General features: G+C 44.0%; 2 protein-coding genes and 1 non-coding gene across 7 annotated transcripts; 1 reads left to right on the top strand and 2 right to left on the bottom strand.

Moving 5' to 3' along the window:
• The first annotated feature begins 9,656 nt into the window (after positions 1–9,656).
• Positions 9,657–89,277, top strand: LOC147021356 (protein LSM14 homolog B-like). 5 transcript variants are annotated; one of them, XR_015060769.1, is made up of 11 exons: positions 9,657–10,094; positions 37,291–37,454; positions 37,676–37,802; positions 54,681–54,809; positions 71,646–71,780; positions 73,358–73,474; positions 76,481–76,648; positions 76,817–76,973; positions 77,481–77,751; positions 80,252–80,376; positions 87,980–89,277. XR_015060769.1 is itself a non-coding variant. In XM_085891229.1 (10 exons), exons 1-10 carry the CDS (start codon positions 9,974–9,976, stop codon positions 87,998–88,000), a joined length of 1,410 nt encoding a protein of 469 aa, XP_085747355.1. In that variant the 5' UTR covers positions 9,657–9,973; the 3' UTR covers positions 88,001–89,277. The 5 variants fall into 5 exon arrangements, 4 of the variants coding, with proteins under 4 accessions (XP_085747355.1, XP_085747353.1, XP_085747352.1 ...); XM_085891229.1 differs by lacking the exon at positions 80,252–80,376; XM_085891227.1 differs by lacking the exons at positions 80,252–80,376; positions 87,980–89,277 and adding an exon at positions 81,924–87,973.
• On the bottom strand, positions 52,914–53,076 carry LOC147021357 (U1 spliceosomal RNA). The gene has a single exon (XR_015061381.1). It is a non-coding gene; the product is annotated as a U1 spliceosomal RNA (small nuclear RNA).
• Positions 88,689–121,529, bottom strand: LOC147021355 (granule associated Rac and RHOG effector protein 1-like). Its single transcript, XM_085890436.1, is given in 16 exon segments — positions 88,689–90,613; positions 90,845–90,923; positions 91,088–91,204; positions 91,307–91,496; positions 91,660–92,432; positions 92,547–92,672; positions 92,835–92,941; positions 98,025–98,303; positions 104,925–105,089; positions 105,174–105,269; positions 105,467–105,607; positions 110,783–110,974; positions 111,093–111,412; positions 111,731–111,768; positions 111,770–111,817; positions 121,480–121,529. Coding segments are annotated over 16 exon segments (3,033 nt in total). The 3' UTR covers positions 88,689–90,301.
• Positions 121,530–125,451: the final 3,922 nt, after the last annotated feature.

Below are 125,451 nucleotides of genomic sequence, written 5' to 3'. Positions count from 1 at the left end.
TCTTGGCAATGCTAAGAACACATTCATGATAGTTGCAAAAAATTAACATGCAAAACCAACGGGAATCCCAATCCGTTACGTTGCCCCCCCACGCCCCCCCCCCACTATCATGTTTATTATTAATTGTGTAACACACCAGTTTCCAAACACCACACAAAACAAAGCCTGACGAGGGTCTGCAATCTCTGATTGCTTTATTTCTTGTTTATTTTTTTAATTTATAGATTTTAAGTTTAATTTTAAATTTAATTTTTTTTCCAATTCCCAATTATTTCCATTTCATTGTTGTTTTTTTAATACTTCAATTATTTATTTTTTCAATTTTGTGATTATTTTTTTTCTATTTCAATTTTTGTTTAATATTAAATGATTTCATCTCCCCCCCCCCCCATTTTTCAATTACGAAAAACAATTCGAGAGTTTTCGAGACTCTCTTTGAAACCTCCCAGAGTGTGGTCGTGCCTCTGTGTCCAGGATCGCAGACACCCCGATAGCCTATGGAATGAAACCCGAGTGAAGGGAAGAGATTTCATTCCATGACGCCGCTTATCCCCAAGTCTCAGTCCCAGCCTGGTTAGGAAGCCGGTTAACCGGAGATAACCGCTCAGACGGACATCACTTCCTTTGGACACAGGCCGAGTCAGACATCGAGAGGGTCCACTTGGCTCATCGAACGCCAGCTTGCCCACCTGGATACTCCCTTATAAATGAACAGTCATGGCGAGCTGGCCTACGTACCCATGCACACTCCAGGGTCTATTATTTGTCCAAAGTACAGATAAATAAATAAATTTAAAATGTATCAATTCCTAGATTGCAACAATAATTATGGAGGAGTAGAGGAGATTGGGAGTGCAGAGCATTGGTGCTAGCTTAAGCAGTCTCCTTGGCCAGCATGCTGGCACTCATTTTGCCAACCTCAGAAGAATGACAGGCTGAGTTAACCCCAACTGGTATTAATTCAACAGATGAGCAAGATTTGAACTCGGGAAGCTGGGATCCAAAGCCCACCACTCTAACCATTAAGCCAGCACCAGCCATATAATAATCATGGGTATGCGATTAAAAAGAACTTCACCAGCATGGTATCAGTTTAAATCTACAAAATGACCGCTTCATGAAGCGATTGCCTCTTCACCACAACTTACAAACCCGTATCACTCAAAGCAATTAGTGGTCTCACTTGTGACGTCATTAACAATGGCCTATATGCTACACCAAGCGACTGCGTACGCACCGCTGATCAAGTAAGTGCAAGGTGAAAACGTGTGGAAATTTTCTTCGACGTGATACGATTATGACATCACGGGTTTTAACAGATGAGGAAATTCTATTCCGGTGTTGATCAATAAATCAGTAACCTGCCATCAGAGAAGAATAAGATGCAATTGATTGTTCAGGAGATGTAGCTTGTGGTAAATGGGGTACAGATAGATAAATAAATAAGGGCTTTGTTCATGTCACATGTTCACTCAAATTACCAATGAGTTACAACAACGAACTACATTGACACTCGGTAGAGCGCATACCTCCACCAGGCTGAACAGTTCACGCTTTGTATCCCACTGGCCGGCCGGATCTGGATCCGGACCTGAACCAAAATCGAATCGGGCTGCTTTTGTCACCGACCCAACTCATCCACCTGGTTTTGTCACAACTTGTCCACAACTTTTTGAGATATCGTGCTGTATATCATTTTGGCCCAATCTCTCAAAAGTGGAGAATCACTTCAAAAAAAAAATTCTTCTCATATCTGGATGTGGATCTGGATCTTTATCAAAATCGAATCAACTTGTCCTTGTCACACACCCAACCTGTCCACCAAGTTTCATCCGAATCAGTCCACAACTTTTTGAGATATCCTGTTCATGGACAGACAGACAGACAGACAGACAGACAGACAGACAGACACAGGTGAAAACAAACTCCATCAACCTTTGGCGGCAGAGGTAACAATAATAGTGCAAGGCACGAGGGGAAGCACTCGGGTCCCTCTCAAACAACCGGTCCTAAGGCCGCCAGGCACAGATAACTCCGCACACCAGCAGGCAACCACGAACGCCGATTGGCACGGCCAATCCGGGCAGGGTTACACTACTTCGCGTAATACCTTACCTGTGGACGGCCGGTCAATTAGTGTTACATGCCCTCGATGCGTACTTGCGTTGGACTTTCCATATCAGGTGCAGCAAAGCGGAACTACCTAGTATGCACCGGCTAATAAACAAATTGTTTGGGTAGAATGTTCCAGCTGAACGAATGTGTGGACTATGCTGGACAAATGGAGGAAAAGACGAAATGAGCTGGGTACATTTACAACAAGCGATTTATTACAGCGAGGGTGAGGAACATGATGTGGCACAGTAATGGATTTATTCATAAAATGTACAGCAAGGGAAAGCAAGGAATTTGTGGGTGCGACAAAAGAAAATACAGTTATTTACAAAAGAGACATCGCAGAGTTAACCCGATAAACTTAGACTATCTTAATTATGTTACACATGCTACGGACACCATTGCCCACACACACACACACACACACCTGAGGAAATTAGAGTTAGCCCAGAGAGAAGAGGAGCAGTTGAGGTGTAGGCAACCTCGTACCTGGCACGGTAAACAGACCTACGCAACCCAATTGCTTCGGAAGGTGGATGAGGGTAGAAAACTGGGGTGTCTGCAGTGTATGAGTGGGAAGTGCAAAAATGTAGAGCAGCGTGATGCAAGAGGAATGTGTGAAAGGTGCAAATTGGTAATGCTCTTTTCATGGACAAGATACAGATTAAGAAAAGATGCATGAGAGAAAGCTTAACGGGGACGTGTGAGAAAGTCTGTAAGTGGTAATGAATATTGTCTGTGGAACACAGAGCTGAAGCCGAGCACCGATGACCCAGCAATGACTTCAGCATGTCTTGGTAACTGCTTGCTCCACACCGCTTGCCTCGCTCAGTTGCGCTGCCCTCTCAGCTCAATTGTGCTTGGCTCGGCAAAGGCTTTGAAGAGATTTGGCTTGGAGGCTGAACGAAGGAGAGAGATTAATCCTGATTTGCTCTCTTTTCGAGAGTCTGGAGAGTAGGAGGGGCTAAAAAGTTATTCAAAAGTTCCTGCAGGCGTTTCCAAGCCCCCTCATTGGTGCATAGCCGTCACCCCATGCTGAAGCCATGTCCCGCAAGGCTGCCGAGCCAAAAATGGCCTCAGTTACCTCCGAGCCTGGCCACGCGACACAGCTCCACAATTAACATTGGCCGAGGGTTTTCGTGAGCGCTCTCCAGCTCTGAACATGTGCTGAACTCCGTTTGAGCATTGTTATTTGGCGGAACACCGGAGCTACCCGGATGTCATTGAACGAACTCCAATGCACGTTTGCGCTTCATGTTACGTGCCGAAACACCCCAGCTCACAATGTCCTTCATTCCCCTGGCATCCTTAGAGACTGTGGTGAGCGTCTAGGGAGCTAACTGTGATTGGGGCGGTTTGTAGTGGTTGTTGTGAGGTCGGGGAAGTGCTGTGGTGTTTGTGGTGAAGGTGTTAAAACGTTGGGAGTGGTTGAAGCGAGTGTAGTGAGGAGACTGAAATGGTTTGTAATGGTTGTGGCGTTTGTGGTGAAGAGGTCATGCGCAGGTTGTTGTGGGGATTTTTTGTGGTGAGCATGGTGAAGGTCTGAGGTGAGGTGTCCTTTGGTTTATGGTATGCCGTTTAAACAGGGAATGGCATGCGGTTTGAACGGGGACGCTGTAGCATATCCTGATGACGTCAATGTCTGGCCCGTGGTGTGCTTGCATGCAGGGCGGGGCTTGTGTGTGAAATATGGGAAGTGGAATTTAGTGAAAGAAATTAAAGAATAAAAGGTTGAACACCTATCTGGAAGCCCGACGCAATGCATCTTGTCCCATGTACCCACGAGACGTATGAAATTGGATGACTAAATGAATACTAATGAGATAACTGTCTTTGGATCGCAATATGTTGGATGCCGTTACCTCTGAGGAGTGCCGGTTTTGCAGAGCCACAACAATATGGATCACATCCGTGCATTCTGAAACACCTATGAAGTAAGTTAGGGGAGGGCCCATCGGGTAAATGAAGAGAGGAATGCACTTAAATACAAATCCCTATTCAGATTTTCAGACCCCCTTCCCCCATCCTAACCTAACTTGCTAGTTTGTCCAACGACAGGTGTATTGTGTCCAAACCACACCAGATGGCTCAGGGTGTCTTGTGGAACTTCTCAAATGGGTTCTCGCATAAAGCAGAGACTGAATTGAGCAGCCAAAGTAACTAATTGGTAACAGCCAAAGTAACTTGGCAATGCTGATGAAGTAATCTTTGCCACCTGCGAGGTGTAGGATCAGAACATCATCTGGTGAATTGGCTCCGGCATTCAGCCTTGATGCCTTGTCCTTGCTCACAAACGCCTCTAGCTCGTCCACCTGTACGTTCTCTCCGCGGTGCAAGATGCTTCCATTTGGGGACACCTTCAGCCATGGTTTGCAGTACAGGGTCTCATCCAACTTGCATTTGAACTTGCACTGACAGATGGAAGTTGTCCAACATTTCTAAGGTGTTTAATTATGATTACATATATTAAACAAGAAAAAGAGCAATCAAGATTGTAAACCCTCGCCAGGACTTCTTTTGAGTGCTGTATTTTTTTATAGGTTTTCAGGCAAATTCAATATGGCAGCCAAACCATGTGACCTATGATGTCATATGTGTTCCTCTTTTTTTCCTCGTGGATAGGTGGTCATATGTGTAAAGTTTCGCCTCGATCTTTTCAGCCATTTCAGAGACGATTTTTGAAGGTTTAAAAAAAAAAAAAAAAACAATATGGCTGCCGAATCATGTGACCGATGAAGCCATCAACATTTGTTTGTGGACCATTTTATCCCAAGTTGACCCTCAAAATTTTTTATACTGATCAGATGTAGCGTTCGACATATGCAATTATGATGTTATAATGAGGGCACATATGACGTCATTAAAAATCATACATTCCTCATGAAGAGTACTTGCTATTTGCCAAATTTCAAATTTTTCCTTTGTGCGGTTTTTGAGATACAGAGATCCAAAGTTTTCCCGTTTTTCCAATATGGCTGCCACACCATGTGACTTATGACATCATAATTATAATCAAAACATTCCACACGTGTAGTGGCACCAATAGTGAAAATTTTGTTTCAATCTGACAAGCGGTTGCGGAGAAAAACACAGAAGTTAACACAAAATCGGACAAACAGACAGACAGCCAAACAAACAAACAGACAGCCAAACAAACAGACAGACAGACATCAAGTTGCATACTCTTCATCAAACGATGGTATTGTGGAATAGCTGCAAAGAATCGGTTCACTGGGTTGGAAAGCCAATAATCGATTTGTTTGATTGGAAAACGAATAATCGATATTCTTGGTTGAAAAGGTAAAATTGATGTATTTGGTGTGAAAACTAATAATTGGATTTACTTGATTGGAAAACTAATAATCGATATTTTTGGTTGGAAGGGTAAAATTTATTTATTTGGTGAGAAAACTCAGAATTGGATTTACTTGGTTGGAAAACTAACAATTGATATTCTTGGTTAGAAAGGTAAAATTGATATATTTGGTGAGAAAACTAATAATTGGATTTACTTGGTTGGAAAACTAATAATCTATATTCTTGGTTGGAAAGGTAAAATTGATTTATTTGGTAAGAAAACTAATAATTGGATTTACTTGGTTGGAAAACTAATAATCGATATTCTTGGTTGGAAAGGTAAAATTGATGTATTTGGTGAGAAAACTAATAATTGGATTTACTTGATTGGAAAACTAATAATCGATATTCTTGGTTGGAAAGGTAAAATTGATTTAGTTGGTGAGAAAACTAATAATTGGATTTACTTGGTTGGAAAACTAATAATCGATATTCTTGGTTGGAAGGGTAAAATTGATTTATTTGGTTAGAAAACTAATAATTGGATTTACTTGGTTGGAAAACTAATAATCTATATTCTTGGTTGGAAAGGTAAAATTGATTTATTTGGTAAGAAAACTAATAATTGGATTTACTTGGTTGGAAAACTAATAATCGATATTCTTGGTTGGAAAGGTAAAATTGATGTATTTGGTGAGAAAACTAATAATTGGATTTACTTGATTGGAAAACTAATAATCGATATTCTTGGTTGGAAAGGTAAAATTGATTTAGTTGGTGAGAAAACTAATAATTGGATTTACTTCGTTGGAAAAGTAATAATCAATATTCTTGGTTGGAAGGGTAAAATTGATTTATTTGGTTATAAAACTAATAATTGGATTTACGTGGTTGCAAAACTAATAATCTATATTCTTGGTTGGAAAGGTAAAATTGATTTATTTGGTAAGAAAACGAATAATTGGATTTACTTGGTTGGAAAACTAATAATCGATATTCTTGGTTGGAAAGGTAAAATTGATGTATTTGATGAGAAAACTAATAATTGGATTTACTTGGTTGGAAAGCTAATAATCGATATTCTTGATTGGAAAGGTAAAATTGATTTATTTGGTGAGAAAACTAATAATTGGATTTACTTGTTCGAAAACTAATAATCAATATCCTTGGTTGGAAGGGTAAAATTGATGTATTTGGTGAGAAAACTAATTGGATTTACTTGGTTGGAAAACTAATAATCGATATTCTTGGTTGGAAGGGTAAAATTGATTTAGTTGGTGAGAAAACTAATAATTGGATTTACTTGGTTGGAAAACTAATAATCGATATTCTTGGTTGGAAGGGTAAAATTGATTTAGTTGGTGAGAAAACTAATAATTGGATTTACTTGGTTGGAAAACTAATAATCGATATTCTTGGCTGGAAAGGTAAAATTGATGTATTTGGTGAGAAAACTAATAATTGGATTTACTTGATTGGAAAACTAATAATCGATATTCTTGGTTGGAAGGGTAAAATTTATTTATTTGGTGAGAAAACTCATAATTGGATTTACTTGGTTGGAAAACTAACAATTGATATTCTTGGTTGGAAGGGTAAAATTGATGTATTTGGTGAGAAAACTAATAATTGGATTTACTTGGTTGGAAAGCTAATAATCGATATTCTTGATTGGAAAGGTAAAATTGATTTATTTGGTGAGAAAACTAATAATCAATATTCTTGGTTGGAAGGGTAAAATTGATGTATTTGGTGAGAAAACTAATTGGATTTACTTGGTTGGAAAACTAATAATCGATATTCTTGGTTGGAAAAGTAAAATTGATTTAGTTGGTGAGAAAAATAATAATTGGATTTACTTGGTTGGAAAACTAATAATCGATATTCTTGGTTGGAAAGGTAAAATTGATGTATTTGGTGAGAAAACTAATAATTGGATTTACTTGATTGGAAAACTAATAATCGATATTCTTGGTTGGAAGGGTAAAATTTATTTATTTGGTGAGAAAACTCATAATTGGATTTACTTGGTTGGAAAACTAACAATTGATATTCTTGGTTGGAAGGGTAAAATTGATGTATTTGGTGAGAAAACTAATAATTGGATTTACTTGGTTGGAAAACTAACAATCAATATTCTTGGTTGGAAAGGTAAAATTGATGTATTTGGTGAGAAAACTAATAATTGGATTTACTTGGTTGGAAAACTAATAATCGATATTCTTGGTTGGAAAAGTAAAATTGATTTAGTTGGTGAGAAAAATAATAATTGGATTTACTTGGTTCGAAAGCTCATAATCGATTTACATCGTATTAGCTGTTCAAGCTTCGATGGCAAGAGCGATTTGATATCAGAGTTAGGAAGGCAAAATGACATGATTACAATGAGTGTTATGTAAAACAATGAATCGTCACATCACGGCAGGATAGCCGAGAGGTACGCACGCTCACTCGAAGCTGTCTGGCCTCGGTTGGAATCCCGAACCAGTTATGAACTGTCATACCGGTGTTTCACAAGCATGGCGATTCATCATTGTTTGTGCCGTCTCTCAAATGGATGTTAAACCGGGCATCACATCCACCGGAATCCCCTCACTTCCCTCCCCTCCCTCTGTCCCTCCCTGCTTTTAGATTATGAGGGAATGTTAATGTCATAATGGAGGATGAGGGAATGTTAATGTTATATTGGAGGATGAAGGAATGTTCATGTTATATTGGAGGATGAGGGAATGTTAATGTTATAATGGAGGATGAGGGAATGTTAATGTTATCATGAAGGATGAGGGAAGGTTAATGTTATATTAGAGGATGAGGGAATGTTAATGTTATTTTAGAGGATGAGGGAATGTTAATGTTATTTTAGAGGATGAGGGAATGTTAATGTTATATTGGAGGAGAGGAGGAGGAGATTGGTACCATACTCTGTGCAGAGCATTGGTGCTGCTTAAGCAGTCTCCTTGACTATTGGGAACAATCCTGGACGGGTCGCCACTCCGACACAGTATACCAGCATGCTGGCACTCATTTTGCCGACCTCGTGAGGATGACAGGTCGAGTTAACCCCACCTGGTATTAATTCAACAGAGGAGTGGGATTTGAACTCAGGACCCTCGGATCCAAATCCCACCACTCTCACCATTAAGCCAACACCAGGCATGTTATATTAGAGGATGAGGGAATGTTAATGTTATATTAGAGGATGAGGGAATGTTAATGTTATTTTAGAGGATGAGGGAATGTTAATGTTATATTGGAGGATGAGGGAATGTTAATGTTATATTGGAGGACGAGGGAATGTTAATTTTATATTGGAGAATGAGGGAATGTTAATGTTGTATTAGAGGATGAGGGAATGTTAATGTTTGCTTTCTTCTCAGAAACTGCACACTCAATTTTGATGAAACTTGACCACAACCTTCATCACCCGTGATGTACCAAAGATTGTTCATGACATGAAAAATATCTGGGTCTGAGGGGTGTTCGGTGGGGGGGGGGGGTTGCCCTCCAAAATATGTACTGTATTTACTTTCTTCTCCGAAACTAGACACACTTCCGATGAAACCACCACCACCTTCATCACCCATGATGTCCTGAAGTTTGTTTACGACATTAATAATAAAAAATTGGGGTCGCAGGGGATTTAGTTATGCGGATTGCCCCCCCCCCCCCATTAGGTATTTGCTATAACAATCGGGGTTCATTATCGGTACATTTCGCCGATTCCGTCCCACGTTGACTTCCTCCTCAGTATCATTATTCTACCAGGTGAGCGCCCAGAGGTATTACCCCAATACATATATATTTATTTATTTACAATTTATACGTTTCGTCGGTGTTTTACCACAACGAGTCCTCGGATGGAGGACCCCGCGTTCCAGTCAGCTCGTTCCTGATTATCAATTCCAGGATAGTGATTTCGCTCGTCCCTCAGACGGACGTTCGACCGACGTCCCCTCTGCCGGCATTAACACGGAATCCCACGACCTCACCGTGTCCTTCCTACTCGCCAACAGTAGGACACGGAGTGTCGGCACGTGTGGGCCAAATTGCATCAGCGATCCAACAGTTCCTCTCAGAAAGGATTAACCAACAACCCGGATTGGTAAATAAACACCAGTCGAACCACAGTGAGTGCTCCCACGACCGTACTGACCGTACGTGATGTGAATACAATTGATTATTAATATTATTATTTTTTTCACCTCAGAATTAAAATTTGCACTTTCGCGCCCCACAATTAATGCCCACAATGCAGTGCGTGGGCGGCCATCTTGCCGCGGCCTAGCAGGCATCGTCTGCAGGCCAGGCGTTTCTTTCCTTTACGGACTTCGGTTTTATACGTCGTTCGTTTGCGTATGGTTTTTCTTTTACTTCGTCGTTTGAATATTTTTGGAATTAACAAAACTTTCCTCCTCTGTTATCTCGCCTCCATTTCTTCTCTCCTCACTCGCTGTCCATGTTCCTTTCTCGGTTTCACTTGCATTCTGTCTGAGACAAGTTGTCACATCTTTTTTGGACTTCGTTTTCTGTCTCTCGGTTGTGTTCCCGTCGAACGGACACAATGAGTGGTAGTACGCCGTACATCGGGAGTAAGATTAGCTTGGTGTCCAAGGCAGGGATTCGGTACGAGGGAGTCCTGTACACCATTGACCCCGAGAACTCGACTGTGGCTCTTGCGAAAGGTGCGAATCCCACACCGTGAAACGGTATTTCGTGGTTGTTTGAGTTGATAATTTTGTGGTTATCGACGTCTTGATCACAGAGATGTCACCGAGTTTTTGGAACGGAAACGATTAATTGAAATTGAGTTGTTGAACGCTTGAAGCCGTACATCCAAGGAAGACGTGTGATTTATAATGGACGACGTGGTGATCTTCCAGGGTCTTTTGTGGAGAATGTAGGGAAACGTGATTATTGAGGTGGTAGTGATGGGTGATGTGTTGTGTGGGAGGTGGTAGTGATGGGTGATGTGTTGTGTGGGAGGTGATTATTGAGGTGGTAGTGATGGGTGATGTGTTGTGTGGGAGGTGGTAGTGATGGGTGATGTGTTGTGTTGGAGGTGATTATTGAGGTGGTAGTGATGGGTGATGTGTTGTGTGGGAGGTGGTAGTGAAGGGTGATGTGTTGTGTGGGTGGTGATGATTGAGGTGGTAGTGAAGGGTGATGTGTTGTGTGGGTGGTGATGATTGAGGTGGTAGTGAAGGGTGATGTGTTGTGTGGAAGGTGATGATTGAGGTGGTAGTGAAGGGTGATGTGTTGTGTGGGTGGTGATGATTGAGGTGGTAGTGAAGGGTGATGTGTTCTGTGGGTGGTGATGATTGAGGTGGTAGTGAAGGGTGATGTGGTAGTGATGGGTGATGTATTGTGTGGGAGGTGATGATTGAATTGGTAGTGAAGGGTGATGTGTTGTGTGGGAGGTGATGATTGAGGTGGTAGTGATGGGTGATGTGTTGTGTGGGAGGTGATGATTGAGGTGGTAGTGATGGGTGATGTGTTGTGTGGGAGGTGGTAGTGATGGGTGATGTGTTGTGTGGGAGGTGGTAGTGATGGGTGATGTGTTGTGCGGGCGGTGATGATTGCGGTGGCAGTGAAGGGTGATGTGTTGTGTGGGTGCTGATGATTGAGGTGGTAGTGAATGGTGACGTGTTATGTGGGAGGTGATGATTGCGGTGGTAGTGAATGGTGATGTGTTGTGTGGGTGGTGATGATTGAGGTGGTAGTGAAGTGTGATGTGTTGTGTGGGAGGTGATGATTGAGGTGGTAGTGAAGTGTGATGTGTTGTGTGGGTGGTGATGATTGAGGTGGTAGTGAAGTGTGATGTGTTGTGTGGGTGGTGATGATTGAGGTGGTAGTGAAGTGTGATGTGTTGTGTGGGTGGTGATGATTGAGCAGGTAGTGAAGTGTGATGTGTTGTGTGGGTGGTGATGATTGAGGTGGTAGTGAAGTGTGATGTGTTGTGTGGGTGGTGATGATTGAGGTGGTAGTGAAGTGTGATGTGTTGTGTGGGAGGTGATGATTTAAGTGGTAGTGAATGGTGATGTGTGTGGGACATGATGTTTGAGTTGGTGATGAAGGTGTGGTATAATCTTTATATTATATTTGATCATATGATATATTACTGTATTTTAGTCGCTCGTTTACATGAGGCATTTGTTTCCGTCTGACAGGGTGCTGTGGATTTCATACACTTACCTTTGAATTGTTTATCCTGGGTTTGATTCCTAACCCGACTATAATCTTTTGCATTGGTACTTTGCAGGCCGCGTGGTGCATTACACCACAAAGTGCATCATCCCTCGGATGAGCTGAAGCCTGTTGTCTTGTCTAGCTAGTGTTATTAGTGGATGTTAACGATGACTACAGTGTATTTCATAAAGAGGTGAGTTATCGCTGGCACTCTGCAATAAATTAAATCGGTTGAACACCGGGTCCAGACAACCGGTTCGTGAAAGACTTGGCTCAAAAACTGTTCCACCGACCCCACAAGGTGGGAATAATTGGAGTCGTCGTAGTAGTCGTCAACACTGGCCATTCGTTGTGGCAGCAAGCTAGACTAGTTCATCATTTAAATGTATACCAGGAACTATTTTAACGGTGAATGTTGGTGTGAATGAATAAATTTGATATTCAAAAATATCCGCTGGTTATTTTCCGACGAATCGTTACCCTTCAACCAATAAAATGAGAATATCAGTGTCAACAATGCCTCCTTTGTCAATAAGAGGGAAAACGAGTGTTATTTGGTCCTGCTTAGATGGTCATAAGATTGTTTATAAAAGTATTAAGCATTCAAAACACATAAATGGGAACGAACATTTGGCACCAACAAGGTCCTCATTTCAAGGCACCCTTTTAGCTTCCGTGTTTGTTTCCCCCACCACCGAAGGTGGAAGGAGGTTTTTAGCCCCATTTGTTACTTAGGAAATCTAAATATTTCGTAAGTATATTGATGACTTCCGTCCTCTGTTTGTTACTTACGAAATCTAAAGATTTCTTAAGTATATTGATGCCTTCCGTTTCTGTTTGTTTGTTTGTTTGTAGGCACGATAACTCGAGAACGGAAGAAGCTAACAATGTTAAATTACACCACGTGATTCAGGAGGGTGATGGCAAGTGCTGATTAGATTTTGGTCGAAATCGGTCAAAGGTCAAGGTCACAGTGAGGTCAAATATCCGATTTTTGATGGTTTGGTACAGATAACTCGAGAACGGAAGAAGCTACCAATGTCAAATTACACCATGTGATTCAGGAGGGTGGTGGCTAGCGCTGATTAGATTTTGGTCAAAATCGGTCAAAGGTCAAGGTCACAGTGAGGTCAAACATCCAAAACATTCGATTTTTGATGGTTTGGTACAGAATCATCGTAGAAACTTCTGGTTTGTGTCGCTACCTTCTCGAGAGACAGCTTTTATTAGACAAGGTCAGAGGTCAAGTTGACGATTTCGTAAGTACCAGTCTATGACTGCTTGTTTGTGAAGTTGTCGAAGACAACTTTTGTCACTTTGTACAGTTAAGTAAGTGTGTGTGTGTGTGTGTGTGTGTGTGTGTGTGTGTGTGTGTGTGTGTGTGTGTGTGTGTGTGTGTGTGTGTGTGTGTGTGTGTGTGTGTGTGTGTGTGTGTGTGTGTGTGTGTGCGCATCGATTTTTCTCAGCGGTCCTTATATATGTCCACGATGTCCACGAAACATTTTGACATGAAAGATAATCACCCAAGGACTGAACCTATAAATTTGGGTGAACCTGGATCAAATGATGACGTCACGAAAAATTCACAGTTTCAAAAAATCCCAATCATTTACATGGGACGAAATTTCAAAAAATAATTTCTCCACCATTTCTTGTTCAATTGCTTAGATATTTTATGTGCTTATGTAGGGTCATAATATCTTTCACCCTGCCATGTTTCAACCAGATCGGATCCAGATTGTGACGTCACAAAATGTTTGAAATTTGCATTGAAAAGCCCATTTACATGACAAAAAAATTCTTAAAATTCGAAAGTTTTATATTTTTTCGCTCAAACTTTTAGTAGTCCGGGAGCCAACCTGTGTACGAGGCTGTTTTAGGGTTGGACCTTACAGCCTCTGCTATAAAATTTTACACCCCCAGGATGTTTAGATATATGTTTGCAGTTCATGAAAACCAATGTTGGCAATTCATAAGCTCTTGCGAAAAATTTTGGCGGCCGTTTTTGTTTGAGGAAGATTTGAAAAATTTGATAAAACAGCAATTGTCAATAAAATTTCTAAAAAAATTAAAAAATCACATTCATGAAAAATAAATGTGAACTAAATGTAAGAATTCAATCAGTGCATTGTAAAATGACAAAAAAAATTGCCTTTGTGAAAGTAAACCTCGTAAAAGTACATAATTTTGTGAAAAATGCCTTAAAAATAACGTTTTTTGAAGATGGCCTTTAGAACTTTTCTCATCATAGGCAGATGCTGCATTAGAATACTAATTTCTCTTAATGTGATATGAACATGGTATCCATGGCTAATTAAAACAGCAAATTTGATTGAGTTCTATCAATTTTTAAAGAGAAAATTAACATTTTTGTCAACCAAAGTTCCCCCTACCCACAAAATCCTCTTACTCTATTGAACACAGTTCGGTTAAGGTTTGCTGGATCCAGGTTGGGTACTTCACAGTTCACTCTTCCAAAGGAAAATTCAATGGTGTTTGGAGTGACATGGCCCTGGAGCAGACATACAACAATGAAGGGAAGACATCTCTGTTCAAAGGCATATCTCAGGCACCAGCTGCTCGAGATAAATATGTGAAAACAGCACCATTTCTCACAGCTGTATCAGAGAACATAAAGTCTATGGCTAATCTAGGCCAACAGGAATCTACTCATCATGGAGAAACACATAAGCAGGCAACAGAAGAACATATGCATGTTGAGGAGATCAATAAAGTGATATGCCAGCAGATGATAAACCCATTCCAGTGTAACAACCAAGTGGTTCTGCTCAATAGAGCAACTGGTGAGAAGGCTGCTTCAAAAGACTTGGTCCATGCTCAAGCTAAGGGCATGGAAGCCATTATGAAAGCAGAAGAGGTGGTCTCTATTAAGATTGAACCACTGAAGCTGGTAACTTTCTCCTCACAGAAGAAATCAAAACCATCAAGGAAACAGAGTTTAATCAGGATCTATCAAGATGAGACTGCAACTACACGTGTGCTGTGTTTCTATCGAGATGCCGACCCAGTCACAAGACAGATTGCATTTTCCCATGAGTGGACAGACTATCCATCATCCCTGTTTGAGGTTGATCCACGCTTAGCACAGGGGTTTGTAATGCGCAAAGGCAACAAGTCTGATTTCGTGGCAGTGCTAATTGCTGAAGCTGAGCAGGATGTTGTTTTACAGCTGCCATCATTACCACAGAGTGACCTATACACAGTTTATCTGGTAGACACAATGGCATTTGTAAATAAATACCAAAAAATGGGTGCGAAAACATTTGGTGAACTTCCCCAGCTGTATCTTCGCAAGCAGGTGTATCCTGCAGTTGAAACCTGAAATGTGCAACTGTGTCAACATCATTGGTGATCAGTATGATTTTGATGATAGCCATACTTTGAAGGGTGATGAGCAGCAGAGGAGAAACCAGACAGACCAGGCAAGACAATTCTCACCATCCAAGAGTCTAGAAATTCCGGACTGGAATTTACTCATGGAGAATCCAAGAAATAAAGGAAATCTTCAGAACTTCATTGGCACTTCCCTTTGTGAGAGTCCTGAAGCTATTCCGGATGGAGTGACCATCATTCTTGGTAGTATGATGGAAAACAAAGGTCACACTCTTTCCATCACATCAGCATCAAGTTCAGTTCTGGACTTACCTTGTGAAGAACATGAAGAGGCAGACACAAGGATTATTGCTCATCTTGCGTATTGTGTGGAATATCTTGATCACCATCGAGCTGTTGTGCATGCAACAGATACAGACATAATTATGCTGTGTATATATCACTTCTGCTGCTTGAACACATTGCAAGAACTCTGGATACAACGGCAGAATCAATACCTACCTATTCATGAGCTGGTAGAAGTGTTGAGCAAGAAGTACCAGAAAATCCTCTTGATGTCGCAGCTACACTTCTGTGCACATATGTGTTGTGTGGATGTGACACAGTGAGCTACCCATTCAGAAGGGGAAAAGAAGAGGTCAGGTCAGGTATGGGAGCATGTGCCAGAACAGCGCGTCGCTGCGTCCACTTTCCGCCGGTACTCCAGGGGCCTCCGTCTGGCCATCCCCCAGGCAGATGCCAGGCCCATCCCCATCTCCTTGAGATGATGGTCAACCTGCTGCAACCATGAGGCACGTGGTCGGCCCACTGGCCTCCTCCACTCATGAGACTCCTCGCTGAGAGAATCTGGTGAGCAGGATCAGCGTCAGGAAAACGAGCCACATGTCCATACAGCCGCAGCTGACGCTCACGGACTATGCAGGTAACAAATCTCATCCGAGTCTCTCTCAGCAACCGCTCGTTGGACACAAAATCCGACCAGCGATAGCCAAGGATTCTCCGAAGAGACCTGGTACCAAAGGAATTAAGTCTCCGTCTCAGATCCTTGGTCAAAGTCCAAGTCTCGCACCCATAGAGCAAGACTGGAAGTACCAAGGACCTGAAGACTCGGACTTTCGTCCTCCCGCACAGGTACCGGCAGCACCACACCCCATGATCCAGTGAATCCATGACTCCCCAGGCCCGACCCAGACGTCTATTGACCTCCGGCTCACAACCTGCGGAGACATGAATATCACTGCCAAGGTAAGTGAATCTATCCACGACCTCAACATCCTCACCACAAACAGACACAGACAGGACAGCAGCATCCAAGATGTCACCGAAAGCCTGGATCTTTGTTTTGACCCAAGAAATCCGTAATCCCAACGGCTCCGACTCCTCATTCAGCACCTCGAGGGCCCCCAAGAGGATGTCCCAAAGTCTCCGCAAAGATGACTGCATCATCTGCAAAATCAAGGTCTGAGATCTTGACATTGCCAAACGATGCACCGCAACTTGATCTCTCCGACATCCTCCCAAAAATCCAGTCCATACAAGTGCTGAAAAGTGTGGGGGCAAGTACACATCCCTGACGAACTCCAGTAACAACTGGAAATAAGTCAGAGGCGGTACCACCACACTTCACAGCACTCTCAGTACCAGAGTAGAGTTCAGACATCAGATCGATCAGTTTCGGTGGCACCCCACGAAGACCAAGAATCCTCCAGAGGACATCCCGATTCACTGAATCGAACGCTTTACAGAGATCAACATAGGCTGCAAGCAGCCCCTGCCGAAACTCTCGTCTGCGTTCAGTGAGGACACGAAGAGCAAGGATACGGTCAATCGTTGACCTCTTTGGTGTAAAGCCTGACTGCTCTGGACGCTGGTGCTCAAGCAGATGGTGGCGAACCCTATCAAGAATTATCCGAGCAAAGACCTTGCCCGGCACTGAGAGCAGCGTCACCCCTCGGTAGTTGTTGCAGTCTTGGCGATCACCCTTCCCTTTCCAGAGAGGGACAACAAGGCCCCTCTTCCAGTCAGTTGGGATGATGCCTGTGTTCCTGTGAAAAGAAGAGCGGCACAGGTTTCTCTGGGACTGATAGGAAACCTTCCCCACCTTGTTGATTTTGGAAGAGATAGTGAAATGGCAGCAACAGAATGTGTCATTGATGAGGCCAGAGTATACTGGACTGCTCTGCATGGCCAAAAAGGGTTCAGCTGTTTGGATACCCTCAGGCAGCATATGTTTGTCTCTTCAAAATTAGACCTTAGGTCACTGCCAGCAACAGAAGATGCGTTTTACTTCCTTGTTTTAAGAGCATTGTATCAATTGCTTCTGTATAGACGTGCACATCTCAGTGACCGAGCACTTCCCCCAGCCACAACATTTGGCAGAACCCTTATCAATGGAAAACTGGTCCCAATTCTCATGTCTAAGCCAGCCAAGCCAAACATAGACAAAACGGTGTCTTGCATGTGCAAATTATCCAAATGTCTGAAACGATGTTCATGCAAAAAGGCTGCTGTGCCTTGCTGAGTGACATGCATATGCCTTGGTCAGAGAGGTTCATGTGGTGGAGTTGTTTCAGAGAGTGACTCTTCCTCTGAAGAGGATGTTTCATGTCACAATATTGTGTTAATCCATTTCTAATTTTATCTTCCTTAAAACCATGGCATGTAAAAGTATGTTCTTGTTCCTGACCCCATTGATAGTCAAGCATTTCTGAGTTACATAAATCTTTTGTTGTTTGACATATAACCTTGTCAATTGAAGGTAGGTTAAATCTACACCAATTGTGATATAGGAAATGAACTCCTCTTTAATATGAGGGGTCATTTGTGTATATAGGTTTAGTGGTTATGATTTTAGGACAATATGAATTACCCCTACCCTCATCCTACATCTTCGCTTTTGCCAACATTTTATCAGAGGGGGCTCGCAAAAGTGTTGACTGTGTTGTTGCGCAAGAGTTTCACCATTGCCAACATTGGTTTTCATATACTCAAAGGGTGTCTCTTTATGAAAATCAACACAAAAATTTTATAGCAGACCGGGCAATTTTTTTTTTTAATTTTGATCGGTTGGCTCCCGGACTATAGGGAATGTAAAACATACGATTGGCCATTAGCTGATGTAATTTGATCAACTTCTGGTTTGTATTCTGGATCCCATCAGCAAAAATGTCATAATTTGGCTATTTTTGAAAGCGCGTATCTCCATCAATTTTTGTGATATGTGGCTCAAAATTAGGTGAGAATGTAGTTCAGATATTACTCTTTCATGAGATATCCAGGCCTTCGTTGTGACTGTTCCGGTTCAATAGTTCGCCTGACACCGAAAATTCGTCTATCGCGCTCAGGCGCCAATGGCACTATTCTGCAAACGTGATGTATTATTTTGCAGTGCAGGCCAGTTTTATTAACAATGAAAGGCCCTCCACATCGTACCAATCCATTATGACGTTACCATCATGCAGGTGTCAATTTTCCGTTTTCAGTAAGAATTTTGCTTGTTTTTATGCGGAGGAGGTGGAGGTGATGATGGAGTTTTTGACTTAAACCATTGACATCACATTCCACATTCGAATGTTGTTCATGATGGCAACTGACTGAACTGTAAATGCTGTTTCTTGTGCTGCATCCGTGTGACTGCAATGAAGTTATAATAAATTTTCAAACAACTTCGACAACTTCCTCACTCCATGAGTGATTCATTTGTTTGTTTGCTTGTGTGTGTGTTTGTTTGTAGGCACAATAACTCGAGAACGGAAGAAGCTACCAATGTCAAATTACACCACGTGATTCAGAAGGGTGATGGCTAGCGCTGATTAGATTTTGTTCAAAATCGGCAAAAGGTCAAGGTCACAGTGAGGTCAAACATTCGATTTTTGATGGTTTGGTACAGAATCATCGTAGAAACTTCTGGTTTGCGTCGCTACCTTCTCGAGAGACAGCTTTTATTAGACAAGGTCAGAGGTCAAGCAGACGATTTCGTAAGTACCAGTCTATGACTGCTTGTTTGTTTGTGTGTGTGTGTTTGTTTGTAGGCACGATAACTCGAGACCGGAAGAAGCTACCAATGTCAAATTACACCACGTGATTCAGGAGGGTGATGGCTAGCGCTGATTAGATTTTGGTCAAAGGTCAAGGTCACAGTGAGGTCAAACATAATTCCGTAAATTCATGTGGAGAAATGGAGCATTTTTGCTTTGCTCGACGTTACGAGTTCGTTTTAACTCCGATTTTAATTTTGTCTTCGGTTTTTGTGATCGCTTAGGACACTTAAAACTCGGTTGTCAAAATTCTGGTAAAAAAATTGGATGTTTTGGAGACGTTTTAAGATTGTATAAAAAATATTTCACTCGCCGCGTCACGGGTCGTCACGTGGTGCAGCACGCTCGAGCAGAGTCGGCGTTGAGTCACGTATTGGTTTTCCTTGTGCGCGCTGACGATGTTTTCGATAAAGATGGTGTTTAAAAGTCATTTTCAATCCCAATAAAGGTTATCGTCACATGCCTGACTCGCTAAGCCGTCGGATTATGTAAAGATTGTTCGTGGATGGCAAAATATTACGGTTTTGTCACTTTGATAAAATAATATTAAATCATTGCATGGAGAAATGGAGATTTTCGCTTCGGTCGACGTTACGATTTTTGATGGTTTGGTACAGAATCATCGTAGAAACTTCTGGTTTGCGTCGCAACCTTCTGTCGAGACAGCTTTTATGAGACAACGTCAGAGGTCAAGTTGACGATTTCGTAAGTACCAGTCTATGACTGCTTGTTACTTACGAAATCTAAAGATTTCGTAAGTATATTGATGACTTCCATTTCTGTGTTTGTTTGTTTGTGTGTTTGTTTCTTTATAGGCACGATAACTCGAGAACGGAAGAAGCTACCAATGTCAAATTACACCACGTGATTCAGGAGGGTGATGGCTAGTGCTGATTAGATTTTGGTCAAAATCGGTCAAAGGTCAAGGTCACAGTGAGGTCAAACATCCAAAACATTCGATTTTTGATGGTTTGGTACAGAATCATCGTAGAAACTTCTGGTTTGTGTCGCTACCTTTTCAAGAGACAGCTTTTATTAGACAAGGTCAGAGGTCAAGTTGACGATTTCGTAAGTACCAGTCTATGACTGCTTGTTTGTTTGTTTGTAGGCACGATAACTCGAGAACAGAAGAAGCTACCAATTTCAAATTACACCATGTGATTCAGGAGGGTGGTGGCTAGTGCTGATTAGATTTTGGTCAAAATCGATCAAAGGTCAAGGTCACAGTGAGGTCAAACATAATTCCGTAAATTCATGTGGAGAAATGGAGTATTTTTGCTTCGGTCGACGTTACGAGTTCGTTTTAACTTCGATTTTAATTTTGTTTTAGGTTTTTGCGATCGCTTAGGACGCTTAAAACTCGGTTGTCAAAATTCTGGTAAAAATCGGATGTTTTGGAGACGTTTTAAGATTGTATAAAAAATATTTCACTCGCTGTGTCACGGCTCGTCATGTGGTGCAGCGCGCTCGAGCAGACGCGTCGTTGAGTCGCGTGAAGGTTTGCATGTGTGCGCTGACGGTGTTTTCGATAAAGATGGTGTTTAAAAGTCATTTTTTATCCCAATAAAGGTTATCGTCGCATGCCTGACTCGCTAAGCTGTCGGATTATGTAAAGATTGTTGGTGGATGGCCGAATATATTAGTTTTGTGACTTTGATAAAATAATGTTAAATAATTGCGTGGACAAATGGAGATTTTTGCTTCGGTCGACGTTACGATTTTTATCCCCGCCGCGTGGTGGAAGGGGGATATTGTTGTCCGGCTGTCCGTCCGGCTGTCCATCCGTCCGTCCGTGCATCAACATTTATAGCTGTGAATGCGATAACTCATAAACTGTTCACCGTATCGATTTGAAATTTTGGTCACACATGTACCACCTGAAAAGGAAGAACCCTATTGATTTTGGGCGTGGCCGGATCCAAGATGGCCGACTGGGGCGGCCATCTTCCAAAAAATGTTTTTTCACCATATCGATTTGAAATTTGAGTCACACATGTACCACCTGAAAAGGAAGAAGCCTATTGATTTTTGGCGTGGCCGGATCCAAGATGGCCGACTGGGGCGGCCATCTTGAAAAAATTTTTTTGTAATAAATGGAGGAAAACCACTTATCTGATTTCAATTATTTTTGGTTACTACGTTCCTCACCCCTGGGGAACTTTTTTGAGATGATGACCAAATGGTGTCTTGTTTCCAATTCACCTCCCTGATTATCTGGATTATGTATGACCTTTTTCATTCAATGGCTGGGGATTCCTCATCTCTGATGGTATATTTGATTGTTTGGTACGGAATCATTGTAGAAACTTCTGGTTTGCGTCGCTACCTTCTCTAGAGACAGCTTTTATTAGACAATGTCAGAGGTCAAGTTGACGATTTCGTAAGTACCAGTCTCTGACTGCTTGTTTGTCTGTCTGTTAGCAATTTTATGGCAAAACGGCTTTAGCAAACACTATCAAATTTAATCCACAGGTGGGCAATGAACCTTGGACGACCCCATTAACTTTTCGGTCCAATTGGATCAAAGGTCAAGGTCAAGGTCACGAAAAGATCAAAATCGTTTTTTGCTCATAACTTCGTCAAAAATGATCTGATTTACTTCAAACTAAGCTTATAGTGAACCCTATTCTACTTGTCACTTATAATCCTACCCATTCCTATAGTGAACAAGGACAAATGTGTCCAAGAGCAGCGTCCTAAAGGTTTTGTCGGCTAAAAAAATAAAAAATAAAAAACCAACAACTTCCGATATTTCGTCACGTGCCTTGATTAAGCCAATAGCGAGACCCGTCATCATGTATTTACGTATTTACGATATATTGTGTATTTATGAAATAAATAGTGAATTTACGAAATTACAATACGATAAATGGAATAATCTTTAAATAGTAACGTGAACTTTTCAAAACTTTAAAGCAAATGTCCAAATACATTTAAAAGTTCATGATAGACGCTCTCAAAAGGCACCGTCAATGCGAGGATGTGTACATGTGCTTAGTATTTGAGGAGATCCGGATCTTTTATTTTCAAGAGCCGAGTCCGAGAGGTTAAGGTTTTGTCTTCACAAGAAGAAGAAAAAGAAGAAGAAGAAGAACAACAACAACAACAACGCCGAGCTCTCTATGAGCAGCGTTCGCTACGCGAGACGCTGCTAAAAATGCATATTTGTGAAGATCGGTGGGGTCCGTGGTTTTGGGGGTCATGGTCATCGGTCAAAATTACAAATTTTCCATTAAAACTAAAATATGGTTACGAAAATACAACTTTACCAGAAAACGGCTGGCTCAAATACTGTCAAATTGTATCCACAGGTGGGTAATGAACCTCGGACGACACCATTAACTTTTGGGTCCAATTAGGTCAAAGGTCAAGTCACGAAAAGGTGAAAATCGTTTTTCGCTCATAACTTCATCAAAAATGATCCGATTTACTTTAAACTAAGCTTATAGTGAACCTTATTCTATTTGTGACTTAAAATCCTAACAATCCAAGAGTGAAAAATGCATATTTGTGAAGATCGGTAGGGTCCGAAGTTTTGGGGGTCATAGTCATCGGTCAAAATTACAAATTTTCCATCAAAACTAAAACATGGTTGCGAAAATCATTTTACGGTCATAACTTCGTCAAAAATGGTTTAATTGACTTCAAACTAAGACTAAAATATTCCTTATTCTATTCCTTATAGCGAACGCAATGAGCTTCATACTTAACGTGTGCACGTGAGAGAATAGGAAACAACAACAACACAATACCCCTGGCTATTTGGAATCCGTGTCGTTAGCTATCACCTTTTGCTTCCGGTTGTTGTTAAATGCTGTGCGGTGTATAAACACGATTGGGTTTTATTTCTATCTTGTGAATATTACTTGACTCGTGCACATGAGAGAATAGGAAACAACAAAAACAACACAATACCCTGCCAATTGTGAATCCGTGTCGTTGCCTATGACCATTTTGCTTCCGTTTTTTTTTTTTTTTTTGCTTCTGTTCTTTTTTTTTTGTTTCCGGTTTTTGTCATCGGGAATGATGCATGCCGGAGATCATGACCGGAAGTGTTTATTTTTATTTATTCAATTATTTTTTTCCCAAAGTTAATTTTATACTTCCGAAAGTGATTTTTTTTCATGACAGGAAGTGTTTATTTTGTATTTAACATTAGCGGGAGTGATTTTGAAACTCTTGAAACTTTTAATTTCTTTTATTCTTGACCAGAAGTGATCGTTCATTTATTTATTTATTCAATTATTTTTTTCCCAAAGTTAATTTTAATAAAGATATCTCCCACATCATCAAAAAATATTTTTTTAATCGTGATTTACATTATTTGATCGCTGATCCCTAATCCAGGCCGAAGTAACCGGAAATTCCGTCAAAATCATCAGCTGTGCGGCGCTTACATGTACCACGGTGTAGTTGGCAAGTATGTACAGTTGTGAACAAGTTTAATGTAAAGTCAGAAGCGAATGCAAGAAGAATACTACATTCGCTTCTAGTATTTATTTTTTTAGATGAGATCCTGTTCTCGGCGGTGTAGTTGTCGTTGTGAAGGTAATGTTGGGATTTTTTTTTTTTTCAGATGAGATCCTGTTCTCGGCGGTGTAGTTGTCGTTGTGAAAGTAATGTTGAGGTAATATGGAATAGGAAAAGCCTAGAAGCGAACGTAGAATTCTTCTTGCATTCGATGCTGCAATTTCTGGTTACTTAGGCCTGGATTCAGGATCAGCGATCAAATAATGTAAATCACTATTTAAAATTATTTTTTGATGACGCGGGAGATATCTTTATTATAAAATTAGGTAGACTTAAAACTGCTAGAGTATTTACTCTCGAGGTTTGTTGTTAATTTTTTAGTCATAAAGGTGTGATTGTGTATACTATAGATCAAATTAATTATTTGTGCATTCCTATAACCGTGATAACACTACTGCATATTAATTATTTGTGCATTTCTACAACCGTGATAACACTCCTGCATACAAGTCTGATTTATAATTAGCACAGTACCGTACTGATCCAAAGTACAAAAAAACGAATCTGATCAACATTCATGATAATTATGATTCAGAATATACATAGAACAGGTTGTTCTATCTATATATATATATATATATATATATATATATATATATATATATATATATATATATATATATATATATATATATATATATATATATATATATATATATATATATATATATATATATATATATATATATATATATATATATATATTGATACCAGTCAGTCAATAGAATCATTTTTTATTTGAAATATCTGTATACACGTACTTGGCTGTACCCACAGCTATAGAGTCTATACAATATGGATCACAGTTATGCCAAGAGAATTTGTGTAGAAAACAAAACTCCAAATCAAACTTTCGCCCAAAAAGTTAGAAAACCTGATGCAAGCTGTTTACAAGTTCCATCTCTCGTGTCCTCAATAAACTCAGACAATCAGTATTCACTACCGGTACATCAAATTCCTACATCATATTCCAGGACACCCGTTTCATTAGATCTAGTGAACTTAAACAGTCAAAAGTCCTCAATAACCTCAGACCATCAGTATTCACTACCGGTACATCAAATTCCTACATCATATTCCAGGACACCCATTTCATTAGATCTAGTGAACTTAAATGGTCAAAAGGACACCATAATTATTCAGGGAAAATCATTTGATGTACCTGGGGATGGAAATTGCTTCTTTCACTGCATAAAGCTAAGCCATCCATGGGAACATTTTCAAGGCTACGTTTTATAGAAAACTGATTTGTAAAACAATCTTTGACAACTTGGATGATTGGAAAGGCTACGCCTTATTATGTCATGGCTTGGAATCCTCAAGTTCAAGTGCTTACTTCGAAAACATGGTTACTGGGAATGGGTGGGCAACAGCTTGCGAAGTCCAGGCAGCATCTTTCCTTCTGGAATGCAGCATTGTAACGTGGTTGAGGGGTGGTAGATTCAATAAAGTTTCTAGATCATATGAAATATGTTACAATAAAGACTAATGTATTGTGGAAGATGCTACCTCAGATACCATCACTCTATTGATAGTTAACAACCATTTCAAACTTCTAAGGGAAATAATCAAGGAAGACAATGGGTGTGTAACAGATTCAAGGACAATACATGTCAAACAAAAGCGAATGAATGCCACACATTCAAGGGCAATACATGTAAAACTAGAGGGGGAGCACTCGGGAGAGTGCTACACCTCCGCCGCCAATACTGCTGGGTCACTCAAGTGAACCTTATATCTTATTCATTAAATATGATGTCAACAGTGCTGACAGAGTTATAGTTCTTTTCTCCAACATTTTTTTTTGGGGGGGGGGGGGGGTTGGAAATCACTTAAAACATGTAGAAATGTAAAAGAAAAAATTTTTTTTTTCTCTAAATTTTTTTTTGGGGGGGGGGAACAAGTCCAAAATCTAATGGCATGATCCTTGGACCATGCCCAACCCCCCCCACCAAGTTTCGTCGAAATCCGTCGGAGTTTTTCCGTAATACTGTTCACAAACAAACAGAAAGTGGTGAAAACAGTAACCTCCGATCTTCGATTGCGGAGGTTAACAAAGGCGAAATAATGCTACAGAAGTTACTGCTGCAAAACATAAGAAAAAACAGAAATCTCAACATCATGTAACAACATACAACAGCACATCCAAAGCATCATGTGCACAAAATCATGCAGATAAGCCCAGTGGTCTTCCAATATCTTCAAATATTAGTGACTGTGAAATAGCAGATCACAATGTGAAAGAAATGTTCAAGGACTCTGCTGAAGAAATGAACAGGCCAACAGAGACTGTCCCATGTATACCAACTGAAGAGTCAGACTTGTACCACAGTTGTAGAACACTAGGTATTGAATATTAGGTTCCTAAACCAAATGAAAACAAAAAAGAACAAAATCTTTGGATTTTACGACTTCGAAGAAAAATCGAGAGAAAAAAACACTCTCTTGAACCGGAAATTGATACAAGAACACTGCCTCCTCCTCATCCATTAAACGCAAACCAAAATCTAAACCGAGCAATGGATTCGATAGGTCAGGTCAGGTATGGGAGCATGTGCCAGAACAGCGCGTCGCTGCGTCCACTTTCCGCCGGTACTCCAGGGGCCTCCGTCTGGCCATCCCCCAGGCAGATGCCAGGCCCATCCCCATCTCCTTGAGATGATGGTCAACCTGCTGCAACCATGAGGCACGTGGTCGGCCCACTGGCCTCCTCCACTCATGAGACTCCCTCGCTGAGAGAATCTGGTGAGCAGGATCAGCGTCAGGAAAACGAGCCACATGTCCATACAGCCGCAGCTGACGCTCACGGACTATGCAGGTAACAAATCTCATCCGAGTCTCTCTCAGCAACCGCTCGTTGGACACAAAATCCGACCAGCGATAGCCAAGGATTCTCCGAAGAGACCTGGTACCAAAGGAATTAAGTCTCCGTCTCAGATCCTTGGTCAAAGTCCAAGTCTCGCACCCATAGAGCAAGACTGGAAGTACCAAGGACCTGAAGACTCGGACTTTCGTCCTCCCGCACAGGTACCGGCAGCGCCACACCCCATGATCCAGTGAATCCATGACTCCCCAGGCCCGACCCAGGCGTCTATTGACCTCCGGCTCACAACCTGCGGAGACATGAATATCACTGCCAAGGTAAGTGAATCTATCCACGACCTCAACATCCTCACCACAAACAGACACAGACAGGACAGCAGCATCCAAGATGTCACCGAAAGCCTGGATCTTTGTTTTGACCCAAGAAATCCGTAATCCCAACGGCTCCGACTCCTCATTCAGCACCTCGAGGGCCCCCAAGAGGATGTCTAAAGTCTCCGCAAAGATGACTGCATCATCTGCAAAATCAAGGTCCGAGATCTTGACATTGCCAAACGATGCACCGCAACTTGCGCTCTCCCACATCCCCCCAAAAATCCAGTCCATACAAGTGCTGAAAAGTGTGGGGGCAAGTACACATCCCTGACGAACTCCAGTAACAACTGGAAATAAGTCAGAGGCGGTACCACCACACTTCACAGCACTCTCAGTACCAGAGTAGAGTTCAGACATCAGATCGATCAGTTTCGGTGGCACCCCACGAAGACCAAGAATCCTCCAGAGGACATCCCGATTCACTGAATCGAACGCTTTACAGAGATCAACATAGGCTGCAAGCAGCCCCTGCCGAAACTCTCGTCTGCGTTCGGTGAGGACACGAAGTGCAAGGATACGGTCAATCGTTGACCTCTTTGGTGTAAAGCCTGACTGCTCTGGACGCTGGTGCTCAAGCAGATGGTGGCGAACCCTATCAAGAATTATCCGAGCAAAGACCTTGCCCGGCACTGAGAGCAGCGTCACCCCTCGGTAGTTGTTGCAGTCTTGGCGATCACCCTTCCTTTCCAGAGAGGGACAACAAGGCCCTCTTCCAGTCAGTTGGGATGATGCCTGTGTTCCAGGCAGAGCACAAAACTGCATACAACGACATGAGTGCAGCATTTCCACCAGCCTTGAGAAGTTCGGCATGGATGCCACAGATCCCTGGAGCTTTGCCCCGTTTCAACTGGTTCACCGCAGCCCGTGTTTCCACAAGCGATGGTGGACCACAGTTGATTCGAGGGTCAGCAACAGGGATTGTAACACCCTTGACGTCCAACTCGACAGCTGGGGGATCAGCCTGGTACAACCGCTCGAAGTAACCGGCCCAGCGGGCCTTCACTTCAGACTCCTCTGTCAAGAGCCTACCACTCTCTGCTCGAACTGCAGTGCTGCGAGGGATGGGCTTGGATGAACGTAATGCGCGAATTCCCCTGTAAGCGGGACGAGAATCACCTGTCCACAGGTGATGCTCTACCCCCTCACAGATTCCTCGCACATAGGCCTCCTTGTCCACCCTCAGTGCACGTACAGTTTTACGCCTCAGCTCCCTGAACAGCTCAGCTCTGCCATTCAGCCTGGCCCTGCGACTCTGGTCAATGGTATCCAGTGTCCCTTGAGAGACAAAATTCTTCTTTGCCCTGCGGTGAACTCCAAGGCATCCACCGGCAACATCAAGGACGGTGGTCTTGAAGGTGTTCCACAACTCTTCAGGACCCCCCAAAGCACCCAGACCCCCCAAGTGTCCACTCAGCCTGTTCGCAAACTCCTCAGCTACTCTCTCATCCCTGAGCTTGGCAACATCCAGCCTAGGCTGGGATGGTACCATTCTCCAGGATTTAAGGTGCAGCTTTAGAGTTGCTACAACAAGCCTGTGGTCAGTATTGAGGAACTGAGCACTCCGGTAGACCCTGCAGTTCTGGATCATCCTCCAACGACCGTCAATGAGGACATGGTCAATCTCCTTTGCCACACCGCCAGCGTTGGAATACCAAGTCCAGCGATGAGCTTGCGGGCGCTGAAACCATGAACCAGCCACCCTAAGTCCATGACTTCTTGCAAAGTCAAGGAACTTAGTGCTATTCTGGTTCATAGTTCCTGACCCATGGGGACCAACACACACCTCATAACCATCCCTATCAGTTCCAGTCGATGCATTGAAATCCCCCAAGACTAGAAGTGTATCTCGTCTGGGGCACTGATCAACCACAGACTCGAGTGTGGCGTAGAATGTGTCCTTCACGGTAAGATCACTCGCCTCAGTCGGAGCATAAATAGAGACCAGGGAAATGACACCTAAGGAGTGACGAATCCTTAATCTCATAATACGCTCGTTGACCGGTGTTACCTCAATTATCATTGGGGTCAGCTTATTGGACACAGCTACAGCAACTCCTTGGGTATGGTAACCATCAGAGCGACCAGACCAATAGTAGGTGTAACCACCCACCATTATCTCGCCGCAATCCGGTCTCCGAACCTCAGAGAGAGCTGCAATCCCGATGTCCAAACGCTTGAGCTCAGATGATAACAGAGACAGGTGATCATCCTCTCTTAGGGATAGGACATTCCAGGCACCCACCCGAAGGGACCGCCTCAGGTTAACCCAAGGAGACCGCCGTCTGGTGGACGACACCTCAGCACCACTCCGACACACTCTCCCGCAATCTGACCCAGGGATGTTACCCCGTGGTTTCCCTCCTATCAAAGATTGGGGGTCCCGAAGGCTTTGCCCCAATCCCATCATCCGGCTTTCGAATTCGATAACGGCTTTCGAATTAGAGCAAGTGTCATATTCATTCTCATCTTGTGAAATTTGTCATTAATGCAGACTGGAAATGAAAATGTCACCAAAAGTAAAAAAAATGTGTGTGCAAGATGCTCTAATGATAAGGAACCAGTCAAAATGTTCTCTGTAGAAACAGGATGGACCCAGGAAATGTCCCACAGGAGCTGTAGCATTTGACCCTTGTTGAACAGCAACTCATTTCCAGAATTTCACCAACTATAAATGTACACATGTTGAAACATGGTGGAATTGCTGCAAATGGTCACTGTGTGGCATTTCCTCAAGCCATCAATGAACCTGCCCAAATATTTCCAAAGCTCCCTGAAGAGATTAAAATCATTCGAGTTCGTAAACAGGGTAAAGATGATACAAGTAAAGAATTCACAGTCCGGCGATATGTAGTGCAATCTGCTCTGGTCTGGTTAAAATCCAAAAATCCAGCTTATGTGGATATTATGATCAGTCAGGAAAGATTGAATCAGTTGCCTTTAGATGGTGAAATTGTCATACACACAGTGGAATATGACCCCAATACAACTACACACATCAATGACAAAGGCCCTGCCCCGGAACAAATTGATCCCTGCATCAATGATATCGATAGTGAAACTGTTTCAGGTGTATTATTGCCTGAACCAGCTGTGGATATTTGCAAGCATGTTGAAAACACAGTAAAGGAGGTAATTGGGGAAGATCATGGGGAGGTTAGGGTCAATAAACAGGGCATTGTAACTATTCCTTGGCCAACACGAGACACAACACCAGTGTCTGAATTTACATCAAAACATTTCTTTACCCTAGCCTTCCCATATTTATTTCCATATGGCACAGGTGATTTTCATATCAACCGTCCCCGGACATGTACTTCGATGTCTGATTGGGCAGAGCATTTGCTCTGGTATGAAGATGGTAGGTTTGCAGCACATAACTTTTTCAAGTTTATTGTTCACAATATGATCATGAGAAAGCGTGCACTAGAACAGAGTAGTTACATTGTGAAGCAGCAGTTGGGTGATGAGCACATGACAGTGGACGATCTGAAGCAAAGAATTGAAAAGGGTGATAACTCCATTGGACAGAAGATCCTTTACTTTGGAGCTAAGTTACGTGGAACATCACAGTATTGGGCTCAAAAAGGCAAGGAGCTCAGGTCCCTTATTGAATTTCAGATAAATGCTGGAAGAGGTTTACCATCATTTTTCACAACTGGTAGTTGTGCTGAGTATTACTTTAAGCCATTACGAAGATTGTTGCAGATTTACAATCATGAAACAACTGGCAAAGATATTGATTTGCAGAACCAAAACGAACTGTATGCAGCTCTTCAGAGAAATACCCATATTGTTAGTCAATACTTTGACCTCCGTACTCAGGCATATTTCATACAAGTCATCGAACCAGTTGTTGGTGTCGATAAATTTTGGTATAGGCAGGAATTTGCAAAGTCTAGGGGTATGATACATTGGCATGGCTTGTGTTGGCGATCTGATAGGCAACCACATAATCTACTGTACGAGGTTGTTCAGAAGGATCTCTCGGATGGTGAGTGTGCTGAAGAGTTATCCAGGTGGGCAAAGGCTATATTTGGATTAACAGCATGTCACCCAGCTGGGACTGTTGAGAATGGTCATCCGAGAAAAGATCTCTGGGTACCACCTGAAGGATTCGCACCAGCACCACCCGAGGAGAAATATCCATTACTCAAGTTGCTAATGGATGTTTCCGAGTCTCAAGAATCTCTTCTGGAAGATCATATCCTTTTGGCAAATTGAATCAACTTGCACCGTTGTTCCGCCTACTGCTCGAAAACCCAAAAACCATCACTCTCTCGAGTCCAAAAGGGAAACAGAACATGTAGAATGGGATTTGGTACATTAAATACTCCTGGTAGAGAGCTGCGGGAAAAACCAGCTCTTGTTAAGGATTTGAATGGCTCAAATCGTTTATAAATGGAGCGAGACCATCCAATGTTAGTACAACATTCACAATATCACACACAGGGCTGGAGAGCAAATGGAGACATATCAATTATTGTCTCCAAAAGCAATCCAGAGAATCCATCTGTCAATGAGATTATTGCCACTGAAAAGTATGTCTGTGGATATGCTTGCAAGGGGAATGAACCTACTGGGGCAACTGTTGACCTTTTCAATGATATGGTCCATTATGCAGAGGAATCCACTGGTGCTGCAGCTAAATCACTCTGTACCAAATTACTAATGGGTACTGCAAAGCGTGATGTTTCAGCCGTTGAAGCGTCCTTTGAACTGGCATCTTTGCCACTACACCGAAGTAGCCACCAATTTCAAATGGTGAGCATGTCTGGTTCAAGAGTTTTGGAACGTCAAGGTTCAACTGTCACCAAGAACACCCCTCTTGACAAATATTTAAGTCGTCCCGAGGAAGAAGTTACTTCATGGTACAATTTCATTTGTAAACTGGGAAAGGTGCCAGTAATTTCCGGAAGTCAGATCCGTGCTACTTGGCCTTTGGATGAAGAATATTGCCGAACGATGCTCCTTCTTCATTGGCCAAACTGGCGGTCATTGAATGAGATTGGTGTACCAGAAGAAACATGGTGCAGGAAAATGGAACATTTTCTCCAATCCAATGACTGTCCAAGTTTCTCAAAGCTGATATTGAGAGGGCTAGAAGGCATGCAGAAGACTGTGCCTATTCTGACCAAGAAGATATCCCTTCAGAGAATGACTGCTCTGATATGGAGCAGCCTGAATGGATGGACCTTGTTCAGCCACATGTAACATTTGAGGACAGTGTTTCTGATTTTGTATATGATGATGGAGGAGTCGATTATGACGGATGCTGCTAGTCAGTTGTATCCTATGGTTAGAGGCAGTAACTGCAGAACATCGGGAAAACAAAGATGCTGAAGGTCTGCAGTTTCCAGACGTCAACTTGACATTGCTGAACAAGGATCAGCGTTTCGCCTTTAATCTGGTGATGAAAACTATGCTTGATTATAAAGATGATCCTGAGCACTGCAAACTCTTGCGTCTCATTGTAGGTGACACGGCAGGTTCCGGTAAGTCATTCTTGATCAAAAGCTTGGTGAAAGTCATTCGTATTTTGTTCAATAGGAACAAAGCTGTTCAAGTTCTCTGTCCCACTGGTAATAGTGCCAATATTATTTCAGGCATAACATTACACAGCTTGCTCAAGGTACTTCCAGGGGCAAAAACAGTGAAGGAAATGTCTGTTCCGGACTGATTACTCGGAGAAGCGCTTCAAAGGAACTGTGAGGGTGTCATTGCTTTGTTAGTAGACGAGCGCTCACTTGTCGGCTGCAATACACTCAGATGGATGGAGTTTAACAGCATATGTGGAATGAATAATGGTTCAAATTTTTCAGAACTATAGGGAGGTATTCCACTTGTTGTTTTTCTTGGTGATGATGTTCAGCTACCTCCAGTGTGTGACCTGTCCAACTGTAAAAGCAAGATTCCTGCTGCCTTACATGGATCCCTTGTCTGGAAAGCTTTTGAGCATTCAGTTATCTTGAAATCCATAATCCGTCAGGGAAATGATGAGAAACAGCTCAAGGAAACTTTACTGTCATTACGGGACGATGAAACAACACCCGAACAAGCACACTGGCTGCAGCAATTCCAGTGGGAGCAACTTCTGTCATCCCATGGTGTTGACTTATTGTTCCATATGAAGAGTCGAGGCTTGTTTGTTTTCCCAACTCATGCAGAAGAGTGGGATCACAATAAAATTCAAATTTTGGAGGCAAACAAATCCACACCTATAGCGAAATTCGATGCTGTTCACAAGGGTTTTCATGGCAGTAGAGCAAGAACTGATAAAGCTGGTGGTCTCTCTCGAACATTATATCTGTGTAAAGGGGCAAAAGTCATGTTGACATCAAATCTGCTAGTTGACTTTGGTATTTTCAATGGATCAATGGGCACTGTAGTTGATATCATTTATCGAAATGGCCGAAGTCCGAGGGAATTCCTTCCAGATGTTGTAATGGTTAATTTCCCAAAGTACAATGGCTCCCCCTTTATGCAGAATCAACCACACATAGTGCCAATTGTACCAGTGGAGAGGAGGGTAGACTGCAACCGTCATGGGTGTTGCAGAAGGCAAGTGCCTCTTTGGCTTGGCTGGGGAACAACAATTCATCGTTGTCAAGGTATGACAATTGGCGATGGTGAGCCACATCGCTATATTGTAATAGGTCCAGGCAACAAGGCTTTCGAATCTCACAATCCTGGAGCTTTGTTTGTCGCACTCTCCAGGGCAAAATCTGCTGGAGTGAATGGATCAGATCCAGATTTTGCTTGGCATCCTAATGTTTTGGTAAATGAAGATCGATTGTGTCATGTTGTTCGAACTCCTACAAGAACAGCAAGAACAACAGAACTCAGAAGGATTGCAGGCATTGCAAGAGAAACGAGAACTGTTTTTCGTGACCTAAACTGTGATGATTGCTTTCCCAATTACCTTCAAGTTTTAGAGGAGCATGATACTTCTGGTGAATACGAGGAGTGATTTGTGGAGCAGCTCACCACCAATCACAGTGGACACAATATTTGTGGATCATGATATTCACGAAGCTTTATTATGAAACGTTTGTCAAATATGATAGCTCATATCTGAGGCGTGTGACATGACTGTCACTGGCCTTCCTCCATGATTTGCTATATAGACATCTGCTTTCCTTTACCTATCATCATGGTTTGGCTGTATAGATTTACTATATGCCCATCCAGATGTGATGATTTGCTGGTATCTCGCATGTACATAGTGATGTTCAGACACCAGTATTTACAGTGGTATATATGTGAAAGCTTACAAATTCCCAAGATGGATAGTGACATTTCTCTGTTCCCCAGCTGTACATGCAGTATGTTTGATACTGTTTGTATCATAGCGAACGTAGTCAGCTTCATACTCAATGCGTGCACATGAGAGAATAGGAAACAACAACAACAACAACGACAACACAATACCCTGGCAATTTGGAATCCGTGTCGTCGGCTATGACCCTTTTGCTTCTGGTTTTTGTCATGGGGAATGATGTGTCCCGGGAGATAGGCATCGTCGGAGACATGAAAGACCCAAATATCAGACATGGTGTATATTTCCTCCACTGATTTTAAGAAAGATATCTCCCGCTTCATCAAAAAATAATTTTTAATCGTGATTTACATTATTTGATCGCTAATCCAGGCCGAAGTAACCGGAAATTGCAGCATCGTCTGCTATGCACCTGACTGACCTCAGATCTGTCAAAATCATCAGCTGTGTGGCGCTTACATGTACCACGGTATAGTTGGCAAGTATACAGTTGTGAACAAGTTCAAGTAAAGTCAGAAGCGAATGTAAAAAGAATTCTACATTTGCTTCTAGGCTTTGCCTATTCCATATTAATCAACATTCAGGTTAAGGATGTATCAAATTTAAATTTGATCCCCAAAATAACTTTATGCCTGAAAATGGGTGGGATTTGTTGTGCATGGCACCACTTGTTTAATTTTTAACTGATTGTTCACCATTGAAAGATGGGCCGAAAAACGAAATTGCACGACATCTCAAAGTTGTGGACGGATTCGGATGAAACTTGGTGGACAAGTTGGGTGTGACAAGGACTAATTGATTCGATTTTGGTGAAGATCCGGATCCGGATTCGGATCTTCATGAAAATTGAATCAATTCATCCTTGTCACACACCCAACATGTCCACCAAGTTTTGTTCAAATCCGCACACAACTTTTTGAGATATCCTGCTATATATTATATCTGGTGTGGGCTTAATGGTTAGCGTGGCGGGCTTTGGATCCTCGGGTCCTGAGTTCAAATCCCGCTCAGCTGTTGATTTAATACCAGGTGGGGTTAACTCGGCCTGTCATCCTTCCGAGGTCGGCAAAATGAGTGCCAGCATGCTGGTATCCAGTGTCGGAGTGGCGACCAGTCCAGGATTGTGCCCAATAGCCAAGGAGACTGCTACAGCAGCACCAACGCTCTGCACAGAGTATGTTCCCAATCTCCTCTCCTCCTCTCCTACTTTATATCGTTTTTGGCCCCATCTCTCAATGGTGAAGAACCAGTTAAAAAAATTCTAGTAGTCGGATCCGGATCTGGATCTTCACCAAAATCTAATCCAGCGTTTCTCAGCCTTTTTACCCTTGTGGAACCCTTGAAATAGTTTTCATGTCTCAGGGAACCCCTGCATAAAAATGATTATATACCATTATTAATATCTAGCTCGTTTATGTTTTTATCGTAGCTCACGTTGTAAATATAATATTTTTTTTCGGATACCTGGTTTAAGTAAAAAATAACCCTTTTTTTTGTCAAATTTATTGGCAATGAAAAAAAAAACATACCGCTCGTTTATGAGACCTCACACCGAGGTTTTAATTCACACCAAAAACTTTTTTTTAATTTTTTTTTGTTTGAAAACGTCATTTTTGAAAGTGTTTGTCACCCCCAAGTCTGTTTGATAATTAAAAAACACACCTCATATAACTTGATCAACAAAACTTAAACAAATAAAGCTGATGCAATAAAGGTAAACAGAAGAACTAAGAGACTGAGAGAGACAGACACAGAGAGACAGACACAGAGAGACAGACACAGAGAGACAGACACAGAGAGACAGACACAGAGACACAGAGAGACACAGAGAGACAGACACAGAGACACAGAGAGACACAGAGAGACACAGAGAGACACAGAGAGACACAGAGAGACAGACACAGACACAGAGAGACAGACACAGACACAGAGAGACAGACACAGACACAGAGAGACAGACACAGAGAGACACAGAGACAGACACAGAGAGACACAGAGAGACACAGAGACAGACAGAGAGACAGACACAGACACAGAGAGACAGAGAGACAGACACAGACACAGAGACAGAGAGACAGACACAGACACAGAGACAGAGAGACAGACACAGACACAGAGAGACAGAGAGACAGACACAGACACAGAGAGACAGAGAGACAGACACAGAGAGACACAGAGAGACAGAGAGACACACAGAGAGACACACAGAGAGACACAGAGAGACAGAGCGACAGACACAGAGAGACACAGAGAGACAGAGCGACAGACACAGAGAGACAGAGCGACACACAGAGAGACACAGAGAGACAGAGACAGACACAGAGAGACACAGAGAGACAGAGAGACAGACACAGAGAGACACAGAGAGACCGCGCTCGGAAGCACAGAGAAGATAGATGGACACCGTGCATGCGTCCCGTACTTGAATCAGTCACTCAATGATACACGAATCCGCCGCGTACAGGACGTCCACTAACCAGTGAGGGCGGTTTCACACTGGCGCCATATAGACATCGTTAAATACATTCCCTATGGTTGTTATAATTTTAAATAATACAAGAGGTTGAAGCCTCTATTATAATAACCAAGGAGTTTCCAACAATATGCCGTACGTGTATAGTAAAATTACGAATATTAAATCAAACAAAAACTACTCAAAAATACGTTGGCCTATTTATTACTGTTTCTCGCGGAACCCCTAGCGACCTCTTGCGGAACCCTAGGGTTCCGGGGAACCCCGGTTGAGAAACACTGATCTAATCAGTTCGTCCTTGCCACACACCGAACCTGTCCACAAAATTTCATCCGGATCCGTCCACAACTTTTTGAGATATCCTGTTTACAAACAAACAGACAGAAAGGGGTGAAAACATAACCTCCTTCACCTTCGTGGTGAAGGTAATGAAGTTTAAGAAAGAGGTGAATGTATGAACTGGTGTTTATTTTAAAAACCTTTCACGAATCACTTGAGCAATGTCGATATTATGAAAGATAAAACTGACATTTCGGTTCCTCACAATCTCTCGTTTGTCTTCCTCTTATTGCATCCCAGTCCTGCAGGTTTAGTTCCTTTCATCTCCGGAATTTGTTTTACTGAGCTTTTCCCTCTAGCTTCTCTTTTGATTTGGATGAAAACGTAAACGTTTGGAAACAGTAATTACAGCTTTCCAATTGGAGAAGAGGACTGAAAACGTTTTCCCACGACTATCTACAAAACGGTTCACTCTTTTGAATAGGTACAGGTAGAGACATTTGGTGATGTCCCTTTCCCTGCCTGCCCATGCACACCGTATGCAGTACGCTCGTTTGGTACAGAGGGGCGCCCAGCAGAGCGGCCGGTTGCACCTCGAGATGAGATATTCGAGTACATCGTGTTTCGAGGGAGTGATATTAAGGATATCACCGTTTGTGAGTCTCCCAAGCCTCCACGACCGTTTCCTCAAGACCCTGCCATTGTCCAGGTACCAGTTTTTTTACATGCAAACCAAGTGGAGCTTTCTGTTCAAGTCAAACATTTAAACTATTTGGTGTTCCTAAACTTTACCTTGGCTGTGCTCCCTTGTTGTTTTTCATTGCTCCATGAGCCTTTGAGTGTTGAGCCAGGCTGCACCTGTAGAATGTACATTTTGAACCGTTTCGATCATTCCCTGATCCCACTTTAACTCTTTCCTCCCCTCTATAGTCATCTCTCGGTTCTGCACCTGGATTCCAGCCATCTGGCACCTATGGGAACTTCACTGGCATGTCTCCTTATGGACAGCTTGGACAGGCTCCCTTCATCACCCCAACATACAATCCTCTCGGAGTTGGTGAGTAGCATATTTACCTCCGCCATGAAAGTTGGACGGAAGTTATGTTTTCACCCTTGTCTCTTTGTCTTTCTGTCTGGATCCAGATATGAGAATTTTTTTATTTTTACAAGTGATTCTTCACCATTGAGAAATGGGGCCAAAAACGATATATAGCATGATGTCTCAAAAAGCTGTGCATGGATTATGACAAAACTTGGCGGATGAGTTGGTTAGATGACCAGAACAAAGCCGGTTCGATTTTGGTTCAGGTCAGCAGGATCCGGCCTATCAGTGGGATACAAAACATAAACAGTTCAGCCTAGCGGAGGTATGTGCACTACCTGGTGCCGTTCGAGTAGATTCCTGTGCTTGCCCATCTACATCAGCAAAATGTAACTCCTCGTTGTCCATCAAATATGGTGGCTTGTTTTGCTTTTAAAACTAATGATCATGGTTCAAAAAGGCCTGGACTTGGTCTTTGTGAATAAACCACATTTTATAGATACCAAGAGGCAGTGATTTCCCTCCCCCCCCATTTCCAAAAACAACCTAAAGCCAAGTTCAAACTTTTGCAAGAATAAAAATTTAAAATGCCAGTTGGGAAAATGTGACAACTGCATCCATAGTACGTATTACTTCAAACTAAATTAATCTTGATTACGATGTCCATTAATGCTCAAGAAGTACGCAGGCGTGGCAGTGTGCACATCGATATAAACCATAGGCTCCTATAGAGAAGGACTGGAACCTCCCATGCTCGGAGTTTGTAACTTGAGTCTGAAGGATTAACTTGAGTCTGGGGCTAAAATGACTTCTAGAAGGGCTAGAGACACGATCTCGGGATCCATATAGGGGTTTTTGAGGACTGCGAGTTCAATAGTGTCATTTTCAACACTACCTGAGGTCATCTTCAAGGTCAAAAGGTCATGTTTTAAGGTCAAATTACTGAATTTTGGTATTTTTTGCCCGTTTTTGTGTCTAACTCATAAACGGTGAGAGATGGCTGATTGTAATAAGATGCAAGTGTGTAGAGCTGTCAAACTTTGATATTTATTGTCATATATCGTATTACATAAACATTATATGCATGTCACAACACTATGCCTATTACAACTATGTCTATGTCTATCACTAGTTGGAGAGATTTTCTTGCATCCTGAGGCATCCCAAAGCTTTTTCTTTGTCACTTACATTGAGGACATGAGCTTTCAATAGAATGTTAGCTGAAGTAGTACATGCAGCATTACTACTAGCTAAAGGTGCATCTACAGAGCATAACAGCTCAGCAAAATGAAATCGGCAATGCATTTTAGTCTTGTCATACAAATTATAGGCATAATGTACAAAAAAGACAGTTGACATAGTCGGCACACTCAATCCACCTCTATTCAAATTATCTAGACACTCAGATGACACCTCGTTACCATCTTAATCATCAATGATCTCCTCCATATTCGTGCTATCGCCATATTTATGAACAAGGTGTCTGGCCAAATAAACTACTTTATGCTTGAGGGCATCGTCAGACCCCAAGAGATCCTGAGTGTCTTGAGGAGTAATCTCTTCAATGAGTTCACTTCGCTCATCTGGATTTATGGAAGTTGTACAGTTCTTGTTGCAATCAATCACACGAGAACTAGATTCGGGCATAATGTCATGCTTAATGAGTGTTTGCAAATTTACAATTTTAGCTGCAGCCAGTATGTCAACTATGTCAATGTAGAAGTTTCCACCGCTTCTTTGCCTGGCTTGGCTGAAAAACTTTTCCAAGGCTTCATCTGCAAATATAGCAGGAAGAACGTAGTCAGTCTTTCTCTGCCATAAGCAATTTGGCAGCATCCACATTATTACGTGTGGACACGGTGAAGGCTTCAGCAGTTTGCTGAGTTAGCTTCAGCTTACAACCACCACCTCCTTGCCATGCGCAGGTTGATATAATTTGGCAGGCCTGCTCCAGCCTAGTGAAACTTGTACAGTCTGCTGTCCAAGGCTGTCTGGATTCGTCGCGCAGATGGATAGCTGAGAAACGGTCTTTACGTTCATCATCTTGAACCACTCACTCATTATCTGGGTGAGGATGATAGTGCCTTCGCTGATGCCCAGTGAATCCTTGAATGTCTTTAAAGCAGCGACAGTCTTGTCATTGAACACTTGGCATACCAATGGTATGCTCTGGCGTTGAAGGGGCTTGGGGAAAACAGCGGTGTGCGTTAGCTTGGTTAAGCGAATAGGAGTAGCCCGGTCGATCTCATAAACCTTCTGAATATCACTCCAGTAAGCTTTGTACTCATTACCATCTACAACAAATGAGTGTCTTGCCATCAACAGTAATCCAGTTGTTGTGAACATTTTTGAAGATGTGCACGTAGTCGTACACTAAGAACATAGATTGCTCTTGAATTGACAGCACTTGGAAACTTCCTGGTCCTCCAAGTTTTGAATAAACACTGCCGTTGGTATTGCAATTGTCACATATCAAAGAAATCACAGTACCGCCAGCACCAACTACAGCTGATGCAGCTTCAATAAGGAGTTCCTTCAGCTGATCGGCAGTTAGTTTTTTGCAGGGCAAAATGCGTAGAATATAGCGTGGACCACTGAAATGGCAGGCAACTTCAACAACCATAGCATGTGAAGCAAGCTTTTCGTGTTCACCACCCGCTGCTGCATTTTGAGCATATCCTACAACATGCCCTCCAGAAAATCGCAATGTCTCGACCAACTTTACCTCATCAAACATTAAATTGACCAAACGTTGCTGTGGTTTAAGCTGGTCGAACAAGGTTTTGAGGTTGGAGTCCTGCTGACTACTAGCAAGCATCTGTTTTACCTTTTTTGTTGATGGTAGAATGATTAAGCCGGATCGACGAATCGTTTTGTATGCACTGGGTGATATGTTGTGAAGCTGCATTGCGAAAATCATAGTATCAGTATTAAATCGGCGACGATCAAGAGGTTTGAACATAAGATGCAGCTGCGACAGAAGGAAGGTGAAATGAGGAACCTCGTGTGCCTCAGTCATCCAACAGAGCTGGCTTATTACAAGCTGAAGAATTTCCTTGCTTGTGCATTCATAGGTGTTTACTTGGTCAGTTATGGATCTAATCTGGGACCATTTTGAGAGCAGGCTGTTCTTCTGCAAAGGAAAAAGTCGTTTGGGCACCTCAATGCCATCTTTCTCAACTCTATTCAAGAATAGAAATCCAAAAGGTGAGTAAACTTGTTGGAAATGAAAGAAATGCTTTACAGTTTGTCCAGTAGCATCAGTTCTTGATAGGTAAAGGTTTTCCTGGTCTTTTATGACGTTGAAGCCAGGAAAATAGGAGCTAATTTTAGCACAGAAGTGGTCGAAATCTTGGATATTGTCTGCAGCCTCATCAGCTGCCTCCATCTTCTTAGCTCTTGATTCTGACCTAGAAGATGATGTGGGGCTGAGGTCACCTGCTTCAAAGCTGATTTCGGTACTCCAGGAAATATTGATTGGGGTTCTTTAGGTCGTTTGCCACCCCTAAATGACACCCAATCACAATTGAAATGTGTCTCACAGATATATATATATATATATATATATATATATATATATATATATATATATATATATATATATATATATATATATATATATATATATATATATATATATATATATATATATATATATATCTCCTTTAAGCACCTCAAGCTTTCTTTCTCATTTGGCATTGCCAATATCCATCTCTCCCTCTCCTCAGGATCTTTTGGGAAGGATATGACCTTTACATAAGGCATCCCATCATAGTTTCCTCTACAACCAAAGCAGCTGCAACGACGTGGCATATTGTCACCAAAGCAGGAAGCAACACAAAGATCCTGTGAGATCACCAGCTGTACAGTTTCTGAAAGGGAAACAAACAAAACATACATTAGTTAACGATGATATAAATCAGCAAGTAGGTGCAGTAGGTGCACAATGTCATGTTTTCTCATAGACTTTACAAAAGTTTTCCTCTGAGTTAGACACAAAAACGGGCAAAAAATACCAAAATTCAGTAATTTGGCCTTGAAATATGCCATTTTGACCTTGAAGATGACCTCAGGTGGTGTTGAAAATGACACTATTGAACTCGCCATCCTCAAAAACCCCTATATGGATCCTGAGATCGTGTCTCTAGCCCTTCTAGAAGTCATTTTAGCCCCGGACTCGTTAATCCTTCAGACTCAAGTTACAAACCCCGAGATCGTGACGTTCCAATCCTTCTCTATAGGAGTCTATGATATAAACGCACCAGGGTTTTTATTTTTACACCACGCACGTGAAGTGAAAAGTAGGGTTAAGCAATTGGTTCATGTCCGTCCGTCCATTTCAGATAGAGATGTTCGGTGACGTCTCCACCTGAAACAATGTTCGTCTTATCAGTTTATGATCGAGGAGCAACTTATTCCAATTATACGATTCACTTGAAAGCCTCTTCAAAAATGTAGTTGACAATAATCCACAACGTCCCTTTTCCCAATCGTCCGTCTCCAACAGCCTCCTTACATTATCGTTGCGCTAAGTCCCGAAGGTAAATTTGTTCAAGTAGAAGTCAGCCCGTGAAGTTCCAGGAAATCGCCAAAATTTCCCATGGTACTGTCAAGTGAAAGGCATGCAAGATGAAGCCAACACTCTTTTCTTTGTTTTCATGCCATATGCTAGGACATGTTATTAATTAGTGTTGGTCAAACAAATTTTGATTTTCAAATTTAGATTATGCTTAGAAAGCAACAAAATGTTGGCATGATTAAAAGTCATTTTATGGTCAGAAATGGCTGAGAATGCAGAAGAGACTCTCGAGGAACCAACCCCTGGCATCTGAGGACTGCCTTTGGGACCCAGACCCTATAGTCTGGCAGCCAAATGGGATTTTAGGGGTATACCTGGAAGTAGAGTATATACAATGTTTTTTGATTGATTTGGGTCACTGAAACCATAAATATTAACAATCTGCTTGATGACACCCTGTCACCGTTGGGCATTTTTTCTAATTTGCATAAAACCAAGATGGCCGCCAGTGTTCTTTGAATATACTATAATAAAGATATCTCGGCTTCTAGAAGGGATTTTAAAACAATATAAAATGTTTTAACGGGCTTTAAGACATTAGGAACCCAATGGAATAAATTTTATTATGATTTGACAACTCCTTCATTTGCATAAATCCAAGATGGCAGCCGTCAACCCTCTCGGGAGACCTGTTTTATGTCACCACATTCTGGATACAATTTTGGATACATTTTAAATGATTTGTTTTAGTGTTTTGAAAAAATAGAGATCCCATATAATACATCTTGTATTACAATTTAAATATATTAGCTTCATTTGCATATTCCAATATGGCCGTTGTCAATCTGTTAACATTTTGCTGTACTTTTGAATGACATGCTTGATTGATCTAAATGGTGACAATATCATTGAACACCTTCAATATAATATTAGTAGTTTGTCATTGACGTATACGTTAGAATATGTTTAAGCTGACAGACACCAGGTCATAAAGTAAACTAATTTCAGATATCCATTATATAGAATAAAGTGACAGTCATAATGTTCTAGTAGTGTCTATATAGGCTGAGCAAGCCATGGCGCATAAAGAAACCGTTCACATTTCTTCTCCTTTAACTACTTCGATATTAGAGTATATAGTACATGACATTGTACACAGTTATCAACATGATGTTCCTCTCATTTGTCTGTGTTGACATTAATACCTTTATGTCTAATTGTCATCGTCGTCATCTGCATCAGAGGCTACATCACATTTAGTCAGTTCGTTATGACAGTCCTCAGCATGACATCCACAAAATACAGTGCACGGTAGTTTACCGCTCACACATCCACATCTTCCTGATTTGCAAGGTCTTTCACTTTCACAAGAGCAGCGAATCAGTTTCAGAATCTCTTGTGTAGCAAGGGACACATCTTCATGTATCGATTTAGGCAACATAGTCTTGGAACTGTCATCACAAACGTATCCATGTTCTGTTGGATCTAGCGAGGGAGGGTCTAGATCCAAAGCGTGTTTCCACACAGCTGCCTGCAGGTGTGCCCATTTGACATTTTCCAGAAATGCTTCTGTTGTGGGAGGTAGAGACTTCAGCTTTGGTATGGCTGTGGTGCCCTTTCCAACATTTGTGGCCCATGACTTCTTCCTTGCCTCAGACATACTGCTACAGTCCTTGTGTCCATAGCATGCGGCCACAAACTTGGATGCCTGTCTTGTTATATCTGGTAACAATGCATGAATGTCACCCAAAAGTGACAAGGAGTAGCCTTCTCGCAGTACTTTCAGTACCGTGACTTTACCAATACCGAAATAGCATGCACATGTATCACAACCCGATAGGGCGTGCATAGACAACAGTCCATCTACTATGCTCTGCTGTTGTTTAACAGTAGCTTGTATGCCATTAATGGTTCTACCATGAATCTGCGATTCCATGATCATGTGACTGGTTAACTGTCGCTCAAAGTAGTGGTGAAGCAGAAGAATGAAGACGTCCGCGTCATCTGCAATCACTGACACGCCTACTTGGCAGTCGAATCGTTATCGTTACTCATAAGTCGAAACACGTCGAGGTAATGGTTAGCGTCAGTGTTCCAGACTCCATGGTTTTTTTTTTCTTTTTTTTTTTCTTCGGAATGACGGTGATGTTGACACTTCGATTTCTAGTGTGGTTATGATTTTAATCGTTGAGCGGCAGCCTATTAATTATATTATATTATAACCGCACTATAAATTGAGTGTCAACATCACCGTCATACCGAAGAAAAAAAACAAAAAAACAGGGAGTCTGGAACACTGACGCTAACCATTACCTTGATGTGTTTCGACTTATGAGTAACTTACAAGTAACGTGTGTGGACGTGTGTCAACGATCGCGTAACGTGCCTACAACATGTTACTCATAGGTTATAAATAAGTTTCGGGTACGCTAAACATTACCTCGACGTGTTTCGACTTATGAATAACTTACAATAACGTGTGCCAACGATCGCGTAACGTGCCTACAACTTATGGCCAGCGTTATGCGGAACGTGTGAGTCATACGCTGGCATACGTCAAAAAATTTCAAGCATGGAAAATTTGTTTAACAGCTCGGTGTACTACGACGTATGCCAGCGTACTACGACGTATGCCAGCGTGCTCTTAACGTATACATACTTACCCATAACGTATTCGACGTGTGCCAGCATTTTAGCCAATTTTTTCATACGTCAGGCATACGCTGGCTAAATCGTCAAGGTGTGACAGGGCCTTTTGAAAGGGATTCCGTTCCGAACAGCCGTTCATACAGGAAGTAAATCGATTGGTCCTTGACTCAGTGTTATAAATGATGGTATCGGTGCACGAGTGAAGGATATTCACCAGTAATTTAACAGGCTCAGCAGGAGGCTAAAACCTTTGCCTTGGTACAGCTTGGAAGGAGGTACAGTAGGTTTTAAGTTTTTTTTTTTTTTTTTTTTTTTTTTTTTTTTTTTTTACTTCAGTAGCGTATGAGCGATCACGTTTTCCTTTGCATTGCGGCCGTTTAAATTTTTTTTTTTTGAGGGAGGTGCGCATGGTCTTGATTAAACCTTACTAATAATTATTATGCAACGTTTAAGATTTTTCGGGGTCCCTCATTGTGAGTAACACTCAACCCAAACAAAGCCAATGGAAATCTGATGCAACAAACCCAGACAGTGTATAACCAGCAGAGGCCTTCAGGCCTAATTTGTTCAGCCCACCAGAAAACCAAGATGGTGGCCATATTTTGTCTGGGTGCTATGGTGGGTCGAGTCAAGCGACAGATGTGGGTGTGGTCCGACAGCTGTCTGACCAATAGGAGCACTTTTCAAAAATTGACCACCAACAAGAACTCCAACAACAGCATCAATGTGAAGCTCGTGTAGATCTGCCACATTTCAGGTAAAAACACCTTTTTGATTATAACTTGAATAATTTTCTTCTGATTTTCATGGTGTTGAGTTTTTTGGATTGATTGTAGATGAGACACATTTTCTAAATTTACTATCCCTAAATGTTGAAGGTCTGACTCTGGCGGTTCAAAGAAAATATTGCCGTTATTGGATCACGGGTGCCATGGGAGTCTTACCCTTGGCAATCGCTTTGTAATCGCATATATCTCGTTTTTAAATTGCAGCATGAAATTCGTCTAAAATCAGAACAAATTCTACATGATTTGTAATTCCCTCAAAATAAAGTTTTCAAATGTTGGCAAATTATCTTTTTATTTTCTGCAGTTTATTTCTTGACACTGCAAGTTTATTGAGGTTTTCTTGCTATTTCTTGCAGGAAAAGCTCAATAAACCTGTTTGAAGGACAGGTCCATTGTACCATCCTCTTTATCACCACTAATTATTGTCGTTTGACACGAACGACGACGACGACATTCAAGGTTAAGATGTTTCTGGTTTATTAAACTTTCAGGTGGTACAATCGACCTGTCCTTCAAACACGTTTGAAGTTTGTCCCTTCTCCGATGGACAAAATTGGAGTCCCGGACAGTCGGACAACCATCCTAATGTTGAGCCCTGGGAATTTTTATTTATTATTATTATTAGTCCCTGACCTGTTTCACTGGAGGGGATTATAGGTTTGCTCTCCCTCTGTCTATCACACCTGTGGATTTTCAGACTTTTTCATCATACCCTTGAACATATTCAACTGAAACTTGGTACATGGCTTTATTATGATAAGTTGCAGAACAAGTTCGACTTTCAGGGAATTTCGGCAATTTTTCACAGAGTTAGTCCCTTTGTGGAGTTAGAAAATATCACATCGGTAGGGGGGCAAGTATTGCAAAACAATTCTCGCTATTGTTATTTTTGATCGGGTGCAGGGCAGTGGAATCAAACCTGTACTTTTGTGAATGGGAACAATGTTCAGACCAGGCCATCCAAGTATAGTTGAATGGCCTGGTCTGAACATTGCAGGAGTCTGAACAATAAAGCAGTACCTTGCTTGGGATTGTTTCTTAGACATTATGCGGATTGACCAGCCCCTGGTGAAATGCCTCTTTGCGCTTACCGTTCAGATATCTACTTTATCCAACATGTACTGCAACTTCAAAATTTAATGATAAACCTGCTATATCGATTGCTGTCTCATGTGGGTACTTGTGCAAATGTAGAATGATTATTAATTTTCTGCCCTTTTTGTTTTCCTCCATGTCCATCCAGCATGAATAATTAATGGTTTGTGAATGAGAGGTTTGGGATACGGTTGAGCGTTGAAGCATCTCTTGAGCGTAACGTGTCCATTAAGACACCGTACTCGCACTGGGCGTGTGTTTTGTACACTTTGCACGACTGTGTTTAGAGGAGCAAATTCTGTATTATCGTAATGCTGTAAATGAAAAGTCCATGGAGAATACAACATCACTTGTGCACGTGCTCACATAGGGAGAGAAGTAACCATGCTTATGTAATAAATAGATGGCCTCAGATGACGAACAATATTATGATGTTTACATTGCTCACGTGTGTTTGTAGAATGTGTCAAATAAGTACATTGATGTCCATGTGCCCATGAAATATTTTTGACATGGTATGTTATAAGTGATGTGAATGGGTCTGCATAAGGACGGTTGAATGTGACACCCACAGTGGGCACCTTACTGTTTGCATTAAAATGTATTTTCGTCATTCATAGCTTCCACTCAACGATAACATTACCTGCACTTAACCATAGTATTCCAGTATGGGAGAGCAACATTATCATTCTTGTGCAGTACATGGCTGTGGGATGGTGTCAGTTCTTTTTGTGGTGCAGCAATGCAGTTGATGCAGTGCCCTGGTAGTTTAAAACAGGAATTTGTAATTTGTTCAGGGTGCCAACAACAGCTCTCATATTCTTCACGAAGAACACCGTGGGATCTTCAATGTCTGCTAAATAATGCTGGCAGATGGGACTCCTGCTTTGATGTCCATCCTAAGGATGGTGCGCACATTGATGACTCTCTCTTCTTACAAAATGCCAGTGTAGTAGTTGTATACCTGGGTAGATATTGTAACCCAAGATAGACAGCTCAGAAGGGAGTGTGTATATTTATCCCCAGGCTGTCCTGTCAGCCCGGGAGAGCAATAACTAAGAATGACGGAGTATGCCCATTCTGTGGTTGGTTTCAGAGGCCATATTTGCTATATGGTCGGCCCAGGATACGTCCTGGCTGATCATGAGGCCGAGAATTTCCGCTGACTGAGCCTCTCCCAGTAGCTGACCATGCAAACGGATTGTTGGGTTTGTATGACGATAATTTCTGAGCGATAGGTTGAGATGGTGAGATTTTCCTGGATTGAAGGGCACATTTCATTTATCACAGACACAGACAGTCATTTAATCATTTACAGATCAGCACAGCTGCTGTCTGGGAATTGGCTGCATTTAAGGTAAGAGAATTTTTTTTTAAAGCATCAGAGAGACTTATTTATTCGTATGCAGGTTGTGGCTGCTTGATTGCATCATCTGCTGGGGGCGTGGCTGTGCTGCTGATGCAATGCCCCGTTACCAGCACGCTCGTACTCATTTTGCCGACCTCGAAAGGATGACGGGCTGAGTCCACCCTCCCGGTTGTTAATTAAACAGCCCAACAGGGGCTTGAATTCAAGCAGGGGTGCAAATTAACATTTTTATCCACCGGCCAGCAGGGCCGGTGACCAGAAAAAGTTACTGGCCCAGCAGAATTTCTGTTTGATGGATGAGGTTGGTTGGATGAGTGAATTTGATGAGTGTGATTGGTTGGGTGAGTGAGTTTAATGGTGGAGGTTTGCAGAATGAGTGAGTTTGATGGAGGAGCTTGGGTGGATGAGTGAGTTGGATGGATGGATGAGTGAGTTTGATGAGTGGGGTGGGGGTGAGGGGATGATACAGGGAGGAGGTTGTGGGTGATGGGGGGACCTTTTTTGTGTGGGTGATGGGGGGGCAGGGGGGTTGTGAGTAGTGCTGGCGGGGGGGGTTGTGGGTGATGGACGATGGGGTGGAGGGGGTGGGTTGTGGGTGATGGACAATGGTAGGGGTAATACTCGTCCACCCAACATCACATATAAACTCACTCATCCACCAAACCTCACCCATCAAACTCACTCATTAACCCAACCTCACCCATCAAACTCACTCATTCATCTAACCTCACTCATCTAACTCACTCATTAACCCAAAAGCCTCATCAAACTCACTCATTCACCTAACCTCACCCATGAAACTCTCATTCACCCAAATTCACTCATTTAACCAACCTGGGCATGAGAAAATGCATCCAAACCGTGCCAAACCGTCAAATCTCGCGCAATCATGCGTAATTTGGAACGAGATGAAAACAGACAAAATGGCCGCCGCAGAATTACTGGTGATTTCTACAGATTTCTGCGGACAAAAACAGTAGTTCTAGTTGAGAAAACTAGTAGAGAAGCAAGTCCAAATTGTACAAAATAACAGCAATCACCGGTGATTCGCCAGCCGGGCAGGTAAGGCAGTATTATGTACCAACCCAGCACAGAAGTTAGGTGCCATTGGCGACCGGGCGGCCGTTAATTTGCACCCCTGTCAAGACCCCAGGATCTTAAGCCAGTCACCTTAACCGTTAAGTCAACACCAGGCTTATCAGAGTGATCATTCATGTTGTTGTGGATTTTTCACCCACCCCGTTGTGATCGTTGAAGGATTCTTCCTGGTTGATTGTGGAATCTTATTTAACTTCAGGCAGAGTTTAACATTTATCTGATTTGGTTATAAAATCCTGCATACCACCCACCGACACTGATAACCGATGTCCACACAAGTCCTTTCTTTGTGAAACAATTTATTTTATACATATCCACTATACACTTCTCACCCTCGTACAATGAACTTAAGAATCCCCATTTGTTGCAATATTATTTGGTTCTATTTCATTTATTCTTACTTTTAGTTAACAGTTAAACCAACCTGATTCAATTCACTTCTACATTACATCAGAGAGTTTTATTCTTACTTGGTACTTGGTCAGTTCCAAGGAATACAAGCCACTGAGATACTATACTTTCTCACGTGCTTGCACTGAAACAATTTTACATTTCAAAGCATTTTATACTTTCATGGGAGAGTGGTGGGGGCTACCAACCCAGACTGCAGACGTGTCCTTTCGGCGAGAAGCCACTACATACATTTCGAGGCAAAGGTTCGCTGTTATCAGCTCAGGTCATACTGCTCCAGACCAAGACATTCCATCAACATCTAGGGCAAAAGCCTCTTGGACAAATAAAACAGCCAATTCAACTTGTCGCATCAACTTACATTTCTAAAACCCCATTTGTTACAATTTAAAATACATTAATATAAATTTTTCCCCCACACTCCCCCATTTTTTTGTTTTTTTTTTTCAAGGAAAATTTGAATAATTTTTCTTACACGTGATTACCATGTCCCGTTCCTGAAGGAGAAAAGATTTCCATTACTCAAGTTCAATCAACAATGGCAGCGAGTGCTCATATCAGAAAATGAGTGAGTTTCCATTTTATTTATGGTCTGTTCATCAGCATGTGTCACACATTGAAAACATGCTACCCGAAGTCAGAAGATAAACAGGTCAGGGTGTGGATAGAGCAGCACCCAACGGGAAACACAATCAAAGCACTCCTTGAGCTGAGGAGAAGGTAGATGTGGGCAAGTACAAGCTTGGGCCTGACACTGGGTTGAAGGAGACGAAAAGGACTCGAGAGGTGAACAGAGATCCAGCCCCAACAGAGCCTGGGGCCTCGCAGCAGCAGTCTGTGCAATCGGGCCTCGCACAAATCGAGCTGCGCACGTTAGATGCAGTCGCTTTGTAGCACGAGCCCCCATCCCGCACCATTGAACACATGTTGTAAACGACTCGCAGTGTGGAACTCCAGGCCTGTTGTACATTGAAGCAACCACAGCAAGTTCTGGATGTATTTGCAGAGCGGCAATCGAGACTGTGGCTGAGAACATTCCTCCACGCAGGCACCACACAACGCTGACGTTAAGACTTTGCTCAACCTTCTCCTCAGTAGGTTTTTCTTTTTTTTCACATTTCCTTCATCTTATCTCCTCAGGAAGGGGCATGATCACGTGTTGAATGCTCAATCACCAAAATCTGGGTTCTCCCATCGTCCAATCTTTGTGTGGAAGTTCTTTCCAAGTGTCATTTAGATGAAATCGTAAATTTCATGGTTTAACTGCGTTCAACACTTCGAAACAAACAGAATCAAAGTTAACATCGATTATTCAAAACATTCATCTCATTTGCTATTTCCATGTCAAGGCAAACAGTCTTTATCAGGGTTCCAATTTGCGATCACCAATTCTTTTCACAAAAATATTCCATCATTTATCCCAAAATATGAAAGTAATCTATTTCTTCAAGAACCGAATCCAATTCGATTTTGCACAGTTACCATTTTAACATTCACATCTGCTAAACAATTTACAGTTTCATTCACAAATAGTTCCAGAGCAACTGCCATTTTTTATTATCTTGATTTAATTCTCAGTAACTTTTCCTTATCCTCAATTAACAGATTAACAAGGGGTTTTGTATGAGCTTAGTCTGAAAGTAACTACTAACACAGTTACCGCACAACCCCCAATTTGAGAGTTCCACTCCGCTCGGCAATCCTGGCATCGAGTTGCCGAGCTGCAGAGTGTCCTTGGCTGCAGAGCGTAAAATATCTCAAAAATAATGTTTAACCAATCTCTCTTAAACAACTTTTGGTCTAGACAATAAAATATTTTCTTTTAAAATCCATAAATCAAAAATTAAATCTTCAGCATCTATTCAATTAAATCATGAATTTACCTTCACTGAATTGATCAAAGGGTTACACTGGGTTATTTGTCATTGCCTTCCCAGCACAAGTTCAGGCAACCTCAACATTCGCAGACGAATAAAACAATACGCCTATTTAAACGTCCATCCGAGGGCATCATCAATTATCTGTGAATCACTCTGTGCTAAACATCATCAAATCAATTTTAAAATCATTCCAAATCACGTTTCTACATTTAAATCAAAATATTCGAAACATTTCTGACATGTCCTCAGAGCTTGTCCAGCACTCAAACCTGCCGGGTTGTGTAATTACAAATCATCACAATGCCAGCGAGAGCTCAACTCCCAAGACTTCACATTCCGAATATATCCCACATTCACAAGTGTTATTTCAATTTATCCAAAATCCCTATGGCTTTTAAATAAAACTCCAACACTTTTTCCCTAAATGGACTTCACTTTAAACAGATTCAGTAGAGAGGGTGCGCCACAAACACCAAGCAACAAGGAACAGGAAGTTTTCTCCACATCCGGTGGGAAGAAAAAAGAAAAACTCTAAGACAGGCAAAACCCACAGTTTTGCATTACTCTGTCATGGCTTCAACACACACACTAACGAGCATTGCATCTCATAGACTCGCGTGTGATCACGTGACAAATACCAATCACATTTCTATATCATTTTAAAGTCATTGCCAACGGCATGCACACTTCGACACAATAGCCCCCATCCTCTTGAATCTGCATATGAATCGAATTTCACACTTAAAGCTAAGACTCAAACACAGACCCAGTGGAGAGACATGCCACCCCCCACAGATCCAGTGGAGGGGGCGAGCTGCAGTCGCAGCTTGCGACCTTCGCGTGGAAATACAAAGCTAAGAATGCATAACATGCCAACCCAAACAGACCCACAGCTTAATTCAGCACGAGTTCGTCCTCAGACTGTCTTGCCGAGGTGTTTTTTAATTATTTAATTTATTTTATGAATGTCCATCTCTTCACGCTTTATTTGTTGCAATATTATTATTTCTAACAAGACATTCATGTATCACATTGTCCAGAAAAATTTAATTCCCCAGCGAGCTCACAATCTCTTCCAATTCCAATTGAATTGAATTCGCACACACAACTGCGACCTTCGTGCGTTATCAGCACCAAACTAAGAACAGCCAGGCTGTTTTATTTTGACTCTGCCTGATATTTCTTTAGTTGTTAAAATATCGTCAAAATCCCCACAGAACACGTTTCATTGCAGTGAAATCTATTGGACTCGCACAAGTTTCATTTTCATTCTCAGCAACACATGCATCTCAATGCAAATCACCAGCCACACACCCAGCCGGTCTATCGTCTCCTGCATCCTACAAATTTCAGGTCGACTTTCCCACATTTGGGGAAATCGCAAGGCTCAACCTCCCTCCTGTAGTGCAATGGGTAGGCCTCGCCCTGAGAATACCGCCTTAACGAACTGATCGCGGTATCTCTCCTATCAGGTAAGTATCAATGCAAACATATATCTCACACGTCCTCTGCGTGGTCTGTGGCATGTCACTTCATCATGCTCATTTCATCTGACTCTTCTTCTCCAGCACTTTTCGAAAACAACTACAGTACTTATCGTTTACTTTTAAACGGACTCTCTCCGCTACCTCCTCTTTCTATCAATAAAATTATCTGACAATGAACTTTTCTTTGTTCGAAATGCGTTACCTGCTGAGAGCGCTCTCCCTTACCTTCGCTCAAGCACTTGTCATTCCTCCAGGCACTGCCTCCGGCAGATTAAGCACCTCCGGTCACGAGCACCGCACAACGTCGGTTCGAATCCTAGTCACCAGGCGCCAACTATTGTGGATTTTTCACCCACCCCGTTGTGATCGTTGAAGGATTCTTCCTGGTTGATTGTGGAATCTTATTTAACTTCAGGCAGAGTTTAACGTTTATCCGATTTGGTTATAAAATCCTGCATAACACCCACCGACACTGATAACCGATGTCCACACAAGTCCTTTCTTTGTGAAACAATTTATTTTCGAATTATCCACTATACACTTCTCACCCTCGTACAATGAACTTAAGAATCCCCATTTGTTGCAATATTATTTATTCTATTTCATTTATTCTTACTTTTAGTTAACAGTTAAACCAACCCGATTCAATTCACTTCCACATTACATCAGAGAGTTTTATTCTAACTTGGTACTTGGTCAGTTCCAAGGAGTACAAGCCACTGAGATACTATACTTCCTCACGTCCTTGCACTGAAACTATTTTAAATTTCAAAGCATTTTATACTTTCATGGGAGAGTGGTGGGGGCTACCAACCCAGACTGAAGACGTGTGCTTTAGGCGAGAAGCCACTACGTACATTTCGAGGCAAAGGTTCGCTGTTATCAGCTCAGGTCATACTGCTCCAGACTAAGACATTCTATCAACATCTAGGGCAAAAGCCTCTTGGACAAATAAAACAGCCAATTCAACTTGTAGCATCAACTTACATTTCTAAAACCCCATTTGTTACAATTTAGAATACATTAATATAAATTTTTCCCACAATGTCGATGAGGAACAAAACTTTGAGTTCAACTCGAAGCATACGCTAGTTTTAGCCATACGGATAGATTCCCTGTGGTGCATTTGAAGACACTATTCAATCCATGCTCTCCAGGAGTGAGAGAATTTGTTTTCAGAATTATCGTTTCCCCAACCTGCAATAATTCCTATCCTCGGTGGTGACTTCTTCAAGGTAAGTCTAGTGTAAACTGCTGACCTGGGCTTGCATCAACACAGGTTTGACTGATTATTTCAGTCTTGCCAGCCTTGTGTTTTTGGTGATCCAGATGTTATAGTTCTCATTTATTTTTGTTACTTTTGTTGATTTTCACCGTGTTACATTCAGATATTTATCTCTGCCTTTATGGCACCAATCTTGAAGTTATTATTTTGCACACAATGCACACCTCAAGCATTTGATTTCCTCAGATCTCCTTTAGCAGGGAATATATCTGTTAGTACGTTCCATTCGTAGTCTCGGACAAGAACCTTACATTCAAATAAAATCCTCGACTCAAAGATTCCTTGTGCCTTTAACGGGTTGTCGTCCAACAGGGAGTTCGCTGTCATCGCTCGCACCTGGAGCGGCCATCCGAGGCACACCTGGGTCACGTGCTGGACGTTTCACCGACACGAGTTTCACACCCGACCTCCTGTCTCCCAAGAGTCTCCTCACTTTGCAAGGTGTGTACTTTGAAAACCTTTGGCTCTAGATGAGAAATATATTTACATCTCTGATTTCAAAACAGAATATATAGTTTGTTCGCAGTTTTAAAAGTTGTACTTTGATGGGAAAAAGCAGTTGACTGAACATTTTCGTTGATTGTTTAGAAACCCCTTTGTTTATCCAGTGGATGTTAATTTGAGCTATTAACGAAAGGGAACAGACTATCCAGAACAGGGAGGATATCAGTAACACAAACTCTTTGCTGTGTTTATCTCTTCTTTCACCTGTCAATCTTCCTACTGTAATATTTATCCTCACATGCAATGCACAGGTTTCTTTGTCAGGCTCTTTACTTATCTACTTATTTTTGTATACAGAGTCTGAGCTCGTGGAAGAGCTAGAACACAGAACGGATCAGGACGCAACATAACAAAAGAAACAGGAGAACGAGAAGGGGGAAGTGCCAACAGCAGGGCCGAGCGCGAAAATAGGCAAATGAACAAACGAGGGATGCGGGTAACAGCGGGGGTGGAGGAGAATGCAAGGGGTGGACGTGAATGTGGAAGCAAAAAAATTTCCGGTGGGGGTAGGGGTGGTTTAACGGGTGTAGAAAAGATCATAGTTTTGGATGGGGGATGACCTAAGATGATGGTGAACAGCTGTCTGGTGAAGACCTGGGGGGAAGAAATATTCAAGAAAATGTGGAAGTTGGTTTCACAAGCAGGAAAAAAGGATGAACAAATCATTGGAGGTAAGCAGCAATTCTGGATTTTGGGAGTTTACGAGAAGGGAGTTTCTGGTAGACTGCATGCATCCTGCAGATACCAGGGGGGTACAAAGCACATCGGGCAGAGGGTGCACTACCATAAAGCAGAAGAAGACAGAGAGACCACCGACCTGTCAGTGATGGCGAAGTGATCGGCCCAGAGACTCAGCTTCATCATGGAAGATTCCAATGATCTTGAAGGCCTTGCTTTCCATGGCTTCAAGCTGAGCAAGGTGCGAGGCAGGAAAACCATCCCAGAGAGGAGAGGAGAGCAGTACTCCATCAAGATGCAAATCAAAGCCTTGTCGGTGGATAGGAGTTCAGGTGTGCCAAGGAAGGAGTTTGCATGACAGAGGATGCCCAGTAGATGACTGGCTTTGGAAGCCAACTTTGAAATGTGGTTTGCCAAAGAAAGATCATAGCTGATAGTGAGACACAGGAGTTTGAGTGACTGGACTTCAAGAGGGTTGTTGAGACAGTAGATGGGAGGGTTTGTGGTATGAGATATTATATATATGAACACCACAAGGGGAAAACCAGAGATGTCACTTTTTATAAATTTCAGGGTTATTGCGCCTGCCAGTAGTTGGCAACATAAGGTTTTCTCTCACAATATTACTTTAACAAATAACCAGGGGTGTCACATAATTTATGTGGTATAAAGTTTTGCCGTGCAATGAAAAAACAAGTGTTGTCAAAGCTGAACAAGTAGAAACCCAGAGTTGTCAGTACTTTACTCCTGGTTATCTCCCTTTCATTCATGTTAACTGTTCCACCATAATATTCAGAGTTGAGAAACTAAAAAATGAAAGGTTGTAAAATTTTCACAGCATAAACTCTGAGCACTACAATGGCCTATTTGGTTATATCATGGGCTCCGTAGTTGGTGCATATCGTGGTTCAAGCCTGGTCAAACCTTTATTGTGACTTTTATGGGACCCACGCCATGGCTTAATGGTTAGCGCGTCTGAGTACCCATCCTCATTTGATGTACCCACCGCCCAATCAACCTGCTTAGGTATATGAGGGAGTCACATGAGGTGACTTCGGCTATCGCGGGGTGGTTTATCCTTGGTTTCCTCCCGGTTTTCCATCATATTAAGTAGTACGGAGTAAGAAATGGAGAATCCGTCGTCATATAAGCGAAATACCCTTGAGTATGGCGTTGAACACCAATAAAACAAAATAACATTGACCGTTTAATGTTGAAAAAAATAATCTGTGATCACCAAAGTCATGTAATGTATGCTAATAACCAACAAGCATGAATTTGCTACACATCCTGGGTTAAAATTGCATGGCAATTATTAAACAAGGGAATAACCAGTGATGTCAGTTTGCAACATTGATTCGTTCTTTGCTCTTAAATTAAATAACACAGAAGCTTGGCAAATGCTACATGCTTAATTTGATCGGCCAATGATCACTCTTCCTTTTACTGGAAAAGAAATCTATATGACAGTTATTAAACAGTCCACCAAAGTCTTGAAACTTTGTTTTCAGTTTCTTCAAAATTGACTTATCCTGACATCTCTGGTTTTCCCCTTGTGGTCTTCATATATATATATATATATATATATATATATATATATATATATATATATATATATATATATATATATATATATATATATATATATATATATATATATATCTATATATATATATATATATATCTATATCTATATCTATATATGCATATGCAAAAGTAGGTATACAATAATGAAAAACAGAACGTGCGCACAAAACGTATTTTATTGATTATACAAGCATATCAATAATAACATACAAATCCTTACTGTATACCGACTTTTGCAGCCCCCTGTGTATATATATATATATATATATATATATATATATATATATGTGTATATATATATATATATATATATATATATATATATATATATGTGTATGTATATATATATATATATATATATATATAAATATATATATATATATATATATATATATATATATATATATATATATATATATATATATACATATATATATATAAATATATATATATATATATATATATATATATATACACATACATATATATATATATATATATATATATATATATATATATATATATATATATATATATATATATATATATATATATATCTATATCAGGTCAGGTATGGGAGCATGTGCCAGAACAGCACGTCGCTGCGTCCACTTTCCGCCGGTACTCCATGGGCCTCCGTCTGGCCATCCCCCAGGCAGATGCCAGGCCCATCCCCATCTCCTTGAGATGATGGTCAACCTGTTGCAACCATGAGGCACGTGGTCGACCCACTGGCCTCCTCCACTCATGAGACATGAGATGTCACCGAAAGCCTGGATCTTAGTTTTGACCCAAGAAACCCGTAATCCCAACGGCTCCGACTCCTCATTCAGCACCTCGAGGGCCCTCAAGAGGATGTCTAAAGTCTCCGCAAAGATGACTGCATCATCTGCAAAGTCAAGGTCCGAGATCTTGACATTCCCAAATGACGCACCGCAACTTGATCTCTCCGACATCCTCCCTAGAATCCAGTCCATACAAGTGCTGAAAAGTGTGGGGGCAAGTACACATCCCTGACGAACTCCAGTAACAACTGGAAATAAGTCAGAGATGGTACCACCACACTTCACAGCACTCTCAGTACCAGAGTAGAGTTCAGACATCAGATCGATCAGTTTGGTGGCACCCCACGAAGACCAAGAATCCTCCACAGGACATCCCGATTCACTGAATCGAACGCTTTGCAGAGATCAACATAGGCTGCAAGCAGCCCCTGCCGAAACTCTGCGTCTGCGTTCGGTGAGGACACGAAGTGCAAGGATACGGTCAATCGTTGACCTCTTTGGTGTAAAGCCTGACTGCTCTGGACGCTGGTGCTCAAGCAGATGGTGGCAAACCCTATCGAGAATTATCCGAGCAAAGACCTTGCCCGGCACTGAGAGCAGCGTCACCCCTCGGTAGTTGTTGCAGTCTTGGCGATCACCCTTCCCTTTCCAGAGAGGGACAACAAGGCCCCTCTTCCAGTCAGTTGGGATGATGCCTGTGTTCCAGGCAGAGCACAAAACTGCATGCAACGACACGAGTGCAGCATTTCCACCAGCCTTGAGAAGTTCGGCATGGATGCCACAGATCCCTGGAGCTTTGCCCCGTTTCAACTGGTTCACCGCAGCCCGTGTTTCCACAAGCGTAGGTGGACCACGGATTGATTCGAGGGTCAGCAACAGGGATTGTAACACCCTTGACGTCCAACTCGACAGTTGGGGGATCTGCCTGGTACAACCGCTCAAAGTAACCGGCCCAGCGGGCCTTCACTTCAGACTCCTCTGTCAAGAGCCTACCACTCTCTGCTCGAACTGTAGTGCTCCGAGGGATGGGCTTGGATGAACGTAATGCGCCAATTCCCCTGTAAGCGGGACGAGAATCACCTGTCCACAGGTGATGCTCTACCCCCTCACAGATTCCTCGCACATAGGCCTCCTTGTCCACCCTCAGTGCACGTACAGTTTTACGCCTCAGCTCCCTGAACAGCTCAGCTCTGCCATTCAGCCTGGCCCTGCGACTCTGGTCAATGGTATCCAGTGTCCCTTGAGAGATAAAATTCTTCTTTGCCCTGCGGTGAGCTCCAAGGCATCCAACGGCAACATCAAGGACGGTGGTCTTGAAGGCGCTCCACAACTCTTCAGGACCCCCCAAAGCACCCAGACCCCCCAAGTGTCCACTCAGCCTGTTCGCAAACTCCTCAGCTACTCTCTCATCGCTGAGCTTGGCAACATCCAGCCTCGGCTGGGATGGTACCATTCTCCAGGATTTAAGGTGCAGCTTTAGAGTTGCTACAACAAGCCTGTGGTCAGTATTGAGGAACTGAGCACTCCGGTAGACCCTGCAGTTCTGGATCATCCTCCAACGACCGTCAATGAGGACATGGTCAATCTCCTTTGCCACACCGCCAGCATTGGAATACCAAGTCCAGCGATGAGCTTGTGGGCGCTGAAACCATGAACCAGCCACCCTAAGTCCATGACTTCTTGCAAAGTCAAGGAACTTAGTGCCATTCTGGTTCATAGTTCCTGACCCATGGGGACCAACACACCTCATAACCGTCCCTATCAGTTCCAGTCGATGCATTGAAATCCCCCAAGACTAGAAGTGTATCTCGGCTGGGGCACTGATCAACCACAGACTCGAGTGTGGCGTAGAATGCATCCTTCACGGTGAGATCACTCGCCTCAGTCGGAGCATAAACAGAGACCAGGGAAATGACACCTAAGGAGTGACGAATCCTTAATCTCATAATACGCTCGTTGACCGGTGTTACCTCAATTATCATTGGGGTCAGCTTATTGGACACAGCTACAGCAACTCCTTGGGTATGGTAACCATCAGAGCGACCAGACCAATAGTAGGTGTAACCACCCACCATTATCTCGCCGCAATCCGGTCTCCGAACCTCAGAGAGAGCTGCAATCCTGATGTCCAAACGCTTGAGCTCAGATGATAACAGAGACAGGTGATCATCCTCTCTTAGGGATAGGACATTCCAGGCACCCACCCGAAGGGACCGCCTCAGGTTAACCCAAGGAGACCGCCGTCTGGTGGACGACACCTCAGCACCACTCCGACACACTCTCCCGCAATCTGACCCAGGGATGTTACCCCGTGGTTTCCCTCCTATCAAAGATTGGGGGTCCCGAAGGCTTTGCCCCAATCCCGTCATCCGGTGAGCTGCCCTGTGAAGGGAAGCTGCACAGGAGGTACTCCCACGGAGTGGGTTTTCAGATTTTTTTGCGTTTTTGCGTTTTGCGGAATGAAGGATTTTACGGTGGCCGGAGTGCAAATCCTGCCACCAACCTCCTAAGAAGAAGTGACCCAACTGCAGGAGGACGTCCGCAGACACAGTTGGGCACTAGATATGGATGGCCGTTGGCTCACAAGGAGCTCCTCCGCCCTTTGACAGGTTTTGTTTTTAATCCTGCTGGGTGTCCATATCCAAACACCCTCCTCACCAGAAAACCTGGTGGGGGAGACGGTTTAGTCGCCGACAACCCGATCATGGAACAGGTTAGTACAGGTTTACATGGTACCTGTAGCAGGTCACAGATCGAACCTGACCTGACACACAGTATATAATGTGCCAAGTATATAATGACACACAGTATATAATATATATATAATATATATATATATATATATATATATATATATATATATATATATATATATATATATATATATATATATACATATATATATATTGTTGTGGTTACCAGATTCGCAAACCACCATTCAGGTCCCTTAGGTGAGGTATCTCGGTAAGTGCATGTGTAGTTAGGCCCAAACCCGTTGTCTAGTGGGAATACATGTCATTTATGCGAGCTGCGACTCTTCAGGATAGCCGTTTTTCTTTTACTATCTTTATTTTGGACCAACCGCCATGATCACAACCACAACATCAACCACCGACCACAACCACCGCTTCACCACAACCGCCACGACCTTCACGCACACCTCACAACCGTAGCATCGCCACCGTTCTTGCCCCGCTGTGGGTACCGGTGTTGGACTCATGCAGAACGCGCGTCGAACAGCGTGTACAAAATCACGGATTTTGTGCTTCAAAAACGGATCAAAAACGACACACGCCCACTTTTTGCCGTCCAATCGGTGAGCGAGGGGCGATTTGGCCCCGCCTCCAGAACGATCGATATATGCAAATTTGTGGATCAAAAAGCCTTCACGCCCACTTTTTCTCGGGCCAATGGGGAGCGAGGTGAAAGGTCAAAGGGAGGGGGTCAAAGGCGAAGTTACGGGGGGATAAAAGGACGGTGTTCGTCAGTCAGAAGAGAGTCGCGAAGGGAGAACGAGAACGAGAAGGAGTCAGAAGAGAGTCGCAAACGAGAACGAGAAGGAGTCGAGAACGAGAAGGAGTCGGAACGGAGGGGACGAGTGTGGAAGACTGGAGCCCGAAGCCTGCAGTGGCTGGAGAAGCTGAAGAGAGTCGGACGAGGGGGTGCTCGCGTCGGTGCCAGGAGCTGCACGCCCGAGGGAGGCCGGCAGCGCGACCTGGCCGAGGTGGAGACGCACACCAGGGATAATAAAGATCCTCTATACCCCGAGCATCAGCAACCCCCTCCTGTTTCCCCCCGCGCTGAGATAGTGCGACCAAGGGGGCCCCGTTCCCACCCCCTGCCAGGCACTGTCCACGAGGCCCGCGGGTTGCGGGGTCATCGCCGCTCCGCGTCTCATCACCAGACGGGTAGGCCCGACCCGGTCTCGGCCTCAGGCCTGCCTCATTCTTGAGGTATTTCTTTTCCTTGGTTTTGGGTATGTGTTGTCGGCGCCGTCTGTGAAGTAGAATTGTATAAGTGTTGCCGTGTGCTCGGTAGTCGGTATTAGCTCTGCACTGTGTTTTCACTTTTATATTTGCTTTTTGTGTAAATGGAATTGTGTTTTCTTTTTTTTGTGTGCTTTTGGTGGAATTGTATTTGTGTGCTTCCCGTGTGCCGCGAATAAATGTGCTTTATTGTTGAACTGTTCTCCCGCTTCGCTTCGTCTTTTCCCCCATTGAATCCCCATCTTGCTTCACGTAAAGGGTTGGTAGTGGGCTGAGTACGCCCGATAATTAATCGAACCGTCGAGGTCGACGATAACACCGCTCGGTTATTCTGATAGTACGGAACGGGTCGCTTAAGTGGCCCGTGTCCGAAGTCGACCTGCGGCGAGGTGCGATCGCCCGGTCTACCCTCCGCGTGGGTACTTAGGTAGGTCGAATTTGGCGAGCAACCCTATCCCACGCGGGGGCTGATTGGCTCGATCGCGGTGAGACCGAAAGGTCCACCCGTGACTGGTTCCCGGCGTTAGTCCGAGAGGGTCACGACTGGATTGTCCGTCCGGTGGGCGACGTGCCGCGATTCGAGTTACGTGGCCGTTCGCACGCCGGCGGGCGCGAAAACCGCAACACTGGTGTCAGGTCGTGCGATACAAATTCATCGCCCTCCTCGCGGCACTGGTGTCGGAGAACAGGAAAACGGGCTGTCCTGTCTCCGGCTAAATTCACGGGAATCGGTCCAGGGGTGAGAGAAGCGACCCCCGATTCCCTCCAAATTACGAGCGAGCAAATTAACCCTTCACGAGAAGCAAGATGGCGTCTCAAGGCGAGCGGGAGCCGGGGGTATTAGAAATGTATATGTGTAATAATGTAGAGTCCATGGTCCAGGATGGAATCCCCGAGCAGGAAATGTTGATTGTGCAGGAACACGGACTCGCCCAACTGAACCCAGGGCCCGAGGTGGGTGCGGCAGCGGCCGCGGTGTATGACACCTCCCCCCCCCCTCTCCACCAAGACCCTTCCCCAACCCTTGCCGAAACGGCTCAGCTGAGTGCATCCAACATGGCCCAGCTATGCGCCATGCTGGCGGCAATGAACGAAAAAATGGATGCAAACACAAATGAAATGAAAAACGAAATGAAAGACATGAACAAGCAAATGAATGAAGTGAAAACGACGATGGATGCGAATACACAACAAATAAACGAAAAGATGGATACAAAAATGAACGGAATGGAAACAAACATGAAGGAGGAAATGAAAAAGCTGCGGGGTGAGACGCAGAACATGGGCCGAAGCCTGCAGGCGGGCATGAAGGCCGTGACCGGGGAGATAAAAATGGCGACTCCACGTGTGGGAGCAAACGAGCTGGGTGGGGGTGCAACGGCTGACAGGCCCGCGGTGGAGGCGGGTGAAAAAATAATTCGTGGAACGTGTTGGGCGAGGGTCGTGACGATGACCGAAAGGGAAAAATTAAATGGGGAGACCAAAACGTGTGAGACGAGACACGAGGTGACGACAACAGAAATAATAGTTGAGACAAGGGAGGTAAAGGGTGAAGAGTTGGCAGAGACACGGGAGATGGGAACGATAGAGGGAAGACTGCACGATGAAGACGGGGTAAGTGACGCGCACGCACACACGGAGGTAGTGGAGGACAATGGGGTTGAGCTCGCGGAGCGTGTTGGGACCCGGTGCGAGCACCTGGATGGCCTCCTCCAGGAACGAGGGGAGGGAGTATGCCCCCTTGAGGCGAGTCACGACCAGGTGAGTTCGGTCGTGCTTTGCGAGGTTGAGGGGACGAGTGCTGTGGACGGGTGCACGGAGAGCTTGGGGGGTGTAGAGGCCCCGGAGACCCTTGTGGGGACACGAATCCCCAGTGTGGTTGTCCCTGTGTGTGTGGTGCAAGGCGTGAGTGCGTCCCCGTGTGTGGAAGCGACCCCGTGTGTGAGTGGTGTGGTGGCGATGGTGCCAGAGTGCGTGCTTCCCAGCACGCCGGGTGTGGATGGGGCACCGTGTGTGAGTGAGGCCGTGTGTGTGAGTGAAACGGCCAGTATGAGTGAGGCACCACGTGTGAGTGGTGTGGTGGCGATGGTGCCGGAGTACGTGCTTCCCAGCACGCCGTGTGTGGATGAGGCACGGAGTGTGGATGAGGCACCGCGGGTTAGTGCCCTCGCGTGTGTGGATGAGGCACGGAGTGTGGATGAGGCACCGCGGGTGAGTGCCCCCGCGTGTGTGAGTGAGGGGCCGTGTGTGGATGAGGAACCGCGGTTGAGTGCCCCCGCGTGTGTGGATGAGGGACGGAGTGCGAGTGAGGCACCGCGGGTGAGTGCCCCCGCACGCGTGAGTGAACGGCCGTGTGCAAGGTCGCTGTGTGCAAGGGAGACCGTGTGTGTGAGAGAGCGGTATGAGAGGGAGATGTCGGTTGGCATGCGGGAGCACGCAGCCGCGTCTCCCGGTGTGAGTTTAATGGAGTGGACTGTGTGCGTCGTAACACGCAGGTATGCGTGGGTTGAATGGCGACGACGACGGCGACATGGGAGAAACGAAAGCCGAGTAGCGGCTGTGGTTGTTTCGAGGACCGTGCCGGGTTCACCCAGCAGTGAGCACGAGGTTCGTGCTGTGCAACGCACGAGACCACCACGTGCTCGCTTGCGAGAGTGAAGTCCCGGTCCGGAAACGCACGCGGTGGATTTGCCGATCCCGCGGACGGACAAAGTTTAGGCAGGTAAATGGATTTGGACTGGACGGGTTCTCCACGCGATCGTGTGTGTTCAGCTCCAACGGGCAAAGCACATGTGTTCGCGTGGGGAACCCCTCGAGACGTGTGGCTTGTGTTTTTTTTATGCGCACGGTGACGTCATGGCTGCACGTGGGGTTGGAATCCGGCAGGAGGGGTATCTCTGCCGGATGGTCCCGTCCAAGGAGGGACGAGGAACACGTGCAGCTGCATGACGTCACGGGCAGGTGCAAAGTGCGCGAGCTCTGAGTTGCCGCGCAGGTGCTGCGCATGGAAAAAAAAAAAAAGAAGCAAGCCTCACTTTCGGGTGTACAGGATTCCTGGGCAAGGGGTGAAAGACCCCCTTGAGCCTGGGCACAGGATGGAAACTAGTTAGGGGGAAGGGTTAGCTTAGTTAGACCGACTTCATGGGGCAGGGGTAAGTCCTCATGGAGTCCGTGGAATGGATTAGTTAGAGGGATTGTAGCCAGATTTAGGTTGGGAAATAAAATGGGATTATTTAGGAGACAGAGACAGACTGGTGAATGTGTAGCAGGGACGTAGCTTAGCTACGTAGGTTAAAAGGGAACGTGCTATAGTGTAAGGGACGACGGGGGAGCACGAGTTAGTTAGGGGATGTAGTTCGGAGGATGGCAGAGTTCAGCGGTGTGTGTGTTGAAGAGTTGGTGAGTTGTGAGGTGAGTACTTGGTGAGTGAGTGAGGCCAGCGGGTCTGTGTGTGTGGAGTGAATGGGGAATGCATGGTGCGATGAGTGATGGGGGGGAGGAGTGACTCCCGCCCAAGGGACCCCGGGGTCAGTGTAGAGTGAGTTAGCTGGGTTAGTCAAATTGAAAAATGGAGGTCGTTTTGTTGTTGGTGGGAAAGTAGGCTCGAGACCCATTTGGAGGGGTGCAGGAGCCCTGTTGACGGGCTTGGGAGCGTGGCTGCGAAAGGTGAGTATCGCTGAGTGGGTACCCCGGGCACCAGGCTAGTCGGCCGTGGTAGGCCATGGGCCCATGGGGGGCCGGGATAGAGTAGTGGGCACGGGTGCGCCTGCTTGGTGCGGGGGCCCGGGGCGCCATTAGCCACGTGGGCAGTGTTGTGGGCACGGGTGACCCTCGGAAAGGGGCCCGGGAGGCCGGCCTGCCACGTGTGCGTTTCAGGGGAGGTGCCATGGGGGGCACTCCCCGGTGTTAGGGAGCTGGTAGGCTCGGAGGCAGTGTAGTGCCCGGGGGTGCCATAGCGGGAGATTCGGCAGAGGGTCGTGCCTGCCAAAGGGAGCCACGTGTCCCAGCCAGGAGACCGTGTGAGGGCACGGAGAGAAAATTGGGGGGCGAGGCCCGAAATTGTAAGGACACCAACACAGGCGACGGGAATCTGGGTTTATAGAACCAATAGTTTAAGCAAGAGGCGCTTGTTGAAAGCCCCGGGGTAGTTTAACAGTTAAATGGTTAGGGTAGATTAGGAGATGTACCCCTCCGCACCATCCATCCCCTCTCTGTCGTTGTGGGCCGCTGGACCCACTTTGGGTTAGATCGCCGAACTCTGGGGAGGCCATTCTGAGGCTTGAATTGGGCCTCGACACAGGACGCAAGTTCTCCCTTATTCCCCTCTGGGAAGGGAACGTAGGGGTTGGGAGTAGGCTAGGTGACAGGATAGGTTAGCCGAACAAGGACGATAAAGGGGGTTAGGGGACGATTTATAGTGGGGAAGTAAAAATAAAAACAACAGAAAAAAATAAGTTGGGGCTAAATTGGGGTTTGACAAATTAAGGGAGTGGGTATGTACAGTGACAGGCAAAGGCGATAGGTTGGGAGGGAGACAGGTAGGTAGGTCCGAGCCCGCCTTCCAAGTGGCCAGCACCACCGCACTCCCTCCACCAACCTCCATTGAACGGCAAAGGCTGGCCAACTTCATCGGCTGGCCGTGTTTTGCTTCAAGGCGGAGGCCGGCCAACTTCATCGGCAGCTGTGTTCTGCAAGGCCTGTGCCGGCCAGTTCATCTGCTGGCTGTTTTTCTTCAAGGCCTGTGCCGGCCAGTTCATCTGCCGGCTGTGTTTGCCTGCAGCGGCCTTCTTCTGCGGGCTGTGTTGCCTGCACCTTTGCCATGCCATGCCCACTGCCCATGTTCACCAGCCCCGTTCAATTTTGCTTTGCCCCCCCCCCTCTTCATTTCCATGTGCGCCAGGATCAAGGCAACAGTTTGCAAGCTGCGAGAACTGCCCTGTTGGCAGCTACAACACGGGCCTGCAGTGGCAGCCCGTGCACCGTGTTTTGCGTCCATCCATTCATCCATCCATTCGTTGTGTTCATTGCGTGTGCCACTTGAGCTGGCACGGAGACTGCGTTGTGCAGCCCAAGCACCGTTGTGGTTCACTGCGTTCAGTTCAAAAGGGAAGGCCTTGGACTGCGTGTGAGCAGCCAGCCACGTTCCCTGTCACCTGCATTGTTTTGAGCCAGAGACTGCATGCGGGCAGCCTGGCTCCCTGCTAACTGCTTTCTTTTTGCAGAGTTCATTGATCCTGGGCCATGGTTTAGTGTAAAATTTGTAAGTTAAGGTTAAGATGTACTGTACATATGAGTGCGCCCCCGGCATGTATGTCTTAGCGCCGGCAATTTTATTTAAGTCGTCCGTGTGAGTGAGTTTGTTTAGGTAGTTACGCAGCCCTCAGGTTATTTATTTTGGGGACACGAATACCATGAATGTCGCACTCAGGGATCCGTAGGTAAAGTGTACTAGGGGAAAACTACACATGATGGCACACGAAAATTTGACGACTCGGGACGAGTCTGTAAAAAGGGAAGGGGGTAGTGTTGTGGTTACCAGATTCGCAAACCACCAATCAGGTCCCTTAGGTGAGGTATCTCGGTAAGTGCATGTGTAGTTAGGCCCAAACCCGTTGTCTAGTGGGAATACATGTCATTTATGCGAGCTGCGACTCTTCAGGATAGCCGTTTTTCTTTTACTATCTTTATTTTGGACCAACCGCCATGATCACAACCACAACATCAACCACCGACCACAACCACCGCTTCACCACAACCGCCACGACCTTCACGCACACCTCACAACCGTAGCATCGCCACCGTTCTTGCCCCGCTGTGGGTACCGGTGTTGGACTCATGCAGAACGCGCGTCGAACAGCGTGTACAAAATCACGGATTTTGTGCTTCAAAAACGGATCAAAAACGACACACGCCCACTTTTTGCCGTCCAATCGGTGAGCGAGGGGCGATTTGGCCCCGCCTCCAGAACGATCGATATATGCAAATTTGTGGATCAAAAAGCCTTCACGCCCACTTTTTCTCGGGCCAATGGGGAGCGAGGTGAAAGGTCAAAGGGAGGGGGTCAAAGGCGAAGTTACGGGGGGATAAAAGGACGGTGTTCGTCAGTCAGAAGAGAGTCGCGAAGGGAGAACGAGAACGAGAAGGAGTCAGAAGAGAGTCGCAAACGAGAACGAGAAGGAGTCGAGAACGAGAAGGAGTCGGAACGGAGGGGACGAGTGTGGAAGACTGGAGCCCGAAGCCTGCAGTGGCTGGAGAAGCTGAAGAGAGTCGGACGAGGGGGTGCTCGCGTCGGTGCCAGGAGCTGCACGCCCGAGGGAGGCCGGCAGCGCGACCTGGCCGAGGTGGAGACGCACACCAGGGATAATAAAGATCCTCTATACCCCGAGCATCAGCAACCCCCTCCTGTTTCCCCCCCGCGCTGAGATAGTGCGACCAAGGGGGCCCCGTTCCCACCCCCTGCCAGGCACTGTCCACGAGGCCCGCGGGTTGCGGGGCCATCGCCGCTCCGCGTCTCATCACCAGACGGGTAGGCCCGACCCGGTCTCGGCCTCAGGCCTGCCTCATTCTTGAGGTATTTCTTTTCCTTGGTTTTGGGTATGTGTTGTCGGCGCCGTCTGTGAAGTAGAATTGTATAAGTGTTGCCGTGTGCTCGGTAGTCGGTATTAGCTCTGCACTGTGTTTTCACTTTTATATTTGCTTTTTGTGTAAATGGAATTGTGTTTTCTTTTTTTTTGTGTGCTTTTGGTGGAATTGTATTTGTGTGCTTCCCGTGTGCCGCGAATAAATGTGCTTTATTGTTGAACTGTTCTCCCGCTTCGCTTCGTCTTTTCCCCCATTGAATCCCCATCTTGCTTCACGTAAAGGGTTGGTAGTGGGCTGAGTACGCCCGATAATTAATCGAACCGTCGAGGTCGACGATAACACCGCTCGGTTATTCTGATAGTACGGAACGGGTCGCTTAAGTGGCCCGTGTCCGAAGTCGACCTGCGGCGAGGTGCGATCGCCCGGTCTACCCTCCGCGTGGGTACTTTGGTAGGTCGAATTTGGCGAGCAACCCTATCCCACGCGGGGGCTGATTGGCTCGATCGCGGTGAGACCGAAAGGTCCACCCGTGACTGGTTCCCGGCGTTAGTCCGAGAGGGTCACGACTGGATTGTCCGTCCGGTGGGCGACGTGCCGCGATTCGAGTTACGTGGCCGTTCGCACGCCGGCGGGCGCGAAAACCGCAACAATATATATATATATATATATATATATATATATATATATACATATATATATATATATATATATATATATATATACATATATATATACATACATATATATATATATATATACATATATATATATATATACATATATATATATATATATACATATATATATATATATATATATATATATATATATATATATATATATATATATATATATATATATATATATATATATATATATATATATATATATATATATATATATATATATACACACATATATATATATACACACACACACACACACACACACACACACACACACACACACACACACACACACACACACACACACACACACACACGGGGTGAAAAGCCATGTTCCAAGTGTTTGACCAGTTTATGATTGTGTCAAGGTCTGAAGAGAGGGAAGAGGCTGCTGCCTGTCTGTGGTGGATGTGGGATGTCATCAGAGTGTGGAGTCATCAGCAAAGAGACAAAGAGGATTTTCCAGAGTCAGAGAGATGAAGATTAGGATTAGGATGGGGCCTGGAACACTGCTTTGGGGCACTCCAGCCTTGAGAGAGAGAGAGAGAATGAAAATATTCTGTTGAGAGCCATACATTGGCTATTAGAATAGAGAGTCAGTGCACTTTGGATGCCATAGTCAGAGAGTTTGGAAAGCAAGGTATGGTGACAGACTGCATTGGAAGCATGAGATATGTCCAGAGAGACGGCCATAATCTGACATTGAGGGCCTCCATCTATTGTTGGGAGAGTAGAAGCAGCATGATGTTCAAGGTAGAGTGACCTGGTCTGAATCTGAATTGGCGATCTGAGATGAGGTTGTTGGAGAAAAGGAAGGATGTGATGTCAACTGTGATGATGGATTCCATGACCTTGCTGTTTGGAAGTAAGCTAATTGGGCTGTAGTTGAGGGGATCTGTTTCTGCATCTTTTTAACGTAATGCAGTGACATTGGCTGACTTCCAAGCAAATGGAGGTGACTTATGGCAAACAATAGGGGAAAAGGGCAAAAAAACAGGCTGCGAAAGAGCAGATTTTTAGGACATGTGAGCTGATGCCGTCTGGTACACTTGCCGAATCAGAGCCGAGGGTTCCCAGAAACTTCTCCACCTTCTCAGGTGTAAAAGACAGAGTTCATGAGGAGTTGGCTGCGACTGGGTAGAGTGGGTCCACAGAGAGGTGTTGTGGACACCAGATTTGGAAGCAAACACAGAATTGAGGCATCACGGGTAGAGTCGACTGTGGTGCCATTTGAAAAGCGGGATGAAATGGAAGGAGAGCATACTCCAGAGACAGACTTAACAAGGTGCCACTAGGTTTTAGAGGAAGATGAGTTTAAAAGTTCAATCTTGATGTTTGCTCGATGTTTTCTGGCTTTCCTGAGAGTGGACACACACTTGTTGCTGGCTTTGTGGAATGATCTAAGATTGCCTTTGGTCAGACTTGCCTTCCAGAAGGAGAATGCAAATTGTTTCAAGGCAATTGTCTCATGATAGGATTCAGTGTACCATGAGTGGGAGGATGGGTATGATAACTGAAGACAAGATGGGATGCATATGTGCATAAGAGAGAACAAGTTTCTGTGGAAGAATTCCCAGGCTGATTTAATTTCAGGGGTGGTAGATGTAGGAGACCAGTCCTGAAATGCGATGGATGCATGCAGTCCCTGCCAGTTTGCCTGAGTGAACTGCCAGACTCACCAGCTATGAAGCTGTTCTCTGAGAATGGCCAGAGAGAGGTTGACCTTCACAAGCACATGATCAGAAGAACCAATTGGGGCAGAGTAAGAAAGAGCAAGTTGCATTGGTGGGGAAATTTGTCACTCCCCAAATCCAGAAGGCAAAATGTGCTCTTGACAGAAATCCTGGTGGGAAAGTTCCCACATTGAGTCAGTCCCGGGGAGTCACAGAAGTCCTTTGCTGAAGTGCTATGGATGGCGAGAGCTGCCACACCCAGCCAATTAGCATCATCACATATGATGAAGAGAGTGAGTTGGGATGAGTGGTTAAAGTCTCTGTTGTCAGAGAGAGAGAGAGAGAGAGATAGAGATAGAGATAGAGATAGAGATAGAGATAGAGATAGAGATAGAGATAGAGATAGAGATAGAGTCGTCTTGGAAGGTCGGAAGGGGTGCAGGGGTATTCTTGGAAGGGACTGTCATTGCCGCTGCTTCTCCTCCAATGTAAAAGTACAGTAACACTGATAGAGGTTAATTTGAAGGAGGTAAAAGTACAGTCGTACCGATATACATGAATTTAAAGGAGCTAAAATGGACCAGGAGTCACGAAAAGGAAACCTTACCACATTGGAGACGTGATCATAAAAACTATTTTTTTTTCCAATTTTTTCTGACAAATTGGGGTATTGAAGATGGGAGGTTCAACAAATGGTGTGTGTGATTGCGACTGCTGACCTGTTTGATAGATTGGAGCTGGGAACCTTGCGAAGGATCATCATTCATGTGCTTTCTTGGCATTTCTGTCGCTTTAGATCTGACGGTGGAGCCTTCCTCATCTGCCACCTCAGAACACAGAAGTCCTGGAAAGGAAATGCCAGCATCAAGGACTCTCGCTTCAGGCACTCCTCAATTGCCAAATCCACCTGAAAGGTCTGAGAGCAGAAAAGGTCAGCAAGTTCAGCACTTGGTCGTATACACCTGATTGAGTTACCCATTCAGGGATTCTTCTGGTTAGGTATCATCTGTAACAGCAATGTTAAATCTATGTGTTCTACGAAGCTACTAATACTGAAAATGCTTGAGTAATGTTTCAATGTGTTTATCTCTACAACTTCCTGGTTTGGTATTTAATTTCTTCTGCCTTGAGTGATGCTTCCTCAGCAATTCAAATGAGTACATCTATTTCAGGCCAAACAATAGCATTAGAAATGCAATAACATTTTTAAACAAGGGACTAAAACAGCACTTGGTAGAGTGGATACCTCCGCCAGGCTGAACAGTTTGTTTTGTATCCCACTGATAGGCCAGAACTGCATCCGGACCTTAACCAAAATCGAATCGGCTTATTCTTATCACCTGTAACTAGAACGACATTTAGTGGAGCATAAATTGTCGCCCTTCGCATGCTCATTCTGAACAAAAATATCAATTAACTGAACACGCTATTATTATGGCCCAAATACCCGTATTATCCATGAACCCGATTATGTCATCCATTGCCATTACCCATAGCTTTATTGATTGATTATGAGGATATTTAACGACCACTTTTGTAAATTGCATCAATGAAGGTGAATATGAGAAAAATTTCAAACTATATTCCCAATCGCTAGTCAATCATATGTGAGAAGTTTCGCATCAATCTGTTAAGTGGTTTTCGAGAAGATTTTTTTTCTTACATTTTCATTTTCAATCAATATGGCTGCCAGACCACGTGACCGATGACATCATAAATTTAATTCTTATTCTCATCGGGTTGTCGATCAGATATATGAAGTTTGAAAATCCGGACAAGGATTTTGATTCAACCAATTATGGCTGAAATACTTCACCAATGATGTCATCGTTATCACTATGAATGTGTATGTATATATATATATATATATATATATATATATATATATATATATATATATATATATATATATATATATATATATATATATATATATATATATATATATATATATATATATATATATATATATATATATATATATACCCGATGGTGAGTTTACGACATATGCCAAGTGTCATTTTTTTTGTTCAGTGGTTTCGTTGTCCAATTTTTTCCCCCTTTAATCCAATATGGCTGCCATACCATGTGACCTATGATGTCAGTGTTATCAATGAAATATTCTCCATGGGAAGTCTCTCCTATGTTTAAAGTTTCACATCAATGGAACAAGCGGTTGCAGAGAATGATTTTTAATTTTTTTTTAATTAAAAAAAACAACAAAATAGATAGACATAGACATGCAAACGCGGACAGACTGGCGTTCCAATAGTCTTGCAACTACTCCTGGGTGAGACTAGGCCATCGTGTTAACTGTGATTAATACCTGTACTCCTTGTTCACCCTTTTTGAAAGGTGGCAGATACTAACAGTCATACCAAAGTTGGACAAAAACTCCAAACCTAGAGGGTTGCTCCAGAAATCAATGGAAAGGAGTAAGCATTTGTCATTTGCAGTGAACAAGATCATTTTGGTGGAAAATTTGATTTTAATTTATATTTTCATTAGACTTTGGAAATTCAGTACGGAACGATCAACGGGCAGGTGGGCCTCCCGAGGGACGACCACCTTACCGCCGAAGAGGTGGCTTTCGTCCAGTTACTGGACCAAACTCCCCTGCTCCTGGTAAGTGTGGAAGATCTGACCCAAATGTTTGGCTGTCTGTGGATACCCCACTCCCCAAAACCCCCTTCTCTCATTTGTGATACAATACATTATATATTTAGTGGGAGAGTAACTAGATTGGAAACTGGATTAGTGATGTGAATGGATGTCAGTCTGGGAGGTTTAAGTGGTGGGGCAACCCAAAGATGAGTTATTTTGAGTTATTATTCATATTCTACATCATTTATGTTGGCGGTGGGGCTAAGAGTATGCTTTCAAATTTGTAGATGACACTAAGCTTGGAGGTAAGGTAGATAAGAGAGTGGGTAGAGGGGGGTGGTGATCAGATTAAGTCGATACCTTAATGGATTGGTTAAAAGATTGGCAGGTGCAGTTGCACTTGAATGAATGTAAGGTGTTGGGGATTGGGAATGAGCAATGAAAATAGAGATTACAGGATGCAAGGGGTAATTTTGGATCGTGTCACACAGGAGAAGGATCTCGGGATGGTAATCGATATGTGGGAGGCTGGGGGGTAGGGATGGAGTAAGCAGATAAGACAGTACTAGGTATCTATTGATAAAGCAAACTGGGTTTTAGGTTGTATTTGTGGGGGGATAAATTATAAATCAAAGCAGGTAGTGTTAGATCGGGAGTTCTCGCAACCTATTTACGATAGTGGACCACACTTGCAGTTATCATTGTGTTACGTGCGTATCATCCATTCCACTTACTTCCTGTGTATCCAATAAAAATTAAAAAAAAGTTTTGTAATGGTAAAAATGTAAATCAATATTCTGTAATGTCTCCAAAGCACATACAAACTCTCTCATGTCTACAAAGCACATTTTAAATGATCAAACTAAATCCAAGAACTGTTGCAATCAATCTGGTTTGACACAACTTCTTGGGAGACTAAGCAATTCCCTTTGTCCGAAGCAGTTTTTCTAACAGGATGTCATTTTGGCTGCAGCAGTGTGTTGATCACGCCGCATGTGGTCCATGGGTTGCAAACCACTGAACTGGAATGATAGCGGGCCTAGCTAGACTAAGCTGTGAGGAGCGTTTGAAATAGACAGGACTGTATGCATGAGAAAAGAGGTGATTGTGAGGGGATCTGATGGAGATGTTTCGGATCATGAAGGGTGTATAATCTCGTGCAGAAGATTTTTTTTAGCAGAATGGGCAGTGATTCGACCAGGGGCCACAGCCTGAGAGTAAAGGTCCAGTCACACCTTGACGTTTTAGCCAGCAATGGCAATGTATTAAAATGTATGTAAAACGCTGGCTTACGTTGAACTTTTGATGTTTTTTTTTAAAGATTCGGACGTATTCATAACGACTTGGTCTTATGCATAACGTATTAGTAACGGACACAGAACGTTTCGTTGTGTTATAGATAACTTGTACCAACGAATGCTGAACCTGTTGTCGGCCTTCACAACCTATGCCCAACGATAGTCTAACTTATGCATAGCGCGTTGCACGTATCTCCCACGAACTCGTGGCGTAGCCTATTAAAAGGCTGCCGCACAACGATTCAAATCATAACCGCCGCAGAAATGGAAGTGTCAACATCGCAGTCACACCTTGGCGATCTTGCCAGCATATGCCGACCTCTGAAAAATGCGTCTAAAACGCTGGCGCACGTCGAATACGGTATGGGTAAGTTTGGTATGCGTGAAGAGAACGCTAAAGTACGCTATCATACGTCGTAGTAAGTGGAGTACGTCTTGTAATTTTGAACATGTTGAAAATTTTACGACGTACTTGCCGTATGACACACGCTCCGCATGCGATGGGAATAAGTTGTACGCACGATATGCGATCGTTGACACACATCGACACACGTTACTTGTAAGGTACTCATAAGTCAAAACACGTCAAGGTAATGGTTAGCGTCAGTGTTCCAGACTCCCGGTTTTTTTTTTTCTTCGGTATGACGGTGTTCAGTGTACAGTGCGGTGATGATTTAAATTGTTGACCGGCAGCCTATTAATTATATTATATTATAACCACACTAGAAATCGAAGTGTCAAAATCACCATCATACCGAAGGAAGGAAGAAAAAATAAATAAATAAATAAATAAAAAACAGGGAATCTGGAACACTGACGCTAACCATTACCTTGATGTGTTTCGACTTATGAGCACCTTACAAGTAACGTGTGTCCATGTGTGTCACCGATCGCGTAACGTGAGTACAACACGTAACTCGTAGGTTAGAAATAACTTTCGGGTATGCTAAACATTACCTCGACATGTTTTGACTTATGAGTAACTCACAAGTAACGTGTGTCAACGATCGCGTGATGTGCCTACAACTAATGGCCAGCGTTATGCGGAACGTGTGAGTCATACGCTGGCATAAGTCTTAAAATTTCAAGTATGGAAAATTTAAGGATAACCGAAAAGTACAATGTTTAAAGCCAGCGTACAACGACGTATGGCAGTGTTTTTCAGCGTGTTCTCAATGTTATCAAAACTTACCCATAACGTCTTCGACGTGTACCAGCGTTTTGGACAAATTTTCCAAAAATCGGCATAAGCTGGCTCAAACGTCAAGGTGTGACTGGGCCTTAAAGATGAACGTAGGGTTGGAATCTTTCACTCAGAGAGTAGTTAATGCATGAAATGGTCTCCCTAGAAATGTAGTGGCAGCAGAAACAGTTGATAGGTTTAAATTTGAATTTGATAGGTGCCTAGAGGCGTTGGAGCTAGTGGTAGAGGGATATTAGCACGAATGGTAGGTAGTTGAGGTATGGATCAGTGAATGTATACAGGTGGTGATTGTGATGTCTGTGAGGTGTCTCATCAGAAGGTGGTGAAGGTTGTCTGCATATTTATATTTTCCACCTTTCAACTGCTGTGTTTATCCACCCCCCCCTCCCCCTGCACTCCCCTCCCCTAAATGGTGTATTTAAAATTAAGAAAAAGATATGTACATATACATAAACACCCTGGTGATGTCCCATTCCTGCTAAATTTGATGAACAGGCTGGTGGGTTCGGTGTCGCTCTTTCCTAGGAATGCCGCGGAGGGGCCGTGACGGTTTCCGGCCACGTGGTCGTTCAGGTTCCAGGAAGTCTGCGGAGCCAATAAAGTTTGATGGAGACTTTGATTTTGAAAGTGCAAACGCACAGTTCAACAAGGAGGATCTCGAAAAGGAAATACAAACCAAGATGAAGATAAAGGGTCAGACATGCACACGTCATTAATCTTCATCACATTGTTTCCTTTTCACACTCTAGTGCCTTGTCTTTCTATTCATGATCATTCGTCGGTGAAAACCTTATACGTCATGATCTAGCGATCCTCCTCGGATCGTCGGTTTATTGTGCTACCTGTTCGGGAATGTTTCAGCTGATCGAGATATTCCTGTGGAGAATGGAGAGGAAGTGATCGAACCTGGGATTCATTCACAATCTGGTCCAGACCTGGCAAGTCCCGTACCAGTACCCGCTTACTATGACAGGACAAAGTCGTTCTTTGACGCGATCTCCCGTGATGCTGATACAAGGTGAACCAACCAATTGTGGAGCGATATTTTTTGGTGGTTGTTGGTCGTTATGACACTGCACTACCCCACTCCTTGTACACTACACTACACTTCATTTCTTATACTCAAAAATGTGGAGTGCACAATATTTACCTTGTGCAGTATTTTCCACACCACTGCTTGCACGGCCTACCTTGTACACTAGTCCTTTTGCAAGCACACACCATGACTTTTCCTTTAGAAAGACAAACGCAAGAGGACAGAGAACAACCTTAAGTTGCTTTATACTTTGCAATTAATTTTATAGTCCATGTTCCATTTTTCCCAAATAAGTCAGACCAATTGCAATTCGAGAAACTTTTTTTTTTTTAAACTCCATCATGTGGAGAACAAATGTTAACTTCCCCATGCGAGCTTATGACAGTAAGTTACAGGTTGCTTTTGCCTATCCACAAGTATCTGCCTTGTTGAAGTGTTAACTGGTCCCGGGTTCTTTGCTCCCCTTCCCCCCACAACCAAATGTTGCAGAGATCGACGCAATACCTGGGCGGAGGAGCGACGGATGAATGTCGAGACCTTCGGTGTGTCACATAGTTGGGGACGTGGAGGGTATTGGGGTCGAGGATGGGGCCGCGGTGGTTGGCGGGGGGGTTGGCGAGGAGGAAGAGGTGACTTCAGGGGACACTATGGTGCCATGCCACGAGGTGGTGGCCGTGGCGGGGACAGAGGTCGTGGTTTCATTGGAGGTGACAGGGGCGCACGTGGTGGAGGCCGTTTGTGGACGGATGTTGAACAGAAGGTGAGTGTTAATAAAGTGTAACTTTTGTTGAATTTTCAGTGGTTCAAAACATTTGTATCATCTCGGGTTTGCACAAGTCAAACTTATCTCTGGTAGCTTGTACATGTTGCTGCATGGGAGCCTGGGGAGTAGCAGCTGAAATCTATCTGTCTGGATCCTTCCTGACGTCTTTATTCCTTTCACATTTCTTTCTATATTTTTTCTTTCACAATTCTCTTTATTCGTTCTAATTCTTGTTTTTTCATCCCTTTTATCTTTTACTCTTTATTCCTCTTTCATTACACATCTCTCTCAGAAGTGAATTGTTGCAGAAACTTTTCTGTAAGGCTCACTTGGCTGTGCCTGGATGGGTTGAGGGTTGTGGAGTAACCGCTGAAACCTGAATCCTATCCCGGTTCCTCTTGATGACTCCGTCTTTGCTCTTTACTTCTTCGGGTTCCTTCTTGGTCTTCCGTATCATACATGTTGATTTGCAGGTGTGTGTATCATGCACTACAGTTTTTGTTTCAGCTACAGATCATGTTATCGGTTTTGGGTGACAACTTTTAATGGTTTTAGGATTCATCGTTGCATTCTTTCCTCATTCAGTTCACCACCATCTCTGAACAGCTGTCACTGACCTCCATACTTCATATCTGGCTGCAATTTTTGCTCTGTTGCTGATACTCAGTTGCCCAGCCATTACTTATCAAAAACAAAAACTGTAGTGCATGATATAAAATGGTATAAAATATTCTACCAGACAAAATTTGATTAAAATGTCTTTGTGACTTGTACCTCAAGAACAGCATTTTAAAAATAGGTAGTGACCTTTCAATTTACCTGTATATAGAAGGGTGTGTTGAAAGGTAATTCCTTCTATTATCTTTCTCCAAAACAGGTAAAGATATTCGTATGAAACAGACAGATACGAACATCAGTCTTTATTCTACAATGGTGCATATTTATTTGTCAACATAATTACCACTACTACAGTAGGGGTTGGCAACCTTTCAGAATTGGCACACCATTAGTCAACATCACTCTTTATGGATCTGTGTGCCATCAATACATTTTTAACATCAATAATAGTCCTACTTACATTTTAGCAGCTTCATTAATAAATAAATTAAAAGGCAGATCTTACCTTTCCATGTGATCTTTGTCCTTGCTGAGTTCAACAATCTCGGGTTCTTAGTTTGACACATTAGTATCCGAGTGTTCAGTTGTTAACCGGCTACAGGGGGAAGTGCAGAGATCTGACTTCATATGTGAAAATATCTGTTCATAAGTATGCAGATCCAAATGCTGAGAGCAGTGAAATGCCACTTTCTTCAAACAGTCAATCACAGGCAAGGACTTCCAACAGGTCAGGATAGAGAGCCCGTGATCTCTCGCGGTAGCCTCAAGCGTGTGCTGCAGATCCTGAAACTTTGAGGCCCGTAAGTCTGAGCATTGTAATTCAGAGCTGCATTTTGAAATCAACACCCATCCACTGAAAGTCAAACCCATGCTGCTGATATCAAAGTTGTCTGGTTTAATAAGAAAGGAAAACATCGGGCCAAAAACGTTGGAAATCTTGAAATGTGATGGAAAATTCTGATGCGAGTTCTGGCGTGTACATTTCAATCTCAGCAACACTGATGATGTGGTGTCGATTAGTTCTTTCAGATGTTTGAAACGGTGGAAAGTCGAGGTGTCAATATCTTGAGAAAAAAAAAAACAGCAAGTTTTTCAGGGAATGCCTTCCATATTTCAAAAAGACCCATAACAGTTTGGTCTACACCCTTCAGATGGAGGTTTAGTTTGTTTACATGTTTTGTGATGTCAGAAACATTAGTTTCATTTCATGACCCATTTGTTATCAACTAGTTCAGGGTAGTTTTGACCTTTTTCTGACAAATAGATCTTGATTGCATCAAGAGAGTCCACAAAGCATGCCAAAACATTCCCACGGTTTAGCCAACGGACATTTCTGTGAAGCGGAATGTCCTTGTACGCACTGTACATCTCCTCAAGCAAAACTTGAAACTGCCTATGCATCAAGGCAGATTGAGCAACAAGAAAATTCATTATCTTCACCACTATCGTCATCACATTATTTAGCTCAGAATTAAAAATCTTGGCACAAAGATGTTCTTGATTAATAATACAATGAAAATTTACCGTCTGGTGGCAAATTTAATCCTCGATGATCTTTACAAAATTGGATTACATGATCTAACAGCTCGATTCCTTCTGTTTTCCATCATAGCAGGGGCACAGTCTCTTGTCACAGAAAAGAAACATAATGTAGTACAGGCAGTCAGTGTTATTGGTTTTATTTTATTTTTTTTTCTCGGTCGAATGGTTCCCCACTTGCATCATTCGGTGAGTTTAAATGATTAAATAGCACGTTGGTAAGTGCTGTGACATCATGGTGTGCTTCGTGGAGAATGCATTTGCCTTTTTTGGCTGTTGCATGCATTTAGTTTGTCACATGCATACTGTATCTCCATACAGTGCGTATATCCATTGCCAGCAGGATAATGGGCAACAGGAACCCAAGGGATGAACAACGAAGAATCTGCGCCATGTTTTTAATCTCGCCGATGAGATTATCAAGACACTTACTCTGAAGATAATCTTCCCGATCAATCAGTCAAGGTATCACGGATCATACATGACAGCTTGTCATTTTATCGGGAGAGAGATGATGCAAAAATTTTTAGTGGTACACAATCCAAACTGGACGTTTTCTTTAAAAAGGCTCCAAATGATGTTAACCAAGGAAAGCTCTTGTTTTTATCTTGGAGATTAACAAAGGAGTCAAGCATAGTTTTTAATCGGTTTTTTTTTTTTACAACTTAGTTTCTTCACCATTAATTAGAGTTTTATTGCGTGTGCCACTCATGGCATGTGTGCCGTACGTTGCTGACGCTTGGCTCTACACATTTCTGCCAACATTCATTTATGATACGATCATCGTAGAACTGTGGGCCTGCTGATTTAACCAGCCCGTCACAGCGGTATCATTGGAAGAAAAATGTTCTCCACGAAGGTGTTCCTCAAATTTGGGGGAAGAGATGAAAACGTGACGGAGCCGAGTCGGTGATCCTTTGTGGCAGGACTCCATTGACCGTATGTTACTCTCAGGATCATAATGGTGCACCCAACTATCATCTCCATAGTACTGACAGTCATGCTGACCTCTGCCGTCTTGAATAATGCAGCACTGAGACGTCGTGTCAGAATCACAAAACTTTGCACCTAATGGTGGGAAGAAGTAATGTGCGGACTGCACTTTGTTTCATTTGAAAATCTTTACCTGTTTTGGAGAAAAATAATTGGCATTACTTTTCAATGTGCCCTCTTTGTACAGTGTCCATAAAGTCCTTGTGCAACTTTGAACTTTTATAACTTTTGATATACAGAAGATAGAAACAAACTGTAAATGGTGCATGAAAGCATAATTTAGAAAGTTTTTTTTTATTGAATATAGTTCAAATTTTTCGGCTTCAACATAGCCGCCATATTTCGTAATTGGTTCATGTCTGGGAAGACGTAATTCAAGAATCGTCGCACAGTCAAGGCAGAGTGGCAGGGAGCCTCGTCTTGCTGGTACAAGGTGGTGTGAAAGATTTAATTGTCATCGTTCCGAGAACCAAATATGGTAATTGTGGTGGTTGACTTCACCACTGATGTAGAAGTTGCCTCATCAGAAAATTTTAACTCAACACACCCACAGGAATTGTGGATTTCACAACAACATTGACATGAACAAAATTTTATGAATGATTTTTTTTCATGTTGCATTTACAGTTTCTATCATAAAGTTATAAAAGTTTAAGATGCACAATAACTTGTGAATACCAGATATGTACGGTGCTTTCAGAAAGTATTCACACCCCTTGACTTTTGTCGTATTTTGTTGTCACAGCCTGAATTTAAAATGGATTAAATTAAAAAAAAAATTGTCACTAATTTACACAAAATAGCACATAATGACAAAGTGAAAACATGTTTAAAGAAATATTTACAAATTAATGAATAATGAGAAGCTGAAATGACTTGCAACAATAAGTATTCAATCCTCTGCGTCAATGCTTTGTAGAATCGCCTTTGGCAACGATTACAGCTTCGAGTCTTCTTGGGTTTGTCTGTATCAGCTTTGCACATCTGGATTTGGGGATTTTCTCCCATTCTTCCAGCAGATTTTCTCAAGCTCTGTCAAGTTGGATGGGGAGCATCAGTGAACAGCAATCTTCAAGTCTTTGTACATATTCACAATGGGGTTAAAGTCTGCACTTTGGCTGGGCCACTCAAGGACTTTCACATTCTTGTTCTGAAGCCATTCCAGTGTTACTTTGACTGTATGCTTGGGGTCATTGTCCTGTTGGAACATAAATCTTCACCGCAGTCTAATGACTTTTGATGCAGGTTCTCAAGGATTTGCCTGTATTTGGCTCCATTAATTGTTCCCTCTATCCTTGCAAGTCTCCCAGTCCCTGCCGCTGAAAAGCATCCCCATAGCATGCTGCTGCTACCATCATGCTTCATAGTAAGGATGGTGTTTGATGGGTGATGAGCTGTGCTTTGTTTCTGCCAGATGTATTATTACGGGGCCGGGTATCGGCGACGAGCACGACCGCTAGATGGAGCCGCAGAGTCGACTCCGCCGCTCACCTGGAATTTATATTATACCTTTTCAGAAAACTCTGAAGAGTACGGGTCCCTTATTGGACCGTGAAGCGTCAATATTTCTACCATGTGGTACAGGGTTATTTGCCAGTTTTCAAAATACCTAGATAACCACGTGATCTACCGAGTCTCCACACCCTCAACGACACCCGTACGGAACGAGCCGCTAGCGTACTCGAACCGTGTGTGACCCGAGCGTATGGTCACCAAAGTCCCATCGGTCCAAATATCCCGTTATAGCGGCAACCGCCTGGCTAATTCTCCAACACGTACCGTGTTAACCCAATAAAAGAAACACAAAACAAACTGATACATTTAACACATGGGGTTTATCTTTAACAATAGGGAAATGAGGGGAGCATGTTAGGGCAGAGTTATCCGAATATAGAAGGCACTTATGTACAGCACGGCACTTATACAATTTCCTACTGATTGGACTGGCGCCACAAACACACACACCCAAAAGAATCGGACCAAAAGCGGTCTTTATTGAGGCCTGTCTCGGACTTGTCCACCTTGTGTGGTCTTCGCGATCTTGGGGGGACGGGACTCGAACCCACAACCACGACCGTCTGCAGGGCCCTCGTCAACGACCACTCACTGGCCTGGGATGCCAGGTTCGAAACTGCCTGGACTGAAACGCCCTCTCCCACCAGGGATGTCTCACACACGATCCTCCGAACTTGCGAATGCTGCTGCCACCAGCACACCGTCTCTCCCTCTCCCTCGTCCAGACCACCCCTCCTTTTTGTGCTCAGGCACGAGAGACCTCCTTTTTTCGCCACTCTCTCCTCATTGGATGGTCCGTTCTCGGACGACTCGTCACGGCCTCCAGATTGGCCGGGGCCAAACACTCTATCTGGCTAAGGCGGAGCCAGCCTGAGGTGCTGAGCTTCCTGGTTGGACAAGGGGCCTGCCCCTGCCCTTCTGGGAGGAGTCTCGATCTGAGGTGATGAAATCTCCGCCCCCGTACGTCATCGAACACACGTAGACAATGGCGTCGAGCAGAGCGATGGGAAGATGACGCTGGCGTTGATGGTGGTGTAAAAATAAAATAAAAGAAACCTGACTATTAAAATAACTCCACAGCGCAGGAACATTTAATTTCCCATTAGACAAGGGAAAAGGGAGCCATCTATCCACATTTACTTATCGATATAACTGAGCTAGCTATAGGACCTGTATGTTGAGTGCAGTAAACTTCCAAATCCGTAACAGTATCGCTTTGCATTCAGCCCACAGAGTTCAATTTTCGTCTCAGACCGCAGAATCTTTTGCCTCATGTTCTCAGAGTCTTTCAAGTGTTTTTGTAAACTTCAGGTGTGCTGTCATGTGCCTTTTTCTCATGAGTGGCTTCCGTCTGGCCACTCTCCCATAAAGCCTCGATTTGTGAAGTGCTGCAGAGACTGTTGTCCTTCCGGCAGGTTCTCCCATCTCAGCCAAGGAACTCTGTAGTTCTGTCAGTGGTCATTGAGTTTTTGAGTGAGCTTGAGCACCGCCCTGACCAAGGTCCTTCTTGCCCAGTTGCTCAGTTTGGGTGGATAGACAGCTCCAGGAAGAGTCTGGGTAGTTCCATATTATTTCCATTTCCTAACGATGGAGCTCACTGTGCTCTTGGGTACTTTCAACACTAGAAATTGTTTTATACCCTTCCCCAGATGTATGCTTCCTCACAATTCTATCTCGGAGTTATACGAACAGTTCCTTGGACTTCATGATACAGTTTGTGCTCTGACATGCACTGTCAACTGTGGGACCTTGTATACAAAGGTGTGTTTCTTTCTAAATCATGGCCAATCAATTGAATTGGTCAAAGGTGGACTCTAATCAAGTTGGAGAGACATTTCAAGGATGATCAAAGGGAATTGGATGCACCTGAGCTCAATTTGGAGTGTCATAGCAAAGGTGTTGAATACTTATTGATGAAAGATTGTTTCAGATTTTCAAATTTCATCTTTAGTTGATTTGTAGAAATTTCTAAAGAAAATTCCACTTTGACATGATGGGGTATTTTGTGTCTATCAGTGACAAAAAAAAAAATCTCAATTTAATCCATTTTCAAGGCAGGCTATAACACCAAAATGTGAAAAAGTCAAGGGGTGTGAGTGAATACTTCCTGAGAGCACGATGTGTGTATGTATGTTCACACCAAAATGTGAAAAAAGTGGTGGAACGGGGAAATTGCGGAGACTAGTCCAGTGTCGTACGTTGGCACGAGGATCATGCGAAACCGTTGTTGTACAAACGTGTGATTGTATACATACATACATACATACATACACTGTATGTACAGTAAACCCTCGTCCAATGCTAGTTTTTGCAACGTGGATTCATTTATACATGCGGGAATAAGTGCGACTTATTTCCCAAACGTGCATAAAACATGGTTTGGCCAAATCATTAAAAAAAACAAAAAACAGTTGATCATCCAGATTTTAATTCTTTTTTTTGGAAGGAAGGAGGAGGCCCTTTTTATTTTATTATGAATTTTTTTTTTCCAAATGGCCACCGGCTTTTAGTACCCGACACACCAGTTTTTTTTTTTTTTGTTACCCTCACCCCCCCTCCCCCCCAAAAAAAGACAAGTCAAGACCTCCAAACAAATGTGACGTACATACGCACTCACGAAGACTATTAAAAATACAATCCAGTTCTAAACAAATATATGGTGAAATACCCCCCCCCCAAAAAAAAAAAACGACCCACTTCGTGCATATTAAAATTATTGGCTGGGCCATCTTTCTGTATAGATCTCGAGTAAACATTTAATACACAGATTTACATACATGGGATCTCGACTCACCAGCACTTACTGGTCCAACTCAGTATAAGTTATAAAAACTCAGCATCGACATGGGGAAAACGATCGATTCAAAGAATGGTGTAAGAGTCGTACATGAAGATATGGATTTTTAAGTGGTGCAAGCCGCATCAACATACCATGTGTCCTTCCTTCCATCCATCGGTCTAAAAGAAGAAGAAGAAGAAGAAGCTTTCTAACCCATTGTGTTTTGTTCATTTCCAGTTTTTTGTTTATTGTTTTTTAAAATTATTTAGCCTGTTGAAGTAACTGTCAGTTCCCCATGGGGCTACTCTAAAGGCCCTGTCACACCTTGACGATTTAGCCAGCGTATGCTTGACGTATGCAAAATTTGGCTAAAACGCTGGCACACAGCGAATACATTATGGGTAAGTTTGTATACGTTAAGAGCACGCTGGCATACGTCGTAGTACGCTGGCTTTTTTTCGTAGTACGCTGGCATACGTCGTAGTACGCTGGCTTTTTTTCGTAGTACGCCGAGGTGTTAGACAAACTTTCCATGCTTGAAATTTTTCGACGTATGCCAGCGTATGACTCACACGTTCCGCATAATGCCAGCCATAAGTTGTAGGCACGTTACGCGATCGTTGACACGTTACTTGTAAGTTACTCATAAGTCAAAACACGTCGAGGTAATGTTTAGCGTACCCGAAACTTATTTCTAACCTACGAGTAACGTGTTGTAGGCACGTTATGCGATCGTTGACACACGTTACTCATAAGTTGAAACGCGTCAATGTAATGGTTAGCCGTCAGTGTTCCAGACTCCCTGGTTTTTTTTATTCGGTATAACGGTGACGTTAACACTTCGATTTCTAGTGTGGTTATAATATAATATAATTAATAGGCTGCCGCTCAACGATTTAAATCATAACCGCACTAGAAATCGGTGTCAACATCACCGTCATACCAAAGAAAAAAAACAAAAAAAAAACAGGGAGTCTGGAACACTGACGCTTTACCTTGACATGTTTCGACTTATGAGTAACGTACAAGTAACGTGTGTCAACGATTGCGTAACGTGTCTACAATTTGTGGCCAGCGTATGCGGAACGTGCGTCGTACGTCGAGAAATTTTCAACATGCTGAAAATTTCTCGACGTACTCAGCGTATGACGACGTATGCCAGCATACTACGACGTATGCCAGCGTGCTCTTAACGTATACAAAACTTACCCATAACGTATTCGACGTGTGCCAGCTTGGTTTGGCAAATTTTTCATACATCGGCATACGCTGGCTAAAACGTCAAGGTGTGACAGCAGCTTCACACTTCGATGTCTAGTGCGGTTATGATTTGAATCGTCGAGCCGCAGCCTATAAATAGCCTACGCCACGTGGTCGTTGGCGATACGCTACCACGCGCTATGCATAAGTTAGACTATCGTGCATAGGTTGTGAACGCCGACAACACGCTCAGCATTCGTTGGTATAAGTTATCTATATGTGATTGAAACGTTCTGTGTACGTTACTAATACGTTATGCATACATCCAACACGTTATTATATGCCCAAAACTTAAAAAAAACATCAATAGTTCAGCGTACGCCAGCGTTTTACATACATTTTGAGACCTTGCCATACGCTGGCTAAAACGTCAAGGTGTGACAGGGCCCTGACTGGTGCAGCAGTTTCACTGCACAGCTTCCTTCGGTCATGGGTGTAATATTTTTTTTTCCTTCTCCTCGTGATGTTTGACTAAATAAATAAAAAAAGGAGGTGGCTTCAAAAAAGGAAGCGGGTGGGAACGATCAACTGTTTTTTATTTATTTATTTTTGTACGCGTGTTTGAATTTGGCACTGTGACCATGTCCTATGCAGAGGTGATGTCTCCCCCATCTTCTCCCACCCACGGTTTTCAGTCTGCATCGCACTGCGTTGATCGAGTGAGCTTGTGCCTAGGAGATTGTTAATTCAACGTTGTTGAGCCACATCTTGTACCCTTAAATACAATATGGCAGTGGAACCTCAAGCCTCTCCAAGTGGTGGTGGAGTGAAGTAAACCCCATAAGGTTATGACATGAGCAAAGAAAAAAAATCATGATTTTAGACAAGTTGTGTGGCAGGATGAGTAGAGCATCGATTGGCCAGCCATGAGTATCGTGAGAACGAGTCCTTACACACCATTCATTCAAGCCCGACTTCCTGGAGTTTATAACAGTAAAAGACAATGCCCCTGAACAGGTGTTCGACGCCGACGAAATGGGGCTTTTCTACAAGAAAATGGGCAACAGGACATACATCTTCGAGTTGCAGAAAGCAGTACACAGGTTCAAGTCCTTTGACAATCGTCTTGCATTAATTTTTTTTGTGCAAATGCATCCGAGGACTTTAACTTGCAAACCTTTTGTGCCGCGACCCGCCAACAGGCAATGACCCCCTGGCCTCAATTAACTCCTCACCCCGACAAATACCGGTATTCCCTCGAGGGTTTTATTAACAAAAAGGTGTAAAATATTTATCTGGATTATGTTCTGTGACTGCATTTCCCTATCCCCATTTATCCCATAAAGTCTTGTGCAACATGGTCTTGCTGAACACACCGTTTTCCAGGAACCCAACCCCAATGTCTGACGAGGGTTTACTGTAATTATACGTATGTATGTATTTGAGCAAATCAAATCACAATGTGATTCCTTCAGAAAATGAAAGGTTGGTCAGTATCATAAATTACCTGTCATAAATGTTGTCTGTCCATTTTGTTTTGTTGATTCCTCCGTACACTTCTTTATGTTGTTTCCTCCGTAGGTCGAGAAGGGAAACATCTGAGCGTTGGTTGGTGGGACATTTTGCTATGTGAATTTGCACCGATGGTGTGGGGTGGGGGGTGGGGGTGGGACATGGAAGCAGCAGTTTTATCAGCTGTAGAGCGCATTTTTTTGCTTTCCTGCATCGTTAAGAGTCCCCCTTTTTCCCCAATGAACAATGTTAAGGGCAAGCGGGTGATGAAATGGGAAGAGGTATGTGTGAGTTAGCTTTTTAAAGGGTTCTGGGATAGTGGTTCCCTGTGTTAAAGCCAAAACATATGGTTCAAATTATCAGCATTTTGTAATGTTCAAATCGTGGAATCATTCAGCCCACCTGCATTATGCAGCCACATTTCCTTGGCAGAATGAGTCACTGCTGCATCATATTGCTTTTACTGTAGTTTCATTACAAAACGTCACATGACCATGGCACTAAGATTACCCCTCCACAGCTGCACCCTCACTCCATGAACTTCGGTACAGAATTTGGTCCTTCCTGAATACCGCACCGATTGAGTGTGGGGTTTAAAGTGCAGTTACATTGGCACGCTGTTGGGTCATATACCCTGGGTCAAACCTTTCATGCACTGGAGCACCGTTGGTCGATTTTAGTCCCTGGGTTGTTTTCTGCACTGCCAAGGTGCTCGTGTCCATCCGGAGGGGTTCGAGTTCACATGATTACAGAAAGTGCCATTGATGAGTTTTTAAAAAAAAAAAAAGTTATATCTTCGTCTTGGCTGGAATTTGAGGGAATGAAGGGTCTCCAGTAACAGCTTTTATTTAGAAAATCAAGAATGAAACGGGATGTATTGGGCTGTGTACGTGCGATTTCACTTCTTGGAATGTAATGTACTGTATTACAAAAAAATGAAAGTGCACTGAAATCAGCGAATGCAGGTAAACAGGATTGCTTTAACATGTACCTATCAATAGCAACCTCAAGGGGAAATAAAGTGCTTGATGAATAAGAGAATGTTTCTATGATAAGGGAACAAAAGCTATTTTCACACAAAAGCAGAGTGTATTGCACCTTGCACAAAACAATGAAGTGCTTTAATAAACGGGGCGACAGAGAAAGTGTTTGCATCTCATTTATTCCAAATGCCACCGAAGCAACGACGCGTTTCTGCGACAGACGCCTTGGCTTTAGTGTGGCGACTCCTCGTGCTGGACGAGCACCGTTTAGCCGGACGGTCAGCTTAACCTTTGGTTCAAACACCAGAGCGCAAGCGGCACGAGGAAACGGCGGAGACGAGTCCGGTGTCATACGTTGGCACGAGGATCATGCAAAACCGTTGTTGTAAAAACGTGTCCACCTTTTAGCTGTAGTATTTAAAACGGATGAGAACTTCATGTGCAGTGATGTGCTACTCTGATTTTGTTTTAAATTCCAAACTTCAAAACGTTTTTCAATCAAGACTATTAGTGCAAAAATAGCAATTTGATTTAAACATACAAAACAGTTTGAATAGTAAATGCACTTTTAGAAAACCCAGTTCAAGTGACATCGGCTAAAGCAGACCCGGCAAACCTGCTGGTTGTGCTACATCCGACCTGCTCACCTTCGCAACGTGTTGCCTTTACTTTCATGGCTTCGACCGTAGGATGATTAACCTATTGGTCCAAACCAGAGGGATTTTTCACAAACGACACACTCCGTACAAAGGGTGCGATTCACTAAATTGCAAAATCCATAAATCATTACACTCCATGGAAACCCCAGTAGGCCAAAGGCCGTAATGTTTGGGGATGTTCTTGCGCGCTTACCAAATCGAGCCCATGCAGTGTAATGAACGGTTTGAACACGTGACAGCAACTCGAACGAAGGAAGATGTTAGTTATAAAAAGACGGACCATACAAAGCCTCCTTCCAGTTGCCTAGAATGTACTGTAAAACACAGGTCCATGCCACGTGCACACGCTAATGATAAAAGATGGAAACAAAGGATCATGGACCAGGCTCGTGTACCTTTCCACCCCACTTTAAACTTGGGTCCAAGCAGCAACAGCAAAATGGCTCAAACCAGGTCAGTATGCAGCGCCAGCGCGGCACTCGCCCAATTTTAAGCAGAGACTGTGACCGGCCCAGTTCGGTCCAGCAACAAATTCCCACCGTTTTACATGGTACAAACATTAACATGGCATTTAGCACCTTGGTTAAGACCCATAAGCAGTTCATCGGTCAAAAAAAAAAAAATCCATGACATCTCAAGATCACACCATTATTCTGAGTGTACACGCAAACGGCATCCCGAGTTCACTTCCATGACCATGATAATCCTTCAGCCACCCATCCTTGCTGTTCATCAGGAATGCACACACCTCAGAAGTGTGGTTCATACGACGGTTGCATACCCTTATGATCACCATCTGGTGCAAATACTTCAGGAAAGCGAGTTACGTGAAGACCGCTCATATGGGGGCTGCATTGGATATCCTCGACTCCTCGTCCAAGTCCCAGAGAGCTAGATAACGCGAGTTCTGTACCCTCAGACCATAGAGAGGGACCAAAAACGGAAGCAAGTGGTGCTGCCCAGGGTGTTTGGGAGGACGGCGGCGGAGGCCGGGCATACTCGGCCGCAGGACCAGCCTGGCCGGGCCACTGTGTTTTCAGTGGCCAAGTGTGGGTCTTGTCCTATCGGATAATGCAAAAGGTGTTGGTTTGAAGACCACCAAAAAGAGCAGCAAACATCCCATTAATCTCGGTTTATCAAAAGAAACCAATATTTAAATAAAAGTGAGCAATTCACCCAAATGAGTGTCATTGAAGTCTTAATATGTGTACATTCTCATTGAATATCCATCCATGACCCCTTCAAGCCATTTATAAGCCCTATTCTCCATATTTCTCATTCCACCAACTTACAGGACAACTGGGATCAGCAGAGGGGGTGAGCACAGAGGAGAGCAGGGAGCTTGCTTTATCCTCACCACTGCTGTGCCGCCTGTCGAGGAACAACCGGCCGTACAAACAAAACATGTTACATCGACTTTCCCATGTGCAGAACCGGGTACAAGTATGACTATCCTACAAAAACATCATGACAGCAAAATCGATACCACCATTAAAACGACCGGCTGGTACTTGTCTTCTCTACCACGTCAGTACCTCCGAGAATGCACCGCAGCAGAGATATCTGGTCCTGAGAACATAGAAAAGCAACCAAAAGCCGGAGGTGTCGCGTCGCTCTCGGCTTCACCGTACCCCCACCGCACATCCGAACTCCTGCAACCACATAACTGCATTCGTCGACTACCCACCGACAAAAAAATTTTAAAAAGTAAAGGTCAGAATGGTGTTTCTTCGCAATAGAACAAGGTTATTTACCCGAGGGTACTGGTGTTCCTGGTAGGAAACCAAGGAGGCCCGGGTTCTGGCCCAGCACGTTCGGGCATGGATCCCCAATTGCGCAGAGGGCTCGGAGATACTGGATGGTGGTCTCTCTGCTGCTGTTGCTGTTGCTGTATGACTTGAGCCAGATTCGCCACGTAGCGAGCATATTCTGGGTCTCTCTCAGCTGGATTACAGAAGGAGAAACAGAAAAAGACTTTCCTAAGCTTCTGGGTATTGTTGTTGGAGCATGACACCAAGGGTGAGCTCCAGGATATTTGACAAAGTGGAAAAATACAGACATAATACAAAGTTAAATAAGTAATGAAAAGAAGAATGGTCAGCCTCACCTGCAGGATCTGACACGAGAAACTTCTTGGCTATTTCACACGCACCATCACCTTGCATTCGACTTGGCCACGTATTGTTCCGAGCTGGCATCGGCCTATTGTGTAACTGAAGGTCGTCAAGGTCAAAAGGTGAGCCAGAAATTCTCAGCCTTTGGAACTCCACGGCTGTAGGAAAAGGCATGCTGGGAAAACTAGGCCGGGGAGAACGCCAGGTTTGCGATGGAATGCTCCCAGCCTTGGGTGCATAAGATGTTGTGGAAGAAGAAGAGACTTGCCCACGATTTGAAAAGCATGTTGACCGCTCATTGTGCTGTACCTGCCATCTTGCAGTTTGTGGTCTGTTCATAGACACACCTGAGAGGAAGTCTATCACCTCTTGCATTTCCCTGTCACTGGGCAAACTTGTATTTCTGCCATCTGTTAGTGCAAAGGACCAAGGATCTGATTTATATGAAGCAAGCCCTGGCATAGTCTTGCAACCCCTCGAGTCTCCTGCTCTCCTGGTTGAAGAGGATGAAGGTGGTTTGCCGGATCCAAACGTGGCCGGCGTGATGACTTCACGAGGCTTCGTTCGCTTGTCGTCACGGAGGGACGCGGCTGGCGCTCCAGCCCAGGAGGCACGTTTGGCGAAGCGGGAGGTGAGTCGAGAAAAGGTACGTTGTAGTCCGCCGGCCTTGGCTGTGGCCGTCGCAGCTGCAGGGTTGACAGGAGTCGCAGATGCAAATTCTCGTTCTCGACGCAATTGCAGATGCACGCTTGGCAAGGGTTGCTCTCTGTAATGTGAATAAGTTACAAGTTTACTCAGTTGGAAACAACAAATAATCGTTTTGATCTTTTATATTAAGACGGCAGTTTCCTTTCTTGGGAGGTCTTGTAACACGCCATACCTGCCATCATGCCACAATTCCAAGTCAAATGTAGCTGCGTACAGGACATCCACAAGCACGAGTGTCTTTTCAGGATCCAACCAACGTCTCAATAGTGACATTGTTGCTGGGTCTTCCTTAACACACCTATCGGCATGCACGTTTCCAAATATTTGGAATTATTTATGTAATAATAAACCCACAAATAATTACTCCACATGACAGTTTAAGCTTGTGCAAAAAAAAAAAAATCCAACTCGGAATCAAGAAAATATTACCAGACGAAACAGTTTGTAGTCGACTCCTTACCAAGTTGAAGGGACCTGAACAACAATGGTTCCGGTATCGCAGGATATCTGAGGAGCAAAAGCCTCTCGATCATGTGCTTGTGCTGTATGTGCTGTATCCACCACCACCTGACAATGAGAAGTGAGGAAGGGATGGAAGAGGAAAAGACTAAATCTAATGCTTGCTTTTATAAGACCCATCACAATGATCGAGCAGGAAAATGTCAGGACAATAATCTTCGATGTGAAAACACATCATCACCCAAAGGGATGGAGAAAATCTATGGGACAGTGGGACAGCAGGACAATTCCTGGACTCCATAAGCAAGGAAAGAGGAGAGGAGTGGGGGGGGGGGGGGAGAAACAGCAACCAGAAAGTGAGTTGGGTCAATGGGGATAGAAAGGATCATGGGGATTAATGGGGGATGACGTGAGATGATAGAGCACCGCCTGCTTGAAGTTTTGGAGGTGAGTGCGAGACACAACAGTCCGGATCCAAGAATTTTTAAGTGATTCTTCACCATTGAGTGATGGGGCGAAAACCGATATTTCGCACAATATCTCAAGAGTTATGGACGGATTCAGACGAAACTTCGTAGACAGGTGGGGTGTGTGACGAGGACGAATTGATTTGATTGTGGTTAGAATCCGGATATGAATTTTTTTTTTCATTTTCCATGTGATTCTTCACCAATTGTGAGATTGGGCCAAAAACAATATATAGGATAGCATGATATTTCAGAAAGTTGTGGACGAGTTATGACAAAATGAGGTGGATGAGTTGGTTAAGTGACGAGAACAGGTCAATTCGATTTTTGTTCAGGTCCGGCTCCAGATCTGGCCTATCAGTGGGATACACAACGTAAACTGTTCAGCCTGGCAGAGGTATGCACTCAGTAGAGTTCCATTATAGTTCTTTCTGTAACACACATGATTGCTGGTGATAAGGAGGTGAGTTTCCTGCAAACTATGAACTGTGTGAAGGCTCGTCCTCAATTTCCACTAATGTTACAAACAGGACAAGACAAAGGATTAGTGGTGGTACCAAGGAAAAACAAATGAGATATATCTGAGGAAATGCAATGGAAAAAAATTGCAAATGCCTAATCCAGTAGGAGTGAACTGGAGAGGGAGAACAGCAGGAATGACTTAAATCAACACATTAGCAACAAGTAATTGGAAAATGGCATGACATTAGAAGCAAGCAGCACATGAGGTGGAGACACACACACATCTCTTTGCTGAGGACTCTTCATCCTTAAGATAAGCAGGTAGCAGCCTCTTCCTTTTATTCTGACCTTGATGAAAATCACAAACTTGTCAAACACTGACAAATCTCACACTCACTACCTCTCTCTGAAAGGACCGTCTGGCAAACCCTCCTATCTGCTTTCTTCACAATCCTCTCGAGGAAGTTACATTATTCATACTTCTGGGTCTCACAGTCAGCCATGATCTTTCTTCGGCAGACCACATTTCAAAGTTGGTCTCCAAAGCCCATTGCCGACTGGGGGGAGGGGTGGAGGGTGCCACGCGTCATGTACTGGAGTGGTTTATGGGAATCACCCTCGCTCCAGTGTAAACCAAAGCATTCACGACCCCCCTTATGTTTTCAGTGCATTTCGTTACTTTGTGGATACTGGACTCATCAACACCATAATGTCTGCCCAAAATACCATGCCTGGCGAGAGCCTGGTGTTGGCTTAGTGGTTAGGGTGGTGGCTTGGGATCCTAGGGTCCTGAGTTCGAGTTCCGTTGGCCACTGAATTAACACCAGGGGCTTGACTCAGCCTGCCATCCTTCCGAGGTCGGCAAAATGAGCACCGGTGTACTGGTAATAGGAGCACTGCATCAGCGGCATAGCCCTAACCAATGATGCAACCAGCAGCCAAAAAGGCAGCACACGATGGGAACCACGTCTGGTGCCCTGTAGCATGCTTGTGTGCATTTTGATTGGATTATATTTGCTGTATTAAGTGGTTTTTCATTTTACCGGATCACGTATTAGATGTACTTTATTTATTTACTTATTTCTTTGCCAGTTTTCACGTCTGTCTATCTTTTGTCCCGGGCTTTTCCGTTAATTGTTGTCTTGTGCCTTCTTATGGAATAAGTTTATTGTAAAACACATTTGGTGTGGTGACCCGCCATTTCAGATTAAGGGTGAGAAACCATTTTGGCGTGGCTTTAATGGCAAATCCTCAGGGGGGTGTTGAAATTGGTAATGTTCTCTAAAAAGAGACTGGCAGAATTAACAATTCTACCCCCTTAAGTAAGGGGTCAGTGTAAAAACACACCATGGCACATGTACAAGGGAAAATTGCAAGTCATAACAAGAAAAAGAGCAATCCAATATGGCTGTCAAACCATGTGACATCAATTATTGCTGAACAAACTTGTACACGCATGCCATGGGGAACATTTGTGAAGCTTCCTCTTGATCTGTCCAGCCATTCTGGAGAAGATTTTTTTTTTACATGTTTTAGGGTAAATCTAATATGGCTGCCATACCATCATATGTATGAACCTTTTGTTCCTCATGGATAGGCGGTCATATGTGTAAAGTTTTGCTTCAATCTGTTCAGCCATTTCAGAGAGGAGGATTTTTAAAGGTTTTCTTTTTTTTAACAATATGGCTTCCGAATCACGTGACCGATGATGTCATGAAAAAATTTTTATGGACCATTTTATCCCCAGATGACCCTCAAACTTTCATACTGATCAGATGTAGCGTTCTACATATGCAATTATGACATAACGAAGGCACCTATGACGTCATAAAAAAAATCACATTCCCCATGAGTACTTGCCATGTGCCAAGTTTCAACTTTTTCCTTGGTGCAGTTTCAGAGATAGAGGTCCAAAGTTTTTCCGTTTTTCCAATATGGCAGCCAGACCACGTGGCATATGATATCATAATTAAAATATTTTACATGAGCAGCCACACCAATGGTGACAATTTCGTCTACATTTCATCACGGTAACGAGCTTGCAAGCTTTTCTACCTGGCTAACTTGTACAAAAATACCTCCTCAAAATACTACCATAGGAGTTCACATAATCGTGGTCAAGATGCCTTAACATTGCACCCCACCCGGATGAAATGGGTCAAGAAACGAAGCAACATAACGGAATGGCATCTCAATTCCCTCTAATCACGGCATGTTTTTCTGATGAGAAAAATATGAAAACCTCTGTACGGGTCGTTTCAAAAATATGGATTTCTGTACACATGTGGAAGCGTTTCACCCATGCACTAACCTTCGAACCTTCCCCTCTAATCTGGGTTCAATTCCCAGTCTGACTATAAGCTGTCGGATTGGTGTTCCCGAGGCCGGGCTTCACGTCGCAAAGTACATCATCCAATGGCCCCCTTAACCTCAGACAAATGTGAAGCCGGGCGTCTAGTCTGCGAGCATTGGTTGGGGGATGTTAAAGATACCGTGGTGTTTCTCAACGACGACGAGGCGAGTCATCTCTGTTTCCCTTAACAAATTACTAATTCTTGCCTCAACCAGCTCCAGTCGAAGGTCAAGCCTGGCCAACCAGTTCGTAAACGACTTAGCTGAACAATATATGCTCGTGAAACATCCAAATTAATGTGACACGGTGCATCGAAAGAGAAAACCTCGATAAGGTACCGGCTGTGTTACAGAAACAGAGAAATGTATGGTTGGATACCATTTCAGGTCATTTGGATTACAGCGATCTATTTATTTGTATAATCAGCATCTACATGAACTTGAAATCAAACTTTATCCTCCCTCCTTCTCTTCCTCTCCCACCTCCTCTATGCTCCCCACCCCTGTCCCAACCAGTAATTGCAACCAAAGGCAAAACTCTTGGACATGGTGTTTGCATTTGACCACTCTTGCAACTGCCCAGGAAATGGGAAAGCAAATGTTAGCGAGTTAAAGACCCCCATAGATCGAGTGGATCGCTTGACATTTGTAATAAACTAAATTTGCATCTGGCCTACAAAGGCTCCATAACCATTTTTATGTAAAGCATGACCAAGCAAACTAGAATGAGCAAAGATTGCATACCCTCACCCGGACTTGTGTGGTTTTATAGTACTAGTACGTGCCCGTACGTGCAAAAATAAATAAAAACTTTCAAGCCGCTTGCCAGAAACAACAACCACACAGGCCGTTCCTTCGCTCTCACGTGGCCGTACGTGCAAACCAAAAAACACAAAAAAAAAAAACTTTCAAACAACTGCACAGGCCATTCCTTTACTCTCATAAACGACGACTGGATTGGGGCATTGTGTTTATCTATAAATGCGCAAAATAAATGGAAAAATTATTAGAATACAGTAAGTCATCACTATCCGGAAGTATTGCGTGCCCGTACGGAATGTTACGTATTTTGCCTTTTCGCAATGTCATCGCAAGGAAAAACACAAAGAGAAGAGAAGAGAAAAAAAGAAAAAGAGAAAAAAAAAACGTACGAACAAAAAACAAAAGCAAAAAACAAACAAACAAAAAAAAACTTCCATTTCCCCATCGTAACCGGCACGGCCCATGACGTCATCGTCGGCCGGCCGCGCACCGGCCTACGCAGCAACGTGTCTCGTCATTGGTTTGGTAAATAAATGGCCATAACTTGGTAAACACTTGTCCGATTAATATCAAACCTTGAAAAGGCACATACTCAGATCCCCAGCAATATAGCTGGCAAGTTTCAATTAGATCGGACAAGTGGTTGTCAAGAAACAGCGGTCAGTGTCTCACACACACACACACACACACACACACACACACACACACACACACACACACACACACACACACACACACACACACACACACACACACACACACACACACTCTCTTTCTCTGTGTGCTGGAATTATAGAGAGATGTATTTTATAGACGTACTCACATTCTAAATGTACATACTTTATAGAGGTACTTCGTTGATAAAAAAAAAAAAAAGTGTGTGTACTACTGGCTACCACGAGGTGGTGTTTGTGGCCTACATCAGCACATTCTGTGCGGACAATCAAATGGACCCAAATGCAATCCCCTCCCCTCTGGTGAGGGGAATAAAAATGTACGGAATGGTACGAGTCTAATCGAACATCTTCCTTCATTTGAGCCAAACCATCGATCACGAGTTATGCCATATGTGGGGCACAACAATGACAAATCAGAACAAAATGGCTCAACCGGGATAGACGAGTGCATTCTAACGCCCCCTCCCTTACCAAGCCGGCTTGTCCGAAGAGGAGCTGCACAGCTGTCTTGCACGCGGTGCGCCACACAGATGGACATACATGAAAGAGTATCTCGGCTGCAATCTCCTCTTCAGCTTTCATTGAAGACTGCACATCTTTGTCATTTCCATTATGCTGCTTTTCTTCTTCCTGCCTGTTGCCATTAGCATAGTTTTGCGATTCACTTGTAGTTTCACTTTCTTTCTCTGATCTCTTCCCAATCACCCACTTTCCTCCTGATGCCTCCTCGATCAGCCGTCTAACAGCCAGCTGCAAAGAGAATGGTGAACTTCATCAGGTATAGCTTCAAAAGTTTGCCAATAGCACGAGTGCTTGGTTGGGGATGATAATTCAAAATAATTTTTTTAATTATCTGGAAAACAACTTACATTCTTGTGAATCTGAAGTTTTTTTTTTGCATTTGATCTCAAGGCTTTGATAGCAGCACCACAATGACCCACAACAGTGACGTCTTTAGGTTATACCCCCAAATGAGCATTATATCACACTATTCAGTGGTAATGCCTTATTGGAAAATATTGCACAAATTATTTGCTTAAAATCCTTATTACTTGTGATAATCGCACAAATCACTCTATTGCATAAAATGACGATCAAACTAAACTGCCTATGCTAATCAAAATGGCAGCTTACCGCTCACCTTAGACTCCCAACAGCTGAATATTGTGAGGGTTTCTTTGGCCATTTTGAGGAAGTGCACATCCCAATAGATTGATGGTTTATGCACATTAAACTTCACTACACAAAGGTGATTTGGAATTAAAGTAACAAAGTGTATTGTGGAAACCGACTTGCGACCACTCAAGATAATAAGAGTAAATTGCTACCTTTCAAATCTGAGGCAGTGTACTTTTCCTTTTCATTATATTCTAAAAGTCAGCATTTCTTACACACACAATACATACATACATACATACATACATACATATATATATATATATATATATATATATATATATATATATATATATATATATATATATATATATATATATATATATATATATATATATATATATATAGTGGGGAGAACAAGTATTTGATGCACTGCCGATTTTTCAGGTTTTCCAACTTACAAAGCACGTAGAGGTCTGTAATTTTTTTATCATAGGTACACTTCAACTGTGAAAGATGGAATCTAAAACAAAAATCCTGAAAATCACATTGTATGATTTTTCAATAATTAATTTGCATTTTATTGCATGAAATACGTATTTGATACATCAGAAAAACAGAACTTAATATTTAGTACAGAAACCTTTGTTTGCAATTACAGAGATCAGCCGTTTCCTAGAGTTCTTAACCAGGTTTGCACAGACTGCAGCAGGGATTTTTTGCCCACTCCTCCATACAGATCTTCTCCAGATACTTCAGGTTTCGGGGCTGTCGCTGGGCAAGACAGACTTTCAGCTCCCTCCAAAGATTTTCTATTGGGTTCAGGTCTGGAGACTGGCTAGGCCACTCCAGGACCTTGAGATGCTTCGTACAGAGCCACTCCTTCGTTGCCCTGGCTGTGTGTTTCGGGTCGTTGTCATGCTGGAAGACCCAGCCACGCCCCATCTTCAATGCTCTTGTTGAGCGAAGGAGGTTGTTGGCCAAGATCTCGCGATACATGGCCCCAACCATCCTCCCCTCAATACGGTGCAGTCGTCCTGTCCCCTTTGCAGAAAAGCATCCCCAAAGAATGATGTTTCCACCTCCATGCTTCACGGTTGGGATGGTGTTCTTGGGGTTGTACTCATCCTTCTTCTTCCTCCAAACAAGGCGAGTGGAGTTTAAACCAAAAAGCTCTATTTTGGTCTCATCAGACCACATGACCTTCTGCCATTCCTCCTCTGGATCATCCAGATGGTCATTGGCAAACTTCAGACGGGCCTGGACATGCGCTGGCTTGAGCAGAGGGACCTTGCGTGCGCTGCAGGATTTTAATCCATGACGGCGTAGTGTGTTACTTATGGTTTTCTTTGATACTGTGGTCCCAGCTCTCTTCAGGTCATTGACTGGGTCCTGCCGTGTAGTTCTGGGCTGATCCCTCACCTTTCTCATGATCATTGAGGCTCCACGAGGTGAGATCTTGCATGGAGCCCCAGACCGAGGGAGATTGACTGTTATCTTAAACTTCTTCCATTTTCTAATAATTGCGCCAACAGTTGTTGCCTTCTCACCAATCTGCTTGCCTATTGTTCTGTAGCCCATCCCAGCCTTGTGCAAGTCTACAATTTTGTCCCTGATGTCCTTAGACAGCTCTGTGGTCTTGCCCATTGTGGAGAGGTTGGAGTCTGATTGAGTGTGGGCAGCTGTCTTTTATGCAGATAACGTGTTCAAACAGGTGCAGTTAATACACGTAATGAGTGGAGAATGGGAGGGCTTCTTAAAGACAAAACTATCAGGTCTGGAATTCTTACTGGAATTCCTCAAATTGTGCACTTCCTCAAATTCTGGAATTCTTACTGGTTGGTAGGTGATCAAATACTTATTTCATGAAATAAAATGCAAATTAATTATTTAAAAATCATACAATGTGATTTTCAGGATTTTTGTTTTAGATTCCGTCTTTCACACTTTGAAGTGGACCTATGATAAAAATTACAGACCTCTACGTGCTTTGTAAGTGGGAAAACCTGCAAAATCGGCAGTGTATCAAATACTTATTCTCCCCACTGTATATCTTCTTCTTCTTTCGGCTGCTGCCGTGAGGGGTCACCACAGCGGATCATCCGTATGATCCGCATAGTGATTTGGCACATGTTTTACGCCAGATGCTCTTCCTGACACAACCCTGGTCGCCTCTTACGACACAGGGATATGGTACACCTATTTTAACCGGGGTATACACCGGCCCAGTACACTAGTACTCATTTCGCCGACCTCGGAAGGATGACAGGCTGAGTCAACCCCCTGGTGTATTAATTCAGTGGCCCAACGGGGCTTGAACTCAGGACCTTTTGGATCCTAAGCCGCTGCCCGAACCACTGCGCCAACACACCAGGCTGTTCATATATATATATATATATATATATATATATATATATATATATATATATATATATAATATATATAATATATATATATATATATATATATATACATATTGATGATTATGGGGGTAGATGTAAGGATTTAATAAGGAAGTTCAGCATTGTATAGTGTAGTATGTTCCATGGAAGAGTAGAAGCATCTCAATGGAATTAAGTTAAGAAATCTGTGAGCTTAAGTGTTACATGTCACCACACGAGGGGTGGTGCAGTGTCAATTCGCTTCGCGAGTAAAAATAAGTCCCCCAGTACGTGATTGCCTTCTGTGATTATCCTTGTTTTTTTTTATATTTCAAGCAAGGTTGTACAGCTGGAAACACGTCCCTGAAACGACAACAAACATGAGAAGCCCCGCCTTCCCGGGTTTGGGGACAAGCAGGCCACGCCCTGGGGGCGGAGGAGAGAGAGAGAGAGAGAGAGAGAGTGATAAAAGAGGAAGGTTGGCTGGCGCAGAGCGAGGAAGTTCCGACTGCATGGGACGAGCAAAAGTGAGTGATCGAAGGCATGCAGGAGAGGCAGGCGCATTTTGCACGTGTGGAGTGTGGAAGGCTCCCGTCTGGTTTGGCAGAACACACAGACGAGGTCGGTGTGAGGACCGCGCGTGGAGACTGGTGGCTGAGTGGTTCGAGTGGGCCGTTGCATGGCCAAATTCTAGAGAAGCACCACTTTGCGCATGTGTGCCATGCAACAGGTGATGGCACCATTTTTCCTGTGTGTTCCCGTGCTGGTGGAAGCGCGCTCCCCATCCTGAGTTTGACAAGGACCAGCCCTGGGCCAGGCTGAGTACCAGTGTACTTAGAAGGGATGGGGGGGGGGGGTCTTTTCATTTTGTCACCCTTTGTCTGCGTTTGCGTCTGGTGTGCGAGGCCTCGACCATAGGATTTATTTTTCCCTTTACATTATCGTCTTTGTAAATATTTGTGCATTAAATGTGGTTATTTTGAAGAAACTATTCGTAATTGTCATGGGTTCCCGGATAAACCCCTTTGAGCCGCCCTAGTGCCGCGCCTGATGCTGTGTACGCTTCCTGTACTCATCCCAGTACTCCTGGGTGGATCGCCTCTCCGCCATTACGCTCGTTAACGCGCTTGCATTACTCCCTGAGTCTCGGTTATAGCCTTCAAGGGAGAAGCTTTGCCATCTGTCCAGGTAGGGTTTTAACTCGGACCCTGGACGTGACTATATATACATGTGTGTGTGTATGTATATACAATATATATATATATATATGCACTAGCGATACCAGTGCACATGCACGGGATAGCAGTACAACATAGCTGGTAGCAGACGACAGACCGTACACGGGGAACGACAAAAATACGCATTGTGCAAAATGCAAGTGGTGCTATGGAACGCCAAGACTTCCCAAACATTGTCAGCATGTCCGCTAAGTGCCACAGCAATTTCATAGGGATCGTGTGATGGCGAGCCGAGTTTTTAGTGTGCAAGCTTGGTATTATAATAGAGATATATATATATGTGCAGGTGTGCAACAAGTCTTGACGGGCTGTTGGGAGTGTGGCTCACGAGAGATGGGTATGGTTGAGGAAGGCACCCCGGGCGCTGGAGGGTCTGTCGGCCAGGGTAGGCCATGAGCCCATGGTGAGCATGTTCAATTTGTGTATGGGCCTGGGTACCCATGGAGAAGGGACCTGGATCACCAATTGCCAGCGAGGGCACTGGGAGGGGGGGGGAAGCCGGAAGAGCTCTCCCCATAATTCATAGCGAGCAGGTAAGTTCGGCGGCGGCCTTAGCGTGCCCGGGGTGCTATTGTGTAAGTATGCAGGTGTGCAGACCTGCAAATGGAGCCACACTGCCCAGCCAGAAAATTGTGCAGAGGCACAGATGAAGAACAGAGGGTAAGGCCCCAACTAGTGTGAGCACAAACGCATGGAGCGATGGGTGAATTAGGTTGTTAGTACCACATAGTTTAAAGAGACACATTGTAAGTCTCAGGAAAGTTTAATTGTTGATGTAATAATGGACAGAGTAGTCAGAAGGGTTGTGTTTGTCCCTTCGCACCATCCACCACTCAGGTAACCACTGGCCACTGGATTCGCTCTCCTGGAGAATTTATGTATACTAGTACGTGCAAAAAAAATAAATTAAAGCTTTCAAACCACGAGCCAGAAACAACAACCACACAGGCCGTTCCTTCGCTCTCGCATGCCCGTACGTACGTGGCCGTACGTGCAAACCAAAACATAAAAAAAACTTTCAAACCATGAGCCAGAAACAAATACACAGGCCGTTCCTTTGCTCTCGCATGCCCGTACGTACGTGGCTGTATGTGCAAACCAAAACATAAAAAAAAAACTTTCAAACCACGAGCCAGAAACAAACACACAGGCCATTCCTTCGCTGACGCGTGCCCGTACGTGCAACCCCCCCTGACCCCCCCAAAAAAACAAAGAAACAAAAAAAAAACTTTCAAACCGCGAACCAGAAAGAACCACACAGGCTGTTCCTTCGCTCTCGTAAACGACAACTGGATTGGGGCATTGTGTTTATCTATAAATGCACATAAAAAAAAAAAATCGAGAAATTATTAGAATACAGTAAGTCATCACTATCTGGAAGTCCATAAGTTGTAACCCGTAATGGGGAACGTGGCTGAGGATCTCTTCCCCAACGGCCACGCCTACGCAGCAATGTGTCCTGTCATTGGTAACTAAATGGCGCATCAGCCACGCCTACGCGGCAACGTGTCCTGTCATTGGTTGGTAAATAAATGGCCATAACTTGGGAAGCACTTGTCCGATTAATATCAAACCTTGAAAAGGCACATCCACAGGGCCCCAGCAATATACCTGGCAAGTTTCAATTAGATCGGACCAGTGGTTGGCGAGAAACAGCGGTCGCGCACACACGCACAGCTGGAATTATAGATATATTTATTTATATATATCCCCCAACTTGGTGAGGTAGCAAGACAGCTTGGTCAAGTCCCATAACAGCAAATGCTGCACGACCTGTTAGCAAGAAGAATCAACTCCCAAAAAGAACACATTCTCTCTGCCATGCTAATCACCATACCAACAAGCATAGTCTCGCCCCACCCCAAATGCATAGTTTCTGCCCTGCTAATGACCAGGGAGTGGGTTGCGATCAGCAGGATAAATTAAACTAAAAATGACTCTTCTGACCCTGAATGTGACATGGTGCTGATGTCATGCACATAAGTAAACCAACTTTATGGTTAAATCTTTATTTAAACAAACTTCGCATGGTCACAAGTAAATAATTTCACAGTGTGCTGTCATCTTGACGAGCTCATTGGTGTAGAACCTGGGTCGGCAGCTCTACTGTCATTTACTTGTGACCATAAATCTTCATCTTCAAAGACTTGAGGACCTCACGGAGGCCGTCTTAGTTTGGAGGTGATGTGTTGATGTACTCCTGTGCATGATGTCAGCATAATGTCGCTTTCAGGGTTAGAGAATAATTTTTGTTTAATATATCTATGTAAGAGTGTGTGTGTGTGTGTGTGTGTGTGTGTGTGTGTGTGTGTGTGTGTGTGTGTGTGTGTGTGTGTGTGTGTGTGTGTGTGTGTGTGTGTGTGTGTGTGTGTGTGTGTGTGTGTGTGTGTGTGTGACCTAGCAACTAAGTAACTGAAGATTATGAAACAAACAAAAATGAAAACACTCAACATTGTTCTGACTCATAAAACATTCATATGGCACAAATGCAAATTAATCGCATTAAAGGACCTTACTCCTAACTTTTTATCAGTAAAACATGGAGGGGGTGGGGGTGGAAGCCACTGCAGCATCCAAAACAAACAAACAAAAATATATACAATTAATTTTAGAGGATAACATTTAGAGAAAATAACCAGCTTCCTGCGGAGATTTTCAGAAGCACCAGGCCCACTGGAGGGCACACCGCCCAAGGTACCACCAGGAAGTTGTACGGTCATGCAGGGCAGCTCGCACGCAACAGGACCATCACGGGGCTGTCGCAGGCCTGCCTGCTGGGCCTCAGCTGCACTGCAGCAGTCCTGGGAGCAAACAACTGTCACCCTTTCCCATTGCAACACTCAATCTTGGATCACACAAATTTTCCCAATCTGATAATCTAATACCTGTAATACACTTTGGATCTGTTCAGGCCACAACTCAAAACCGGCAAGCAAGTGAAAGTTGCATGGATCCAACCTCTCGAGAGCCTCAACATACACCTGAAAAAACACAGTGGAACCCCTTGTCATGTGACAATGACAAATATCATGACAGTTAATGCTGTAATGACTGCATAAAACTGCTCTGGGTGATACAGAAAGTCAACGTGCAGCATTACAAACAGCTGCAGTCACATCCAGGAAGGAACTCCTGATATGAGAAAGGAACAGGGAGGTTAAACAATCAGGGCTTTAACCTGGAGGGCACTATCCACACAAGAGTTGAGCTCACGAAGCTGCGACTCTGTCACGAGGTGGGCTTGTGAGCAAAACAGTTGCTGAACTTCACGACCGACCAGGCAACCATCCACGCCAGGCACCCGCAGCTGAGCCGTGGCCTACAGGGGACCGGGAGCAGAGATGGGTGCAAAATAAATGTTGAAAAGTAAAAAACAAAATTCTGATGTGCTGCGATTATGTATAAAAGAGCTTGCCAACAAAAATTACCACCGGTCCTGAAAACATTCTTTGCAGCTTTTGGCAAAATATTTGGATTGCCTTCAAAGTATTTAATATGTGGAAACTATCCATCCTGTTTCATGGAAGGGTCAACCTGCGGGCACTATGCGCTACTCACATGAAATAATAAAACTAACAGCACTAAAACTACCGAGTCAACCATGGTGCTCTGCAATAGCCCACCAAGTCAACCACGGTGCCATGCTAAAATCCACCGGGTCAACCATGGTGCCATGCTAAAATCCACCGAGTCAACCACGGTGCCATGCTAAAATCCACCGGGTCAACCACGGTGTCATGCTAGAATTCACCGAGTCAACCACGGTGCCATGCGAGAATCCACCGAGTCAACCAGGGTGCCATGCTAGAATCCACCGAGTCAACCACGGTGCCATGCTAGAATTCACCGAGTCAACCACGGTGCCATGCTAGAATCCACCGAGTCAACCACGGTGCCATGCTAGAATCCACCGAGTCAACCACGGTGCCATGCTAGAATCCACCGAGTCAACCACGGTGCCGTGCTAGAATCCACCGAGTCAACCACGGTGCCGTGCTAGAATCCACCGAGTCAACCACGGTGCCGTGCTAGAATCCACCGAGTCAACCACGGTGCCGTGCTAGAATCCACCGAGTCAACCACGGTGCCGTGCTGGAATCCACCGAGTCAACCACGGTGCCGTGCTGGAATCCACAGAGTCAACCACGGTGCCGTGCTGGAATCCACCGAGTCAACCACGGTGACGTGCTAGAATCCACCGAGTCAACCACGGTGACGTGCTAGAATCCACCGAGTCAACCACGGTGCCGTGCTAGAATCCACCGAGTCAACCACGGTGCCGTGCTAGAATCCACCGAGTCAACCACGGTGCCGTGCTAGAATCCACCGAGTCAACCACGGTGCCGTGCTAGAATCCACCGAGTCAACCACGGTGCCGTGCTAGAATCCACAGAGTCAACCACGGTGCCGTGCTAGAATCCACCGAGTCAACCACGGTGCCGTGCTAGAATCCACCGAGTCAACCACGGTGCCGTGCTAGAATCCACCGAGTCAACCACGGTGCCGTGCTAGAATCCACCGAGTCAACCACGGTGCCGTGCTAGAATCCACCGAGTCAACCACGGTGCCGTGCTAGAATCCACCGAGTCAACCACGGTGCCGTGCTAGAATCCACCGAGTCAACCACGGTGCCGTGCTAGAATCCACCGAGTCAACCACGGTGCCGTGCTAGAATCCACCGAGTCAACCACGGTTCCATGCTGGAATCCACCGAGTTAACCATGGTTACCTTCGGGTCTGAAACGGAGCCTGGTGTTGGCGCAGTGGTAAGGGCAGTGGCTTGGGACCCAAGAGGTCCTGAGTTCAAGCCCCGTTGGGACACTGAATTAATATATGTATGTATATGTATATATATAATGTGTGTGTATATATATATATATATATATATAATGTGTATATATATATATAGATACATATATATATATATACATATATTTATATATATATATATATATATATAATGTGTGTATATATATATATATAATGTGTGTATATATATATATATATATATATACATATATATATATATATAAACATATATATATATAAACATATATATATATAAACATATATATATATATATATATATATATATATATATATATATATATATATATATATATATATATATATATATATATATATATATATATATATAAACCAAGTCGAAAACACCAGGGGGTTGACTCAGCCTGCCATCCTTCCGAGGTCGGCGAAATGAGCACCAGTTGTACTGGGCCCGGTGTATGCCCCGGTTAGAATAGGTGTACCATATCCCTGTGTCGTAAGAGGCGACCAGGGTTGCGTCAGGAAGGGCATCCGGCGTAAAAACCTATGCCAAATCATTATGCGGACAACAAAACGAATTTCCATACCGGATCGGTCGAGGCCCGGGTTACCAACGACCGCCACCGGTACCGGTGGTCAGCAGGGTACCAGTGGAAATTGTGCTACTGCTGGGCGAAGGAGGAGAAGGAGACGGGGAAGGCGAGTCCGGAGGCAGTGGGAGAGGGGGAAGGGTAGAAGTGTGGAGGTGAGAGTTGGAACTCTGAATGTTGGGACGATGACTGGCAAAGGGCGAGAGTTGGCTGATATGATGGAGAGAAGAAAGGTGGACATACTGTGTGTACAAGAGACCAAGTGGATGGGGAGTAAGGCGAGGAGCATTGGAGGTGGTTTCAAACTGTTCTACCATGGTGTGGATGGGAGGAGAAATGGTGTCGGGATAATCCTGAAGGAAGATCATGTCAAGAGGGTATTGGAGGTGAGGAGGGTGTCTGACCGAGTGATGAGTGTGAAGTTGGAAATTGAAGGGGTGATGATGAATGTCATCAGTGCATATGCCCCACATATGGGGTGTGAGATGGAATATAAAGATTTCTGGAATGAGTTAGATGAAGTGGTGGAGAGTGTATCCAAGGATGAAAGAGTGGTGATTGGAGCAGATTTCAATGGACATGTTGGGGAAGGGAATAAAGAGGATGAGGAGGTGATGGGGAGGTACGGTCTCAACAAGAGAAATGTGGAAGGGCAAATGGTGGTAGAGTTTGCAAAAAGAATGGAAATGGCAGTGGTAAATACGTATTTCAAGAAGAAGGAGGAACACAGAGTGACATACAAGAGTGGAGGAAAGTGCACACAGGTGGATTACATCTTAAGTAGGAGATGCAACCTGAAAGAGATTAGTGACTGTAAGGTTGTGGCAGGGGAGAGTGTAGCTCGACAGCATCGATTGGTGGTCTGTAGGATGACTTTAGAGGTGAGGTTGAGGAAGAGAGTGAGGGCTGAACCAAGGACCAGATGGTGGAAGCTGAAGGAGGAAGACTGTTGCGTGAAATTTAGGGAGGAGGTGAGACAGGCGTTGGATGGTGGTAAAGATGGGTGGGATGATTGGGCAACGACAGCAGAAGTTGTGAGGGAGATAGCTAGGAAGGTACTTGGTGTGACATCTGGTCAGAGGAAGGAAGATAAGGAGACTTGGTGGTGGAATGAGGAAGTACAGGAAAGTATAAGGAAGAAGGGGTTGGTGAAAAAGAAGTGGGATAGTCAGAGAGATGAAGAAAGTCGGCAGGAGTACAAGGAGTGGCGTCGAAAAGCAAAAAGAGAGGTGGCAAAGGCCAAGGAAAAGGCATATGACGAGCTGTATGAGAAGTTGGATACAAAAGAAGGGGAAAAGGATTTATACCGATTGGCAAGACAGAAGGACCGAGCTGGGAAGGATGTGCTGCAGGTTAGGGTGATAAAGGACGCAAATGGGAATGTGCTGACGAGCGAGGAGAGTGTGTTGAGAAGGTGGATGGAGTACTTTGAGGAGCTGATGAATGAAGAAAATGAGAGAGAGAGAAGGTTGGAAGAGGTGGAGATAGTGAATCTGGAAGTGGGGTGGATCAGTAAGGATGAAGTGAGGACTGCTATGAAGAAGATGAAAAGTGGAAAGGCGGTTGGCCCAGATGGTATACCAGTGGAGGCATGGAAGTGCTTAGGAGAGATGGCAGTGGGGTTGTTAACCAGATTGTTTAATAAAGTCTTGGAAAGTGAGAGGATGCCGGAGGAGTGGAGATTAAGTGTACTGGTTCCGATTTTCAAGAATAAGGGTGATGTGCAGAGCTGTGAAAATTACAGAGGGATAGAGTTGTTAAGCCACACCATGAAGTTGTGGGAAAGAGTAGTGGAAGCTAGGTTGAGAGGAGAGGTGACAATCTGTGAGCAGCAATATGGGTTTATGCCAGGAAAGAGCACCACTGATGCGATGTTTGCTTTGAGAATGTTGATGGAGAAGTATAGGGAAGGCCAGAAAGAGTTACATAGTGTGTTTGTGGATTTAGAGAAAGCTTATGATAGGGTGCCAAGAGAGGAGTTGTGGTATTGTATGAGGAAGTCGGGAGTGTTGGAGAAGTATGTGAGGATCGTGCAGGATATGTATGAGGACAGTGTGACAGCGGTGAGGTGTGCGGTAGGAATGACGGACCGGTTTAAGGTTAAAGTGGGATTGCACCAAGGATCGACTCTGAGCCCTTTCCTGTTTGCAATGGTGATGGACAGGTTGACGGACGAGATCAGACTGGAGTCTCCATGGACCATGATGTTCGCGGATGACATCATGATCTGTAGGGAGAGTAGGGAGCAGGCTGAATCGAGCCTTGAGAGGTGGAGGTACGCACTGGAGAGAAGGGGAATGTTAGTCAGTAGGAGTAAGACGGAGTACATGTGCGTAAATGAGAGGGAGGGTGGTGGTATGGTGCAGTTGCAAGGAGTTGAGGTGGGGAAGGTGGATTGGTTTAAATACTTGGGATCAACTGTTCAAAATAACGGAGAGTGTGGGAGAGAAGTGAAAAAGAGAGTGCAGGCAGGATGGAGTGGGTGGAGAAGAGTTGCAGGAGTGATTTGTGACAGAAGGGTAGCTGCAAGAGTGAAGGGGAAAGTATACAAGACGGTAGTGAGACCAGCTATGTTGTATGGTTTGGAGGCGGTGGCGCTAACAAAAAGACAGGAAGCAGAGCTGGAGGTGGCAGAGTTAAAGATGCTGCGATTCTCATTGGGAGTGACGAGGATGGATAGGATAAGAAATGAGTGTATTAGAGGGACAGCGCAGGTCGGACGGTTTGGAGACAAAGTGAGAGAGGCGAGATTGAGATGGTTTGGACATGTGCACAGGAGGGAAACGGAGTATATCGGGAGAAGGATGTTGAAGATGGAGCCGCCAGGCAGGAGGAGAAGAGGAAGGCCAAATAAGAGGTTCATGGATGCGGTGAGGGCGGACATGCGGGTGGTTGGAGTGTCAATGGAAGATGTGGAGGATAGAGCAAAATGGAGACAGTTGGTCCGCTGTGGCGACCCCTAACGGGAGCAAGCCGAAAGAGGAAGAAGAAGACCTTCGGGTCTGAAACGATCTCAAGCCTAAATGACTAAGTAGACATGTGACCAACTCTACTGCTAAGATTCTAATCAGATGCAACCAGAAGATCACTGTCGATGAACGACTCCAGAGGCTCACCTGAAGTCCACTCTGCCAAGTTCTTACGGCATCCACCGCTCGACTGGGCGAGCAGAGGTCCAGGGACAAAGGACCCACAATGGAAACACCCTCAAGGCCAAGTTTGAGGGCGACTGCACTCAGGGACCGAGCCGAGTGGGCCGACAAGTCACTCTGAAACCGCACCAGCGAGCGCAGACAGCAGCCCATAGCCTTGTGGAAGTAATAGGTAACACAATCATAACCATTCATTTTTTTTTCCGTGATGTCTAAATTCAAAAATACCCACAATACCAACATCGGCCAAAACAAACAAACAAAAAAATCCTACCTCATTTTCACCTCGAGACAAGCCATCCTGCTTTGCTGCAGGTTCAATCTCGGCCCTGAGGCGGCCAGCCATAGCCACAGTGGCCACTCGCAACTCCTCTTGTATTTTATACAAGTGTGCAGCCGGGCCTGCCAGCGGGGACCCAGACAACGCCTCGTCCAGCGAAGCGGCCAAGCGAGAACCAGCAACACAAGCAGTAGTCACGCTTTCTAGGTAAGCCACAAGGTTGTCGTGCAGGGTCGGCGCCTGCGCCGTGAGCAGGAATGACGAAGGTCGAGCATCCGAGGAAGTGGCATGCTCACAATCTCCCTCATCCATGGCTGTCAAGGTCACAGTGGAAGGGACATGAGGACAGAGGGGCATTATGCAATTCCAAGACTACCGTTCCACCCCACAGCTCAAATGATCACAATGTGAGATATACACATCCAAACGGAAAAATGTGTATCCAGAAAGGTCTAACGTATATTATTCAACATGCAATGCAAATTCAATGTATCAGAAGCAATGTGATATGCAATGTTGTGAAAATAATTTATTTAAAATTAATCGTGCAAGCAATGCATACAAAAAGTTGTTGTGGAAATGGTTGCAGTGAGGAAAGGCAGAAAAATTAAGATTTGTTGGAGAAAGCTTACCGAGCTTCAGGAAGATCAATGGGAGGACCAGCCCCCCACCCCCTCCCTTGATACTTCACCCGGAAGACCTGGTCAGTCAGGCCATAACTGCACAAAAACAGGCATACCAACACATCAGAAATTGCCAAAAACATCATCCGAATGTGTGCACGATGCACATTAATCAGATATTCAACCTGAATGAGATCAGTATTTTCTTTTCACATCCAAAAACTATCATCCATGTTATCAAATCAATACAAGTCTCCATCAGGCAAAGTCCACCGAAACCATGCAGTGCAATATCACTGTATTTGGTACAAAGGCGAACACACTCAGCCTTGTAAATCTCTCCAAAAATCGTACAAACTTTGAACACAAATTAAGTACAAAAGCGCATTTACTGCATTTATAGGCAATGAAAACATTAAAAAAAAATTATATACAACGAGAAAGGTACTTGGCAGACCACATACCTCTGCCACTTCATGCCTGATCCACAGGAACATATCGAGCCCAATATTATTTTCAAATATCATGCTATATATAGTTACTGTTGTGGGGGTAGATGGAGGAATGTCAAAGTGGAAGTTAGGATTGTATAGAGTTGCTTGGTCCATGGATATGTGGGAGACATCTCAATGTAAATTGGGGCCACCGCTCACAATTAACTTTGTGGTAGGGTGGGTTGCTTTACAACCACGAACGCCAATCAGTTAACCACGAGTTCCAGTGTCCACCATCTGATGTGCCATTTAACTAGAGGTCACGTCGCTTCCTGAACGGGGAGCGCACCCTCCACGATGCACCAATCTTATCTTGATTAGATCTTAAGTAGGGCAGCCGAGCGTTTACCGATGGTGCGTGCCGACAATGACAGGTTAATTAGTTTGGTAATTACCTCCCAGTCTATCTAGGTTCGGACAATGCTGGATCAATGGAAGGAAAGGACAAGCACGGACAGGTTGAAACGTCAAGAAGGAATTTATTAATAAGGAAAAAAAACAAAAACAAGTGGTGCCAGGCACAACAAATCCCACCCATTTAAGGCATAAAGTTATTTTCACAAATATGCATTTTTCACGATACGATTGTTCGGATTTTAAGTCACAACTAGAATAAGGTTCACTATAAGCTTAGTTTTAAGTAAATCGGATCATTTTTGACGAAGTTATGAGCGAAAAACGATTTTCACCTTTTCGTGACCTGATCTTGACCTTTGACCGAATTGGACCCAAAAGTTAATTGGGTCGTCCGAGGTTCATTACCCACCTGTGGATACAATTTGACGGTGTTTGAGCCAGCCGTTTTCCCGTAAAGTTGTATTTTCGTAACCATGTTTTAGTTTTAATGGAAAATTTGTAATTTTGATGATGACCATGACCCCCAAAACTTCGGACCCAACCGATCTTCACAAATATGCATTTTTCACTATAGGAATGGGTAGGATTATAAGTGACAAATAGAACAAGGTTCACTATAAGCTTAGTCTGAAGTAAATCAGATCATTTTTGACGAAGTTATGAGCGAAAAACGATTTTGATCTTTTCGTGACCTTGACCTTTGATCCAATTGGACCCAAAAGTTAATGGGGTCATCCAAGGTTCATTGCCCACCTGTGGATTAAATTTGATAGTGTTTGCTAAAGCCGTTTTGCCGTAAAAGTTGCTAACAGACAGACAAATAAAAATGGCCCATAGGGCAAGGACTTGAAATTCAAAAAGATCGCGTACCATCGAGAATATTGAGCGATATAATAGGTATTTTTGGGGTTAAACATAGTTTTTAGGGAAACAAACAAATAAATTAAAATACCTGTCACCTCCGTAATCCGTAACGGATGTGACCAATTTTTAATCCAGTCAAAGATACTCCCCTCCTACAGTACGCCCGTGTTTCAAATTTGAAAGGAATCCGTTAAGATTTGGCGGAGACATCAATTTTTGAAAATCGGCCCATGCTAAAAGATACGGATTTTCGCAATTTTCAGGAATTTTCCTGACCTTGACATGCCAAAAGTTATAGGGTTCTATTCTGGTGGCCAATAAGTCCATTGGTGAAGTTCCATGACATTCCGACTCAAAATGCGACCTGTAGAGCGAGACGTACACACAAACAAACAAACAAAACAAACCAACACACTTGACGAAATCGTAGATTTCGTCAAGTAACAAACCGGACGATTACAATATCCCGCTCCCTCCCTCCGGGGGGCGGGATAACAAAAAGAAGTCAACAAGCATTTATAGAAAAAACAAAGAGCAGATACTTATCACGATGCCTTATTAACAATTAAACACAATACTTGGGTACCCAGCAGATCATTAAAGGGGGGAAAATAAATCCGGTCTCGGCTTACCAAGGTAGAAGTAAAGCTCACCAACTGTCACCAGCGGTCATAGCTGTAAGGCTGTCACCAGCTCACCAACTGTCACCAGCGGTCAGAGCTGTAAGGCTGTCACCAGCTCACCAACTGTCACCAGTGGTCAAAGCTGTAAGGCTGTCACCAACTCACCAGCTAAATGTCTGTCGCCAACTCACCAACCAACCAACTGTCTCTGTCTGTCTGTCACCACCTCACAAACCTACTGTCTGTCTGTCTGTCTGTCTGTCACCAACCAACTGACAGGAAAACGGTCCTCCCGTCCTTTTTATAGGTGACCAGTGTGGGCGGAGCCTCAGGCAGACTTCAGCCAAATCCACCTTGCCTATTGGCACATTGCTACAAGTCACTTCCAACCGTCAATCTCGCGATCATTCCTTCCTCGTTCAGCCCGACACAAACAAGAGCCAGCCAGCATCCATAGAGCTGCTAAACGGGGCGTCAAGCTTCGATGGAAAAAGGTGGACGTCAACGTCGGTGTAAGAGGTGGGTGTTGAACGTCAATGAAAGATAGGTGTGTGAGGTAAATGATCCACAGTCGTATTTAACCGTCAGAATAACTGCTCAGGAAAAGCCCGCGGTGTGCGAATCAAATGTCCTGTAAGTCCAAAGTGTAAATAAATCGTCCACCTCCAAGCCAATGTATCCTGATTGAAAGGGGGGTAGACGAGCCCCCGTAAGGCTAACGGCTATCTCACGTGCATGAATGTGTCTGTTGTAAAGAGAAAAAGGTCATCCCACAAGAAAGGGAATCTATTCTATACCCTTTTCCAACACATCAAAGTTAGAATCCCACCAGACATGGGGATGGGTCTATCCTGGACATGCATTTATGGAAATAACTGTTTGAGGACCGAAATGTTTGAATGCATTAATCGGATCCGATTCTGAAATCCATAACAATATGTATGTATGTATGTATGTATGTATGTATGTATGTATGTATGTATGTATGTATGTATGTATGTATGTATGTATGTATATATATATATATATATATATATATATATATATATATATATTGTTGTGGTTACCAGATTCGCAAACCACCATTCAGGTCCCTTAGGTGAGGTATCTCGGTAAGTGCATGTGTAGTTAGGCCCAAACCCGTTGTCTAGTGGGAATACATGTCATTTATGCGAGCTGCGACTCTTCAGGATAGCCGTTTTTCTTTCACTATCTTTATTTTGGACCAACCGCCATGATCACAACCACAACATCAACCACCAACCACAACTCCGCTTCACCACAACCGCCACGACCTTCCCGTCACACCTCGCAACCGTAGCATCGCCACCGTTCTTGCCCCGCTGTGGGTACCGGTGTTGGACTCATGCAGAACGCGCGTCGAACAGCGTGTACAAAATCACGGATGTTGTGCTTCAAAAACGGATCAAAAACGACACACGCCCACTTTTTGCCGTCCAATCGGTAAGCGAGGGGCGACTGGCCCGCCCCAGGGCGATCGATATATGCAAATTTGTGGATCAAAAAGCCTTCACGCCCACTTTTTCTCGGGCCAATGGGGAGCGAGGTGAAAGGTCAAAGGGAGGGGGTCAAAGGCGAAGTTACGGGGGGATAAAAGGACGGTGTTCGTCAGTCAGAAGGAGAAGGAGAACGAGAACGAAAACGAGAACGAGAACGAGAAGGAGTCGGAGGGTGGAGAGTCGAGTGTGGAAGTCTGGAGCCCGAAGCCTGCAGTAGCTGGAGAAGCTGAAGAGAGTCGAACGAGGGGAGCCCAAAGAAGAGTCCAGGGTGGAGAGTCCAGAGGCGGAGAGGCGGCAGCGGCGAGGGCAGACGAGGGGGTGCTCGCGTCGGTGCCAGGAGCTGCACGCCCGAGGGAGGCCGGCAGCGCGACCTGGCCGAGGTGGAGACGCACACCAGGGATAATAAAGATCCTCTATACCCCGAGCATCAGCAACCCCCTCCTGTTTCCCCCCCGCGCTGAGATAGTGCGACCAAGGGGGCCCCTTTTCCCACCCCCTGCCAGGCACTGTCCGCGAGGCCCGCGGAGTGAGGCGCCATCGCCGCTCCGCGTCTCATCACCAGACGGGTAGGCGCGACCCGGTCTCGGCCTCAGGCCCGCCTCATTCTTGAGGTATTTCTTTTCCTTGGTTTTGGGTATGTGTTGTCGGCGCCGTCTGTGAAGTAGAATTGTATAAGTGTTGCCGTGTGCTCGGTAGTCGGTATTAGCTCTGCACTGTGTTTTCACTTTTATATTTGCTTTTTGTGTAAATGGAATTGTGTTTTCTTTTTTTTGTGTGCATTTGGTGGAATTGTATTTGTGTGCTTCCCGTGTGCCGCGAATAAATGTGCTTTATTGTTGAACTGTTCTCCCGCTTCGCTTCGTCTTTTCCTCCATTGAATCCCCATCTTGCTTCACGTAAAGGGTTGGTAGTGGGCTGAATACGCCCGATAATTAATCGAACCGTCGAGGTCGACGATAACACCGCTCGGTTATTCTGATAGTACGGAACGGGTCGCTTAAGTGGCCCGTGTCCGAAGTCGACCTGCGGCGAGGTGCGATCGCCCGGTCTACCCTCCGCGTGGGTACTTAGGTAGTTCGAATTTGGCGAGCAACCCTATCCCACGCGGGGGCTGATTGGCTCGATCCCGGTGAGACCGAAAGGTCCACCCGTGACTGGTTCCCGGCGTTAGTCCGAGAGGGTCACGACTGGATTGTCCGTCCGGTGGGCGACGTGCCGCGATTCGAGTTACGTGGCCGTCGCACGCCGGCGGGCGCGAAAACCGCAACAATATATATATATATATATATATATATATATATATATATATATATATATATATATATATATATATATATTGTTATGGTTCTCGGAACCGTATGCATTCAAACATACAGCTGACCCAAAGTTAGTTATGCCATTAAGTATATGTGTAGACAGAACCCCTCCTTGTGTTTAGTGGGAAATCAAAGGGGTGTGTTGCGGTTTTTTTAGTTTGGGTAATAAATCTTTATTTCTCCTCTTCTTTGAACCACAGTATCTTTTTCTCGCTTTCCGAGGCACTTTTTTGGCGAGTGCAGTCACACGTGGAGGGGACGGGCTCCCGGCATGGGCGAAACCCCGCCCAGAAGGGGCGAACCCATGGAGGCCCTGTCCAATCGGGTGGACAGTGACGTCAGTTTCACCAAGGCCCTTCCCCGCTGAGGGAGATCCATAAAATTACGACACCGTCCTCAGCGAGGAGTTCTTTGGGGGTCGTTCGTCGTCATGTTGGTGTGCTGAGTCAGAGGGTTCGTTAATTGGAGGCCTCTTCAGTTCAGTGGAGTTCTGTGTGGGTCGTGTTCGTGAGCTGGAGACAGTGGTTGGAGTGAGCCAGTTTGTCGCTGGTTGCCAAAGGGAAAAAGGAGGTCGTGACACGGAGGGTCTGCCCGCGTCTCGCCTCGGCGGGTCATCTGTTGCGCTGGTTTGAGGGTGCCCGACTTTGACCGGGTCTCTTGTGGGTCCTGTCAGTGGCCCTGATCCCCGTCTTGGACTCCGACTCGACTCGAGCTCCTCCGCAGACACGAGCTCCACGCGTGGCGGTGGGCTGAGCTGCACGACCATTGACAGGTGCCGCGCCACGCAGCATCCCCCTCCCTCCAACATTAAGGTACCTCAAAATAACTGCAAAGTCAGCTCACCTCCCTCTCTGGCTGCGAGGGTCCTTTGAAATACACCTGGGTTTATTTTCGTCTGAGTGCGCGTCTGGGTGTGTAGCGCCGTCTTTAAGTAGAACTGTTTAAGTGTTTGATCATTGTAAATCTTGCCTGTATTCCCACGATAAGTCTGCTCTGAGTCCTTTCCCAAGTGATTGTAAATAAATTATTGTAGAAATGTTCCCAGTTTGTTTTCGTCTTTTCCTCCATTGGTCCAGCATGGTTCGAATCTGAACTTAGGCGGGTTTTTATACCCGAAAATCCGTTCATCCTAGCCGGTACGACCTTGGCAGATCCGCTTGCTGCATCCGAACCGGAAAGGTAGTTGGCAGTTGGTAGTCGGTAGAGTGGTCCGGTTCGGGTAAGGCGTACTGAGGGTGTGGTTCACTGGTAGACGACACCGTGTGGTTAATTAGGTAAATTGGTTCGAGACAAAAAGACCCTACGCTACGTGGTGGAGGTATTGGCGTCCACGGTCGGTTAAGCGACCCGCCGCCTCATGGAATTATCCGAGAGGGACGACCTACAATTCCGGAGAGTCTGTTGGGAGATGACGTAACCTTCCCCACCTAGTGGTCATTCTCACCACAGGACCTCCAGCCCGCAAATATATATATATATATATATATATATATATATATATATATATATATATATATATATATATATATATATATATATATATATATATATATGCAAATATATATATATATATATATGCAAATATATATATATATATATATATATATATATATATATATATATATATATGCAAATATATATATATACAAATATATATATATATATATATATATATATATATATATATATATATATATATATATATATATATATATATATATATATATATATATATATATATATATATATACGCACAACTCATGATTGGCCGACCCTATATAATTACGTATACAGATAAACGAGAGATTTTAAAAACCGATTTTCTGGGTACCGATATGGTGGGAAAACTACATGTCACCCTGTTACGTCGCCCTACATCGACTTGTCCACATCATACCGTCAAAAATTGCCAGAATTTCTTTGGAGATGCTACGCCATGTCATGGGAAACATGCATGGAAGACTAGAGGAATGCCTGTGCAGAAACAGAGGTCACCTCGAGGATGTGATCTTCAATAAAGAAATAAATAAATAGCATGCTATGTACTTTAAGATGGCATATTTGTAATTTGACAAATACAGAATGTTTAATTAATTATTGAGTTTTTTTTTAAATCTCCCATTTCTGTCTGTGTACAACACACACACATACACACATATACACACACACACACACACACACACACACACACACACACACACACACACACACACACACACACACACACACACACACACACACACACACACACACACACACACACACACACACACACACACACACACACACACACTTGGAATGGAAACGTACAAAGAGAGCGATTATCTATTTTGCAACAGAGCCGTGTATCCTGGCACTGAGGAGGTTTCCATGACAAGTTACACAATGGTGTCTCAGTTGTAGCAAATCTACCACGAGTGGTGCAGTCAGCTTCGATAAGAAGCAAAACCAGGGCAAATAAATAAACGTGTAAAAGTCATCCTGAGAGTGTGTTGAGAATTCCATTCCATTTGTATTAATTGTCCATGTGAAACATGGAAATTTTTCATCCATTGGCTATTCAATTCAAAAATTGTGCATCACATCTTTTTCACATTGGCATTAAACGTGTGAATTGAATGAGGCAGAAATGATCGTGTAAAATGTCACAAGTTAAGTGGAGCACGAAGGTGAATACCTGACCGATGAGAACTAAAACAATGATCCCACATTGTTTAATGTGTCACGGATCCCACATTATCCAGTGAATGGTTAACACATCACGTGTCTCATATAAGGTACAAATAGAGGGAGGTTCGTCCGTATTACACACTGGAACATCTTCCTGGGTCTTTCCAATCCCGTAACATTCTCTTTTGACAAATTACCAAATGTGCAGATCAAATTGAAAGTAAGAATACTTTGCATCAAGGACCGATAGAAAAGAACCAAAATGCTATTCTCGACATGAAGCTCTTGAAATTTCCGTAAAAAGTACAATCTTTGGTTCGATTTACCGGCCAACTCTTGGGAATTCTTACTCCAGCTTGGTACGGATTTGCCTCAGGGTAAATTACAAGAGGAGTTCTCGAATCTACTTCCGATAACTCCATGGTGCAACGGGTTGTTAAATAACCACCGACGCCGTCTGAGGCGTTTAATTTTGGCAGGGTCCAGCATCCCCATACCCCTTTACCTTCCCGGCAAATTAACGCCACCACCCCCAGAATCGAGTAGTGTGTGTGCTTCCCAACACGCAACCTATCCAGGATATGGCCGAGCTTCACCATAGGTTATGCCTTGGCTTCTGACTACTTGTAACGAATCGACGAGGGTGAACTCCTTGATACAGGACGTGATATTGAATCAATTGAAAGGGATTATAATTCAGCAATGCATGTATTTACAAGTCAAACAAAGTCACACATGAAAAAGTCTTACCTATACACAGAAGCCGCTTCGACAATCACTTACCACAAATAACTTAAGGTGCCACATTCATTCCAGGAAAATAGAAGAGCAGGTTTGACAGATAGAAGAGTGATAGCAGTGGGGTATGGGTGCAATCCCGCCCTGACCCAAACATGAGCCAGCTGGCTCACGTGGTACCGAACTGGGTGGGCGATGTGGGTGTGTGAAGAGGTGCGGCATGTGGGGTGCGAAAGTGTGATGCGGGTCCTGAAAAGGACCATTGGAAAACTCCACCGATGCTTTGGAATTTTAGATGGAGTGAGCAAGATACACCACAGGAGAATGTCAGTAGGTGTATGGTGATCACGCTCAGGAGCCCGTTCCTCGTCGATCTCTGCACCTCTCTGTCGGACCGCTCCACTCCAAGCTCCGTTCATGACTCCGAGCTCCTTCATATACCTCCCAGGCGTCGCACACTGGTTGCCTGCTTGGCATGGCACTTTATAGGCATGCGGCCTGTCGCCTCACAGGTCCGTGCCTGCCATGACCCAATGGCGCTCATCGGCTGGCCCTGTGATCCATTCAGAGGTAAGCAATGGTCATGCCCATTGGCCGGTTTAGAATTTGGTGGTGGTGCCAAAGTGACTGCGGTGCCGGGTGCCGTAACCGTCTCGCCTCCTCCACGTGCCCATTCAAAGGCGCCATTTATGTGGTTTGCGCCAATGGCGAATGCAGGTTACTCTGTGCGAGTGCGAGGTTGTTGGTTTGTGGGGCTGGTGGTGTGGATAAAGGTCGAGCGGTGTTTGTGGTTCGAGTTTGTGAAGAGTTTAGAAATGTTAAGAGTTTTGAAAAAGAGAGACAGAGGACAATGTGGCAAGTCTCGCTACAAGCACAACGCATATTCCCCCCTCGACTAAACATTGAACTCCCAGGATTAACTAATTCTAAATAAAATACTACGATACAACTACTCAAATGCTCTTAATGATTTGGTATGGGACACCCCGGAGGTTTCCAAAATCTATCACAATGTAAATTTATCATCGATCTCTGTGTCCCAATACTTATGCTCAGAAACTTGCTGTACTATGATCATGGATAATCAGTCATAGCCACCTGCTGAGTTAAGGTGTGAAAAACAAACAAACATTATTTAGGCTTGTTGACATTAAGAACGAAATAATGACATCACACCAGTGTACAAACTTCTGAGCTTGGTCCACATCTTCAAGCTCATCGTTCATTGGGAACCCACTAATTACTGTATCATCAGCATTTTTGACAACACTACAATTAAGACTTGACTGCAGCAATCACTTGTTCACAAAGAAAATACAAACATCTCTCATTATTCAGACAGGAAGGCTGCATCCTCTTCCCTCTCTTCAGACCATTACAAAATCACAAGCTGGTGAAACACTTGGAATATGTCTTTCAATCCTGAAAATCTCCCACTCTCGCTATCTCTCTCTGAAAGGACCGTCTGGCAAACTCTCCCATCAACTTGGTTAACAATCTTCTTGAGGAAGTTCAGTCATTCAAACTCCTGGGTCTCACTATTCGTCATGATCTTTCTTGGGCAAACCACATTTCAAAGTTGGCCTCCAAAGGCAGCCTCTGACTGGGCATCCTCCATCATACAAAGTCCTTCCTTGGCACACCTTAACTCCTATCCACCTACAAGGCCTTCATACACAGCTTGATGGAGCATTGCTCCTTCCTCTGGGCTGGCTCCCCTGCCTCACATCTTGCTCAGCTCGATGTTGTGGAAACAAAGGCCTTTAAGATGACCGGAATTTCCTGCAAAGAAGCCGAGTATGGGGCTATCACTTCACCATTACAGACGCACTCCACATCCTCTTCAATTTCATTCTTCCCTCCATGGTCTTCAAGACAGCTGTGCACTACCATCTTGGATCGTCCCCAATCCAAAACCATGAACCTTTCTACCCTCGTTAACCCCACCCAAATCCCTCCTCCTTCCGATTTTCCCTCCTTGGAGTTTCCGTCTGTATTCATCTTGTCCACCCCATGCATCCTCTGTATTCAAGTTGTCCACTCTATGCTTGCGTGTTTTGCATCCTGTTTTTGTCTGTTACATCCTGATTTGTTCAGTGTACTGGCTCTTTCATGAGCCTGAACTATGTATACAGAAATAGACGAGAGGCGCACTGGGTAGAGCGCATACCTCCGCCATGTAATGCCTGATCCATGAGAACATATCGGGCCCAATACATTTTTGAAATATCATGCTATATATCGTTTTTTGGCCCCATCTCTCAATACAAGGTGAACAATCACGTAAAAAAAATAAATATGGCCCTATCTCTCGTATCCAGATCTGGATTCGGATCTTCACCAAAATCTAATCAGTTCGTCCTCGTCACACACCCAACCTGTCCACCAATTTTTGCCCGAATCCATCCACAACCTTTTGAGGTATCCTGCACACAAACAGACAGAGAGAGAGAGGTGAAAACATAACCTCCTTCACCTTCGGTGGCAGAGTTAAAAATGGAGGAAACAACCTTGTGGTGCACAAAGAACCAAAACCATGACACATTACCCATAGTGAGCCATCTTAAAAAAAAAAAAACCAAAAAACTGAATGCATCTTGAAAGCCGAGATGTGATTACCAATTTAATTAATGTGTGTGGTACAATGGTATTGAAGATACTGGAGAAATAAATAAATACTGTACTGATATTACAGACGACTTGGGAGTATCTAAATGATGGAATTATTATTTCATATGCAGCCTATGGCTGTTGGTTGCATAATTGCTGGGAGCGCGGCTGTGTCGCTGATGCAGTGCCCCCCGTTTTCAGTAAAATGGTACTCATTTTGCCGACCAAGGAAGGATGACAAGCTGAGTCAACCCACCTGGTGTTATTTAACGGTTCAACGGGGGCTCAAACTCAAGACCTGAAGATCTCTCGGCTTGATGAGAAGAATACTGGATGGTAATCATTGGGTTTTTATACTTTTTGGTTCTGAAATGATAACTTAATAATTCTAATTTTGAGGAATGACACCATTATCCAAGATTGATTGATAAATAGTAGTAGTAGGCCTCCGTCGGTCGATGTCGACCATGGATGATGATGCGCCCTAGTTGTCATTTGAGGCAGCGGTGACGTCACGGCTGAAACGGCGTCGGCCATGGCTGATCAGTCCGATTCGGGAGTGGCAGTCTCTGCCGCATCGGGTGCAGGTGTGGGTGGTCGCAGGGTTGTCTCCACAGGAGCGCGCCTTCCGTCTGGCTCTCTTTTCTTCAGCCAGGTTCTGGATCTTTTCCTCTCCTGCCTTGAGTTGTCTTTAGAGCACGCTGCGCCATCTGCTGCGGTCAGCTGATATGTCCTCCCAGCTCTCAGTGTTGATATTTCAGAGCTTTCATGCCGCGCTTGCAGACATCCTTGTAGCGCAGCTGGGGACAGCCGACAGATGTCTTGCCAGAGGCTAGTTCGCCATAAAGGATATCCTTCGGTATGCGGCCGTCTTCCATCCGGCACACGTGGCCGAGCCAGCGCAGCCTGCGTTGTCTGAGGAGCGTGTGCATGGTAGGAAGGCCAGCACATGCGAATACCTGGGCATTTGGCACTTTGTCACTCCATTTGACGTCAAGGATGCGGCGAAGACAGCGCAAGTGGAAGCTGTTCAGCTTCCGCTCTGGTTTGGCGTATGTTGTCCAGGTCTCACCGCCATGCAGGAGCGTGCTGATGATGCAGGCGTTGTACACTGCCATCTTAGTTGGGACATTGATAAACACAGTACCTGTAAACACCGGGGTTAAATTGTTCACCACACAGTTTCCAAACCTTATTCAAAATTCCATCTGGTTCAGCGACATTGCTTACCTTAGCCTCAGTAAATACACGACGAACATCATACACATTCACCGCAAGACTCTCATCCGAGCTCAGAATGTTATCCTTTAACATTTCAACAATATAATCATTCTCAAGTTTGACATCACCGCATGAACATCGTTTATCAATTACATACGCACACACAACAACCAAAGTCGAAGACAGAGAGACAGGTGTGTTGGAGGGACAATCACGAGTTCACGTCAAAAAGCAGCGTACGTAATATGTGGACAAAACGGGGGAAAAAAATCGATCCCCCCTGTAAAGCAATCATCTCCCTTCTCTTGATTTATACCCCCCCCCCCACCCCGTACATCAGCAGCTTCAAGGTATTCCAACTCAAAAGAGTTGTGCACGCGCAACTTCGTGACGTCACGTGTTAATTGGAGACTAAGGGGGGGGGTGGTCCGACTCCCCCATCGGTTACCTCGCTGACACACGTCACTAACTTGGTACGTCATTGATCAAACGTTCCGATGGACTCGGTCATTGGTGAAGCAGTTTTAAAAGAATCATTTTCTTCATTCACACGCGAGTCCAAAGAGAGAAATACCACACCATGGCGACACATTCATTCTGCCCCCATCCGAAACTTGCCACATCGTGAGCACTTTCACGATACCAAAAGTAAACGGTGAAAAAAAAGGACGACCGGCAAAGAAAAACCTCACCTATCAATGGTGAAGCTCACACAGCTCCGTACCCTGTGGTGAGCATGGTAACCGGAGGGATTAAAAAAAAAAACATCCGTGAGGAGAGTGTGGCGATTGGTTGTCAGTCAGTACGGTCGTTTACACCGTCATCTCGTCAAAGGCCTGCTACAAGTGGTGAAGAAAGCGGATAAATTGCTTGCGAAGGGGGAAATGCGAAGATTAAAAGAAGATTTTTGGGTAAAAAAATAAAATAAAATAACTCACCTGTGGATAAAAGGACGAAAGCTCCATCACGTCACACTGTCCGACAGGATCTGGCACAAAACCGACGCCTTCAACAACGCCCTGCCAACCGACCCCGAAGATACGACACCGCCCATCCAATCGACCCTGAAAAAAACTACAGCGCTCAACCGTCGAACACTGAATAAACTACACCGCCCATCCAATCGACCCTGAGAAAACTACAGCGCCCAACCGTCGAACACTGTGAACAGTTTGGACGCTGTGGTTTATTCAGTCACACAAAACAGACTTGTTACTTCCGCCACGGAAGGTGAACCGGGGGGGGGGGTTAAAAAATTACAAAAACGTTTCTCTTTCTTGTTAATACGTCGTTATGTCTTGATGATTGAGATGAAAA

This window comes from Eptatretus burgeri, chromosome 8 (genome assembly GCF_056783735.1).
Source record: "Eptatretus burgeri isolate ZD-2024b chromosome 8, Ebu_testis_v1, whole genome shotgun sequence".
Lineage (NCBI taxonomy): Eukaryota > Metazoa > Chordata > Myxini > Myxiniformes > Myxinidae > Eptatretus > Eptatretus burgeri.
Note: the sequence above shows the minus strand (reverse complement) of the source record. Positions and strands in the feature narration are given on the sequence as shown.

Bases quoted from the DNA above. Each gene is read 5' to 3' on its own strand.
- LOC147021356 (XM_085891226.1), top strand. From the start codon at position 9,974: ATGAGTGGTAGTACGCCGTACATCGGGAGTAAGATTAGCTTGGTGTCC. The intron at 10,095-37,290 runs GTGCGAATCCCA...CACCGTATGCAG, and splicing joins GACTGTGGCTCTTGCGAAAG to TACGCTCGTTTGGTACAGAG. The intron at 71,781-73,357 runs GTCAGCAAGTTC...TATTTTCATTAG, and splicing joins AAGGTCTGAGAGCAGAAAAG to ACTTTGGAAATTCAGTACGG.